The sequence below is a fragment of the Pituophis catenifer genome, unplaced genomic scaffold, assembly GCF_029215685.1.
Source record: "Pituophis catenifer annectens isolate HBS135680 unplaced genomic scaffold, rPitCat1.0.hap2 SCAF_3, whole genome shotgun sequence".
In the NCBI taxonomy this organism is placed as follows: Eukaryota; Metazoa; Chordata; class Lepidosauria; order Squamata; family Colubridae; genus Pituophis; species Pituophis catenifer.
The window spans coordinates 156,497,804-156,641,982 of record NW_027256883.1 but is presented as its reverse complement, the minus strand read 5'-3'; the positions used below and the strand labels follow the sequence as shown (position 1 = coordinate 156,641,982).

Genomic DNA, 144,179 nt, shown 5'->3' with positions numbered 1-144,179 from the left:
AGCTTCTTGATCAGCATTTACAGATATTTATTTTGATTGGATTTCAACAATCTGAATATTGCCAATAAAAACTAAATTTCCTAAATATATAAATATGACTTAAACCCAATGAAGGAAATCAGTGTGCTTAAAGTTGGCATTAGTTATGGCTGAAATTCTAAACACACTTAACTGAAATATAATTGACTTTTAATTTGATATTTAGAATTCCATTCTGTATCCAACACCATAAATTAATCATGACACATTTCAGCAACATTACTTTTAGTGGGGCTTAATCATCTTTAATTTACCTGGACTAAACAGCCTATTCATGTACTTACGCTCAAATTTAAATTTAAAACTGCTGTAGAATAGAAAGACCATCACACTTTAAAGCAGTTAAATTATAACTGAGATTTGTGAAATATTTGTTTAAAGGCCTTTCTGCTTGAAATTAACTGTTTTATGCTGATAGCAAAACCACACTTGGTAGATCCATAATCATATATCTCTCCCCCATCCTTAAACACTCACACAGATACACACAGCATTAAAGCAGTTATAATAAAGTTCAGTTTTGAGTGGATAATACAATATTAATCTATTACCCTTCCTTGTCTGCATTTAGATTCCCACTTACCTCTATTTTAATTACAACTTTGTAAGGTAAGAAACAGGCCTCATATTAAAAAGGGAATTACCTACTTCGGCACTACATCTTTTTCAAGTTTCATCCCAATCTCAGAACTCTTTGACTTTATACCTATAAAGTGTTTAGTTTAGTTTACTTTATTGTCATTGCACCTCGTACAATGAAATTAAATGCCATCTTCAGTGTACATCATACGTAAGAAAACTATAAACTATGAGCCTTGGTGGTGCAGCGGATTAAAGTGCTGTTAAGTAGCACTTACTGCCAGCTGCCTGCAATTACTGCAAGTTCAAATCTCACCAGGCTCAAGGTTGACTCAACCTTCCATCCTTCCAAGGTAGGTAAAATGAGGACCCGGATTGTGGGGGCAATAAGCTGACTTTGTATAAAAAAGAACACCGCTTGGGGGGGCCGAAAGCCCTACTAAGCAGGTATATATAAAAGTATGAAGGCTATTACTTAACGCATTGTAAGCCGCCCTGAGTCTCCGGAAAAGGGTGGCATATAAATCGAACCAATAAATAAATGAATGAATGAATGAATGAATGAATGAATAAATGAATAAATAAATAAATAAATAAATAAATAAATAAATAAATAAATAAATAAATAAATAAATAAAAAATAAAAAATAAAAATAAAACAAAAACACACATCCTTCACATTCTATACAATTGAATTGAAAACCCCTGTTACTGCATTAATATTTCACTATACACTATAAAGTGATACAGGTAATCCTGGACTTACAACCACAATTGAGCCCAACATTTCTGTTGTTAAGTGAGACATTTGTTAAGTGACTTTTGTCCCATTTTACGTCCTTGCTTGCCTCAGTTGTTAAGTGAATCACTGCAGTTGATAAATTAGTAACACGGTTATTAAGTAAATCTGGCTTCCCTATTGACTTCGTTTGTCAGAAGGTAACAAAATATGATCTCATGACCCTGGGACACAGCAAAGATCATAAGTATGAACCAATTGCCAAGCATCTGAATTTTGATCACATTGAAGCAGGATGGAAAATATATCATAAAACTTTAATAAATATATTATACGGCTTCAAAAAGTATTAAGAGATTTTGCAGAAGTTATGTGTTGCAAGCTCTAAACAAGAATATAAGGAACTTGCTAAATGTCAGGATGAGCTTAATGACCTAGGTACTAGTTAATTCCTGTAACAGAAAATATTACAAGAAGTGACTACCAAAGGTAGCAGATGGTGTAAGAAAATATCCTTATATGGCAATATATATTAAGATAACCAATAATGTAAACTTCTCCTTTTTATGTTTTGCTGTGTTAAAGCCAGATAAGCGTAACACCTCAGGCGAGGTTAGAAACCTATGTTCTCCAATTCTTCGTGGTCTTGTCTTCTGAAATCAGTAACAAGATTTTCTGCAACAACATGACCATGCAAAAATCGCAACTGTGAAAAACAGTCGTAAGTCATTTTTTTTCATTGCCGTTGTAACTTTGAACAGTCACTAAACGAACTGTTGTAAGTTGAGACCCACCTGTACTTCATTTTTAGAAATGTGATTCCCTAAAAATAAACATTTATATAATAAGATCCTCACTACTCTGTTGTGAACCAGAGTAGGATGTCAATGGCTAATCCTACTGAAACCTCTCTGAAGCAGCTTGAGAATTCAGGAATTCATACGTTTGCTTTCAAAATCTTTCAGGCTCAGACAACTCAATAAGAATCAAATTATAGTTGCCCCTAAAGGTAGCCTGTGGTTAAACTGTTTTCTCTGTGAGATACGCTTTAGCCATTTCTTGACAAATCTACAAACGGCAAGGGTGAGCAGAAATGCCACTAAGGGTGGAGGGGCCTTCCAAGCATATAGTTGCAATTAGAAGGAGATCACCCATTCCATCTGAGGTTACCCTAGATAGTGGAACAAGGGCAGAAAATGCTCCCGTGGCTAGCTCCTGTGACAGATTGTCACTTTCATGTGACTTCCCAGGCTATCAGCCTTGCAACTTATCAGCAAATGCAGCTTGCACTCAGAAATATGCACCCATCTTGCCGTCAATTTGAAGCGGGGTGAAGATTAGGGACAATGAAATACTCCATTATTCATTCTGTTTGATGTCCACTGGGTACCAGAGGTGGCCACCTGCAATTAGCCTTTTCCACCCTCCAAATTCCAAATTGGGGATGTCTTTCAGATAAATCGTCTAGGCACACATACTCACTCAAATGAATGAATATGACTTGCTATGCAGTGATTCTAGCATCTCTGTGACTGACTGACTGGTTGATTATGTGCCATCAAGTCAGTATCAACTCTTAGCAAACACATAGATTTCCCCCCCCCCTCCCAAAAAAAACATCTCTATAGCATGAGGAATATATTTGTCATAACTTCTAGCAGCCAAATGAAAAAACTAACATTTCTATAAAGAACTGCAGACTGGTGCTTTCCTCCAAGCACCTTACTTCTATGACAAGAGTCAACCGAGTAATTTATTTATTCTTATAAAATGTGACTTTAAAATGTGACTTGAATAAGTATCATGATTTTGTATGCTTCTGTATTTATTTGTTTTTTGTTTATTTATTTATTTCATTGTTTAAGCATATGTGCTGCAATTCATTCTTGTAGGCTATAATGCTATCCATGGAATTACCTGTTATAGTCCAGGATAATTTTCTTATGCTGCATATTAAAGTTCTCTGTTGATTGCAACCTATTGCAGAGAGCGCCATGGTGGTGCAGTGGTTAGAATGCAGTATTGCAGGTTAATTCTGCTGACTGCCAGCAGTTCGATCCTGTCTGACTCAGCATTCCATCCTTCCGAGGTTGGTAAAATGAGGGCGCAGGTCATTGTGCACAATATGTTGACTATAAAACTGCTTATAGAAGGTTGTAAAGCACTATGAAGCGGTATATAAATCTAAGAACTATTGCTATTGACTGCATTGAACTTACTTTGTATAGGATGGATGATAGCTCAGTGTTTATATTTTATATCCAGCATTTAATGGTTGGTTGGTTGGTTTCCTAGGCCACCAAACCTAAATCAGACAGTTTATTTCTATGCTGAGCATCTGCAGGTAGGACTGGAAAATCCAGTCCTCTGCAGAGTCATTGGCACCCTAATCCAACCAACTGAATGAACTCACGGCCTTGTTTAGGATATCAGGAGCCATATTCCATTGTACATAATTGATACTTCAAGCAAATCATGGGAAGAATAACTGTTTTTGTTTGTTGCTAGAATCAAACAAGCTGTTCTGCTAATATAGCTGGGCTATAAAATTGCAACTTCCCCCCCCCCCCCGAATTGGAAAAGGGAGTGCAGATTTAGGTAGCTATGAAATAATGTATGATTTTTTAAAGTATCTTTATTTCCTATCCAGAATATTTAATTTACACTCATCAAAACATCCTTTTACTGATGTCTCCTTTTTGTAACATTGAATTAGATACAAAATAAAAATCTTAATTCTGCCCATCCTCCTTCTGAGAGACAGAGACAGAGAGACAGACAGAGACAGAGAGACAGAGACAGAGAGACAGAGAGACAGACAGAGACAGACAGAGACAGAGAGACAGAGTCAGAGATTTTCAAACATTCAGACCCAATGTTGTGAGCGGAATGTAATCTAGTGATAAAAGATCTGTAATTTAATTCTTGCTTAATTTTCTGGCCTTAGAGAAGGAAGAGAAACCACATTTTTGTGGAAAACAATTATCTAGGAAAGCAAGGGAAAATTCAATGTATAAACGGTAATCAAATATTACATAGCTTTTTTTTTTTTTTTTTTGCTAACTGAAATTACCTTTTGCTAACCCAACTAGGTTCATATGTGAATTCCATTCCTTTCAAATGCTAATCCCTAAAAGACACAGACTTACGATTACAAATTCATAGGCATCTTTCCCAGGAGCTGGAATTGTTTTGTCCCATAATAACCTCCATAATGAGATCTTAATAGAAATTCACAGAGAGCCAGTGGTGAAGCTTCATTAGCCAAAGAGAAAAGACAAGGATAGGCAGCAGTGGTTCCCTAACCACTCTAGGGAAAAATTAATTCAAATTACTTCATGAAGTAACAAGACCAGATAATGTGTTCCTTTGCAGGATTACTGTTTTCGCACATTCTAATGTGTTTGTAGATTACATTGCTGCATTTAATCCCACAGTGGACCACAGCACAAAACTGGGAAGAAAAAAGATCACTACCTTCTCAAAAAAAAAATTACTGTAACATGACTGGGCTGAAAATGAGGTGGGAGACTGATTCATTGCTTATCTCTTTTTCTGCCAATGTGTTCATTGGTTTCCAGGAATGGGAGAACTGCAATCAAAGAGGAAAGAAGCTTCATGAATCTATTTGTTATGACTGAGTATGACTCACAAGAAATAACTTTTGGCCTTCGAGTAACTTTTAATTGAGATCATGAATCAGAATCAGAATAGAGCTGGAAGGGACCTTGGAAGTCTTTTAGTCCAGCCCCGTGCTCAAGCAGGAGATCCTATACCAGGGATGGCTAACCTTTTCCGGACCGAGTGCCCAAAGCTCCCCAACCCCCAAAATGCAATGCACATGCGGGCAGGGCGCATGTGTGTGCACCCCTGCATGTGCCCCGTGCATGCATGGGTGAGCCCCTGCATGCCCCCCTATGCATGTGTGGCAGCTACCCGAAGACCAGCTGGCTGGCAGGAGGAGCATGTGCATGCACAGCAGAGCTGAACTGGGGCGACAGTTCGCATGCCATTAGAGAGGGTGATGCGGGCCACCTCTGGCACGCCTGCCATAGGTTCGCCATCACTGTCCTATACCATTTCAGATAAGGGACCATCCAGTCTCTTCTTAAAAAGCGATGAAGCACCCACAACTTCTGAAGGCAAATTGTTCCACCGGTTAATTATCCTCACTGTTAGGAAGTTTCTCCTTAATTCCAGGTTGCTTCTCTCCTCGATTAGTTTCCATCCATTGTTTCTTGTCCTGCGTTCTGGTGCTTTGGAAAATAAGTTGACCCCCTCCTCTTTGTGGCAGCCTCTCAAATACTGGAATACTGCTATCATGTCCTCCCTAGTCCTTCTTTTCTCTAGACTAGCCAAACCCAAATCCTCCAACCATTCTTCATATATTTTAGTTTCCAGGCCTTTAATCATCTTACTTGCTCTTCTTTGCACTTTTTACAAAATCTCAACATCTTTTTTTTTAATGTGGTGACCAAAACTGGATGCAGTATTCTAGGTGTGATCTTACCAAGGCTTTATAAAGTGATACTCATAATCTTGTGGAAGAACTGTCCTTTGTTCCTCGGATTTAAAACCTTCCAGAACTTCATATCCAGGGAACGAAAAAACAAACACATGAATGTCAGTAAGGTCTAGTATGATAGTATTCTCCCACATATTTTATTTGTATCCTGCCTTCGTTATTTTTACAAATACCTCAAGGTGGTGAACATACCCAACACATCTTCTTCCTTCTATTTTTCCCACAACAACAATCCTATGAGATGGGCTGGGCTGAGAGTAAATGACTGGCCCAAAGTCACCAGCTGGCTTTCATCGCTAAGGCAGGACTTGAATTCATGGTCTCCTGCTTCCAAGCCTGGTATCTTAACTACTAGACCAGTGTTTCTCAACCTTGGTAGCTTGAAGATGGGTGGACTTCAACTTCCAGAATCCCCCAGCCAGCAGTGCTGGCTGGGGGATTCTGGGAGTTGAAATCCACCCATCTTCAAGCTACCAAGGTTGAGAAACACTGTACTAGGCCAAATGTATGATCTGAAGGTTATTATTTGAATGCCACATAACATCCAATTGGTCCTCAATGACATGGTTGACTAGTAGTTTATCAATTCTTGAGATGCTGTCTTTCCTCTCCACCTTCAGCAAGGAAAATGAAATTCTTCTAGCACTTGCTGTTTAGTTTTTAAATCTCATTCATCTTGGAATGATTGTTTTTGCATTCATAGACTTGCAGGCCTTGTACAGTAGGCCATCAAGTAGTCTGGACAAAAGTGTATACAGTAGGCCATCAAGTAGTTTACCTTGATATCTGATCAATGCAGAAAAAAACACAAATTGATCAGATAGATAAACAGGTAAGTGCTTATAAAATAAAATAGGATGTAGCACAAGTTTCCAAAGACCATCATTTCTCCATCTCTACATGCATTCTCTCAACTACTTCCATCCAAAGTCTGCTTTTGGACTTTAGCGTTTTCTTCCCAAACTCTAACCCGTGATGGCGAATTTATGGCATGTGTGCCACAGGTGACACGTGGAGCCATATCTGTGGGCACGTGAGCATTGCCCTAGCTCAGCTCCAGTGTGCATGTGCGTGCTGGTCAGCTGTTTTTCACCCTTCTGGTCCCACCAGAAGTCAGGAAGCGGGCTGTTTCCAGCCTCTGGAGGGGTGGGGAAGGCCATTTTCTCCCTCCCCAGGCTCCTAGAAATCCTCTGGAGCATGGAGAGGAAGAAAATGGGCCTTCTGGTCCCACCGGAAGTCAGGAAACGGGTCATTTCCGGCCTCCGGAGGGCGTCCGGGGGGTGGAGAAGGCCGTTTTCACCCTCCCCAGGCTCCTAGAAAGCCTCTGGAGCCTGGGGAGGGTGAAAAATGGGCCGACCAGGCCCACTGTGCCATTGTGTGCTAAAAGCAGGGGAAGCACGGGGGGGGTGTCGCATGCACATGCGCATTGAATTATGGGTATGGGCATGCACATGCGCGACCCCCTGCACGACCCCCGTTTTTTGCACACAACGGCAAAAAGGTTAGCCATCACTGCTCTACACGCAGAGAGACATACATATAGAGAGACACACATGTACGTATGTGTATTGGTAGAAGAAATATGTTTAGCTCAGGGTTGGATTGTGGGGGTCCTAGGGTTCTCTGAGCTTGGTTGTTTTCCTGAAAATGTTTCATTACCAAATTAGGTAATATCATCAGTAGTAGTATGAAGTGGGGTTTTCTCTCATTATATATACATTTTATATACTAGTACTGATATATAAAATATTATATTATAGCATTATTATACTAATATGATATATAGTGTTATAATGGTATAATATATATTTTATAATATATATTAATATATAAAATCAGAGCAAACCCCATTCTCTATACCAGCACTGACGATATCTAGTTTGGCAATTAAACATCTTCAAGAAAACTACCAAGCTCAGAGAGCATGAAGGACCCCACAAATAGGTAAATGGTTTTTTTTTCTCTTCCTTGTTTCACTACATTTTAAAATTGGGTGTGGATTTTTCCCTATTACCCATTATTTTCTATTTACAGTTTGAAAGAGCAATGCACAGATATACGTCTGCAATGCCCTTGAAAGATCTCTAATGTAGAATGAAACCAGAGTATTTCAATTGCTCAGTGGCGCCACCTGGTGATAGAAAAGAAACATAAAGGAGAAGCAGATAGGGTGGTTAAGAAATGCATAAAGACAGTTTATTTCTTATCAGTCTGCAAAGAAAATAGCTGGTAGAATACTTAATTAATGCTCCCTTTCCCTGTCATTACCCTGTATCTCCACCTTAGCCTCAAGATTGTAGATTATTTTTTTATTTGTGCTACTCATCATAGAATTAAAACAAAGCATAATGCAGTTTGGGGAAATAGGACTTAAAGTACAGAATAACAGAGTTGAAGGGGGCCTTGGAGATCTTCTAGTCCAACCCTGCTTGGACAGGAAACCTTATACCATTTCAGATAAATGGCTGTTTAATCTCTTCTTAAAAACTTCCAGTATTGGGGCACCCACAACTTCTGGAGGCAGTTGGTTCCAAATGTATAATATTTGATTTTAAAAAAATCTTGTGTTTGCATGTAAATTGGCAGGGGGTGGGGCTGTAGTTCCTGGACGTAGAAATGCAGCAAGTTCTGTGCTTCTCTTGAGTCTCAATACCCTAGATTAGTTGAACAGGGTTAACTTGTAACCTATAAAACACCATTTTGAGTAATTTTTGAAAAAGTGGATATGGTGTTCTTTGGCATGCTAGGATTATCACTGTTAGGGTGTGTGTAAAAAGTATTTGTTGCTTGTGCAACGAGCAGAGCAGAAACACACAGGGAAGGAGATAAACGTCCAGCTCGTGTGAGAAAAATACTTTATAGATAACAAGCAGTCTCAGTGTAAGTAAAACAGTCCAAGGTCATAAACAGTAATATCAGTCCAGTAAGTATCTTCCCTTACCAAAGCAAACAGACTTTAGTAACTCTTGGTATACAGTACCATATAACAGACGCAGTAAGCAACAGGATACAATCAGGTATCAATCCGAAGAAGCGGGAAGAAGGAACGCTTCTCTGTGCTGCTTATTTATGCACTGTAGCCTAATTACAGGGTTCAGCAAACCCTGATTACGTGGCTCAGTTGTTTCTTAAAGAAACAGATATATTGCCTGACCAACAAGTTAGGAGTAAGCTGCAAGCTGAACCTAACAATCACAATATTTCTTTGCCTCTTTAGTCTGCATGCGTAGCCAGGCAGACTTTTGAAGAAGTACATTTTATCTTCCTTTTCTCAAGAAATGTCTCCAGTAATGATTTAACATACCCTTTCATTGATTTTTAGATCAACTCCGGTGTCAGTGTATCAATTCCCTAGGTTTATTTATGGAAGATCAGGACAACAGCAGCTGAAAATATTTTTTACAGTAGATGCTGTATTGGTTAGATAGATGTACGTCTGCCTTTCCTTAAAGTGCTCAAGGCACATACATAACCCTCCCTCAACCTCCTATTTTTTCCCCCACAAGAAATGTGTGAGGTAGACAAGAAGTGGTTTGAAGAGCTGTAATGGCGCAGTGGTTAGAATGCAATATTGCAGGCTAACTCTGTTGACTGCCACCGGCTTGATCCTGACTAGCTCAAGGTTGACTCAGCCTTCCATCCTTCTGAGCTTGGTAAAATGAGGATCCAGATTATTGGAGACAATATGCTGACTCCGTAAACCACTTAGAGAGGATTGTAAAGCACTATGAAGTGGTATATAAGTCTAACTGCTATTGCTAGGTGCCTAATGAGATTCCATGGTTGATAGTGGATTTGAACCTGCATCTTCCCAGTCCTAATCCAATTCCTTCACCCTTACATCACTCTTACTTTTGGATTTATATTGCACATACACATTCATATATAAATCTCATTCACATTTTTATATACAAAACCCATTCATACTGTCATTTATTCTCATCTCATTCACATATATATCCCATTCATACATACATGTTATATATACAGCAGTTTTAATTGTAGCAAATAGCAACCTAGCAGACACATTTGCACTGTGCTTGGTACTAAGCTTGGTTAGAATTAATTGTGATATGGGGGGGGCAGTTGCTGTTATGGTGTCAGGTGCCGTCCGGCCATCTAATTGTATTTCCCAGCATATTGTGCAAATCCAGAAAATGGGTGAATTTATTTGTTCAATGTCTATAGCTGTCCATCTCAAACCAGTGATTCAGGGCAGTGAACAGTCATTAGCTTGAATTTGCCATCAATTTAAGAGTGCTATAACCTTCCTTTTCTTTCTCTCTCATACAGATGTACAATCCATTCACAAACCCACACAGCTCGTCAATTTTTCCATCAGGGAACAAAATTTATGATAGATGAATAGATGATAGATAGACGACTGGACAGGCGAGAGACAGAGAGAGAGAGAGAGAGAGAGAGAGAGAGTGAGAGAGAGAGAGAGAGAGAGTGAGTTAAGTGATGAGACATGCAATGTGAGATAATTCATGCTATGATTTATCTATTTGGGTCTGTTGCTAGATGCAAATGCAAACGATTTAGTCCTGGGTCATGGTGTCATATTTTTGGTCACTGCAGCTGAGCATGGATACTGTGCTGAATCCATCTGCTCTCTCAGCTTGCAGCCATGAGGTCTCAAGACCTTCTCCTTCATATGTTCCCTAGTGAGAAGAACCCTGGTGAGTTCTGTTCCCAGCAGCCACCCAAGCCAAGGACCACTTCAAAAGCATCTTCTCTAAGGCTAGGGGATTGATTGTCGGAGTTTACTTCCAAGTCACTTCCATAATTAAGCTGAAAGGGGAGGAGGAGCACCCATCAGAAGCAAATGAAATGCATCTAATCACTTCTATTTGCAGTCAATGAACTCCAGTTACACACTGTTGTTTCCTTACAAGTGCACTTAAAACCCCAGCAAGTGCCTTAACAAAAGCGTCCATCTCCTCTTTGCTGTCTGTTAAACAAGCACTTTATTTACCAGACTGCATCTGCTTAGCAATGGCAATAGACCTCTTGTATTACCATAACACTGAGAGGAGATTTTTGCCTTGGATACCCAGACACAAGAACCACAACAACCGGTGGCTGATTCGGTCAGATTGTGGAATTTTATTTTATTTTAAATCAGATTAACAAGGAAAAGGGGAAGGAAGGGAAGAAATCAAGATATTCAGAGAAATGCTTTAGTCTCTTTGCTCTGGATGGCAATCAAGTGAGCAGCTGTAGGTATGGACTGAAGATAAGCCTCCTGGTGCTCCAATGGTCATAATGCTTACAAGAAGCCAGACTTCCAGGATGAGTTTTACAGTTATACCAATGAATTGGTTCTTTAAGGCCACAATCTTTTGGAATAAAAGAAGGATGTTTATTGTAGGATGGTAGATGGGCACATTCATGAAATGCTCCAAAATAACATTGCACACTTTTATTTCTTTTAGGTCAAGTTCTAGAAGTTTCTGCTGATCTCCAAGAATTTTAAATTGAAAATTGAACATTGAAAGATTCTATAATAAACTTAAGAAAAATCTTAAACACAGCTATGAGGGAACATACCCACTGTTGTGGTCCGCCAGTGGCCGGAGGAGCTGGCAGCAGAGTCAGACAGTGAGGAGGTTGGGGAGGACCATGGGCCAGTCCTAGAATATGGGGAAGGCTTGGACGAGGGCTCTGCGTCAGAGGCAGAGAAAGGGCCATCTGGGAGGTACTTGCTGCCTCCAGAGCCTCCAGAGTCGGACCTCAGCGAGGCAGAGGAACAGGGGGAGCTTGTTCCCAGTGCGCGCATGCGCAGAGCTGCCAGATGGCAAGAACAGTTAAAACAAAAGGATGACTCGGGAGTAGGGCTTGGAAATGATTGGCCCCTCCCATAAGACTTAAAAGAGGAGCAAAAACATGTGGGGCTTTGCAGGAAGCAACGTTGTTAATTCTGTTCAGTTTAAAGTCTGAAGCTCTGTTTGATTCTGGACTCTATGTGGGTTTATCAATTAGGTCTTTGGCAGCATGTCAAAGGAGATAAAGGTGGGTGATTATCAGCCTTATCCCAAAGGACTCTTTACAACTATTTGGGACTCATCTGTGAATGAACAGAATTCACAGCTGTTGCAATAAAAGAGGTTTTTGGGACTACTCGTGTGTTTTACTGACTCGAGAAGCCTAAGTCAGAACACCCATTCCCTTATGCAAGTATCTAGTAACAGAACAGCAGTAAAAATATATAGATGGCAACTAAGATTGGATTAATGTCACAGTGCTTTCCTCCAGTCCTTGAGCCAGATGAAAAGTATGCCAACATACCAACAAAAATTGGCCTGCGTTATGGTCCTTTGTTCTATCTGTCAGCCCATTGAGATAGATCAGATCAGAAAGCAGACATAAAAAATGCTATATTGATGTGGTTTGTGATAACAGAGTAGTAAAAGCTTGGCAGTATTTGCCCTTCCTTCCATGTTATACCAAAGAAAGTCAAGATGCAACAAACTTGAATTTCTTCCTCACCCCTTCCTACTTTCTATGCGGAGCTGCCACATATCTCATTCAAGAGCATCTCACTACATGACAGAAAGGAAGCTGGACATTGCACTGTCCGTATTGATTTCATATGTGATAAGATTGAAAAATAGAGCCAGTTTGGTGTAGTGGATCAGGCACTGGGACTAGAAACCAGGTGACCATGAGTTCTAATGACACCTTAGGCACAAAACCAACTGTGTGACCATGGACCAGTCATTCTCTCTCAGCCCTAGGAAGCAGGCAATGGCAAACCACTTCTGAAATCTTGCCAAGAAAACTGAGGGAACTTATCCAGGCAATCAGGGATCAAAAACTGACTTAAAAGTCCCCCCCCAAAAAAAAGTTTATAAAAAGGCCTTGGGGGATTTCAGCTTCATCTCCCCTCCTTCCAGTGCCATCAACCAGCAAAACACAACCACAAATCCATTTTCCTAACACAGGATGGAGCAGGTTAGTACAGTGTAGGTGGCTATATAAGATCTGGCAAGTGCTATGAAAGAGGACAGCGGGGCATTAAATGAGCAGAAGATTTTGCCAAAGCCAGCAGACTGGTGTCTCCAATAGACCAAGTCAAAATGGCTGAGAAGGGCAGTTCCCAACAACCAGAATTGAGGATAGGGGAGATCCTAACTCATGACTCCATCAGACCAGATTATGAGTAAAGCATGATGAATTATGAATAGGCAAAAAAAAAAAATGTGCCCAGACTTTGGAGAAAATAGTATTTTAAAGTATTTTAAGTATTTTAATACCTCAGGGCAGTTTAAAGCTGCCTCATCAAAAAACTGGGGGTGAGATTAAAGCAACATCATGAGGGCAGAGCAAAGTGCTCATACTATAATTAGTAAGGTGACCAATCGTCCTCCTTTAGGGAGGACAGTCCTTCTTTTGTAAGTTCTGTCCTCTCTCGAAAAGTGTCCTCCTACATGTCCTCCTTTTCGATATTTGAAGACTAATCTGTAAATCTCTGTATTTGATCCGATCCGTTGCGTGTGATGTGACGTATTTGAATTTGATATGACGATTCATCAAGGCTCGATACAGTGCAGCGAGACGTGATTATGAGATGCATGCGCTCCGCACAGGAGAATTGTTTTGAGAGAGTGTGCCGCGCGCAAGTGGCTTTTTTTACTATTCTATATTATTGTTGCAATGAATAAAATGTTTCTTTTATTTACGATATTTTTTCCTTCAATTTATTTGTGTCCTCCTTCTCATTGTAATAAAGTTGGTCACCTTATAATTAGGGGGGGCATGAAGGTAAGCCCACAAAGAAACAGGAATCTCCATACAGTCTGTCTGTTTTCCACTCCTGCATAGTTTACCTGTGTGTCTTGTGTACTTTCAACTGTTTATTTTGGTGTGTATTGAAAAAAGAACAGATTCTACATGGCAGTGAAGCCTGGGAAATAGTGAGGCTGGGAGTGAAGAGAACACCAGTTTTTCAGACCTCCTAATTGGAAAATCATAATCTGCTCGTATTCCCACTGAGAACAAGTAGGCCTGCTGCTATTCAGAGATTCTCAGGCTGCATTGAACAAGCAGATAGTTGAAACCCCTTTGACAAATGGCAAGTCAGTCCCTGGGGATCTGTGGAAATGTCAGCCTTTCCAGGATCCCAGCATCCATTTATAATACTCTGCCCTGCAAAAACAAAACAAGGTAGTACAGGCCGCTTTTCAAAGTCATCATGACTTTTTTAGCTTAAATGATGTGCAGTCATGTCCTATTGTTTGTCTTGGGGATGGATGAGTAAAATTTTAAGAACTGATTCAACTGGAAAGCTCATGAATGAAACAAGAGGTTCAAAATACAATGTGTATGCTAATAGCCTAAAGGGGGTGGGGGCAAATTAAGGTGAAATTATTTTAGTTAGGAGTGGGAGAATTGTATGATCTCCTTGGGGTGAGATTTATATTCAGGTCTTCTAGGAAGACATAGGAAGTTGCCTTAAATTAGATAAAGCTTTTATCCAGCTAGCCCAGAATGATATATTCTAACTGATAATGGTATGCCAAGGCCTCAGACAGACTTCTTTCTCATGGGTTACAGTTGGGGCCCATTGCATACAAAATTTAGAAATGAATTTCTGTTGTGTGATTGCCGCCATAACAGTTTTACTACAATAACCATTTTAGGGATCAACTGAAACACAGATCAAAATAAACAGAACACACTTGAGTTCTAATCATTGCTTTACACAGGTTTTTTTTTTAAAAAGAGCAGAGAATTTTCCCTGGAAATCCAGGTTTCTCCAAGTTAAATCATTTGAGGTACTTTGCTTCAAAAATTATTGTCCTATGATTCACCATTTTGCCCAGTTAAAGGTCATGCCAAAAGAGAATTTTAGTAGTATATAGATATTCAACCTCATGGAATATTATTTCAGTATATAATTATTGTGGTGAGATTATTAAATACACAAAGATTGAAAGATTCAGCATTACTCATTATGGAGAAATGGTTGATGAAATTGATAGAAGTTGCTGAAAAGGCCAACTGATTTATTTGATTAGAGAAAGGTCATTATTTACATTCATCAATGACTGGATTAGAATTTATATATATATATATAACTGTTAAGAGGAAGATCAGAACTTTATAAAGTACTTTATATTCTTCTCTTTTCTTTTTTCTATCTCCTTTTTTGTTCATCTTTGTTTCTTTTTTCTTTTTCACATTTACTATATATTATTAATGTATTTTTTCCATTACATTTGAAAAATATTTTAATAAAACTGTTTTTTTTAAAAAAGGAATGTTTTAGTTAAGATAGCAATTATCCTTGAATTATGTTCTGAAGGAGCAAATTGCATTTTGTAATATATACCATTTTGTATCATATACTTATACCATTTCAGACAAATGGTTGTCCAATCTCTTCTCAAAAGCTTCTAGTTTTGGAGCATTCACAACTTCTGGAGGAAATTTGGTCCACTGATTAATAGTTCTAACTATCAGGAAATTTCACCGGGTTATTTTTATTTATATCAGACAAAATGCCTTCACTTGCTATAACTTGTAAATTGATTGAAACTCTTTCTAATCTAAGATAGTTTACCTATGCTCAGGTAACCTCTAGATTAGATTCCCATAAGTTGTTGTTTATTAAACTATCACTGACAACTTTAAAATGAATTAATGTCCTATTCAGTTGAAATTGTGTTTGCTCCCAGAGTCAACATGATGGGTCTATATAAGGAAGGAAGGAAGGAAGGAAGGAAGGAAGGAAGGAAGGAAGGAAGGAAGGAAGGAAGGAAGGAAGGAAGGAAGGAAGTCCAATGACAGGTGTTGGCCATCTTCTTGTTCTTTAATGCACATGTCTTAATAGTTCTCTGAGTTTGGGATTGCCAGCTTCGGGAAGTGGCAGCCTTAGAAGTTGTCTCCAGAACAATTGCACTGTAAACTGATATTGGACATAACTAAAAGGGCTACTGGTATTCTACTTACACACAAAGCTATCTTATTCTGATATTATTTTCGCTCATTTCCCCCAAGCATGGTAAAGTGCTGGCTTTGAATGTGGAGGTGATTGTCGTTATAGTGTTGGCCTTTTGGTGGGAAGCTCACTTGATACCAATATTGATGTCATTTTATCACCTTCTTAATTCTTCCTGAGAGTTATGAATCATTTAACCCAAAGTTTATTTTACCTCTTGATCCTCTTGTAACATTTACTGTGCTGTATTTATTGCACTTTGATCTTGTATTATATCATTAGTAAAAGAAGAAGAAGAAGAAGAAGAAGAAGAAGAAGAAGAAGAAGAAGAAGAAGAAGAAGAAGAAGAAGAAGAAGAAGAAGAAGAAGAAGAAGAAGAAGAAGAAGCCTCCTTAAGGAGCTTGCCTGCTTGGTGGTGAGAGCCACCGATGCCATATAACACAGGCTTTTCAAATACTGCATTGGCGCCCTGTAGGTTTCTAAATCTAATTCAAAATGGTGGTCTCAACCTGAAGTTGTACATTGACTTGGAACCTAGATATTTGCAGGACCACCTACTTCAGAGCGACTTGACACATCTGCTTTACTTGGCCTATATGGGAATATTTAGAGTGTGTGTGTGTGTGTGTGTGTGTGTGTGTGTGTGTGTGTTATACACACACAACTACTATGCTTTGAGTAAGAAATTACCCCTTTTTGGATTGCCTGACCCTCCTAAATCAAATATCCTGTTTACTGAAGAAATTCACCTGTAACAACTTGACTGTACTAGAACACCTTGACTGATAGTGCCAAGTTCAACTCCAGGCAGATAGAGTGAATGGCATAAAATGCCCACTCATGGGTTTCACATAGATAGATCTGCTTAGATCTGTTTTATTTAAAGAAGATGCTTCAAAGAAGTGCAACAGATAGATATCCTGCCTCTTTTATTTTCAGCTCTTCAGATTAGTCTTAAATTCTGAGGCTCATCTTCACATTCTGCTAACCATGCCATATTGTTGTCTCATTAGATGTACTTAGAAGACTTATTCTGATGACATTGTCTCTGATTCTCCCTTTTGGCTACTGGACACCACCATCCATGGCCATTTTTGTTTGGGCAGCCAAAAAAGACTGCACACCTGGATCACACATTCCTTCTGCCCTCTATGTGTGCTCCAGGTAAGCAAAATACCCAAATATGTCCTCATGCACAAGTCATCTTTCCCACAATGTTGCGAGTGCTTCCCATCTTGTTGATTTTTCTATTATCTGGAAAATCATGTCCTACTTATCTCAAAATTCAATTCCCACTTATTAAGAAGTAATATAAAATGCTGGTTTCTTCATCTCTACCAGACTCAACTAAGAAATTATATCTGTGTTCTTTCCAGGGACTGGTAATTCACTGGGGCTTTTGTCCTGCTATGAGAATAAGTAAAGCCAAGCACATGACTGGCAGGTCTCTGTCTAGCATACGGCATGAGATAAGTGCTATGCAGACTCGGAGAGCAGTAAGAATTTGTTCCCATTGCAGTTTCTGTATATTAATGAGATGAAGCATTTTTCATCACTGACTGGGAGCGATTGAGGCCCAGATTCTTAATTGATTGTAGCAGCTCCATCAATGAAACAGATAAAAGGAACCATCTGATCTAATTACTTTTCATCCACCTCTTTGGCATCAATGTAGCAATAGCAATAGCACTTAGACTTATATACTGCTTTACAGAGCTTTACAGCCCTCTCTAAGCGGTTTACAGAGTCAGCATATTGCCCCCAACAATCTGGGTCCTCATTTTACTGACCTTGGAAGGAGGGAAGGCTGAGTTAACCTTGAGCCTGAGATTTGATCTGCCAAACTGCTGGTAGCCGGTGATCAGCAGAAGTAGCCTGTAGTACTGCACTCTAACCACTGCACCACCGCAGCTCATGTATATTGTTTTTTGAAAAAAATAAAATATAGTGATGGAAGAATTTCATTTGGCTTTCTAACATGGATCAAAATACATTGTACAGCCTGCATCTGGTCTGGGTGGCGAAGAGAAATCGATCTGGGTTCAAATTATAATTCAAAGGATGATTTGAGGATGTCACTTCAAAATCCTAGATGGCATTTCCCAACAGTTTAATGTAGCCATAAAAACGGTGGGTGGGAAGAAGGACCCCATCATAAATCCCATAAAAAGGGTTTAAAAAGTGGAGATGGAAATCTTAACCATGATGCTAAGACTCAGCTCCATCTTTTACCCAACACACTTGGTCCAGTACCAACCAGAGATCATATCTTTCCCATGCTGTGCTCTTACTAGCATGATTTTCCATCTCTGTATTGAGCACATATTTCTAAGATGAGAACAGATGTAAAGGACGAGCAACTTTCTTCATATGTACCATGGTTGTTTAAAAAGAGGAGGAGCAAATAAGAAAACCATCAGTTGTCTACATTTCAAAGTGTAGCTCAGAAAACAAACAAACAAACAAACAAACAAAAATCTAGTAAGGCCTCAGATATCCACACTTAGGAATAATTTATATTTTAGGAAAATTAACTTAAATTCAGGCTCAATTCAGCCGCTAGATTACTTCTATATTAAGTCCTAGTTACATTTGCTTTTAGAGTCAAATTAGAAAACACTCTCACCAGATCGTAACACTTTCACTCATTCTCTTCCATTCGGGGCTGTCCCAACTTCAGCAGCTTAATGGCTGCCTCTTCAGCGCCAGAAAAAAGAGCTTCTCCTGGATCAACCAGGGACTTTGTGGTGTCCCTGGGATCAACAGAATGTGCCCTCCTCTATCACTGTCTCAACAGGACAGTGAGATCCAATTTGGATCGTCCCACGGTGGAGATATCGGCAGTAGTTCCGGAGCCCCGAAAACTTCCTGCCGTCTCGTTGTGACGCCAGCCCCGCCCCAAAAAAATCAGCTCCAAAAGAACTTTTTCAAGGCTACTACATAAGGTAATGGGAACCTTTTTCTTTAAATTTTCTCCAGTGAAGGAGATGTATACTAGAACTGATCATGCTGAGTTTACTTGGTATTAAGTACCATACCTGAAAGTACTTTGAATTTCCCCTAATTTTGATTGAAATCAATTTCAGTGGTTTTCTCTGCCTGTCAGATAAATTCAAAGGTAAGGGAGCCTTTTTATCTGATTCCCATGTTGTTTTTAACGGATTCAAGTGAGACTAAAAAAACTCCTGCTTGAACTTATGGAGACCATAATTTCTGCTCCTTATTACTGTTAGTACTGTAATAAATGGACAGTTATTGAAATGAGTGAAAAAAAGCTATGTTGCATTACTTTTCTTGGCAGATCAAAGATTGACCCACCAAACTAACCCAAATAGTGTGGGAAGTAGTGTAACCTTAGACCAGGAGTCAGCAACCCGTGGCTCTGGAGCCGCATGTGGCTCTTTCATCTCTCTGCTGCGGCTCCTTGTTGCCAGTTGGCTCCACAATTGATAGGGCTTTCAGTTAGGACAGGTAGAGGAAAAAGGACCCTGCGATAGGAAGAGACTCTATGGTGGGGGGAACCGGGCTTCCGGTCAGCTCCAGAATTGAACAGGGGGCTTCTGGTTAGGACCTTTGCAGCTCTTTAGAGTGTTTAAGGTTGCTGACCCCTGCCTTAGACCCAAAAATTGATACAGACAACATTGATTTGCAAACCTTTATTTAGAAATATCCTCAATATAGTCATTTGATATATATATATTCATGTATTTATTTATATATATATACATACACATTACAACCAATGTGTTTTTTAATACTTCATAACCTTGTGGACTGTACAAAGTTAATAAGAATAAAAGGTACCAATTCTGGTTATTTAATTTCTGCTGCAAAATCCAGAAAACTAAATGGGTCTAAAAGGAATCCATTACACAGTACATCACTGACCAAAAGTGCTGTTTCTTTAGAATCAGAACCTAAAATGTTAAAGAGTATTATAAACACAAGACACACAGGGCAGGGCAGGAAAGGGAGGAGAGACATGAAGTACTAGAGCTGTACCATTAAAGCACAATTTAAAACACACCATCAGATCCCCAGCATTCCTGTGAAGGGGGTGACCAAGAGACGGATGTAATATTCCATGGAAAAATACCTACATATATGGTATGCAATCATTTTTAAAGTTAATTCTTCTTGCCTTCCACCTAGAAACAAAATATTAAAAACATTAGCCTTCACCAACTTGGTGGCCTCCAAATAGGATGGAATGATAGCTCATAGACCTACCAGCCAATAGTCCTAATATATCTAGAACACATAAAGATATGGGAAGCTTAAATTGATCCATAGAAATCCTTCATACTGAACTGGGATGCATAAATCTCCTGAAATGTAAAGAGGGGACAGGAGGAAGGAAAGAAGCCAAAGGGGATAAGAGTTATGTTGCATAATTCCAGATTGGAATTCTGGAACATTTTGAATTTCTCATATTGCAAATGAGATGTAATTATGGTTCTTCTTGTACCTGCTATGCATTCGTATTCATTAGCTGTATAAGTTGGACTTATATTTACTGTTATTTCCCTCCCTTCAATTTTAAATTCCTTGCAGACTATGTTGATATTTTCTTCAAATTTCATTAATGCTAGGCAATTCAAGAAAATCAATGCTTAAATTAGACATAGGGTTTGATTCTAGGCTACATTGGCTACCCTTACTTCCCACTGGAATCAAGAGGATGTATGACATGTCCCATAGACATGATACGAATTATTGAAAAACTTCCTCTACAGTAAGCCTCTTGAACAAATTTCAATTGTTATAACACATCAGTTGCAGTTCTATAACATGTTCCAGAGAGAGTTTGCTGAATCAATTAAGATGTATTATAATAATACAGAAACAATCTGTACAAGTATAGACTTCCACTCTACATCTTTTTAACAGAAGACTATTTAAATAGTTCTGGAGAATAGTTTCACGTTTTTCTAGAAGATTGCTTTGTATCATGTCTGCCATGCTATTTTGCTTTTCTTTTCTTTCTTTTTTCTTTTTTGTCTTGCTAAACAGATAAATAGCCTGGAGCAGAGCACTGTTAGATAGGAATACAGGCTGATTTGAAAATGTTTTGAAACGGCTTCAGATTCTGAGAGAATTCCTGACACATCCAAAGTAGCCCCCTTTAGTCCCCCAAAATCATTAACCTATTTTGCAAAGTCAGAATATTGCCACTGGATTTGGTCAATAAATAATACAGTGTTTCCTACCTAGGAAACTAAAACAGAATTTTAGCTAATGAATTTGGGAGGTTAGAGTTTCAAAACATCTGAAAGGCATTTGAAAGACTGGAAAATTATCACTTGGTGCATTTTACTCTAAACAGGAGATGGACGAGTCTTATGCACTTCATAAAATCTAGACTAATTTTTCCCAAGATACAAGAACATGCATAAGGAGAAATCATTTCTAAAAGGGAAACCAAACTAAGTAAAACTTTTGAAAGCTAAAATACTTTTTAGCAAAAATACTTGTTTATACAAGATCCTGCTCCACAAGGATTTAAAGATATTAACAGTAAAAAGAAGGATGCCTTGGTTTTCACTTCTAAACATTTCAGTTCTGGAATGTTTTTTTCTGTTCAGAAACTATGGTGAGATGCAGTCAAGCCTACTAAAGTTGCAGGCTTAGAAGTAGTTCAGACCAACCTCCTCTGAGCTTATTACAACTTTCTTATGAGAAAACAGGCATAGGATTGCCCTGTTAAAACCCAAGAATTTAATCAGTTCACAGGTGGAGCAGTCAGTTAAAAATACAATGCTTGTTTCCCAGATCATATTTAAAAACAATTAAGCAAATGTGTGCATCTCATCCAAAGTGCTTTGAAACTGTGCAAAGCACTTTGGGTGAGATGCACGCATTTGCTAAATTATTTTATATTATATTTTATATATTATATTATAATATAATATAACTATTGTATTTTGAGAAATCTACCAAACTGAGGAATGTTGACATTAACTGCCGTGAGTATGGGAATAAAAATAGAATATGGGATTTATTGTAGTAAATTAATACATAAGTAAACAAAACCTGAAATAAGTATATTTTATTGTCAGTTGGTTGATAATTAATTGGGAGAAATGTAACATTATCCATCAAGTTAATCAGCTTTGCATAATTTATACAAATATGAGCCAATTCAATTTTTACTGTCATCTAAATATGCATATCATTTTCCTAACATGAAGCATCTGTTTGACACAGGTGCCATTTCAGTTACTGTACTGTATTCGTTTTAAAAAGTGCATTCGGAAGAAGGAATGGATCTGAGATATTATATAATTCTTTCTTGTAAGAATAATTATTTTAGACTAATTTGTGGGGGGCAAGCTCCTGCCCCTGCTTCTTAAAAAATAGTTTCAGGATTCAAGTCCTGCCACTTCATAATTGAATTGACAAAAGAAAACTGAGATCATAGCAAAAGAACAGAGAATTCTGCACTAGCCACAAGTGACATGGTCTATTGTGTGAACATTACAACCTCTCAAGAATGAATGTGGAAATAGCCCTTTAATTACCATTAAAGTGACAGTGGCCATCTGAGTCAATAATCTAGTTTTTAGGCACAGGCAGACTTCAGAATTAGGAGATGTATTTTGTTTGTCCTAAGTGTGGCAAAAGCAAAATGATAGTTCAGGACAAGTCAGCACTGCACAGACTTCACAAAAATTCAGTGAGGGATCTTCATATGAAACTATAGCCTATATCTGCAATATGGATTTTAAAGCTAGAGATTTCAGTAGCTGAACTGGGTGGGAGGGGGAAGAGGTGCATTCAGGACTGAGATTTGCATCTACTGAACCCTAGAAGGCCAAATTAGTTTTCCCATCCCAGCTATCCATAGTGTATCCACCCTTATTCTCATGGTTGACAAGTTAAAACATCATTCACTTCACAGACAATAGCATCTAAAACAGAGGCAGGCACCTTTTGGTAGAGCGGTTGTTGCCCTTCTAATTTAATGTATTTTGGAAGAGGGATTGACTGAAAACCACAACGTAATAGTGTTACACTTGTGGAAGAGCCAGGCATTTCCATTTTTGAGGGAGTACTGGGGACGGGGATTGGGAGTATTGTTTAGATGCATTAAAATTGCTTATTCTTTCAAGAAGCATACAAATCAGCAGGAAATTGTACATCTATTCTTAGTTCGTTTCAATTTTCAAGGGCTTAATTTCTGAGGGTTTGGGGCCTGCCTCTATGCAGGTGAGGGCCTTAAGTTGCCCCACTTCTGACCCGAGTACCATGTTCTCCATAATCTTCATTCTAATTTTTTTGCTTGGCCTACTGGCATTTGTAACCCATATATCTGAAGTTCCCTAGAAATATTCTACAAATTGGTGAAGCATACAGTTGTGTTAGGTTAGGGCTAGGGCTAGGGCTAGGGCTAGGGCTAGGGCTAGGGCTAGGGTGTTTTCTAGATTTCTAGATTAAGAAGAAAAGGTGGACGTAAAAAACAACAAATCTTTAGTGTTATACAAAAATTATATTAAAAAAAATTTTTTTCCTGCAATTGTTCTCACAGCATTAACCATTTTTTAAAAAAACCCAATCCTGTTATTTGTTTAGGATGAGCAACTTATTGTTCAATTTCCTTTGGCCAAAAGACCAGAAGAAGATGTATTTACTTTTTAACGTTGATTAGCATCTAAAATGCTAAAACAATCTATTGCTGGCCAAGATTGTAGTAGGTATCAGGGATATGGTGGGTCTGGAACCTGTAGGTGATTCCACTTCTGAGAGATGGAAAAATTATATAAAAAATGAAGAAAGCACAAATAAGGTGAAAACATCCACCTTAGGCTCACCCTAACTATGATGGCTAGGCTATAAAAGACCATGAACGAAACATGTTAGCAGAGTAGTCCTTGACATGGTGTTCATGGGAGCAATGAAAAAAAAAGAAAAATAAGATGGCAGCCATGGCAGTACAATCAAAGCCCCATCCCTTTGTATTTTTGTCACATAGAAAAGAGCAGTTTGGTCATACTGCTGTAGCTACCACCTTCTTTAACACATAACACACCCCAGTGAGCACCATCTCAGAAAGTCACAATCAGATACTTTCCAATTGCTTTAATTTGACTTCCAAGTTCTGTTTCCAGTCTATAGATCCCTTCCTGTTATTGTTGTTGTTTCTAGATTTTTGAAGGGAGAGGCTTTAATAATAAGCAATGGTTAATAAGCCATTTATTCCTCAGCAATAACTTTTACATTATTCACAATACCTTTGAATCTTTTTGGAACAACATGCAGCTCATGAAGCAATGTGTCTTTCACTCCCACCCATACGAACAACAAAAGACAATAGTTCTTTTTTCAAAACTGTTTGCTCAATAGAAAAATACTTTAACAAACACACATATACACATATCAGAGAATTCATGAACAATCTGTGATAGGGGAAAAAACCTTGTATACATCTGTCTGAATGCCCAAGCAACCATAATTTTTTTATTAACAAGGCAAACACTACAACCGAGAAGGAAAAACAAGTATTCCTTACATTTTCTACACTGCATCCTTCATAGTCAACAATGGATGAACATCCATGGTAGTACAAGGGTTTGAGGCACCCTGTTATTAAGCTGCTTAAGACCAGCTGCCTGCAATTACTGCAGGGTTCGAATCCCGCCAAGGCTCAAGGTTGACTCAGCCTTCCATCCTTTCTAAGGTAGGTGAAATGAGGACCCAGTTTGTGGGGGCAATAAGCTGACTTTGTATAAATATACAAAAGGATGAAGGCTATTGCTGAGCACATTGTAAGCCGCCCTGAGTCTTCGGAGAAGGGCGGCATATAAATCAAATTAAAAAAAAAAAAAAAAAAAATATAAAGTTCTGAATTGTGCCTTGAATCACTAAAATTGCTGTTGTTTTTTATAACACAAAGTCAAATCTAGAAAGGTCAACCAAATGTAATTTCCCAGCATAGGTACTTCAATCATACTTGCATTTGCAGACACTTTGTTTAACAAATTCACATTCCACTTGTTTGCTCATATATTTAAGATCTCAGGTGCATATCTGGAAAATATAATGTTTCCATAAAACTATCCAAGAATGAATAACCATGATTTCACAAACTCCACAGAAACAAAGGTTGACTGTAACTAACAAATATTATACCAAAACCAATCTCAAACTAATTTCACAATCTTCAGCAGTCCTCCCTTGATAATGTAGACTGTCATTGTTTTAATGGTAAAGAGGGGAAAACAAGGTGGAACAGGTACTTCAGATGATTAGCTGCACCAGTATGAGGGAATGGCTGGAGAGACAGAGTAGATGGCACAGAAAACAGTCACTTAGGCAACTGCAGAGAAGCAAGGAAGGGAAATGACAAAACTGTGTGACACTGTTGTCACACAAATGTGGCTAACATACTTGTATCAGACATTGGGACAATAGAACATAATGACACATTTGTATAATGCAACCTCATGTTCATATTGTTGTTTTGGCATCATCGTGGTTTGCTGCATATACCACTGTTCACAGAATTACAATACCCAACAGAATGCAAATTCATTCTGGAACCAAGCAAATTTTGGAAAGAAAAGTACCACTTGAGCATTGTCCTCTAGGAGCTTCTTCTGCAAAAACTCCTATATATGGACCATAGTACAGTTGGGAGCAATCAGCATGTACCACATTTACTAAACAGCCATGTAACACACAACCTTCTATGGATTTTCCATGGAGATTTCCCATTTAGTTCCATGGATCTTGTGAAGAAGAAGCTCCAATTGGATTGTGCCTTATCACCTTAATATATGTAAATCTAAGCAAGTCAAAGTGCATTACTGAAACATTGTTTGTACCAGCCTTACATATAAATACACACAAACAACATTTCTCATTACACTTTTGTCAGAGAAGATAAAACCAGGGAAACTGAAGGTAAACCTTCAAGGACCCTGTTGCTTAGCCATGCTTGAAGGAAACATCCCTCTGATGAAGTGTCAAAAGTTGAGAAATAAATCTTAAATGGTGTACCTTTATTTTTCAGCAAATACTGCACATTAGCATTCCTTTTAAATCCACATCAGAAATACAAGACCTCAAACAATTCAAACCTGTGAGAAATGAATGGAGGTGTTTTTTGAAAGAAAGGAAACAAAAGGCCAGAATGAAAATTATGTGTTCTCACAAATAGTACTTCACCAAAGCTCAGGTCTGAAGGTAAATGAGTTGCGTACATTTCCTCAAAGATACCTGGAAAAGAACACCATACAACATGAAAAAATTTCAATGTCAACAGCCACACAGAACTGAAGAAGCTTGGGTCCAAAAAGCTGAGAGACAAGGCAAAACAAGAGCATAGGCAATCAGCAGAAGGATGAAGTCTCAGTTCAATCCTTTTGTAAACCTCAAACAAACACAAAATGAGCTGCCTGCATATTTCAGCCCTTCTGTGTTAAACTTTTCAAAAACGCAACTAGCAAGGCCTATGTTTCACTGGTGACATAAGCAGGAAATTGTTCTGTACACCTGGATACTCATTCTTTATTTCCGTCAATTTGTTCACGTTGAAAAGAAACTTGGAAGTACCCCTTATTCGCTCTGTCTTAGATAAAGAAGAAGGAAGAAGAAAGGGAGGACATGCATACAATCCAGACATCAGGTATTCTGGGATGCTCTGTGCTGGTTCATCATCGCTGGGCATTGTTCTCGATGGGAAGAAGGGAATGATGGAGGCCTCTTGTATGCTTAGGATCTAACGTTTCATGCTCCTCCGTGAAACTGTCTGGGCTTCCTGCTCCATCTAATGAACTTTCACAGCTTGAATTTGGGGACAACATGTCCTGAAGAAGGTCTTCTTGCACTATGCCAGTCTCTTTGTGTACTTTACCCCGCTGGTTCCCTTCCTCTTCTTGGTCATTGAGCAGTTTGGCTAAGAAGTTGATGTATTTCATAGCTAGGCGTAATATTTCATTCTTGCTGAGCTTTTTGTCAGGTGGGTGAGTTGGGATGAGCTTCCGAAGCTCAGCAAAAGCTCCATTGACGTTCTGCTGCCTCCATCTCTCGCGGCTGTTTGTGAATATTCGACGGACCACTTTTGTGTGAGGGCCTAAAGAAAATCAGAAACGCAAGGTTAGTTACAGAAAAACAGCCAGAATGCCAGCTAGCTAGCACACGTGCATCTATTACTAACAAAATTGGGGTTAAGGTTAAATAAATTTTGTTCCATAAGTTGGGATCAGATCATCTGATACATATGGAAAACAAATATGAAAACAAAGGGGCTTCATTGTTATTTTGCTCTGTAAGAATAATTTAAATGTTAAAACCTTATATGTTAAACAAGATATTTGGATGTTAGGAGGGTTGTCAGCCATGAAAAAGACATTTCATTTTTGTCTTGCAGAAATTGATACCTTTCTCAAAGTATCCTCCTACATCAGTGAGCCTCCAGCTGCAGGCATATCTCATGGCAGTAATAATAACCCACCATTTTTAATTTTTTTCTCAAGGGCCCCCAAAATGCACTGTTCTGAGCCCTTCAAAACAGTTAAAAATGAGCCTAAATGACCATTTTTAAAAAATATTATTCATTATTTTATCATAAAAAAATAAAATACCAAACAGTAAAACAAACAAGAAAAATAAAATAAAACAAAAGCATACATTTAACCCTCACAACAACAAAAAAGAAAACAAAATAGTGTGCAAAAAAGAGGAAAAAATGGTCAATTAAATTTAACATTTAACACCCTGGCTGGATTCTGAAAGAAAAGAAAAAGCAGTAAATTTTCATCCCTAAATATTCCTTAATGAAATGGGGGACATTGGTAAAAATTTAAAATGGCAGCTCTAGATATTAGTGCCAGTGGAAACCCAGCAATACCAGTAGCTCCTCAACGAGGCCAAAAGATGGCCTGGGCTTGGACAGAAATATATAAATATTTAAGTAAAATTATCCTCATACGCTCACAGATTCTTCTTAACCGGTCAAGGCAAGAGCTTCTTGTTGATTATCTGAATAACTTTTCAAAGTTCAAGTTGGTTTAGAATCACTCACCAGAATTGGTCAAGAATGATTAAGCAAGCATGTGGGATCAAGGTAGACCTCTCCTGCAAGTTTCATAATTTGTCTGCCTTTTAAGACCAGAGTAATTTGGGGTCCATCTACAAGAAAAATGGCTTTCTTCCATACCAGTTGCTTGCTTTCTATTATTAAGAAGGTTTCTTTGAGATGAAAGCATGGTTGATGATAACCAATAAGACCTTCCTTGGTGATTCCACCAACACTGTGGAATTCTCTGTCCTCTGGAGAATGGATAGTCCCCCTCCAAATATTTTTCACAAACTGGTAAGGATATTTCTATTCTGGCAGGCTTTGGCCTAACAAGTTTAAAAGCTGTTTATCTATTAGCTCCCCTCTGTATATTTATTGCCTTGATGTCTTTATAGTACTAATTGTATTCCTTTGTGGCTTTAAATGGTTGCGAGACACATTCTGTGCAGTAGCACACTGCCGTTAGAAAGGCTGGGTATATATTCTTTTGGTAGGAAAACAAATAACCAGTATGTTTGGGTGATGTTTATGAAGAAACAACCTGTTCCTATGACTTCCATATTATAAATTCCATTTTTATCAGGAATAGAGATAATTAACAGAAGCAAAATTACACTAGTATCTTGAATTGACATTAGCGCTGGAAAATTATGCAAAAAATTAGCTTCATTTTAGGACTATGTGAGTTTGATATTATTGTACACCGGAGAACACACCAAATCAAGGATCCATCACTGTTAGTTATTTAATAGAAGTTCCATCTGTCTAAGATAACTAGAATAAAAATCTGTTCTGAAAAGTGTAGCTACGTTCTGGAATCATTTGTGCACATCTTAGAAATGTTGACCACTTATCTTGACTATATGATAACTGAAATATAAAAGAAATGACATGAATGGACAGCATGAAAGTATGATATAGAGTGTTCTGTAAGGGATTGATCCAAAAATAAATACAGACCAATAGTGATTCTTTGAAGCATTGAAACGGCAATTGAATAGAATTACAGACGCTTTTAGAAAATATTGAGATGGTCTCTATTTCTTCAGAGGTTTAACATGTATTTTTTCCTAGTAAATATTTTTCACATAACTATAGCATTTTAAAGTTTTTAAATGATCCAAGCCTAGACTCTCTTATGTATAACTGCCCATATAAGAAAACAGATTTTTGCAGATATGATAAAATCAAATACAATTTAGGGTTGCTTTTTCATATGATTGAGTGCCATTTTAAATATATTCTCATATGTTATCATTGGTGTTTTTTTTAATTTTGAAAAGAAATGAAATTTCTGGAAAAGTAATCAAATCCAATATTGAAAGTATAATTATCTGAGATGCTATTCTGTGTTGCATTCAGTACTTCAATGTTCTATAATATTTTCTTCGTTAATATGGTATTAAAGCTCAAATGTGTTATCATCATAGTCTTGAGCTGACATGGATGTAGTCTATAGGTTTTTAATGAACTGAGAAAATCAATTTTACTCTATTTGCTCGTCAGTTTCTTATGTGATTATTCTATCTACTCTACAATAGGTTTTCTCTAATCCCTCTGGTTTTATAAGGATTTCACGGTTAACTTTTTCACAGTATTTATTCTAAAAGAACAACATCACACATCATCCCTTCTAAGATATGAGGTCTAAGCAGAAGAGATTCTTGCATTATAAAATAAATGGATTTTAAAGATTATGTTTCCCATAAAGCATCAGCATTATTCTTTTCATATTAAAATTATAATTTTATATTATATTGCTATTAGTTGCCTTTGCTTCTTCCATTTCTCATCGGCTTCATTTCTGAGGGGGACCTTCTAACCACCACCACCATTGCCATGGACAGCCAGTTCAGGTTTAGATTTCTCATTGTTCTACATCCTTTCCTATAACTATGTTTTGCATCTTCTTCCCTTTTTATGTTCCAGCACTCCTGTGTATTCTGTATTGCTTGGCAGGGACAGAAGAATCTGTGCTGCAAACCTTCATTTGAGCATTTGATGGCTCCTGAATGCACAGGCTTATTTTGAGGAGGGATACGGGAGAATCAGAAGAAAGCTTCTACTTTAAAGATGCTGAGCTTGTCAGCTAGAAAACTGTCAGCCCCGGGTTCAAAACCTGAGCACTGCACGATAGTGAGCTTCCATTACTTTCCCAGCTCCTGAAATCCTAGCAGTTTGAAAGCATGCAAATGCGAGTAGATAAATAGGTACCATTTCAGTGAGAGATAACAACATTCCATGCACCGCAGCGTATAGCCATGCTGGCCACATGACCACAGAAGCATCTTCGGTTAATGCTGGCTCCCTCAGCTATGAAACATAGAGCAGCACCGCCCCCTAGAGTTAGACATGACTGGACAGGGGAAACCTTTACTTTTACCTTTTCTCTTCTCCTGAACTAACATTTCATAGTATGTATGTCTTCTTTTAGAATAGAATAGAATTCTTTATTGGCCATGTGGCCAAGGAATTTGTCTTTGGTGCATAAGCTCTCAATGTACATAAAGCTATAAGTGATAAATCATGATCATAGTCATCATAAAAATACATTCATCATAAATCATAAGATACAACATTTAGTGATAGTCATAGGATACTAAATAAGCAATCAGCCTACATCACACTAGGAAACTAAATAAAACAATATAAATTGTAAAGATATAAGCAACAAAGTTATAGTCATAAGTAGTAAAGGAGATAATAGGAAAGATGAAAAGAATAATACCAGTAGTAATACAACCTTACTAAATTGTTTGATAGTGTTGTGGGAATAGCTCAATATTGCTTTACTTGATTGGTCCTGTGGCCACACCATTGTTCCAAAGCCTTAGGTTAATTGAATAGACATTTACAGTGCAAAGTACAGTCCTAAATTTGCACCAAAAGTCAGTACTGAAAGGTCCTGAAAGCTTGCATACTATTTCACTAGCATTTTAATTGTATGTTAGAATGTTCTTTCTTTTCCAAATTATGTATCTCCCCAATCCCTCTCAAACTCCATAATTTAGAGTCCAGCTCTAAGCACTTTGATGAAATGCTATGAGAAATGCCTTCTTTTTGGTACTCACCATGTCACTGTTAGATCACTAAATAATGCAAAAAAAAATTGTTTTAAAAATAACAACTTGGACAATATTTTACATTTTTCATCTAAATATCACATTTGCTGACTGAAAAGTAGACAAATCAGGTCATTTGAAATTTAATCTGTTCATACTCAAGTATTAAAAAGAAGTTTCACTGATTTTTAGCATTCAGTGGTAAGATGGGCAAAGTAAATACTGGCACTTGTGTTTTTAATTCTGTTTCCAATCACAAACAAAAGGAACTTACAGGGGACATGGGCCTTAAAGGTATGAATGACTGTACCTGCAATTCTGTTCATTGCAATGATGCTAGAAAATTAATTTCTATTAATTTATGTATGCCATAAAATTTTAGTACATTCTATCTTCTAGCATCATCGGCCATAGCTGTTCCAGAATAGCAGTAATGAGGACAGTCTTGATTTCATTTCACCAAGAAAGTTGCTGGCAAGTTACTAGTGATGGAAATAGCCATAAGGCTTTTATCTCTAAATCTCAATATTAAAATATTAATGGGTTTTCCAAATGATGAGCAAGTAGATTAGGACTATGGCTAGGAGTTGTGAGGATCAGCAATAGAAAATGGGCATGGATTTCTGTTCTCTCTTTTTTTTAACCACAACAGCAATACAATTAGTCTCTTGCCTTTTAAATTCTAATGCTGAAATCAAGAAAGGCTGAAATTGGAGAGAAGTTGAGAACAGGAATAAATATCTATTTGAAATAAATGTTTGCTACGCTCAGTTTAAAACAAATCCCTCTGCTTTTAAAGAATATTATTATTATTATTTTGTGATGCTTGAGGAGTTAGAGGAAAAATGTGGACACTAATAGTCTCTATTTCCAGGCAAATGAGAAATATATTTGAAGGCAAATGAAGCAGTTATTAAAATGACAATAAACCTGCAAATCCACTCCCTTTGAAGAACTCCTGAAAATTCTGTGACAGCCAAGGAAACAAACAAATGAATCATCAGACAAATGAACCCAGGGTTCTCACTGGAGCCACAAGTCACCAGGCTCAAAATTATCCTACTTTGGATACATTATGTATAAACCCAGTTAGGAGTCAGTTGGCGGCCAGTCCCTCCCTCCCTCCCTTCTTCCCTCCCTCCCTTTCTCTCTCTCATGTCTGTCTGTCTGTCTGTCTGTCTGTTTATCGTCTATCTATTTATGTCTCTTATCTCTATCTCAAAATCTACTCCCTATGACCATTGCACTGTCTTCGTTCTAATTTGAATTAATTTCAGATTGCTCTCACTTATGACTCCTTCCACTGGCTACACAATGGGGAAAAGCACTTTCACAAAATCTCTATCCACATCAGAGAGAAAATGGAGCTCAGCAATGCACCAAATGACAAGTTTCCTGCTTTGCCACCAAAAGACCCATTTATTTTTTTACATGCTGGTTTTTAAAAGCTAGTGCTGATAAACTATAAAATAAAAAAGCATATTTTAGCAAGCAATGACTAACTGTAACTCCCCATCCTCAAGAGTTTTAAAGTACAAGTCTCCCCTATTCTTTCTCAAAATTCATGGCCAAATAATTTCAGGTATTTTCTAAAAGGTAAAATAATAAAGAGGCCATTTAGCCTATCAATCACACTATCAAGCAATCCAATTTAATTCATACCAAGAGATGCCTCTCCAGTCTTTACTAAACCTAACCCATCAAAGCAAAGTTCAACATCTTTACTAATGACTGGTCCCACTGTTAAATAGCTCTAACATTCAATTAAAATCTGCTTTCCTGTTTCTTAAAATTATGATCACATCACCTCACTTCTGAGATTACAGAGGATAGGTCTTATCTGACCTGAGATAAGCATGGGGCATCTGACCTGAGATAAACATGGGGCATTTGTTTTCAGTGAGCTTATTTAGAATAATACAAATATTGGTCTCCTATTCCAGTTGGCAAATCTATAGGAAATGGTGATCACTTATTAAATGGAAGAAGTGTTGTTTCTGTTACACTATCGTACCCAACAGCTTAGCAGCCAACCTGACTATTTGAAATGGATGATCCATGCAAAATCCAACTTAGATAAGCATTGAAATTTCAGTTATTAAATGAACTTCTAAAAAGTATCATGAAACATTTATGTGCTGTGCTTATTAATAAATGTTGTGGCTCTGATATAGAGCTATCTAAAAGTTGAACTATTAAAGTATCAGTAGTTAATAAATGAGTACTAAGGAAGCATGAAGGAATATGAAGGAAATATGCATATATGTTAAAAGAAAAAGATCACCAACATATGCCAAAATCAGATGATCAAAATCTGAAACCCCATTTTGATGATACAAAATTAGGGGAGAGAATGAATTTAATTGAATTTGAGGTTTTCAAGTTTAACTCTGCAGCTTAAACATCGGTTATTATATATGGGGAAAAAATGGTAAAATCGTGACCAAATCAATTAGGCATTTGTATGGCTTTAAAATCTATTAAAATTCCTGCCCATCTTCTTAAATAATCGTAAACTGGGAAAAGGTCCTGACCGTTGTTTGGCATTGAGCCAATTAATTATCCTTAGGGCAATTTTTGCCAGGAGTTAGGAGAGCTGAATTCACAATATCAGAAGAGCACTAGGTTCAGCACGGCTGCTCTGGGATAACTAAGTCGGCCCCGTCATAATAATTGAATCTCTTCTTAGCAGCTCTTGAACAAATGAGCAATACATGACAGCTGGGGCTTGCTCAATAACAGTTGCTAGAGCTACGACCACAGCTTTTTCTCCACGTTCATAAAGGCTCATCCTGATGTTGGCTTTGCTTACTCCTCACCTGTACAATGCCTGACCCATCAAGCCTCCAACATTGTCCACTCTTCCTTTTAGCCTTCCAGAGCCTATCTACATCCTTTGAAGTCACTGCCTTACTGAGACCACAAATACAGGTGGTTCTTGACTTACGATCCCAATTCAGTCCAAAATTTCTCTTGCTAAGTGTTGCTAAGTATTGGTTAAGTGAATTTGTCCCATTTTACGACCTTTCTTGTCACAGTTGTTAAGGGAATCACTGCAGTTGTTAGATTAGTCGAATTGTTGTTAAGTGAATCTGGCTTCCCCATTGACTTTGCTTGACAGAAGGTCACAAAAGCGGATCACGTCACCCCAGGATACTGCAACCGTCATAAATGTGAAACAATTGCCAAGTGTCTGAATTTTGATCATATGACCATGGTGGGATGCTAAAACAGTCATAAGTGTGAAAACTGGTCATAAATCAATTTTTTTCAGTGCCATTATGATTTTGAATGGTCACTAAATGAACTGTGGTAAATCGAGAGGTTTACCAGAGTGTACCTCTCTGTACAGAGAGGTTGTCGGTCCAGATTATATTCCAGATTATTAGTGTAGATCTTAATTGCACAGACTTTACTTATACAGAATCTGAGTTGCTGAGACTTTGTAGACTGATATTACCCTGTTTCCCCCAAAATAAGGCATCCCCTGATGATAAGCCCAATTGGGCTTTTGAGCGCATGGCAATAACGCCAAGCACTTATTTCAGGGTTCAAAAAAATATAAGACAGGGTCTTATTTTCGGGGAAACACGGTAACATCTTGAATATATGGATCTAGGGTTATGTAAACATGAACATTGAATCAGTTCAAACCAAATGTCTTAGACCAGGGGTGTCAAACTGGGAGCCCGCGGGCTGGATGTGTCACACGCAGGCCACACCCACCCCAGCTCCGCGAAGGGGAAAAACATCATGATACATCACATGATGGCAACGTGACACCGCGAGTTTGACACCCGTGTCTTAGATAAATCCAATTAGATTCAATTGGGATTAATTTAGACCATTAAATGTACACATCCATGCGTGGAAAATCTACACATTGGTCTGATTTGATTTAAATGTGTTCAGTTCAAGAATGTCCATGGAGAGGAAGATCAAAAGAGTAAAGCTGACAGCCACAACCATGTGATCGAAGCCCTGCCCCTTTGGTATACGTATCATAAAAAGGGCTTCATTTGCAACTGCCTTCTATACCTTTTTGAGCCCTTCCAGGGACCCATGGTTCGGGGGATCCATTGATCTGATCCTGTGGATCAGTCCAAACTGATTCAGAGCATCAAAAATTCATATAAACCTAATATATAACTAAGATGAATACAAATGCCATGTTGTATATATAGCACATTTGCTGGATCTATGCTTTCATCAAAATGAAAGACAAATTAGACAAAAGTCACAATGCTATCGATATATAATCTAAAATGGCTTCAAACTAAATCTTGCATTGACCCCCACTTCATTTTTTGCTCTGCTTTTAAATGCCTGGAAGCCATTCTACATAGTAATGTAGAATGTAATGCATTTGTCAAACCATTATCCTCTGTTTTTGTTTTGTTTTTTTACTTTCAAAGGCATAAAATGACATGTTTGTGTTTACATTTCAGTAAGTTCCAGAATTAATAAACAAACTCCAGGAAAGGCTAAATACATACGTGGCTTGGGAGTTGCACAGGGAGTTTAAAACACAGATGCTACACCTCCCCAATTTCTACCTTTATTTGTTAAGGAACAAATGTGGTTATACACACAGAGAATTGTGTAAGTCTAGGGCAGTGTAAAAACCAGAAGGAACTTGGTAGCATCTTTTCAGATTTATTTTTATTTATTTTATTTTGAATTTGTATACCGCCCTTTTCCCTGAGGACTCAGGGCGGTGAACAGCCAAGTAAAAACATCAAGTACAAATATTAAAATACAGTTAAAAATATACATATATAAATTTGGCCCCGTTAATTAAAAACAATAAACAAAACACTTAAAAAGGTAACAAGGTATAAGCAACAACTCATTTCATCAAATGTGAGAGGTAGCAAAACTCATGCAAAATGAATTTAAATTGGGATGACATGAGAAGGGAAGGAGTGGGAAGGCTCCCTCTATCATTTAGCCACCACATGCTTCTGTTGAAGGGAGTTGTAGCTTTTATGCTTTTTAATTGAATACGATTTCAAAAGGTGCAATCAGATTCCTTCTGGACTGAGAAATGAGGCTGTCCCATTTCCCTTTTTATTTCCTTCCCATCTGCAATTCCAAACCATAAATTAATCTACCTTTTGATTCTCTGGGCTTTCTCTGGTCTGGAACTTGCAAAATGCCAGCACAAAACCTGGTGCTTTATTGCAATCCATTCCCTACCACAGCAGGCCAATGAGGTATGATATATGACAGGAGAGTTCATCCCAATTAAGCAACACATTTGAAGAAAATAAGGAAATATTTGAATTGCAACCTGTAGCTTCCAAGCACTGCCCTTCCTTCAACATTAACAGATTACATTTAAAAAATAAAATAAAATGCTGATTTTAGTTCACAGTTGTTACAGATTACAGGAACAGCTCTGAAGGAGCCATAAAGCCTCTATCATCCATCCATCTATTTATCTATCATCTATCTATCTATCTATCTATCTATCTATCTATCTATCTATCTATCTATCTGTCTGTCTGTCTATCTATCTATCTATCATCTAATCTACCTATTTATCTATATCTAACTTTTATCTACCTATACATCCATCCATCTATCCAAAATTTAAAACAGGGAACAAAATAACTGCTCACTAACCATGGAATTCTGGCTTCCTTGTTATCTATGAAGAGGGCAAAACAAAGCACACAACATTTTGTTGGAAGTCTCTGGCTTCCTTGTTATCTATGAAGAGGGCAAAACAAAGCACACAACATTTTGTTGGAAGTCCAAGCTGCAAGCTATAAATTGCACTACGCAAGAATTTCCTGCCTCTAGAGATCCCAGCCCACCCACCCACCCACCCCACCTCCATCACCATCATCACCCAGCAATACAAGGAATGAAATAGGAATTGCCATACTACCCACAAAGAAGCACGGGGGGGGGGGGGGGGGAGTGTTGTGGCGGTGGGGATCAGCTCACCATCAGAGAGCTCCACTTCATAGGGGGATGGTCTTCTTTTCACTCGGTTGTTGTTATACATTGAAAAGTTTTCGGGTTCACCAAAAAATCCACTACAAAGGAAAAAGCAGAAAGGGGGGGGGGGGGGAGGGAGAGAAATTAGCTCTGCAGACCTCTGCTGAAATCCATCATTCAATTGCAATCTGAACAAACATCCAATCTCAAAAAAAAAAAAAAATAGTCCTATTGAATTTGGTGGTGGTAAATCCACCAGTAAGGATTAGAGCCTCAACATTATTTTCTACTGCTGAGAATATACATAATAGGCACACTTCCCACAATAGATATGTTGTCTGTTGTTGTCGTTTGTGCACCATGTGTTGCCAATGTTTATCACACTTTTAGCATGAAGCAATTTTATAACAAGAAATCTAAATAAATGCTTTTCAGTTCCAGATGCTTAACACAATTGACTTCTGCACTTGTCAAGCATTTCTAACAGAAGAATTAAAATACATTGTGAAGCACATTTTGAAGAATTGTCTGGTCCATCCAACAATTACCAGGATTACGGTATTTAGCTTCCAGAAATGTTGCTCATACCTTTCCTAACCCTTTACGCTATTTATTTATTTATTTATTTATTATTTAAACTTGTATGCCGCCCTATCTCCGAAAGGACTCAGGGCGGCTCACAACAATAAAAACAAGCAAAATCAATGTTAAAAATACCCAATAAGATTATTAAAAAAAACACTAACTCGCTTGGTCCTCTTTCTTTTTCACAATGTTCATTCCTAGCTTGTGTAATACATGTATGTTAATGAGTACTGCATTTCTGCAGTGGAGGGAAAATGATTGCCTAAATAATAATGACAACACACGAATAAACATCCATTAACACTAAACATAATTTCTAGGATGATTTTTTCCCCCTTGATTCAGGCATTTCCCCCAAATTTATGCTTTGATGCTATTACAAATATTGCATCTCTTACAAGTAACCATTTCGTGTTTAACCGTTTCTTTGAACAAGAAGGTGGAACGGGGTGGGGGGGGCAACATTTTTAAAGAGCTTTGATGCAAACCTGCCACATTTTGATAAATGATCTGTACCAACCTTGCCAATATGGTGCCTCCAAGATCTATGGATTACAATGCCCATCATCGTCCAACCAAGGTGCCCAAGGGTGATTGGAAAAGTAGTCCCACATATCTAGAAGGCATCAGGTTACATGGACATGAATCGGGCACTTAATGCTGTCTTTTAACCTAGCCTTACTTTCAGCAGGAAACGTTGTTGTGACTTTAATACAGACTGACAGCAGGAAGAAGAGAAGATTGGTTTGCTTCGATTGTCCATTTTTTTAAAATTTGATTTATATGCCGCCCTTCTCCGGAGACTCAGGGCGGCTTACAGTGCGTTAAGCAATAGCCTTCATACTTTTGTATATTTTATACAAAGTCAGCTTATTGCCCCCATAATCCGGGTCCTCATTTTACCTACCTTTGATAGGATGGAAGGCTGAGTCAACCTTGAGCCTGGTGAGATTTGAACTTGCAGTAATTGCAGGCAGCTGATATTAATAACAGTGCTTTAGTCTGCTGCGCTACCAGGGCGCCTTTTTTTTTTTCTTCCCCCTTTTCGGACCATCGGCTCAGGGAGGAAAATCGCATCGACTTCATGGCACAGCAGCAGCTAAACCCGCGCGTGGGCATACACGCACATTCATAAACCCCCACCACACACATCTACCTATATAGTCCATTAGGAGTAGATTTAGCCAAAGAGAAAGAGAGAGACTTAGCGGGCTTCACAGCCCAACCTTCCCACCCGGAGAAGGAAAACCGGCGGGGGGACAAAGAGAAAGCATAAAGGCAGAGAAGGCAGCGTCAGCGGAACCAACTGCTGGGTTGGTTCTTTGAGAAGCAAAGGACGGATGCGGGCCAAAACTCAGGCGGGCAGCGGGGAAGATCTCCTCCTCTGTGGGGACAGGAATCAAGGAGAAGCTAACGGAGAACCGTTTCTTTCCTCCTTCCCACCCGGTTCCGTTTGCCTCCCCATCTCACCCCCCCCAAAGCCCCCGATCCGAAGCAACGGACCTGCTGGCGGCGCTGAGCGGAGCCCCGAGGCCGTAGAGCATGGCTCTGGCCGGCGGCGGGAGCGCAGGGGCTGCCGTAGGACTGAGGTGCACCATGCGGACGTCGCTGCTGCTGCTTGTGCCGCCGCCGATGCCACCACCGGCCGGGGGCGTGCCCGCTCCGGTGCCCGCGGTGGTGGCGAGGCCGAGAGCGGTGGCGGTGGCCGGTTCGGCTCGCGGAGCTCTGATGCTGCTGATGCTGCTGTTGGTCGCGTCTGGCTCTCTCTGGCTCTGCAGGGCCCCAGGCGGCGCGTCCCTGGCTTTTATAGGGCGGCCGTTGCGCACCAGCTCGATCACTGGCACCGGCGCAGCAGGGGGCCCCGGGCCGGGGGAGGGGGGCGGCCGACCCGTTTCCTTGGCAACCCCATCGAGCAAGGCCGGCTCCCCCGGGAGAGCCATTCCTCCGCGCCTCCGATCGCCGCCGGTGCTGCTGCTGCTGCCGGAACCCAGTCCCAAATCCGGCTCGCCGACGCCTTCCGCTCCAGCTCCGGTTCCGTGCGCCGCATCCCGCGGCGGGTCACTGGGGGACCTCTCCATCAGCATCCTGGAGGGCGAAGAGGAGAGCTTGTGAAGGAGGGGCGCGGCAGGATGAGGGGGGGAGGAGGGGGGGAGAAGCGGAAAAGGAGGAGAGAAAAATTGGGAAAGGAGAGAAGGAGAGAAAAAAAGCCGGAGAGAGGAAGAAAGCGCAAAGAGAGAAAGAAGAGCAGGGAAAGAAAAGGAGCGACGGGAGGGAGGGAAAAGCGGAGGAAGGAGAGCGGTGGGAAACCCAGGAATGCCAGAGACGGGAAAGAGGGGGGGCAGAGAAGAAAGGAAAGAAGGGGGCATCCGAGGGAAAGTTAAATCCCGAAGGAAAAACCCCGCGTCGCCAAAGAGCCCCAGCGGAGGAGAACAAGGCCCTCTGGTCACGGGCAGAGGCGGAGGGCCCCTGCTTGAGGTTGGATGCCCGGAAAGCTGCGCTGCGCTTGGCTCGGCGATTTTGCGCTTCCCACGAAGCGCCGAGCTCCCAGTCCCGGGGATACCCACGTGGCCCGAAGGAGGGCGCAAAGAGACCTTCCTCCGGGGGCCTCTGAGACACACCACACACAAACACACACAAACACCCATTCACAAGAGGGAGAAGCCTTATGGGGAACTCTTCCTTTCCGTTCCCAATTCCTCAGGTCTTCCTTGGCCCACCCTGGTGGCGCCTTGGCCGGCGGACTCCCAAAGCGTGGGAGGGGGGGGGCGAGCCGAAAAATCAAAACGCTCCGTTGGGTTAACCTTCAAGAGGGCCACCTGAACAATTCAACCCGAAGGTTAGAACGGAATTTGTTGGAAACCGGGCGCTTTTTTAATTATTCGGCTCAATCCTTCGGGGAACAAAAACGAAATCGGCTTCACTTCTATTAATAAGGGGCGAGGGAGCGTGTAAATCAGAAATCGTAGCAAGGCAGAAGGAAAAACAATCGCAAACAAACCAGGGTAGGGTAGTAAGAATGGTTTATACAATTTTTGACAGCGCCCTGACTGGAGTCGAATTTATTCTCTCGGCATTGCAAGGAAAACGAGGGCGAGAAATAGCCGCAAAGACTTCACCTTGGGCACTGAGAATCAATGCCTCTATGCCCCCACGGAGGTCCCCACGGAGAACCGCGCCGTTCCACCTCCCAATCTGCGCCGCGTGGAAATAAGCGGAGAGGAACCGCGCCTCCGTGCGCTACCTGGAAAGAGGCACATTTTGGCCGAAAGCGTTTCCAGAGACCGACGCTTGATTTCAGGTTACGCTCCTGCCGCACTTTCGTCCCTGAATTTCGTCAGTGAATACACACAAACACACAGACACACAAACACACTATTTTTTACGGCTAGTCCCCACCACATTTAAACTGAATTGTCCCGTGTAGAGCGACGAGGGTAACTCCCAGGAAAGATTACCCTCGTCATATGGATCGGTGGAAGAAAATAACCTAAAAATGCCCTTTTCTTAGATGCCCAGGGCAGACGGATGCTCGGCTTCCTGCTAGGCAGGGAGATAAAGAAATGCTTCAAAGGAGAGGAGACAAACGGGAATGTTGAGGCCTGGGATTCGGGAAGTTCAGCTCAAATCATGTTTTGGAGGTAAGGAAGAAAAAGGATTTCATCGCCGAAAACGTTCTTTCTAGAAACGCCAAACTTCACACCAAATATGGGAGCGTAATCCTATAACCACTTTTCCCGATTTCTTCCTAGTAACTACAATCCCAAACACATTTTCTGGTCAGAGACCAGTCCAGTAGGTCTTAACTGCTAGTAAACATTCCCTAAAAATGCATTTGGGATTAAGCTTTAATCTCCCGCCTTCCTGTTTCAATTAAGAGAAAGCTAAGGACCAGGCAATATTATTATTGTGATTACTTTTATTCTTATCGCAGAGGAGAAACAAGGCCATTGAAGCAAATTTATATTCCGACTGACTAGTGAAGTGGACTTAAAGAAACTAACATTCGAAATTGCTTAAATGCAATCAAATTATTTTCCTTCGATTTTCCTCTACTGAGCTCCGGGTTAATTTCACGCCTCAGATATAAAACCAAGCGGCGGCTCGCTCTCTTTTGTTGGGGGGGAAAAATGGACGCAAAATTTCTGATGAATTGAAGGTGAAGCAAAGACCTGAGTCGGCTTTATCAGCACACAATGATACACATACACATACATATGCATATGCATATACATATACATACATATGCATACATATACATATACATACATGTGTGTGTGTGTGTATTTTGATTTATATATATAATATCAATATATATATATCAATTTTCTTACTCTTCGTAGGGTTTATGTATGTTTTTCTTCTAGCCAGGTTTTCCCTACGTAGCCAAGGTTTTTTTTTTTTTTTGCTAGGTGTTAGAAAGGAAAAAAGCCCAGAACCCGAGTAGATGTGATTCTACTGAGCTGGAGCTACAAAAAAAAAACCTTGGCTACGTAGGGAAAACCTGGCTAGAAGAAAAACAATATATATAATATATATATATATTATATATATATATATATATATATATATATATATATATATATATATATAGAGAGAGAGAAGAGGAGAGAGAGAGAGAGAGAGAGAGAGAGAGAGAGAGAGAGGGAGGGAGGGAGGGAGGGAGGGGAGGGGAGGGAGGGAGAGAGAGAGAGAGAGAGAGAGAGACTTGGTGGCGCAGCAGACTAAAATGCTGTTAAGTAACACCAGCTGCCTGCAATTACTGCAAATTCAAATCTCACCAGGCTCAAGGTTGACTCAGCCTTCACATCCTTTCGAGGTAGGTAAAATGAGGACCCGGATTGTGGGGGCAATAAGCTGACTTTGTATTAAAAAAAAAAAAAACACCGCTGGAGGGGGGGCATGAAAACCCTACTAAGCAGGTATATACAAAAGTATGAAGGCTATTGCTTAACGCATTGTAAGCCGCCCTGAATCTCTGGTGAAGGGCGGCATATAAATCGAACCAATAATAAATAAATAAATAAATAAATAAATAAATAAATAAATAAATAAATAAATAATAAACTGACCCAAACTGTCAAGTTAAGCAAATGTCCTCTTTGTACAAATCCTGTGAAACATTAAAGGGGGGGATTGCTTTGTCTCCTGTGTATTCACCACTATGACTGATAAACTATCATAATTAGCTTCATGGGTAAGCTACAGAACACTGTAAGCCAAAGCCAAACAAATTATGTTATGGCTTTACTGGTTATATGACCCAAGCTACTTATACATGATTGTGCTGTAACTCATCTATGAAGCTGCACCGTCTTCAGACTTAAATGGAAGGTCAGCAGCGGAAGCATGCTAGCGAGGGCCTGAGTTTAGCACTAGCCATTCTTTGTTTACTGAATAAATCAGAGATATCTGGACTTTGCAGACTGTACTGGCTTGAATGTCCGTAAAATGTGACGTCCAAACCAAGGACATGCCTTTTGGCTTAGGCTCGGATTCTTTGATGGAAAACACTATCAATTCTGGGGGGGGGGGATTCATTTAGGGCTTCCCTATCTTGAGCTACAAATCTGGGGATGTCGGTAGATGGAAGTACAGATAACAATAATTTCAAACACCTTTGCTGCCATCCAGGGATCGACTGGAGTTTTGCAAGGGAGATCCAGAAGCCCCAAATTCAACTACACTTCGATGTTAGGAGCCTGCTGTTTAAACCAGGGGGTCTCCAACCTTGAACTCCAACTTCAACTCCCAGAATTCCCCACTCAGCAAAGCACCGAGTTCCAAAGCGACCTCGATCCAGTGGGTTTGGAGGCCCACCGCCGCAAAGCTCTCCTCTCTGGGAAACGTGTTTCTTCCCCGTCCCCCCGTCCTCCACTCCTCCCACAGCTTTAACTTGCAGATCTGATGCCCGGGCTCTTGACTCCGAAGGTATCTTTCGGAAGATCTTTAGAACCCAAAAGCGATCGCGTTGATTTCTCTAGCCTCGGAAAGGCTAGCGGGTAAATCAGAAAATCTTCCTCGTCGATCATCAATCTCTCATCTGGCGTCTCTGGATTGCCTCCTCTGCTCCCCCCTCCCCCCCTTTTTTTAAAAAAATTAGAATTTCCTACTTAGTACAGGAAAACCTCATTCACACCTGTCAGGCTGAAGAGGCAACAACCTGGGCTGCCGGCTCAGCCAAGAGCTTCTTGCTGTCCAAGGCCGCCGCCTTCTTTTCCACCTCCCTAAGGCGCCGAACGAAGGTTCGGCCGAGGCTTTCTGGGAAACGCCGAAACTCTTGCAGCCGGATAGCTCTGCAGGCGGGGGGGGGGAAGAAATGGGGGAGACGCAGGGACTTGGAAGTAGAAACAACGAACCCTGCCAACCTACCCCTACCTACCACCCCCCCAAAAAAAGAGAGAGAGAGAGAGAGAGACACCACAGGGAGGATGATTGCACCATCGCGGTAACCGATCGCAGATCAGAAGAAATTCCGTTCCGTTTCAGGCAGCCTAGAGAATTTTCAGCCTAGCGAGAACGCCAAAAAAATTCTCCGTTTGGTGTTTAGGATAGAAACACTCACATATTCTTCCTTGGAGGCTGGGATCATGAAATTTTTAAAACCACAGTAGGAGAGGAATGGGCTTAGTTTTGGGTTTGCCATGTTGGCTTAGCGTGTAGCGACCCCCTCTCCCGTTGAAATTTAGCCAGCGAGCCACAATAATGTGAACCGTGGCTTAGTCGAAGAAGGATGCGCGTTTTAGAGCGTTCTGCAGCCTAGACCTCTCGTCAAAGAGGATTCTTGTTGAGCTCGGGAATATTTGTGTCTTCCTTACCGGTACAAAAAAAGAAAAAGAAAAAAAGACCCTATCTTGTGTACTGTACTCATTTGGAAGAGTTTTGTTTTTGAGAAAGCGGACAGAGGCAGCCGAAACCACCGCTGGATCGTCCGGAGGAATTGGTTGAAGAGGCAGCCTGCCTGCTGTAGAAGAGGGACAGAGCAAGTCAGAGATATTCGTTCTTACTGGAAAAAGCGAGGCTATGCTAGAGAATACGCCTTCTCCAAGCCTCCCCTATGCTTCGGGGTTGATTGTACTACAACTCCCAGAATTCCCAGCGGGAGAGGTCTCTAGGCCAGCACACCAGGAGTTTAAAAAAAAAAAAAATAAGGCATTTTAAATGGTTTATAATAACACGATTCGAGCTTAATAAACGTGTCACAGGATGCCAGTGACTTTACAATGGGGACATCAATACAATCGTTTTAAAAGGCAACCATGAGCTACTGGTGCCATGACCTGAGGCAGCCTTCCTGTCACCAGGAGAGAAGGCTCAACAAGATGAGTCCCATAGTGTTAAAACTATTCCTGAAAAAGATGAAGGCACCAGGAACGTAATGTGCGTTTTCCCCATTAAGAATGGAAGACCAGATCCAGAAATTCAAGTAGTCCCCACTGAAATGATGGAATCCAAGTTAGCTGTGACTGACAAGTTCCATTCATTACATCCAGTCTACTAGAAATAGGAACAAGCCTGGATCTCAATCCTGAGGCCTCTCTCCAATCCCAGTATAGTTTCAGGACTAGCTGTGATGTACTTTACCGATTTATGCAATTTTCAGTCTCTTCTTTCAACTCATAAAGTGATTGCAGACACCGAGTGATTGCTTTTATTACACATGCCAATGTGTGTTAATATTGTGCTATTGTGGAATGTTGTAGAATATTGTCCTATTCTGGAATTAAGACATGCCACTTTCTGTATTAATAGCCACATTATTTACATTTTCTTCACAGGATATGTATAGTTACCACAATTAAGAATCAGACGACTTTGGTGAACTAGCACAATAGCTTTAGGAAATTATATTTTGCCTGTCCCATCTGTCTGCCATTTATCAATATAGTATGATTTTTTTTTTCCTATTTGCTATTTCCTATTTTTTTCCTATTTGCCAGATAAATGATAAATGATAAAGACTTCATTTACTAGCCTGATTTTTTTAATCGTAAATAATGTTCAGTGGAAATTTTAGATTTGAAGTTCTAATAAACAAAGAGGATAGGCTCATGGTTCAAAAATACAATTTAATTATATTAAATCACATTATTAAACAAATTCTTTTGGAATCAAGTTCCCTGATTACTATTTACTACCTTCGTCCAGCTTGTTCTGGATGTCCTAACTTATATCATTTTGCTGTATTAATGGATGCCTCCATTTCTAGTCCTTTAACATGAGACCTCTGCAAGCACATTCTCTTTTAGATCATAAAAATAATATTTTGCCCAGTCCCCCCCACACTTTTAAAAAAATATTTAACAAGACATCCCATGCCCTGCGCCAAGCTATTCTTTTCGTTTCTCCTTTTCTTGTCTTCTTTTTCCTTTTGAAATACTCTTCAAGGAAGCCTACAAAGGAAGCCTCTCTCTCTCTCTCTCTCTCTCTCTCTCTCTCTCTTTTTTTTTTTTTTTTTTTTTTTTTTTTGAGGCTTGCAATGTTTCAGAGAACAGAGAAATCAAGCGGCCTTCTTCTCACATCCGAATTTTGCCACCCTTCTTTCCCGGCGCTTCCCTCCCTTCCCCGCTAATATCTTGGCACTTCACAATTGAAAATCGTCCTTCATTTCCATTCCTGCACATCGAATTATTGAGTGGGGCGGGGAAGGAGACGGGGCGGGGAGGAGAGCGAGGGACTCAAGACAGCCGAATCGGATTTCCCGACGTCTTAATCTTCCCCCAAAGCCACCGAGTTTTAGGGGGTGACCCGCCCGGCCGCTATTCTCAGAGCCCCCCCCCCAAAAAAAACTTGTCTGTTGCAAAAATTGGAGGGGGGGCGTGGGGTTACTCTCAAGCCCGCGCGTGGGCCTCGCGGGGCACTGAAGGCGCTTCGGGGCGCTGCCCACTCCCCATTTCCCGGCCTTCCAGCAACCCCAGTTCCGCCAGTATTTTCTTTTCTGGCTCAGCATGAAGGTTTCCTACAAGACCCCCCTTCCCTCCTTCTGCTGCTAGTGAGCAAAACAAGAATAGATCAACAATTCACCCCAGGATTTGGCCGTCCTTCCCGTCTCCCCCTCCTCCCCCGCCCTTCTTTACTACGGAGCATCTGGGTGTAAAAATAAGAGAAGGAAAGAGGGAAGTGGGTAATTTGAGGAGAGAGGAATTGTTCTTTCTGCTTTTCCTGTGCGGTTCGCTGTCTGCCCTTTTGAAATAAAATAAAGAACACGTCCTCTACCGCTATACGTGAAGTTGGCACGGGTTGTTTGTGTGTGTGTGTGTGTGCGCGCGTGTGTGGGTGTGTGAGTGGGTGGGTGGGGGAGGGGGCTAACCTACGAAGCGATTTTCTTTCTTGAACAACAAACCAAACAAAAAGAGAGAAAAAAAGCCGACCCTTTTACTCACCACTTGTTTTTCGTAGGTGAAAATGACTGGAGCCATTTTGCGGCCTGTTCATGGAGGCTGGTATGGCCCCCCTTCCTCCTATAGTATATTAAAAAAAAAAAAAAAGAGGAGGAGGAGGAGGAGGAGAAGTGCTGGGCGGCTTCGCAGCGCCGGGAACTCATTCCCACATCACGTCCAGTTTCCTATTTAGTATGGAGAGCGGATCGCTGGAGCAACGTGGCCAACCGAGATAAGCCGCTGGCACTGGCCCGCCTGCCCTGATAAGCCCCTAAACCCATTATTTATGAAATGATTCATTATTATTTGGCAATTTTATCGAGGGAAAGCGGAAAATTATTGCAGGGATATGCAGAGAGAGAAAAAGAGAGAGAGAGAGAGAGAGAGAGAAGAATTTTGGAACGCTCGCCTTAGAGCTTTCGAGACGTGTCTGTTTTGCGCGCTCAGGTGCACTTTAAAAAGAGACAGCAAAGAGTTGGGGGGGCGAGAATAATCAAATGCTCACTACGACTGCCCACTTTTGAATAAAGATCTTTTCTTTTAGCTTCCTTGGAGGTGATTATCCATCCCCACCTCCACACACACACGCACACCATTTAAATAGGGAATACCTACCCTGTTCTTAATTAAATTTAATGAGCCAAAATAAAACTGGTGCGGTACCGCTAAGGGGGAGATAGGGTGGGGATGGGAGCAGGAGGTGTCGCTTAAAAATAAACGGCTGAAAAGAGCAGCGCGGGAGGGACAGCTTGTCAATAAAATAAATGTGCTTTAAAAAAAAAAAAGAAGTATTCAACGTAAGAATCACTTTGACTGGCTTGAAGATGGATAAGATTTAAACTCCCAGAATTCCCCAGCCACACATCTTCAAGTGGCTCCAGATTAAGAAACGCTGGAATAGCCTGCCAGGATTTGCTGCTACAATTTGAATGATATGGACCAGGGGTCACCAACCTTTCGGACCTCAGGGACCACTAAATTCATAATTTTAAATCCCGTAGACTACTAATATGGATTTTTTAAAAAGATAAATAGTATTTAGTGCAATATAAAAAATGCAAATAATTTTTCTGCGGACCACCAAAATTTTCTTGCGAACCACCAGTTGGTGATCACTGATATGGAGTTTCCATCCTTTATCATGAGACAAATGAATTCTGGCCATCCCTTTTCTGCCATGTTTTTGTGATGTCGCCTCTGTCTCATCCCTTAAAATCTCTCTTAGCTGTTCCAGGCTTGTAGTGACAGTTTCCCTTCCGTGCCACGTTTGCTACGGATCTGGCCTGAAACCTTTGGCTGCCTATTTGAGTGCTGATGTGATCAAGGATTGGGGGTCTGTCCAGTTCATAGGGATCACTGCTGGCACATGCTCTCCCTTTGGGTGCCTGGGCACTAGCCTCTAGGGGAATTTTGGCTTGGGTTGGAGGAAAGACCAGGCAACTGTTCACCACGGAGGTATCTGCCACAGAATGCCTGACTGGCACTTTTCCCTAGAACGTGTTAGGTTTTACAGGAGCTCCTTATAAATACAAGTTTGGCACTCTGGAAGAGTGCTAATTCTTTGCTGTCCAAATTAACCCAAATGGAGAAACCAGTTTCTGACAATTGTGTGTTGCTAATTATGTCACTAGCAGGTGAATGATGACAAGGATTTGGCATGGCTGTTTTTTTTTTCTTTACTACTTTTATGATTTTTTAAAATGTTTCTGAAGACTTGTGCAAGAACACAACAAGTGTCATTCTTACCTAGCAACAACTCTGGTGCAGTTGAAACTTCTAATTTCTCCATTGTGTGTGTGTGTGTGTGTGTGTGTGTGTGTGTGAGAGAGAGAGAGAGAGAGAGAGAGAGAGAGAGAGAGAGAGAGAGAGAGAGAGAGAGAGAGAGAGAGAGGGAGAGAGAGAGAGAGAGAGAGGGATATGGTGGTAGTATTTGACATTTTCCATTCCAACTAGAGGTTGCCACTAGATGCCCTGATGATCACTGCAATGACAGGCAGACCGATCACAACAGCATGATTCCAGATGTTTGGTCTAGCATCTGTATTCTCCAAGCCTTAGGCCTCTAAGCCGATCAGGACTGAATTTGCTGATTATTAATGATTTTCTCTCATTTCATCCCCGATCTCTTCTGCACTTCTCAACTGAGAGCCGGGCTAATTTCCAACTCCTACATTGCCTGATTACCAGGCAATGTTGCCAGGACAAAGGAGGAGGTGCACTGAGTGGCAGCATCGAAGCATTTCCTTCTGCTTCACCCAATTCCCCCTCTTAAGTTTAATCAATCAATTCATTTGGCCATTCATGAATTGTTCTTAACAACTCCAGGCAGTTTATAAAATAACGAAGGATTAAAGCAAAAGGGAAAGCTGAGAGGTGGCTAATCCCACCATTCCACTGTACCCCACCTTAAGTAAAAGAGTTTGTTTCTCCATTAGCTGATGATGCTTGGGGAACCTTCCACCTATCCAGTGGTGAAATTCATTTTTTTTTACTACCGGTTCTGTGGGCGTGGCTTGGTGGTTGTAGTGTGGCTGGGTGGGCGTGGCTAGGTAGGTGTGGCAGGGGAAGGATACTGCAAAATCCCCATTCCTTCCCCACTACTGAGGGAAGTATATGGCAAAATTTCCATTCCCACCCCACTCTGGGACCAGCCAGAGGTGGTATATACCAGTTCTCCGAACTACTCAAAATTTCCCCTACCGGTTCTCCAGAACTTGTCAAACCTGCTGGATTTCACCCCTGCACCTATCCCTTCCGTAAATTGGCTCCAGAAAGGGCAGCATCATTCAGTGGCCTTTCTGTGGTAGAATTTGGGCTTTCAGGGATGGAGCACAGCTTATACCAGAATACTTCCTTGATCAGCTCAGTGACAGATATCACTTTCACTTCCCTGGGGAAAATGGTGAGTAAGGAAATGGAAGGGGAGATGTTTCTTTTCCAGCTAAAATCTTTCTGGTGTAATAATAGTAAACAACAGAACCAAACTGATGATGTTTCCTAGTTTGGGTAATGAAGGGTCTGCAAGAAAACAAGCAAGTTCAGAGAGCTCAGAACCGAATTGTCCTGACAAAGAGATTTTAAATATCTGTCCTCATTCATACATCATGGGAAGCCATGGTTTGGTTAATCATGGCGTATTGAATACTCTACTGGTTCAGATATTTTCCTGAGCTACAAATCTTAGCTTAATATAAATTTCCAAGCCACCTTGGCTAGGTTCACATCGCGTAATTCGTATCATGGCCTCAAGTGGTATGAGAGCCAACCCTACCAACCATCTGAGCCAACCTGCTTGTGGGAAGAAGGGCAGGGAGTTCTCGAACAGCCTGGTTGTGTCCTTACAACAGAGACCCACCTTGATGCAGAGAGAAACTTGAAGGTATGCATAAACAAATCCATTATGCATCTGATCTCACAACAGGTTGACTGCTAGAAGAAAACAGGTTTATTCTGCTAGAATAAAATGAAATATCATGTAAGGTCTTATCAATAACAGCAAAACAGTACTGTTCATCGCAACAATGATGTTTCCCCACTTTTCCCTTAAGGTAGAACTAACTGCTCCTGGTTTACAGACCTTGTTGGTTACACCCAATTCATACCGCCAAGGAATAAGACTTGAATTCGTTGTCTCTTTGATCAGGGGTGAAATCCAGCAGGTTCTGACAGGTTCTGGAGAACCGGTAGCGGAAATTTTCAGCAGTTCGGTGAACCGGTAGTGGAAATTTTAAGTAGTCCAGAGAACCAGCAAATACCACCTCTGGCTGGCCCAGAGTGGGGTGGGAGTGGAGATTTTGCAATATCCTTCCCCCAGGAATGGGGAGGGAATGGGGATTTTGCAGTATCCTTCCCCTGGTGTGGGGTGGGAATGGAGATTTTGCAGTATCCTTCCCCTGCCATGCCCACCAAGCCACGCCCGCCACGCCACGCCCACCAAGCCACGCCCACAGAACCGATAGTAAAAAAAAATTGGATTTCACCACTGTCTTTGATCCCGAGTTTCCTAAAGCAGGGGTCTCCAACCTTGGCAATTTTAAGACTTGGGGGACTTGAACTCCCAGAATTCTTCAGCCAGCAAGATAAGATTATTTATCTGATGAATCTTTGGAAAATTCCCACCGAATGCAATTGATTGGAGAGATTCCGAAATTCCCATTTAACACCTGCGATCCTGTTATTTCAAAGCACCCCTGCAATCGATTAAAACTGATTAAATCTCTGGGGTCTCTTCCCATGCGGGGTGTTGGTGGGGATATGCTTAGACTACAGGAGACAAAGAGGTTTTTATTCCATGCACGGGGCATGAAGTTTTGGTGGGAAGGAGAAACCGAATATGTCGACCTTCCTGCAACGATACACCGATACACCGAGGGTCCAAAAGTGGCACAGCCGCGCCTGGGGAGTTCCAGTGCCAATGCACGCCCCCCCCCGTCCTCATCCTTTGTGTGTGTGTGTGTGTGTGTGTGTGTGTGTGCGCGCCAATGCACGCCCCCCGTCCTCATCCTGTGTGTGTGTGTGTGTGTGCGCCAATGCACGCCCCCCGTCCTCATCCTGTGTGTGTGTGTGTGTGTGTGTGTGTGTGCCAATGCACGCCCCCCGTCCTCATCATTTGTGTGTGTGTGTGTGTGTGTGCGCCAATGTACGCCCCCCGTCCTCATCCTGTGTGTGTGTGTGTGTGTGTGTGTGTGTGTGTGTGTGTGTGTGTTTGCTGCGCCGCCGCCGAGGAATAAACAATTTCTGGAGTGTCTCAGCCTAAAGGAGAGAGCGACCAGCCGGGGAATGCAAAGTGAAGTGGGGCAAACGGGAAGAAGCTTCGGTCAAAGAAGCGGCAAAGGAAACGGAAGGGCTTGTGACCCTCCCCGGGTAAATGCCAGGGCAAATGAAAGATGAGTGGCGGGCTTTAAATACGTATCCGCCGTCCCCGTCCCCCCCTTTGCCCAGGTGCCAAGATCTGGAGGTTGAAGTACGCGAGGATTTTCCCCAGAGAAGTTTTTCACGACGCCCGGAGGGAAACGGCTGGAAGTGTCAGTTCCCCGGGCAGTCACGACTGTCTGCTGGGCCTGTGTTTGAAACCAGAGCCAGGAAACACGAGCGCCACTTCCTTTGGCCACCAGAGGCAGGAAATGGGAAAGACAGAACTCGTCTGCCCGGGCGGACACAGTAATGGAGATCACGTTTCTCCTCTGCCTCCTCCATCTCTCTCTCTCATCCTGCCCTTCACTTGACAAACAGACCTGAGCAGGGGTCAGGATCTCATTTAGAGGGGGAAGGAGTTATGCTTATGACTGTATGACTGTAACCTTGTTGCCGGTATCCTTAAGATTTATATTGAACGTTTCCCTATGACTATCATTAAGGGTTGTACCTTATGATTCTTGACCAATGTATCTTTTATCTACACGGAGAGCGTATGCACCAAGACAAATTTCTTGTGTGTCCAATCACACTTGGCCAATAAAGAATTGTTCTGTTCTGTTCTGTTCTGTTCTGTTCTGTTCTATTCTATTCTATTCTATTCTATTATTCTATTCTATTCTATTCTATTCTATTCTATTCTATTCTATTCTATTCTATTCTATTCTATTCCTATTCCTATTCCTATTCCTATTCCTATTCCTATTATTTCTATTTCTATTATCATAGCAGAGTTCCCTGGACTGGTCACTCAGTAGTCCCAGCCAGGAATCATGTACTGTGCCTGGAATCAAGGCAGGATAGGACAACCTGGTACCTTGTAGATGTTTTAGGCCAGGGGTCTCCAACCTTGGCAACTTTAACTTCCTGGTGGACTTCAACTCCCAGCTTTGCTGGCTGGGGAATTCTGGGATTTGAAGTCCGCCAGGCTTAAAGTTGCCAAGGTTGGAGACCCCCGTTTTAGGCAGTACTCTTTTCAGGTCCCTACAGTTGACTGTTGGCTGGTCTGAAAGGAACTGAAGCCTTAAAAGACACCAAGTTGCCTAATTCTGGATTAATATTTTGTGGTAAGATCTAATGGCTTTGAGCTTTGAGCCACACATCTTATTTTGCGGAAGCAAGGGTTTGAGTTTTGTGTGAAACAATCCTCAAATATTTCTTGGTGCATGCCAGCAATGCTAGAGAAGCTATTCTCCCTTTTAAGCTGCTATCCATCTCATCTTTGCACCACCGAACAGTATCATCACAACACCGGCTGTTTGCATTGCATAAGGTATGATTCCTAACTAAATTGTATTGTTGTAATGTGTGTGCCACATGTAATATACAATTAACTGGTTTTCTGCTCTGGCTTTGTTACCTGACCTACTTCAGCATATTATCAGCCAGCAAGAAAAACATCCAGCAACCGGAGCACTAATGGGATGGGGATTTGGCTCTATTATGTAATTCTAAATCTTTGCTTTTCTGGCAGACTGACCCTCCTCCACTCCCACTTGGACATCTGATAAATGTCAAAATAATGTGAAGAATTTAGAGGAAAACAGCTCCCAATTAGGTCACCAAATAATAATAATCAGATTCTATTTCAGACAGTACAGAGGTACATGGAAAACACCCAGATGTAATCTCAGAAAGGAGAGACAGACCTTCCCCCAGTGGTGCCGATGCAGGTCCTCTTATAGATGGTTACATAAGTCAGTTAAACACTTTTGCAGAGAGGAAATATTTGAAACCAATACAAGAAAACAGGCAAAACATCAACAAAACTCCAATTATTCCATATTATTTTCTTGCCACTGCAACAGAGTGCTATGCTGCTGTTGCATCTAATGTTAAAGTTTCTCCATTGATTCCATTCTAGAGTTGTATAAAGAGAAAATTGTGTAAATATATCTTGTTTCCAAATACAAGATTGATGGTTTTCTCTTCCAACTCTCTTCTGGTTAAAAGCCTAGAGTTGATTCCCAAAAGTTGGAAATTGAGGGAAATTGAATGAAGGATTCAAGAAACAGAACTAATACAGAAGCCAATTGCTGGACACTAATTTGGCCATAAGAGAGGCTACTTAATGTCTGGAGAGAGAATGTTTTCCCAACACACTTGAGCTTCTAGCAAAAATGCATATCAAGACATGTCAAAAACCTCATAAATTCCAGTAAAATGGGTGTGGGCAGACTAAAGCTACATAGGATGGAGTGTTTTCCCTCTGTCACTTTCATGTGTATTATGATTTGTATCACATGAAACATCTTAGGTCACTTGGCAGGCTGATCATGCAAACGCGCCTACACACGAGTAAGCAGCATAAGCTAGTGAGAGCATAGTGGGAACCAAAGACTCAATAACATATGCATAATGCTTGTGTGTATTATCTCTTTAGAATGTACCAATCTATTCCTACTTGGATTACTTTAATAAGTATTTTATAATTTGACAGAATGATAAATGTGCCCTAAATATAAGGTATGCACCTAAGGAGATCTTAATGCAAAGCAGGCTGTTTTCCCAAACCAAGGGTATTTTATTTAGTTTGGTTTATAATTTTGAAAATTTACTCTCTTCAGAAGTAAGGAAAAGCAGTGGTGAGAGCTTATCTTTGGTTGTTCAATTCCCTTATTCACTCGGCTTCCTTAAGCATATGCAATATAAATGTGAAGCCTCTTGGTTTAGAGACATAAAGTAAACCAAGTTATATTCAATTATATTTTTATAGCAAAGTTTTCTAAAAGTTAGCACATTACAAAAATAGTCTAGCAATTTTATTTCGGCACACAAAGTATTAAACAAATCAGGAACTACAGAATATAATGTTTGGTGTTTATGGCAAGTCAAACACATAAGATGGCTATTATTTGTCAATCTAGTTTTGTTTCCTACTGTAATTGCATTTGTTACAAATAACCATAGGACGTTTTATTTCAAATTCATAAAATAAGAGTTAAAACTGGTAAATGCTTCAAATCAAACTTGCTTTAAACGCACTGTCTGCTTCACCATGGATAATTTCATTCTTGTTGCATTTAATAAACAATAAATCAACATCTTTAAAAATACCCTACATACCCGTAGTATCCTGATTATATTCAATGACCATTTGGAATATAAATGTATTCTCATATGCATAAAGATCTAAATTTATTGTGTGACCCAACCTGCTGTATTTCTCTATATGAAATTAGGAACCACTCTCCCATTTATGAATTGCCAAGAAAAAATTTAAGTTATATTTAGCCAACAGCATCTCCTGATTTTTCTGAACCATGAGAAAAGAAAGAAGATGACAGTAATTTGTAAATAAATCAGAATAACTTTGGTAGCTGTCTGAGTTGTTTTACATCGAGAAAAGTGCCCACCAAGTTAACATTTTCTGCTTGATTTAAATTATCAACAGAGGGATTTTGTGGAGTTCCAGTCACAATGTGAACATTTAGATTTTCTTTGTCTGGATGCTGTGTAAATTCTGCTTCTCCAGGCAAAAGTTTCATTTTTGGCTTTAAATCCTTTAAAAAAGGGTGTGGAGTTTCATTAGTTTGGTGCAGGATTCTGGGTGGCAAAACAGCATTTGTAACATTTCTTAAGATGGGCCTTTCTGAATGCAGCAGGTGACAAGACGATTCAGTTTTACAGTGTGTTGGATTAAAATTAATCTGCTTCTCACCAGTTCTTTCAGAAGAGCCTTTCCAGGAAGCAAAGCCCTCTAAAACAGGATTGAAATCCAAGTGCAGAACAGGCTGTAAGCTCTCTTTGCTCTTGTAGTTCTCAGATGGTTGCTCCTCTTCATCATCACTACTATCGTTGCTTTGTAGGAGGCCATACTTCTTCATATATCTCTTGGTTGCAAAAGACATGTTGCCAGGCGAAATTAAACCAAGACCCATCAAAGACTTCTCTGTATTAGTTTGCAGAAGAGTCTGTAAAGATGAAGTCACAGAATTTCTCTGGCTTGAATGATTTAAAGAAAGCTGTGACAGTTGATTTTCATTCAGGTACTTGAGAGCAATAGCATTTGCCTCCATGCTCAGGTCTGCTCCACTGGGAGTTAAGCCACTCATACCAACATTAGCAAAAGAGATATAGTTTAGTCCTGGTACTATTGCTTCAGGATTAATGCACGCCAATACACTAGAAAAGAAAAAGACAACCAACATTAGCAAAAGAAATATAGTTTAGTCCTGGTACTATTGCTTCAGGATTAATGCAAGGCAATACACTAGAAAAGAAAAAGACACATTTAAATAATTCTGCACATTACCATTTATTTGATTTTTAATAATTACCTGATCATAAAATGTGAATATACTATGTCATGTTTTAGTATCCATGTAGTTTCCTAATTTGACAGCTTTAATATGACACATAAATTTGTTGTTCTCATATTGTCAGTGAAATTTATAAAGTGATTAACTTTAGTGAGATTGTTTGTCTCTATCAGGGGAATTTAATATAGATGGTCTGATTTGCATGTCTGGGAGCAGCCTTTTACTTCTGTCCTTTATAATGCCTTCCTGTCCATAAGAAAACCATTTTGATTTGTTATATATAAAGAGGAAAATAAAATTCTACAGTATATTCAGTGCAAGTCATAATTGGAATAAGAATGTAGTGAGATTATCTCACTACAAAAGTAGATAGGTAGCATTGACAGACATCTACCCTTAGTAAGCTTTTTAAGCAATTCTGTGCAAATGGAGAATTTACAACCTACTGAACAGTAAACCTGATCTCTAGATAGGTATCTGCAAAAGACAACTGTCACAGATATTTCAGATTATTAGGCAGACATAGATGCATGAATACTCAGTCATTCGTGGATTTATTAAATACTAGCTGAATACCCATGCTCCGCTACGAAACTACAGTATGTGATCAGGCTTGATAAATCGACACTTAGAGTTTGAAAATTAATTAGTAGTTATGATTGGCTTCTCCTCTCCCCTTCTCTCCCTCAGGCTAGCCCCACAGAAGCCTCTCCTCTCTATCCTCTTCTCTCCCTCAGGCTTGCCCCATAGATCCTCTCATCTCCCCTTCTCTTCCTCAGGCTGGCCCCATAGAAGCTTCTCCTCTCCTCTCCCTCAGACTTGCCCCATAGATCCTCTCCTATCCCCTTCTCTCCCTCAGGCTGGCCCCATAGATCAGTGATGGCGAACCTTTTTGTCATCATGTGCCAAAAGCAAGGGGAGTGTGAGGTGGTCGTGTGCACACGTGCTCACATCCATAATTCTATGCACCCTGCCTCCCCACGCATGCGCGTGTGACCCACCCATGCTACTCACACTTTTGGCATGTGATGGCCCGGTGGGCCCGGTAGGCCCGTTTTTTTTGCCCTCCCCAGGCTCCAGAGGCTGTCTAGGAGCCTGGGGAGGGCAAAAACAGCCTTCCCCACTTCCCTGGAGGCCCTCCGGAGGCTGGAAACAGCCCGTTTGCCGACTTCTGGTGGGCCCAGAAGGTCCAAAAATCAGCTGGCCAGCGCGCACATGCGTGCTGGAGCTAAGCTAGGGAAACAGTCACATGCCCACCAATATGGCTCGGAGTGCCACTTGTGGCACGTGTGCCATGGGTTTGCCATCATGGCCATAGATCCTCTCCTATCCCCTTCTCTCCCTCAGCCTTGCCCCACAGAAACATCTCCTATCCTAGACCCTTCTCTCCTGAGACTTGCCCCACAGAAGTCTGTCCTATGCTATCCCATTCTCTCCAGAGTTATTTTCAAGTTGGTAGGGGGAGTAGAACGTCTAATTAATTAGCATCAGAGCATGTTATAATAATACAGGAAGAGTCGACAGAAGAGTCCCAGCCACGAAGATTAACACCGGACCCAAGATAACACATGACACCACCACCAATCATCCTCACCAGATTCAAACCCAAACCCATCCCATAGATGAAATACAACCACCATCCAGAAGCCAGACCACGGCAGCATCACCAGCTGCTGCACCCCCCTCCGATCCCCACACAAAGCAAACTGACACACACCATGAACACATGGCAGGACCTCAAACTCGGAGCCAAACCAAAGCCTGGGATGTGGCATCACAGCCATCTATCTGTTCAGGACATTACATAAAAAAACTCAGGATATCACAATACTAGAACTCAGGATGTTAACACACAGCCCATTACCCAGGTCGTTAAAACACAAAAGACTAATGGGCACACAAAAGGACCTTACCGGTACAGGATGTTATGAAACAGCTGACTAATCTGCAAACATCATCAACTAATCAAGATGTAACAATACAGGGAACCAACCCGTTCACAGCAACAAAGCCAGCACCCCACACCTCCCCACCAGTATTTATAGAGAGATGGCAGTTCCAATCACGCTTTCCTCGCACAAGCACGAGATTGAAGACACCAGCCTGAAGATGATAAGTGAGACCTCATCGAAACGTCGCCAAGATACTCTCAATCTTACACGGGAAAAGACCTGAAAACACCAAAACTTGCATATATATATAGTGTGTAGGTTTTTGGTTATTCGGGTTTTCTCCCATGTAAAATTTGAAGTGTCTTGGCAACATTACGACGAAGTTTCATTTGTCATCTTCAGGCTGGTGTTTTTGGCTTCGTGCTTGAATTATATATATACATTCTCATTTCAAATTAACAATGGTTTAATATTGCATCCAAATCCTGAACTGGAAATAATTTTAATGCTGGGTAGTAAAAACCAAATTTCAATCCGTGAAGGTTGAAGACAGTAACAATGCTTCAAGCTTTCTACTAATAGTTAAGACTTTATAATCCAGACTTGGTTCTGGGTTGGATATTACAAATTTTTGCTCAAAAAAAAAAAATACACTGTAAAAAATAATTCTGATTTTTTTTTTTTATCAAACTGAGAACAAAAAAAGTCTGCTTCACTAGATGGCCTGAGGTTTCCCGTTATTCTCTAGATGACAAAACACCATTTCATCTGTCCCAACCCTTTAGTCCTTTCTGTTCTTTTACTTTTATCACAAGCTAGAGTATCCCAATGTACATACTGAAATGTAAATAAAATATGTACTCATTATTTTCTCCATGTTTTGGAGAACCTGACAAGTTTTTGTTCCCATGTAACATAAATTTTTGACTACTCATTCCTCACTAGAGAAGCTCAAAACACTGCTTAATGCTACAGAATCTGATTTAAATGACAAGGAAGCCCATCCCAGTATAGATGGAACATAATAATGCATGGAAGCAGGAGTGTCTGTAGGATGTGGTCAAGACTTCATTAACTGATTTGTTGGTTATATGCAGCTCAGAACTGGACTGACTGAGGTACTATATAAAACCTAGCAATAAATAAAAATCAATAAATTGCCATTACCCAGCATTCTCCACTTTGTGTACATTGTTCATCTTCTCAGGAGAATCAAAATTTACTCCAAGGTTTCTTAATTGCTTCAAGGTTGCATTCAGAACACTATCTTTATCTCTTAGGACCATGTCTGATGCTGAGCTTCTTTTTTGTGCCTTGTTTATTTTTAAGGATGTAGTGCATTCATCTTTAATCAGATCCTCTTTCAGAGAGGGACCGTTTTCATCAGAAGATTCCTTCAAAAATCGATTTACCTGACCCTATAGAAATATTACAAAGAAGAACATAAAATTAGATGAATAAAATTGCAGGATGACATCTCCATAGGAATTCACAGCATTTTGACAATGTATTCATATCACCATAGGAAAACCTGTAGGCAATTTATTTCTAGCTCTTAAATCATAGATGCATAACTAATGTTATTAGCTTATAGTTAAACAGATTTTAGTATGAGTTTTTAGAATGTATACATTTAGAAATAATCTGTTCGTTTACATTTGAAATATCGTAATTCTGCTTAATTTTACATAATCATGGAACTTAACCTATTTTGTCCCACACCACACTATTTTTTAAAAGAAATAATCATGTACACTACACAGTAGAATGCAGTTCTGAAATATTAACTATAAGCTGGATATATCCTACTGAGCACTTTAAGGAAAGCCTGGAAGTTGAAGATGCATGGATAAGGAACATTGGTCTTACCTGATACAATCCTTCTCGTTGAGTGGAGGCAGCATCCAGGAATGGGTTGTCCTCGTCTACTAGCCAATATGACTGAGTCTGTCAAAGCTGCAAGGAGACACCTACACCAACTTTTCTCCAACTTTTGGCAAAGGAATAGGATAGACTCGACGTGTCTTGGTCGGAAATGCTATCCCCTCCCCCAATGGACTGAGGGCCAGCCTGTCACTAGGGTGGGGCTGGATGCTGCCTCCACTCAACAAGAAGGATCATATCAGGTAAGACCAACATTCCTTCTCCCTTTTAGTGGAGGAATCATCCAGGAATGGGACATATCAAAGCGGTCTTGTCCTTATGGGTGGGTCACAGCCTGGCCCCAGGTCCCCCCATCAGTATGCACCCGTTGGAGGACCCGTCTCCCAAATGCCGCCTCAGCCGAGACATAGCTGTCCAGTTTATAGGATGAATGGGAACTGGGAACTTCCAAAGGCTTGCGTTGCCCACACCGCACTTGTGGCCGCACTCCTTGTGGAGTGTGCCGTAATACTCTTGGGCAGTGGAATGGCCTGTATCTCATATGATTTGGCGATACACGCCCTAATCCTGTGGCCCAGGGTTGATGGAGTGACCTTGGTCCCCAAGGAAGCCAGCTGGAATGACACAAAGAGTGACTCCGTCCTCCTGAAGGAGGAAGTCTGTTTGATATAGATCCGGAGTGCTCTCCTCACGTCTAACGTGTGCCATTGTCATTCCAGCTCATGTATGTCAGATGGTCGGGCTCTTTAAAAATTTATCCTTTAGCAATTGCTGGGGAAGCCCACCACTTTAGGGAATGGAGAACTTCAGGAGGTAACCTAACCTTGTAAAGAGAAGTTCTTGTGCCTGCCCTCTGATAAGGGAGGACAGCCCTGGCATGTAAGCGCACCCACAGCACAATTGAAATGCAGGACACCATCTTGCCCAGGAGCTGCGAAAGCACCTGGTCAGGGGCACCATACGAGCCTCCACTGATCTGATCCACTAGATCAGCTATATTCTCCTGACGCTCCTGGGAAAGGTGTACCCTGTATTCAATGGTGTCTATCTCCGCTCCTAAATGCAGCAACCGGTTAATCGGGGCCAAATGGCTCTTTTTTGCATTGATAGAAAACCTGTGGTTTTGAAGCACCTGAATGGTGATTCTGAGATCTGCACATGCCTGGTCTTCAGAGTGGACTGGATCAGGATGACGTCCAGATAGCACTGGACCCGCACGGGAAGAGCCCTAAGGTGAGCTGCTAAAGCAGCCAACAATTTTGTGAATGCCTGAGGCGCTCCCTCCCCCTCGAAAGAGCTGTCTGGGTGGGAATTGTTTGTATTTTCCCACCCTATCCTGCTCTTGGTCCTGCCTATGAAAGGAACATTGAGACCTAGATGATCCAACCCCACCGTCGGCCCCCCAGAATGATTGGCATCAGAAGTATGGAGGTGGGCATGGGTCTGCCTGTCAGGATAGAGATGGAAGGATCTTATGTTTGTCTTTCGATTCCACAAGCAGCGGCTCTAGGGATTCTCCGAACAGGCGTTCCCCAGAGAATGGGGCAGAAGCCAGCTGCCACTTTTGCTTGGCATCTGCCTGCCATAGGCGGAGCCAGAGGAGACGCCTGGAAGCCACAGTGGAAGCAATAGCCTTTGAGGCAAACCTTGCAGCTCCAAGCACTGCGTCCGCAGAGAATTCAAGGGCAGCAGATAGCTTATTCAAATCCTGATGGGCGCACACATCCGCCACGGGAATCTTGTCCTGTAATTGTATGAGCCACATTAATGAGGCTTGATTGAAAAAGGACGCTGCGGTGGAGACCTTCACAGCCCAAGCCGCTGACTGGTGTGCCTTCCTGAGAGACTGTTCAGTGTGTCTATCCTCCGGCCGGAGGGCATCCTCAGGGGTATCCGTCATAACTGATGGAGGCGCCAATGTCACTATTGGTCCATCCACCACCGGCACCTGAAGTGCCTGTGACAAGTCTGGGGCCATGTTGTAATACCTCTTATCCAAGGAGTTAAGATTTGCTCCTGCCCCCGGGGTAGTCCACTGCCTATGTACAATATTTACAAATAATTGTGGTCAGTTGATACCTGGCCCTCTTGCCTTTCCCCAGAGCGGATTCCCGCTGCAGTCGGACTAAATGTCGCCTCTGCAGGTAAGACCCTCTGTCTGACTGGCTGTTGCCATGCTGCAGGGGCAGAAAATGGATCTGGGAGGGAACCATCCCTGTTGCTGGGCGGATTGCCTGCTGAAGGCTGCTCAGGAGCGCCATCTGATGATAGGGACTGAACCTGCTGGCTGTCAGAATCCTCAGGCAGAATCAACTGCCGTTCTGTATTATGGTGGGAAGAGGGTGTTATGAGTCTCTGAGGGGGATCCTTGCTTGTCCCCTCTAATGCCCTGGCCATCTCCCACTCAATTGCCTTCTGGCGTCTCGCTACATCTTTCTCCGCTGTCTTTGCGGCTTTCTTTGACCTCTTAAGACAGTTTAGCCGCAGCCCTCCTACTCGCAGCCCTCAATCCCGAGGTTTCTGCAATGTCACCTTGGCCTCTGTCCACCATTTTCCTGCTAGAGTCAAAGGTGGTCAGTGGAAAAGCGGCTTCTCCACTGAAACCGGGAGCTGCGTCCGCCACTTTAGGTGCAGCTGCCAAGCAGCTGATTAGAAAAAAACCTCGGGCTTTGCAGACAAAGTCTCTGGCTGCGGCGGCTTCCGAGCGTGCCTACTAGTGAGCAGAGGCTCAGGAATTGGGGCCCCTGGTCCGCTGTGGCCGTTAGCGTTGCCACCAGAATATGCCCCCAATCGGGCAGGGACTTGGCAAACACGGCCATTAAATTGGCGGCAACTGTAAGCTTGACAGCTCAGGCTTACCTGACACCCTGGCCACCCTTCGGCAAGAAGCGGAGCACAAGGCCTCCCGCCGAGCCGGAACGCATCGGAGCCTTGATGGTCCGAAGGCTCTCGGGCCAGCACTGCAAGCTATGCTTGATCTGGCTGCCCAGTCAGTCACCGGCCGGTGACCCGACTTGCTGCAGCGCAGCCTTCAGCAGGCTCAAGCTAAAAGCTCTTCATGCTGGAACAGTTGGTGGCACAGCTACACGGTGGTGATATAGCTGTCACAAATAAAGCCACAATCGAAGAATATCAAGTGGAAAGGACTGAGTCAAAAAGCTGAAGACCGTTGATGTAGGCATGTCCTCGCAGCTTTGACACACTCAGTCCTATTGGGTAGCAGGCGAGGACAACCCATTCCTGGATGCTGCCTCCACTACAAGGGAGAATAAAGACTTTACTATGAAGTACTTTTTTAAAAAAATCAGAAACAAATAATTTATAGGGCCAGCACTGTTAAACATTTGAATTAAATAAAATTATATTGAGCAAACAAAACTTACTAATAAATCCTGATACATTTTTTGATCATTTGGTGATACAGTTGGTGGGGTAGTAATGGCACAGTCAAAATTTTGTTTATCAGTTGGTTCAAAATTATTGCCAGTTTCTTCTGACGGATTGGTTTGCAAACATTTGTTACCATTTTCATTCTGCAGTGAATCTTGGTCAATTCCTATGGCAAGTGGTCCATTACTATTAGTAAAAACAGATATGATTTGAATTAAACTATCAATACATTTATCATTGTAGCAGAATTTACATCTTAAACTAATCTCATATTTTCCCAATTCTTTAAGATTATCATCAAACTCTCACATTTCAGAACATTTATTATGTTTTTAGATCGGAAATGACTTAAGTGTTCATCTTCATTTACTGCAAACAATATGTTCATTAGTAGTATCTCCATCAGTATATTACTTGAATATATGAAACATTTTCCAGTTATTAAAATAAATATGGATTTAATATTTTCTGTTGAATGTTTTATGCGGAACTGCATGTGTCAAACAATTGTTTAAATCCAACTTTTCTTCTGGGGTGTATATAGTATTCATTTTGATTATCTGTGCATGAAAAATATGTTTTTAATTACTCTGATCTTACAGATAATTCCATTTTGTGTATTATTCCTGACCAGGATAAGGAACATGAATTGACAGTTTCTTGCAAAGCAAATCTATTATCAATGCCTGTATACTGAAAAAAGTCTTCAGATTGCATCTGTTGGTGTTTCCCTGACTATAAGTTGAGGCTTCCAAGAAAGAGACCAGAAACCAGAGCATTCACAATCACACAAAGGATTAATGTGAGTAAAACCTCTCATTATGAACTTATTATGGTACCAAAAATATGACTGTGATGCATGAGATGAACTGCTTAAATTATGCTCCCCCACATTTTTCACAATTGATGTTATTCCAATTTTTGAGGCCTACTGAGACCGACAACATTGGAGCAGATCTTCAAATGGAATACAGCAAGTTAAAAGCAAGTTGGAGCTAGAATCAAAATATTGATTCTATATGCTATAGAAGTTGCTATATAATTCATTTAAAGTATCTACTATGAAGAAAATAGCTATCTGGATTCAAATCTAAACAGTAATTTTGAATCAAGCTGCTTTTGAATTATACTCTTAGGATTAAAATGTTAGGTTTTCAATAGGGGGCAAATATAGAAAATATATAGGCAACTTATTTTGAGGTTTAAATGCGTAAGATGTCATAGTGCAACAATTCAATTCAGCCAATCCAGGCTGCTATCTATGAGCAATATATCCTAGACTATAAAATATAGCAATATAGCATATTACTGAAAACACTAGAATAGAGCTGAACCAAGCCAATCTGGTATTAAAATACTAGCTTCAGTTCTGAAGCAGTTCTGGTATTAAAATACTAGCTTTCAGTTCTGAAAAAAAAAAACCTCACAGGTGACTTAAACATAACAAAAGATTTATGCAAAATTTAAAAGAAGTCAGAAAGAATATTTTAACTTTGTAAAAAAATTACCACAGGCCTGCAGAAGACTGATTAGTTCCTCCTTCAACAATATGGACACTGTCAACAAAGCTGGGTATATCAACAGCTTTTAATGAAGAGGCAATGCTTGTTTGACTACTGTCCTTTTCTGCACTCATAGAAATAGTGATGTCTTCATTGGAAATTTCAACTTCATCTTCTTTCACAGACTCTTTCTTCTTTTCCAAAGGGGTATTCCAAAACAAGCTGGCACCTATAGGAAGTCAAATAAAAATACTGTGTAATTTAAACTAGGCTACTGCACTATATGCTGTATGTGATGCATATCTTGAAATAACTTTGCACCATTTACAATGCACTTACTCCATTACTGATATAAACTGATCTGATTATTGTACTAATTCTTATTGTACATGCAACATTTGTTAAACAACTGAAAAATGGTAATCTATCACCAGCTTGTCTTTGTATGCGGTGCTGGTTTGTAATCCTAAAACTGGCATAAATAATTCTAACCAGGCCTGAGGGTTGTATGATCCCTTTACAAAATACCTTTTTAGTAACAGAGGTCCAATGTGTCAAGGTGAAAATATTATAGCTGGTAGGATTTAAAAAAAAGCATGTTGATATTTGCTTTGTGTTAGTTATGAGCAAACTAAGTTAAACAATCCAGTTATTTTACAAAATTGTAAATCTGAAGCATAATGTTATATTATAGTATGGGTCACTAAGTAGGTTTCTGCAGAAATTAAAGGGCAGATTCATAATAAGCTATGAACAACCAGAACAAAATGGCTCCAATGCTTAGCATTTTCTCCTGAGTTTAGTGTCATTTAAAGAAAATGTACAATAAAACATTACCTGTACTCACTGCAATGCTGATACTTTTCTTCATGTGTAACCCTGGAGAAGACTGGGTTTCCATGGCAACAAATTCTACTTGCTTCTCAGACTGTATGCTATTGTTTTCTATGGATCTGGAAGCACAGGACTGAAGAGTTTGTGCCTCTAAAAGCTGCTGGATCTGTAAACAAAATCTGTGTTAATTGAACATCCCGGATAAAAAGAGAACCAATTAGTATAAATTACTTGATAACAATTTATCCTACGTATATTTAAGACTGTTTTCCTTTCTATGAACTACATAAGGCAGTGTTTTAAAGCCCCTTTCATATATAAGAAGATAAAGTAGTGCACCGTACCACAGCACAGAAACAGGTAGTTGAAATTAAAGAAAATCATTAATTTAGCTGGCTTCTGTTCAATATTGACTTTCCAGCATAAGAAATGTTAATAATAAAAACACAGGTTACATTAAAACTTCTACTTGCCCCAGAGATTGAAACAGAAACTCCCAAATTCCAGCTTGAAAATCACACGTCAATCATGTCAAACAATCATGTCAAAGAGCAATTATACTTCAGTAAGGAAGCCAAATAGATTGTTGAAATAACCCAACCAACCTGAGCCTGTAGCAGCTTGATTTGCCTATGCTGTTCACCAAGAATTCTGTAAACATCTGAAGATAATTCCACCATTTCATTATCTGATACTGTATTTGCAGCAGGAAGGTTCATACAAGCTGAATGTGTTGTATGTGACTGTGCATTACCATGATTTACTGGAGATGACATTCTTATTGCAGTGGTTGTGTTATTATTAACAGGAGAACAATTTCCTATTATTCCATGATGGCCTACATTAATAGGGCTACTTGCGGCATACACTGGATTGCAACCACCATTTACATATTCTTGATTCTGATGGAACATTAATTTTGTACTCTCCTGGGTAGGACCTGAACGATTTTCAGGGTTGTCGTTACATAAGCCTTGCCAAACATTTGCTGGACTATATTGTATATGGCCATACTGCTGACAGTTGCAAATACAAGGAGAACAGCATGATGGACCTTGAATTGGTACCCGAACTCCCAGGGGTCTTCCCAGATAAGATGGTGATAGTGTACAAGCATGCCAGGGATACTGGGAAACCACAGGAGGTTTGTTAGATTTTTGTACTGAAAAGCCATTAGTAGAAAGTTCTCCTTTCTGTGGAATATCATCATTATTTGCCAAGGGTCTTTCAGAAGGAATTGCACGTTGATGCAGTGATGTATTTTGTGGAAGTTCATTACAGGATATTGAAGGAGACAAAGTAGGTACACAGCCCCTTTTTGCTTGAGAGCCAGCTGGGCTGGACTGCAGTTGTAGTGGAGACTGCATTCCTTTGTAAGGTTTTAAAGATGCAGTCCTGTGTTTCAGATGACTTGGTATTTGCTTTGGAGGAGGCTCTCTGGCACCTGAAGCAGAAATCTGTCTCCCAGCATCAGAGCTCTGAGAATGCTGGGGAGCATGCGCTACAGAGTATACCATTTTAGCAGGTTGATGTACAAATGAAGATTGATTTTTAATCACAGCCTGTTTAGATGTTGGTACAGATTCTGTGGGGATGCCTTCAAGTACAATGGACAGCTCAGGAACTGAAGGATGGATCTCAGTCATCTGAAAACCAAGACAGTTCAAAAATAAAAATACTTATGAATTCTTAGTTTACCAAATTAATCTGAAGTATTTTTCTCTTAGCATTTACACCCTGAATAGAACTTAGTGCGAAGAGAAATAAGATGTGAACATTGTAACAAAAATAAATATGTCTCTACTAGGAGGCCTAAAATATGATACCCTTCCAATGAGGCACTAGCAGTCTCAAATATCAATCATTCATATACATATATATATATAAACATATATACATATAAACATATATATATATATATATATATATATATATATATATATATATATATATATAGAGAGAGAGAGAGAGAGAGAGAGAGAGAGAGAGAGAGAGAGAGAGAGAGAGAGAGAGGGAGGAAGAGAAGATACATAAGTGCAAATGCTTAATGTAAGGAGAACATGAAGAAAAATACACTGTAAAAATGCTTTACCCAATGTAACACTATAAAATCTAAATGTTTGCAGGTATTGATTTTCTATTACTGATTCACTTTCAGTTTAGAAATAAGAAAAAACAAAACCAATTCAATTCAGTTGGCATTCATTTAAGTTCTTAATAAGCATATCAGTATATCCACACTTTTGCTAGCTCTTGTGTCCATATGTTGTGAGAACACCTCCCTATTTAATTGAGTCAAGTAATTTTGCCATGGTTCAGCTAGTTTATTACTTTTTGCATATTCCCACAGCATAATTATGCAGAGTCCTAAGAAAGTGTCTTCTTCAAACTTAATTTGAAGATAAAGCAGCAATAAAGGGTTAAGAGTCCTGTAGTACAACCTAGTGGCAGGATTATGACATAACACCTATTTGTAAGAACTTGGAACCTGAATACCGGTAATATTAGTTACTCAAAATAAATACTGCAAAGCTAATTTATTGTGACTGGTTTCAGACAAGAAATCTAGAATATACCGGTTGATTGATGGGATGAGGACGGGGAAAAGGTCTTGGAGAAGCATCATCTTCCACACCAGAGTCATGATCACTGACAGATAGTTTATTGGGTGAGCAATCTATGGATAAACTATAAAAAAATAAAATTTTATAAAACTAGTAAAAAATAACTTATCTATTTTTTACTCCTGTAACATATTACAAATAACCACAGGAATCACACAGATTTTTAAATATTATTCTTATATGCAATATGCCATTTTATAATATAGCAGTTTCAACCCTTTGACATGTCATGGCAATTTACACATTTTATGACCATTATTAAACAAGAGAAAGATGAACAACTGTTTGTAAACAAGTCAGGTAAAGCATATACATTTTATTGTCTCTTAATTTTTTAATTTTATTGTATTAACAAATATTGTATTTGTTTCTTGGTTACAAGAATAGTGTTTCTCCTAATACAGTCTTTTCATTAAAGAAAATTTATACTGTGAGATTAGAAAATAAAATCTACAAAAAATGTAAATGCACACATACTGCCTGAGATCTTTTGGGTAGTTTACTTTTGGATAATAAATTACAATTTATTGTGTTAATGAAATGAACAATCTAAGAAATCCTATTGTCTTATCTCCTACTTTTCTGGAAGATACATTTCACATGGCAGCAGACAGGAACACCTATCTGATAGCTAATTATTCCTATTGAAAATCTTTATTAATGCAAGATACTGTAAAAACGTTGGAAGTGATTGAATTGTACTGAAGCAAACAAACAGTACAGATTATTTGCAAGGAGAATTTTAAAAATGACTCACCTATTTATGGAAATGTTTTTTGAAATTTTGCTGAAGAATTCTGTTTCTGCATTTATATTTTCTGAGTTCAGTTCAAACTGGATAGGGTATTTATCTGAAGGTTCTACTTCCTGAAATGAAATAGATATAGAATAGATACTAAGCCAGACAGTCTAATCACAATAAAAGTGCACCTCTCTACATCAAACAATAGTGATGCTGACTATTTATTGCCTGAAAGTTTTTGTGTATCTATATGTAGAGGATTCATGACTCCTATAGAGAATGCCAGAAGTAAAAAAATTTTTTAAAATTTAATTGCTGCAATTTTCTAGCAATCATATTAAGTATACTCTGTTTCCCCAAAAATAAGACATCCCCTGATAATAAGCCCAATCGGGCTTTTGAACACGTGCGCTAAAATAAGCCCCCCTCCGAAAATAAGCCCTCCCCGAAAATATTTAAACACATGTGCAGCCAGTCCTCATCATTTCCTCTGGTTTCCTCCACGTGCCCCAAAATAAGAAGACCTCCCCAAAAATAAGGCCAAGCTCTTATTTCAGGGTTCAAAAAAAATATAAGACAGGGTCTTATTTTCAGGGAAACACGGTAGTATAGAGGTACTGAAGTATTTCTATTTGCTTCTCAATCTTCTGAAGTTGTTCTCTACAGCAGTTATAATTACTATGCCGGTAATCAGAAAAATGATGCAAAATAAATAATCCTATTAAAATAACTATCTATTAATCTTTCCAAATTGAGAGAACAATTGTTTACCCCTTTCATCAACAGCAAGCATCCCACAAACCTATTCTTCAGTTTGGCTCAGTAAAAGCAACAGTTAAACCTTTTAGAATATGTAAATTATTCAAAATGCAATTTTTTTTAAAGATATGGTTGGCCCAACATCTTTTATGATTAGTCTTGAAATCAAAAAGCTATTCTTTTCAGATCCCATAATTATTATTTTTTCTCCACACAAAAATCAGGTAGTTGCCAAGATTCTCCACCTATATTCTTTTCTTTTTAAACCTACAAAATAGATTAGGATAAAAAGAATGACTAGCTCAAGGGTAAATATCTCAGGTTAAGTAATAATTTAAATCTAGATCTCCAGTCTTAATCCTAAATTTGTTCCTTCATGGTGAAACTTCAATAGTAGCTGTTACTTTTGGAATAAAGTTTTATTTAAAATTTCTAAAGCAATTGTCCTTACTGGAGTGTTAAGGACATTTGAAGCCATAAACAAAACCATTTCACAATTTGAATATATATGCATTCTAGTTCTTGATATTTTGATCTTATAAACAAAGTAGGGCCATGCTATTTCATATCCAGCATGACAGAAAGTCAAGCAACTTACTTTGAACAGATGTAATGTTTCTTTGCATGTAAGTAGCTGGAAGTCTAATTCAGTACGCCCATCATAAGGCAAGCATTCATAAAACTTTGGATCTTTATAATTCAGAGCAAAAAGAACTACAAGAAACCTTCCCGTTTCAGAAAATACCCTAAAGAGAAGAAAAATATTCTGTATATAAAGTAATGCAAAAATCACAAATTCAGAATTTCCAATGCCATAACATAAATTGCTCACTGCCAAGAGTCATTAGTTTGAGATGGTTATACAAATTGAATAAATAAACAAACCAAAGCAAGTAATTATAAATGTTGAGCAGAATTTAGCATGTTTTTTAAAAATATAGTACAATATTTAACTAACCATGCTAGAGTCTCAATCACTATCTGTATTGCATGTCATCATTTATCATAAAATGATTAAACAGTAAAGTTACATTACCTTCTTGGACTACTGTGCAAAACTTATTATTTCCTCCTACAGTTTGCAAAGCAATAAATGCATGCAAGTAGAATCCAGGATGATGCCATCTAATCCCAAATGAATTTACTCTGTATTTGCAATGGGCAAGCAAAGCATTGCTCCATATTTATATAAAATACTCAACTTTCTGACATAGCCTGCAACCATTTAAAGTTTAGCTCAGATTATGTTTTAGAAGACCTCTCCAATAAGATTCTATACTAGGCATGGGTATCTGGCTGGGTTTCTAAAAAGTTCTATCCCACTTTCTAAAACAGTTCAATACAAAAATAGTACAATACATTTCTATGGTCTAGAAATCTGTTGTACTTATTCTTGCATAATATTTATACATTATATATTACAACTATATATTGTTCTTTCTGAGGTACTTTTTTAATTGCCCAAAATATTTAATAGTATTTTATGCTATCTACCAATTCTAATTTGCTTACTAATCTATTTTAATGACCTTTTCAATTATACATCTTGGATATTTTAGCAATAAAAAATAAAATAATATAAAAGGCCAATAAATTAAAATCCCTATTACTGTAACAGTAAGAAAACTATTCCCTATTTCTATTAATTGAGAACTAATTTTAATTATAATTACCTCTCTTGGATTGATGAACTGTATAAGTATCGCAGGCAAAAGGCCCAAACGTGTGGATTATGAATGTGAACTAGCCCACTTAGCCAGCTAGAGGAATAGAGGAGGAAAGATACAATTGAACACTCATATTACAACACTTGCATATCATATACAAAGAAAATCTAGATTGAATATCTGAGGTAATCTGCAAATATACTGCAAATGTTTATTATAATACAAATTCACTTTTTATGGAAAAAAGTTCATCACCCAAATACTTACAGGCCAATCAGTGGCAATGTGCATGCTTTGGGGTCTGATTCCAGAATTAGAAGAAGTTTCCTTGTTTGATCCATTGAAAGGTATCTACAAGTAAAACAAATGATTTTAAAGAAATGAAAGAGATTTCCAAACTAGCAAAAAGCTTTTGCCAGAGAAGTAGCAAATAAAGGAGATAAACACACGAATGAATTCTTCACATTTTATATATAAGAGAAATGTGCAAGCTTCACACAATAGACTATACATATAACATTAAAAGAACAATTTTGTGTAATATTTTTTTCAGTAACCTTCTGAAACAAAAATGGTCAGTGCATATATTTTACCCAAAAGGACTAGAACAATGTAATAATTAAGTTATTGCTGGAAATGACTCTTAGAAGATGGAGAAGTCAGGCAACTGACACTTTTACACATTAATTATTTCATTTAATATTACCACCACCTTATGAAAACAATTGCAACAGCTTCCAAATGGTCAAAAAGAAGACCAAAAAAACCTACCCAGCAAAAAACAAAAACAAAAAACAAAAAAACAAAACAAAAACCAACCCACCCATATTTTCTGTCTGAAGGACCAAACATTTATCATCTGTACAGCTGTCATAGTAATGTAATCCTAGAATTGCCTCATTCTAGGCCTGAGAAAGTGAGTGGCCCAAGGCCAACCATCTGGTCTTAAAACTAAGACAGGACTGGAACTCACAGTCTCCCAGTTTCTAGCTTGATGCCTTAACCACACCAAACTGGTTCTACTTTTTAAACTTATCCCATATTAAAACAATAAGGACAGTGCAATGGCCAACCACCTTTCTGTGGAGTGTAGAAGAGAACAGAGATGGCCTTGAAGAAGACATATGGAAAGTATTAACTCAGCCTGGGAAATAGAAAGGAACAAGGCAGAAATTCAAGATTGTTCCACCTTGGCTTTCTTTGGTTTAAGGTGGAAGGAAAGGAATGCTGTCAAGCGTTCCAGCTTCTGTTATTATATATTATATCAATAGAGTATTCCTTGTGTCTGTTTTATGAAGTGGTCTATGATAAAGGGCTGACAGATAGAACAGGGATCAGCAATAAGGGCAGCTCAATTAATGTTGGTATGCTGGCATACTTTTCTTCTGGCTCAAGGATTGGAGGAAAGCACTGGAGGAAACCTGCCATCCATCCACTTTACTGGTGTCTATTATTAGGTAACTGTATAAGAGACAATGTTCCCTCGTGGCTGAATTAAATACTTTTTTTTGACAAGTTATTATAGCATTTTTCAGCTTAATATGTATTTTCAGTTTAAAATTCTTGGAGATTAGTGTAAACTTCTAGAACCTGCCCTAAAAGAATGAAGCCTTGCAATATTATTTTGGAGCATTTCATGAGTGTGCGTGTATGACATCCTGGCTGGCCGAAGGTCTACTATTTCAAACTAGCTCTTTAATTTCATTCAAGAACTGGAACCCTTAGAAAGCATTCAATTAAAAACTGCACTCTTGAATGAATCACAAATAATGGACATTGCCAAACTCAAATTAACTTACCCATATTTGTAAGTTCCTTGGATGTGTGCAATATTCATATTGCTACTTAGGTTTCTAGCAAGGGCTGTAGGAATTATTGGGATAGGCTTCACAGGAATGCATTTTAAAACATTGGCCACTGTAACTGCTGCCCAGTGAAAATCAAAATTTAAATTGTCCATATTCTCCATTGAAGAGATGTGAACTCTTAAGGTCAGCAGTTTGGAAAGTTCCAAAGAATCTTGGCTGTTCAGATTCTGATGCAGTATCTATAATAAGAAAGTATCAAAATGAATCTCAGATAGAAGTAACATTAGGAGAAGTATCAAGCGGAGCAGTATGCTCCGTCCCATAATTGGGTAGACCATAATTGGGTTGCCCTGATAAAAAAAAAAAAAAAAAAAACACTTTATGACTTCCGGTTTGCTCTTCGTAGCCACCAGACGGTCTCTTGGGACCGCCAGCCCCTTCGCCTGTAAAGAGCCGCCTGTACAGCGCAAAGGCGGCTCGAAAAACCCCATTTCCAGGAGGAAATGTGGGATAGAGCAGGTGAGTGCAGGTAGAGCTCTCCGTAGCCCCCAGGGGTTTTTTTTTTTTTTACTCTTGGGGGCGGGCGGAGGAATGCTCCCTATAGCACTCGCCGCCCGCTCCGGGCGTTGGGAGACTTCTGCCTTTTTGCAGAACAAGGCTACGAAGACAAGCCTTTTAAGATATTTAACAGATTAACTAAAGATGATGAGATTTGGATTTGGATCTGTGACCCTAAATTGCAAGTATTAATACTTATTTTACAAAGGATATTCAACAAAGTAAAAAAGACCTTTTAAAATGGCGATTGCCGAAACTGGAGCAGGGAAGCTGAAAAGAGAAAGTCCTTCCGTTTCTTATTAAGTTACAAAATAGCAGAATAAATGCTCCTGGTTACATTTGAAGGGATTTGAGCTGGATCTGTGACCTCGAATTGCAAGTATTTCACTTATTTTATAACAATTATTGAAGAAGGAAAAGGAAAAGGAAAAAAGAATCTTTAAAAAGGGCGACTGCCGAGGCTTGAGAAGGGGCTGAAAGGGAGAGTCCTTCCGTTTCTTATTGAGATACAAAGTAGCTGAATAAATATTTTTGGCTACACTTTAAAATAAAGCTCTACTTTTGTGTTTTTTCTTTTCCTGGAGATTTGATATTCATCTTGGTTGGAAAGAGGTTTTTTTTTTTTTCTCTGCTGCCTCTCTTTTCTTTTTAAGAAAAATAGTTTGTCTGTGTTGAAACATGGCATTAAAGTTGGACAAACAAGCAATGGGGGGGGATTCCCCCATTAACAAACTACGTAACCAAGTTTTAAAGCTCCAGTCTCAGAAAACCGATTTTAATATAATTGAATTTCTTTTGGAGGAGATTGTAAGAAGGGATGAGATCGTGAATCAGAACTTTGAAAAATTTAAGCAGGAAATTAAAGAATTAGTGCAATTAAAGTTTGATATTTTGAATCGAAAGATTATTAAAATGGCTAATGATCTTGTAGGATTTATGACTAAGTTGGATGAAAATACTAACTTATTAGAGTCTAAAGTGGAAGAAATTGAGGACAATTTGGATAATAAAATACAAAAAATTGAAAATGATTTGACAAATACTCAAGACAATAGCTCAGAAGAAAAATCTAAAATGGAGGTTGAACAAAAGTCTTGTAATGTAGAAAATTTACAACAACGGATTGAAAGAGAGGTCTTAATGATGCATTATAATTTTACAGAATATGCGATCAGACTCAGAGGTTTACAGGAAAATAACAGAGATGATTTAAGGAAAATATCTTCTGAAATTCTGGCTGGGATTTTAAAGGTTCAACCTGGGGAAGTGTTTTGTAGGATTGATAGAGTGTACAGAATAAACTCCTGGATTGCAAAGCAAAGGCAATTGCCTAGGGATGTGGTGATTTATTTTACAGACAAGGAAATTAGGAATAAAATTGTGCAAAATTCCTTCAATTCTACTTTGCAATTGTATGGAAGGAAGATATGGATCTACAAAGAGCTTCCCCCCAAGATGTTAATGGAAAGGAAGAAATTTGGTTTTCTGGTGACTGAGTTAAAATACAGAAATATTTCATTTAGGTGGAATGCCCCAGTTGGCATAATATTGAGATATCAAGGAGAAAGATACCAATTAGATACTGTTGAAAAAGCGGAAGAATTTTATCAAAAAATTTTGAAAATGAACTTAACATCTATAGGCACAATACAGGATAAGCAGAAGGAGTTGGAAATAAAGGGAAAACATCGAATTACAGAGGTTGTGGTAGACCAACTGTCTTTGGATTCTCTTGATACTCCAGCTGGATTATCTACAAATATGAGAGAAGCGGCATCTGATTTCAACGTGATGATCCAACAAGATCAGTTTATAAAGCAGAATGAAAACCGATCAGTTGATATACAACTTGTAGAAAGGAAAACAGGATGGAAATCAAACCCACAAAAAGAAAAGAAAAAAAGAAATAGGTCTCATAAAAACAGAAATTTCTAAACTAAGCAACGGTGAAGCCAGTGATTTTAAAAAAAATGAATGAATATGTGAAAAGATAGTGGAGGCGAAGTATTGGTTAATATCATCCTGAGGACAGTGACAGACCTCTGCAATGCCGTAATTTTGGGATGTGAAAAGAGCCTTAATCTGTTGGATTTGAATTATCTATTTTGGATTTCTTTTCTTGTACTGATAAATATATTATAATTATTCTGAGTTACAAGGCAAGAGAGTTACGTTGGGGCATGCAGAAGATCTGGTTGTTACCCATTACGATGATGGGAATTAATAATCCTGATGAAAGCCACAATTACAACTATATGGAATACAATTATAATGTCACTCGGGTGGTTGTTTTTATTTTTATATATATATGAGGATATTCATTACTGATGGGGGCAGATGAAGACTGAAGACTTTGAACAAACTGTTGCACCAGGATGCTATGTTACCCAATTATGGATGGGGGACTCAACAATCTAGTGGAAAGACATCAAAGAAGATATTATATGGATTATAAATTTAAAGTTATTGTCTTTTTTTTTTTAAATAACGGAATATATGTATATATATATATATATTAGTAGAGTGGGCAGATATTAAGAATTGAATTGTTGTGTATGGTAATTTTGTAGGAAAGTGGGTGGAAATATGTTAGTCTACTGATGGATTAGCTTAAGAAAAGGGATGTTTAAGTGATATATTTAGGGTAGTGGAGGAAATGGACAGAGTTGAATAAATGTTAAATTAGGACTTATGTGGAAGGCTGCTTTGAAATGTTATATTAATATACACAAAGAATAAATGTTAAAGTAGGATTTATTATACAGTCTTAAAGTGGAAGGTTGTTTTGAAATGTTGTAACAATACATAGATATAAGTTTTGGGGAGGACAAAAAGGGTAGATTATTGCTAAATTGGGGGTTATAATAATATTATGCTAAACTAGAAGTTATCATACAATGTTATAGCAGACTGCTTTTTTTTTTTTTTTTGAAATGTATGGTAAAAGGGGAAAGTAATAATATTAATAATATTTTTAGTAAGTAAGGGTCAGTATATAGAGGAGAGAGTAAGGCGATGGTAAAATATTATGTAATCTGTTATGAATTAGGTTTTTGGTGTGAAGAAGTCACGGGGGGATGGGTGGCGAGGGGGGGTTAGGGAGGAGGGGGGGAAGGAAAAAAGGGGAAAAATTTGTATTTGAAAACTTTTTCAATTAAAAAAAAAAAAAAAAAAACACTTTATCATTAGTTGTTTAAAACAGGGAAAGGCATCATCAATAGCACCATTTCTTAGGCATGCTTCCATGTTTACAACACAGTTAAAAAGAACAAGCAAAACAATAGGGAAGATATTCCAATTTTTCTTATCTCTGCTTCTGCCACCAAGGAGTGTCAGAAAATATGAACGTTACTAGATATTGAGAGTCTTATAAGGATTTCACATGTTCAAATATGCAATCTTTTTTTTAATAATATAGGGGTATAACTAGAGACTGAAATATTATAGAGTCAACACAAGGTATCATCCTAAAAAATAAAAAGAATGTCCCCCAAATTCTTACCTTAAACGCTAAGTTAAAATCCTCAAAGGTGTGTACTATGGTATCATTTGATGAACATTCCCAAGCACCAATTCTGCATGGGATGAAAAAGTCTCCAGGAAGAGGTGCTGTGGGAATTTTTCCCAAACCATTTGGTTCTTCACGACCAGGATCAAAACGGTCTACTGTTAGCAATACACGTTCACCATCTATGCCAGAAAATTAGGACAATTAGTATGCTTTCAATTTTTATTTCATAGTTACTACCCCTAAAAGTTTACCAGTGTCAAAATCTAGACAAACTTTGCTCCAAAGAACTGGAATGACTATAACTTTGCAGCTAGAAGGCACTCAGAATATGGTAAAAAACAAAAGGTCCAATTTTGACTCCACATACTCCACAACAGGTACAGTACTCAATGTACTCTACAACAGGCAAGAATACAAATGAAGGCGTATTTCCAACTCATTAAAGGAGATGCAATTTTTGCGGGGCTCACATGATTGCTTCAAAAGCAGTTTCCTGCTGTCTTAGTATGTACACCTGCTTCAATTTCTTTCTTATATATGACTTATGTATAACCGGAGCAGCTTTCAAAGCAACCATACGGAGTCCTGTGCACTGTAAACCATCCTATTTTGATGCCCCACAGAGCCCAATAAAATATTCTTGCTTTAATTACTTAAACCTTCAATTCCTTTCCATGTAAGAGGAGAATAATATAACTCTCAAATAAATCTGAGCTGTAGAGAAGCATCTTTGAATCATTTATATACCCAAGGGACTGAGAAATTCAAGATGGACATTCATTATTAAGTAGAATCAGCTTAGTGATGAAACACATAGTCGTAAATAATAGATTCTAAGTTCAGTACAATGTTTTCTTTTCCTTGGTGTTATGTCACAAAAATCATGTTAAGAAGAAATAAGTTTATAAGGTTTACTTATTCAATCAAAAATAGAATTATTGCATACTTACTTTCATCTACTGCAAGAGTGCCAATTAAGAAACAGGTGAACGGCTTCTTTCTACTTTGCTTAGCATGGCGATGGGCAAGCCGCAGTGTTTTTTCAGCAATTATTACTTTGGGATTTCTAAGGGATAATAGACACAGAATTTACTCTTTATGAACATACCAAACTAAGACATTCAGTTATCACCCAAACCTATTAATTACAAGCAAAAACAGCACACCAGGGAAAAAAACAATGGGATAGAAGTTGAAGAAGCAATTTCAGGCTGTCATATCTCAATCACTTCCAATCTGATCGACCACAATGCATTCCATTCCATTCGATTCCATTTCCTGAAAACCACTCAGAAGCTACAATTGGTAAAGAAAGCAGCTGCAGAGAAAGTAGTTGCGGGCATCCCATGTAAGATCTTTACCCACTGAACTGCATTGGCTACTATATACTTTATATTGTCCTCTATAAAACATTTCATGGCTTACAGTCTGATTATCTTGGGACCTCTTTCTCCTATCGTTTTTGCCAATTGGTTAGATGTGCTATTGTTGTACATTTGTGCTGTCATCTTATGGGATCTTGTGGGATTTAGGAAATATACATCTGCAGCTATAGTACACCTAATTATATAACAGCATTTCCCCTAAATTTGTTGTGCATGGACAAAATTAAAAAATCATAGCTCTTTCAACAGGCCCTGAGTAGGATGAGTTGATGCATTTCCTGACAGAATATTTTGACTTCTGATTAGGATGTTTTCTCCCACTGATGTAATGCATTTATTATTATTTGCTCTATGCTGATATTTTACACTAATGGGTAAGCCTGTCAGAAGAGGAACAGCGTGGTGGCCTAGTAGTAAAGACACTTGCCTCCCATTCGGAAGAATTGAGAGTTCAATTCTAGGTAGCAATAGATATTTCTCAGCTCAAAGACAAAATATCTGCTATGAACTCCGCATAGGCATCAGGAATGGCATCCGAGTTCCATTCAGTTGCCCCAGCTTTACCCCAGATTAAGGGACTACAGGTTTGTTAAAAAAATTATAAACCTTTCAGAACAACTTTAGTGACTGAAATGGCATGCAAGTTGATAAAGTGAAAAAACTACAGGAGCATCATTTTGTTCCTTCCTGAAATTTAACTTTTGATTTATCTTTATGGCTGTTCACCGCCCTGAGTCCTTCGGGAGTAGGGCAGTATACAAATATGAAAAATAAATAAATAAAATAAAATCTTATTACCTAAATATAGTCATAAGCATTTGTTCCAAGTTATATACCAAGAAAATCCACGTTTTAATGACGACATTCTATCCTTTACATACAGCAAAGGAAACTTCAAATTTTACCATGGATATACCGTTTCCCCAAAAATAAGACATCCCCTGATAATAAGCCCAATCGGGCTTTTGAGTGCATGCGCTAAAATAAGCCTCCACAAAAAAATAAGCCCTCCCTGAAAACATTTAAACGCAGAGCTGGAAATCAGGTAAGACAGCAAGAGGAGCCCCATCTTGCTCCACATGCCCCAAAATAATAAGACCTCCCCAAAATAAGGCCAAGTGCTTATTTCAGGCTTCAAAAAATATAAGACAGGGTCTTATTTTCGGGGAAACACAGTATTATATTACCTAATAATAAATAATAAACTGGATGGAAACAAATACAGTATTATTTAAAGGTTAACTCAGTGCCCAATCTCTGGTAAATGAAATGAAGAAAATCACTAAAAATATTTGGTGCTCCCAAACACGCTGTACAGTGTTGAGTCTAAAAGATTACAAATCTTACCTATAACTTAGGTGAGAAACAGTGCTTTCTCCAATAGGAGCTGGATTCCAAAGTGCAAATTTTGATGCAGGAAAACTAAAGGATGGCATCTTTCCCCAAACCCCTCTGAAAGATAAAACAATTTTAGATTTACCACATTTTATTTGGGTATAGTTGGAGAAAAGATGATGACCAATATTCAGATATTTCATTTTAGTGTCCATAATTATATACTGTAAATAAGGAACGACTTTTGTCTGCAAATTCCAGATAGCCTACTTAATTACTAAACAAAACTACCAATCAATACTACAGAAAAGAAACAAATTCCATATCAGTAGTCTTTAAAACCATTGCATCTGAATAAAATATCAATACCTTTGGTTTTGAGATTCAGGGGAAATTGGTTCCATGATACTTATGTATGAAACTCAAGTTTTCTACTCTGTAAGAAAACGTAACACAGGAACATTAATTGGCATTAAGTTTTGGCATTATTTTTTCAGCAGAAACTTCTATTTTTAACTATAATTAATCCTAAAACAGATATATTTTAGTTTCAGCATAGTTATACTTCAGCAAATATAACTACAATTTACAATTCCTAAAATTGTAGTTATATCTGCTATGTTGCAGCAATTTATATGAATAGGAAATATGGACAATAAACCAACAGCAGGATTCATTGTGAAACTGTTGAGTGATTTTCCTGATTTCTAATTACTCAAGAATATAAACAGGCTTCACTTATAACCAACCTGGTAACAAGAATTAAACTAATGCAACAATGTTCTGTAATCATCATTAAACCTAATGCATAAAGACTTTAATATAGGCTATCAGTCTTGTGAGAAGGGAGGTATGACATTCGTTTCAGTCCCCAAAGGCTTCTTGTACAACCATGGCCTTTAAAAACTTCAAAAGGCTGGAGCTGCTCTAAGTCAAGAAAATCACACTATTTTGTAGGAGAGATAACCCATTTTTAGACACTGGAAAGTAAGTTTCTAGAAGAGTAGGGACCCAGGAGGAAGCCTATCCCCACCCCACCCCATCCCTCCAATCTTATTGAGTGGGCAGTTATGAGTGGAAGCAGACAGTCCCCAAGAACCCAGTTCCCAAGCCACGTTAAGCTTAATAGAAGTAGATCATATGAATATGAAAGACATATGGATCAAAACAAGGCTTTTAAACTTATGAAACAAGAAAGCAGACACATCTGAAGCCTTAGTGGGTTAAATATTTGAAGGAAAGAATAATAGCCCTATCACCATTTGTGTCCAGAAGAAAATATCAAGATTTCTATATATAAACTGTAGATCTTTCTAGGAGGCATAAAGCAGGAGCGAAGGTGGACTTTTCATTATTCTGTCATTTATTGCAAAATAGTCCTTTTATGTAAGTTTCTTGTTCAAATTATGAAGCTAATACTCAAACAAAACTCAAAATTTAATAAAACTGGGGAGATGAGACACAAATGCAGAGTTCTTTCCCTAGGAAAAGTAAATCAAATAGGATGAGAATGCCTATTGGAGGGAATATTCATATTGGGAATAGTTTATATGAAAACCAATTTGGAACTGTGCTTAACCATAAGCAGAATATGGATCAGTAATGTACCATGTATTGAAAAAGGAAATACTGTTATTAGCTACATTGTTATTTTTCTTTATCTAAGGATCAGTACAGTTCTTGATTCAAATGACCAATTTTTAATTGGTCAGATTCCATCTAAGATATTACGTCTAGTTCAATAAATGTGAGATATTTGAACCAGCTTTTGGTTCAGTTTAGGAAAACAATTATTTACTAAAAGGAAGAAATGAATAGTGAAGCCAATTACTAAGAAATGTGACCACCTCTCAATTGGTTGGGTTCAGACTGAGGCTAGACACCCACCTATCAAGAATGCATTCATTTAGAGCCTATACCGAGCAAGAGATTGGATTTAGTGACATAAAAGCCTCACAGTTAAATTACAAGATGCTTCCCAAATACAAGTTGCAGAGAGGTAACAAGAGGCTATAAAAAATGACATCTAACCAAATAAGAAACACTGATGAACATACATGTCCCCAGATCCTAGGCCTTTAATTATTAATGCAATTCTTTCATTTTGTTTCTGAAGCACGAAGGCTTGTTTTGATACGAGAGGCAGCAAATAAATATAATAAAATATAATAAAAATGCATACTCTGAACAGCTTTGATTACGTAACCTCATTGGTAGCCCCGAGCGTTTTTACCACAATTATGGGGGGGGGGGAGCTAATCATGAATCAAATTGTTCATGTTCAATGTACATTGTTGAGAGACGAGCAATCCATACGTTGCCGAATAACTTTAAGGAAACTGACAGAAACCACCGCCGATAACAATATTATAGCCTCTCGTTTATTTTTCTGCCAGAAGGGAAGGAAAAAAAATATCCAAGGCCATAGGCAAGGCAATCCCACATAGCATAAGGATCGGAGTTTGAATTCCCCAGGCACTTCTGCGCTATCTGAGTAACCTAGTAACCGATACTGCAAGCTTGTATAAAAAAGGGAGACTTAGAGGACTTAGATAAGAAACGAAACGATAAAGATGAAGAGAATTTGTTTTTAAAAAAAACCGCCTCAAAAGCAATATCGCCCCATTTACCTCACAACTCTCATTCAGACTCCGTTTTTATTCCCGGGTCGCCAGAGCCGGACACAATTTATTTAATCAAAGCAACTGAATTCTTATTCCCCTCCTGTTGTGGCGGCTCCAATGGCGGCACAATTAGCCAATCCGAAGACCCTCACGGCAACTCGGTTTAGCCAATCCACGCTTTGAACAAGCGCTTTCCTCCGCCCACCACCCTTTTCGAATCGTTCATTTAGCGTCAATCAAAACCATCGCTCCCGCTTATCGGTTTGTCGTAACCAATGACCAAGCTTCTTAGTGAAATAAAACCGCCTTTTAAGCTTGCGCGCGCGCGCGCGCGCATCTCTTTAAGGGTGGGATTTTAAAAACAGGTTTCTTTTAAACGGCCTCAAGAAGCCCAGCTACTGCGCAAGCGCCAAGGTTAAAAGCAAGATGGGGCAGCTCTTTTTTGTTGCCATAGTAATCGCTTCTAAGGCTTCCAGCAAAGATAGCAGCCGTAATCGCAAACACCTTTGAGCAAACATAATTAGGAAAGGACTGTTAACGATTTTACAGCCTAGATACTGGCTCAGAAGTAAATCTCAGGTACGTTGGCTGGGATTAGGAGCGTCCTACTCAGGCCCTTCGAGTTCAGTGGGGCTTAATCCCAGGTAAGCGAGTATAATAGGATTGCAGTCTCTTTCAAGTTGCTGCGAAAACAGCTCCATAAATACAAACGAGTAGTTGTTAATCTACTTTCTCTACATCTACTGTCAGATAATTAAAGGGCAGAAGCAGCGCTGTTATGTAGTTTGTAACACTGGAATAACCTGATTGGTGCCACTGCTGGCATTTAAGGTTTTCTTTCACTCTGAAGTTGTGTTTCTCAGTCTCAGCAATTTTAAGAGGTGTGGACTTCAAACTTACAGAATCTCCCCCAGCCAACATGAAGACTACACCTCTTAAGGTTGCTGAACTTGAGAAACACTGCTCTAAACCTGATGGTATTTGAGTCACAAACCAACAGGGATATCATCACTAGAAAACAACAAAGAGATCTATCTTTCTTGTTTTCCAGGGGCATTACAATAGACTAGGTTCTGAATTTATTAGCATTAATGCAACCGAACACATTTCATGGCATTATGTGAAAGTACCACGCACCTGAAGAACATCAAATTGAGAAAGACTGCTCTAATTATTATAGCTTGTGTCCTTGTTAGGTTTTCATACCCAAATTAATTATTTCCTCTACAATAATTATATAGCTTTATATACCACAATAAATCTCTTGAATGGGCAATTGTGCCCTTTTACACAAGACTTTAGGAAAATAAAAATAGTCATTGTGTTGACTTAGAGAAAAAGAATTTTCTGGCCATATTGAACAAAGAATTTCTTAATTACAAACTATGAATTTTAGGCTATGGAGAGGCTACTTAACTGATTTTAAGTTTTGGCAACTACAATTTTCTTTACCTGGCTTATTGTTTGAACTTTAAAATAAAAAACACTTTTAAAATTCAGCACTAGAACATTTCCATAGATTTATGAGCTACATTTATCTACATCTCTCAACTGACTGACTTCTCTAAAATCAGCTCACTTCTCAATGATAGTTTTAAATTTATTTCAACGTTTTGAATAGAGAACCCAATTGAAAAATGGCGGTTTCCAAAAATCGTACCAAATATCTGCTAAAGGATCCCTTTGCTATTTCGATGTGTTCTTATGCCCTCAAATAAGCCAAATAGATTTGGACCATAGAATTAAAGGTAGAGGCACTTTCTTTTGAATCATCATATAGTAAGATAGGATTGGGCTGTTTTGCCAAGAAATAATCAGAACTGAACATTTGGGAGACCAAATTGCAGCATGCAAAAGTCCACCATCTAGGTTTTTAACAAACACTATTTATTAAATTTATGTATGTATTAAGCTTATATGGCAGCCCAACTTTCAGACAGGTGATTCTGGGTGGTTTACAATATTTTTTAAAAAAACAACACAAAAACCATACCTCGCACTAGAGGTAGTACAAGACGTATTATATACCATGTTGTATTACAGCACAAGGGTTGTTTCTCAATGAAATCGACATTAGCCAAACTCCTTTAGATTTCATCAAGTGAATCGAAGCTGTTCTTCCAAACCGACCCTACTGGTTCCTTGACAGCCGCCCATCTGCCAGCCCTTCACAGGGAACTTTACTGTTAATTGCCTTCACAACCGCTGATCCTGGCCCGCCCCCACCAGGCCTCTCTCTCTCTCTCTCTCTCTCTCTCTCTTTTTCGCACCAGCGAGAGCGACGGAAAGGGTGGGAACCCGGAAGCGCTTTCGCTTCCTGGTGACACTTTAACAAGCCAGCTCAGCCGGAGGAGTCGGCGGCTTGACTGTAGTCGTGGCCGGATCCTTCCCCCCCGTTTCCCTCCCTCTTTTTTGGCGGCGTATGTTTTGTCGTCGTCTCTTTGGGGCAACTGCCGGTCGCGTAACTGCTTCGCTCCTTCGCCTGCACGCTTTCGCCGCTGCTTCCTCCCTTTCACCTCGCTTGCTGCTCCTCATGAAGCCGATCGTTGTGTTCGTTCTCGGCGGGCCTGGAGCCGGAAAGGGAACCCAGTGTGCCCGCATTGTGGAGGTAAGGGACGGTAATAGCGCTTCGTGGTCCGTTCCCTCCCCCTCCCCCCCCGCACGTTTCCGTTCCTTACTGTCGGGAAAGAACTACAATTTGTAGCAGGCGGTGCATTTCGAAGAGTGCCGGCAACTTGCTTAGTCGGAGCGCAAAGAATGATGGGGCCTGAAGTTCTTTAATGGTTTGAGGTCCGGAAGATTCTTACAATGCTGTATTCCAAATGGTGCCGAATCTGACGGGTTCAGTTACGCTATCAAAAGCGGGTGCTCCAGAACTGTTATCAGGGCTTGGTGACTACAAAAAAAAAAAAGCATAATTCAGTACACTCAGAAACTCAACTCTTGGGGAAATGTGAGGTAAATGGGGCGAACTTGGTGCGGGTATTTTTTTTTTTCTTTTTACAAATTCTCTTCATCTTTGTCGTTTCGATTCTTATTTATAGGGCATTTCTCTCTCCTTTTGTAAATGATTCTCTTTTTATACAAGCCTGAGTGGAGGCTTGTATATAGTAACGTTCAAATAGATTACTCAGGAAACGCAGAAATGCCCGGAAAAATCAAACTCCGATCCTTATTCTGAGTGAGATTTGCCTTGGCTATGACCTTGGATACTTTTTTCCTTCCTTTCTGGTTAGATGGTGTTGACGTGTTGGCAGAAAAATAAACGAGAGGCTAAATATTGTTATCTGCAGTAGTTTCTATCAGTCTCCCTAAAGTAATTCGCCAAAGTGTGAATTTTTTAATCTCAACAATGTACATTGAACCCCAACCAATAATTGTGGTAAAAACTTTTGGGGAAATTTGGATTAATAGTTTTATGTAGATTCAAGTTTGAAACCAGAAGATATTAGACAAATACCTAAGCAAATCTGAATATTTTCTAATGGCACATGAAAATGACCTTTAATTTTTTTATTTTTTTATTTTTTTTGCTTTAATTTATATGCCACCCTTCTCCGGAGACTCAGGGCGGCTTACAATGCGTTAAGCAATAGCCTTCATACTTTTGTATATTTATACAAAGTCAGTTTATTGCCCCCACAATCTGGGTCCTCATTTTACCTACCTTTGAAAGGATGGAAGGCTGAGTCAACCTTGAGCCTGGTGAGATTTGAACTTGCAGTAATTGCAAGCAGCAGATGTTAATAACATTTGTACACAGGGTAAGATCCTTTGGGATTGAGATAGTAAATGCTATGCTATAAATAAATATCTGACTACGTTTCAATAAAGGGAAAATAAATATGTCTGGCATTATTAGCAATATGAAAGTGGCATAGCTTTAGGAAAGGTGTACTATGTAGCTATTTACCTAATTGGAAAAAAACATGGGAGAAAAGGTCTTTGATGATTTGTGCAAGAGAGATTAAGTGAGGCTGCATTCATTCACAGATTGCTTAATCATAAAGTCCACATTGAGTTATGTAAACTTAACTGGGTAACTGACCCAGTTAAGTCTCAGCCCAACCTATCTCAGAAGATTGTTGTAGGAAAAAAAATGGAGGAGAAACTTCTATGCATGCTGCCTTCAGTTAGAGGAAGCACAATATATACTGTAAATCTAATAAATGGAGTATCTTTTGGCTTTGTGATGTAAATACTGCCAATTGTGAATTTTCTGAAAATTATTGTTAAATAATAAATACAATATGATGCAAAAATATAAGATTAGCTTCAAAGCTTTGACGTGCCTAGACCAGGAGTATAATATTCCATCAATTTGAGGGCTGCAGTAGGCTTTGTGTAACGTATATCAACCTTTTAAAATGTTTGGAACTGAGAAACCATTGTAAAATGAGGACCCAGATTGTTGGTTGTAATATACTGACTCTGTAAACTGCTTAGAGAGGGCTGTAAAGCATTATGAAGCAATATATAAATCTCAGTACTATTGCTAGTGCTCTTCTGGGCTGGCTTTCAGGGTATTCAAATTATACAGTATATCATAACTCCTCTAGTTTTTAGTTGTAATATTTCTTGCCAGGTATAGTAAGATAAAGAAGAACATGGTGCCTTCTTACAAAGTGTGGGAAGATTTAAAAAATATGTGATCTTTCCTTTTATTTGACTTTATATTTGTTATCTGAAACAGTACTGTGAATCTCTGACATTGGTCTGACATTAGGTTCTGTTTTAGTATTTTGTTAGATTAACATTTTAGTAAATTTGTATTTTAGTTTTCTAGAATTTTATTTCATCCGGTAACATAGTAATTCTCCTTTAAACCTTTGAAGACTGTTATTTGCACTTATTTTGTATTTTAGCTTTATTTCCATTTGTTTGTTTGTTACATATACCTCTCTCTCTCTCTCTCTCTCTCTCTCTCTCTCTGTGTGTGTGTGTGTGTGTATACACACACACACACACACACACACACACACTCACTCAGTGAGAATGACTGGCCCCAGGTCACCCAACTTGCTTTCATAACTAAAGCCATATTAAAACTCAGTTTCCTGTTTTTTAGCCTGGTGCCTTAATCACTAGGTTAACCACAAGAAAAACTGGCTTTCCATTTTTTCTCCATACTGTTCTTTGTATCTTGTAACTTTGGTATATTTTGGTATATTGTATAATTTAAATTTAAACATAAATTTGAAGAACTAATATATACACAAAATTCTTTATTTAATTTTTTTTTTGTTTTTTATCAAGAATTTCAATTTTCTGTTTTCAAAGAAATGTGATGGAAGTCTGCATTTTATATTTGCCTTTATCTTATATTGTATAACATCTAAATAGCTTAAATTATTTTACAATATTCAAAGGAAATCTATAAAGGAGAGTATTTGTAGCTTGGGGTTGAAATGAGGGGTCCTTGGTGCTCTCTGAACTTGATTGTTTTCTTGCAGATGTTTCATTACTCAAACTAGGTAATCAATGCTAGTAAGGAGTGAGGTTTGCTCTCAGTTTATATTCTAATATAAATGAATCCATCTCGTATCAATGAATTTGGGTGGCATGCAAAAGTTAAATCAAATTAAATCAATTATCCAAACAACAAATGTTTGAAGTCAAAGAAATCATTTTCAACTTATAACTGAAAATAACAGTAATAAAACCAATCACTCAGCAGAGCTCACCTAATTTCCTGGCCCAAATATATGAAAGAACAGCTAGTTCTTTGTTACCACCATGTAAAGAAAGGACATTTATCTAATCCACACTTTATGTGTATTTAACTTAATTATGATTTCTTTTCTTTAGAAATATGGTTATACCCATCTTTCTGCGGGTGACCTCCTTAGAGATGAGAGAAAAAGACCAGGCTCTCAGTATGGAGAACTAATTGAAAATTATATTAAGGATGGGAAGATTGTACCTGTTGACATAACGATCAGCTTGTTAAAGAGGGTAAGTTTAATTCTATTTCCCATATAAATCTAAAACAAAAGATATTTATGTACTTTAATTTGTCTTTTAATAGTAAAATAACATATGACAGATGGATTTTTACACACCATCTGACAGATGGACAGATACACTTTTCATGAAATAATGCTTTTCTCTTTATGAACATAGATAAATCCATGGATAGATAATTATTCAAAATAATTTCATTAGATATTGTCAGGCCCAAGAACCAAGAAAGACAGGTGGTGATTCTTCCAAGCAGAGTTCTTTATTGTTCCACACTTATAGATAGAATCTTGCCAAACTGAAGCACTATACTATCTATAGCAAGCATATATTCTGAGAACTATTAGGGAGAATCTGTTTTCATCCTCTTGGTTTCACACAAAATATCTGGACTGAGTTGCCTCATATTCCTCTGGAATGCACCCCTTCCTCCTGAGAATCCAACCTATTACATTTCATCACAGATATGTGTTACATCTCTTTTCAGACAAAATTCTGGACTGAAGCATTCTACTTCAGAGATATGTGCATCTCCTCTGATATACTTTGACCTAAAATAGACCCGAAGTGTGCTACGTTTTGTAAACTCCTTTGAATCTTTCCAGTTTCTTCAAATGAAAAAAATGCCAAACGACAGAGGAGGCTGTAGTATTGTGAGGGACAGGATTATCTTCTTATCTTCTAACCAAATAAAGATATAATCAATACGTTCGGGAGAGACAGTAAAGCAATATTCAAAAAGTTTTGACAAAGCCTGACAAGTGTTGCTAATGCTTGTAACCACCTGCTGCAGATCATTGGTTCTGAACCCAAATTACCCCTTGTAAACATGAAAACTGATTCTACACTTGTATATTTGTTAAAAGAATAATGAAATTCAAAAGATTAGATCCAAATATCTATTGAAGTCACATTATCAACCAATGAAATTGACTCTTCCTTCTTCCCATTCACTTTCCAACCCCACTTGAAAACAGTAAGGAGCTCCACAAGGCATGGATTAATGAAACTGAATGAAAACATGATCTGTTGTCTATGAAGAAATCTGTTCATGTGGCACTGGATACAATGGCGAGTGGGTTATTTTCATCATGATATGATAATTTATTGACAGACTTTTCAGATTCTTTGATAATTAAATAGTGGAAATTAATTCAGATGGGTTGGTTTTTTTTTTACAAAAGTTCCGGTATATATGTGTGTGTATGTGTGTGTTCAGATATTAAAACATTATGATTGCAAGAACATTGTATTTTATTTGGGTGTGTCAAAAATAAAATAAGGTTTCCAATTAGAACTGTTTTATTGGTTGCATATATTATTGTTTCATGTCATGTTTTAATCTGAGCTATTGTTCTCTAGGCTATGGATGAAACTATGGCAGCTAACACTCAGAGGAATAAATTCCTAATTGATGGATTTCCCAGAAATGAAGATAATCTTCAGGGCTGGAATAAAACAATGGATGGAAAAGTAGATGTCTCTTTTGTTCTCTTTTTTGACTGTGATAATGAGGTAACATTAATACATTTCCTTTTATTCAGAACAAATAAAGATTATTAGGTTTCTCTCTTACATATTGCATATCAGGGTTTAAGTTAGTTAATATTTAAACATCTTGTATTTTTCCCCAGGATGTCTATGTAATTATTTGGCAAGCTGAAAAATGTTATCCTTTCCTGGAGTAATTACTGTACCGGAGTTGTAAAAGAGATATCTTTTTGCATCAAATAATAGTATAAAGAAGTCAGTTCTAAATTTGAAATACTGTGGTATTATGGCAAAAAAAAATGTTTATAGTTCCATTTTGCCTTTTTCTTTGATTGCTTCATTTTATTCTTTACAATTTCCTTTATTTGGGTCTGAATCTTATATAATATAGCAGCCATCCTTGTACATAATTCAGAATTGTTCACAATTTCTGCCTAACTATAAATGAGCTGCTGACTGGTAAATGTTGACAATTTGCTAATTTTTACTCTTGTGCCTGGTATGATTGATAAACAAAGCAGAGGCAATTTGCAATGTGATTCACAAACCCAAGATAGCCATCATCTTTCTCAATCAAACCTAAATCAAAAGACAAGATTTGTTAACTCTCTATACATTTTGTGTTTCTCTCCATTTGACATTTTTTTTGTGAGGAGTATGTCCATATTTATTCACTGCATGCTATCTGACTATATTATTCACAATAGATCAATGTTTTTGAGAGGAGATAATTTATACTGTTTCAGAGAAGGTTTAAAGTTCCAAACAGTTTTAGTTTGGCTTTGTCCAAAGTAAATGCACATCATGATTAAAATACCTGGTAATAAAGCCTCAGTTTTTATCACAGTGATAGTTTTTAAAGTAAACAAATAGAAATTTATTTTGATTGATCAATAACAATACGATCAATAAAATGAAGAACACAAAACTATCCCTTAAAAACAAGAACTATTATCAACCATTTGTGGGTGAAGTTTACACATAGTGTGGCAACATTTTGCTGCTTTTAGACAGAGAAAAATTACTGTAATTATTTAACAGTGCAAATACACTATCTGCACTAACAGTGCACTATCTGAGTGCACCACAAATTTAAATAAAGGAGTAATAAACTGATGACAAATGACCCTGTAGAATTGGCATTACAGAAGAACATGGACAGTATTTGTTGTTGTTGTGTAGATTTGATGTGTAGAACATCAAATCGGATACTCTGCATAAACTATTAAGCAATTAATCTCACATGTCAGATTTAAGTTTCTGCTTGTAAAATGTTTAATATAGAATTTTAACCTCTGTTTTTACTCTTTTTAAAGATATGTATTAATCGTTGTCTTGAAAGAGGAAAAAGCAGTGGCAGAAGTGATGATAACAGGGAAAGTTTGGAGAAAAGGTACAGTGTGCATTCAGAATTTTACTGTTTTGGGTTTTCGATGTTTTTCAGTTAAATGATTTCTTGTTTTATTTATTTTTATCTTAGACTTCATACGTATTTAGAGTCTACTAAGCCCATAATAGACCTCTATGAGACAATGGGAAAAGTTAGGAAAGTGGATGCCTCCAAATCTGTTGATGAAGTAAGTTGCAAAAACAAAAAGTTTGGGATTAAATTGCTTAATACTTTATATGTAATTGCTTCTGGGGTTTTGTATTTTTCAAATACCTGCTTCTCTTGTATATCAAGTAAAATCCAATTAATTTTTGTCAGTCTTAAAAAGATCCTGTTGATACAACAATATATTCTGTTTTGAGATCATTGATTTAAGGTGGCATAAGTTATTAAAAATTCAGTATGTTGTGCAATATTTCTTGAGGCTTTTATACATGAACAAGATAATATATTCATAGTAAAAAACAGCAATTTAAAGCAGCAAAAAGTATGCTTTTAAAACACAGGTATTGAAATCTTCATTAAGCACACAAATATGGCAAAGAATAAAAGTATGTATAGTATTTTCCCCAACACAGGTAGCCTTCAGATGTGTGGAATTCACCACCATTGCTGAAAATTCTGGGATCACTGTAAATGATGATATACAGGAGAAGGACAAATTGCTCCTGATATCTAATCAAAGAGCTTTAGTATATTACTCCATAGCTAACAGTTGGAAAGAGTTCACAGTATCTGATTCAAAAAAGCATAGCTTTTTATAGACTAAATTCCAAAATGATGAACAAATTATTAATAGAGCAGACAATTAATAAGGGTGAAGATGGGGATTCTATCTCTCTGTGATTGACAGATGCAAATATTGATGACTAAAAAGCTAATTTACCAGTAAGTTTTATTTCACCTATATTTATGCCTTTAAAAAAATGTTAAAGCCCACTTTTTTCTTTGATTTTGACTCAATCTGAAAGTTTTCTTGGCAACATTTTCAGAACAGCTTTGCCACTGCCTGCTTTCTAGGGCTGAGAGATAGTGACTGGTCCAAAGATACCCAGCAGACTTTGTGCCTAAAACAGGATTAGAATTCACAGTCTCCGAGTTCTACTCTGGTTCCTTTAACACTATACCCAACTGGCTATTTTAAATACACTAGGGATGTACAGTATGTGTGTATGTATTTGTCTGTGTGTATGTTGTCTACTTTTTACATGTTTAGAAACATTGCAATGTATGTGTATTTTTAAATCTGACCAGAGAATTTCAGTTATTGGCCTACAGAAACATAGTAAATAAAAGTATGCTTCTATAAAGTGTCTCTTCTTCACATTAACAATTTTTTAAAAAGAAGAATTAAAGTGTTTTTAAAATACAAAACTGCTATGGAAGTTGAATGCATTATTTTATTTTAATAAACACTTCATGAAATGCATTTCTTTAGCCAATGTGCAATATAATGTGCAACATCGGCAATCAATTTTTCTTTATTTGAACAAATTGGGACAGGGCTTCCAAACTAAACTCTCCATTGCTTTAACTTTGCTCTGAAAGTTATGCCCAACCATCTTATGCTGGTTGTTATGCCAGTGTACTACTGTGTAATAGAAAACTAAGTGTAATGTGCAGAGTGATTAGAAGAATTGAAGAACTGAATACAGAATTGCTCTGTAAACTCTCGATAGGCTGCTCATTTTTCACAATGTATCCTGTGTTCTTATTGATATTATATACAAACATTGTTTCATAATATCTCTTTCAGGTTTTTGGAAAAGTGGTGAACATCTTTGAAAAAGAAGGCTAGCTTTTTCCTTGAACACCCTTCTAGAATGCTTGAATCTTGCTTTAAGAGCTGCTATTATAGTCCATTTTATAATAGTAATGAAATATGCCTCTTAAAATATGTGTGTTTAAAATAATTTAAAAAAATATTTCGAACAGCATTTAAATATGACTTGGAAGTGGCTCATTAAAATATCGACATTGAAACTGACTTGAAGTTAGGAAAGCATCTTAATTTTAGGAAAAAACTAATAATCAAATAGCAAACACATTTTTTCTGGAAAGCATGCTTTTTTCCTTGTTGCCAAAAGCCATGTTGTTTTTTAGAGTCCCACAAACTGAAAGTGTAAATATGAATGAGAGGGCCCATTTAGTTTCTTGATAGTTTTGTACCAAATATAGGAAGTTGTATGAGGAAGTTTTATTTTGTACTGCTTAAAAATAAATACATATTTGCTGTTTTCAAGAAGGAAGTTTCAGTTTAGACATTGCATACTTTCTGATGTCATACTTTTTGCTTAAAGGATTGCTAGGAAATGAAAAAGAATTATCTAAAAGCCTCCCAAAAAGTGGTCATTCAACTCACAAAATGGAAACTTCCTGTGTGTTTGGGGAGTGGCTCTTTTGCCAAACTGATTGGGATGCTGCAATATGAGGATCACAGAGACTAATAGACAGTCCAGACCCAACACGTGGATTGGGTTTAACAGAAATGATTCATACAGATCACAGGAAGACATAGGTATTTGAAGTCTCATTATTTCAGTGGAGTGTAAATGTCATTTTCTGAGATAGGGTACTACAAACCAGTGTGTGTAAATGCATTTAAGATTGAATTTGCAGATTATGTAGGTGCCATTTATTTGTACATGTGTTTACCGGTTATATGGGCATTGAGTATTTGTGATACTCAAAGACTAGGTAGAATTTTGCAATCTGATGTTTGAGGGTAGCTACTACACCAACATTTTTCTGCCACATATTTTGCTGCATGGTAAATGATGAGGAATTTTGTAACAAAATTGCTTATTTATTCTGTAAGTTGAAGTGTCTGATATTGGCTGGAGGGTAATATTCTTATGACTGTTTTATTCTAATAATTTTGCATAACTTGAAGATTTTGTTCAATTATACTTTTGATATAATTTGACCAATGTAAATGATACCTTTTTTAAAAAATTCAGTGTATGTGTTTAATGCTGTACTGGTAGGAGAAACAAATTTTAAATAAATAATTGGGTATAAAACATACAATTTGTATGTTTCCTCATTTGATGTGATTGCACTTTTAAAGTTTAAAATTTCTGTGTAAGAAGACACAATTGAATATTTGGGGATGGGGTATTTTTTTTCCTTAACTTTTTATAGTTAGGTTCCTTTCAAACAAGCCAATAGATTGAACAAATCAAGCCAAGTTGTCACTTCTCAATGTGCAGATCTGCATTGGCTACCAGTTGTCTTTCAGGCACAATTTAAGCTGCTGTTTTTGATCTTTAAGGGCATAAAACTATCCTATTTCAGACACATTGTGCAAAGACCCTGCTGTCTTGAAAAAGCTCTAATGCTGGGAAAAGTGGAAGAAAGAGAAGCAGCAGTAAGGTGGATGGACTCAGTTATGTGGCAATGAGTGCACCATTAGGACACATGAAAGAACAGATTAGGGGATAGATCTTCATAGAGAAAGTCTACCTATATGGTCACTAGTAGTTGAAAATGACTTGATGGCTCATAATCAATTTCTAGGTATTAGTCAACAAACATTTTAAGGAAAGTATACTAAAATATTTCTAAGAAAAGAGAAATCACTCCTTTTCCTGTATGACAGCCTTGTAGGAAAAGAATATTAGTTTGTAGAACAGCACGCTGTCATTTTAAAAAAGGCATGAATATTGCAGACTTGATTAAAACATAGGTGCTCTCTCCTTGCTGCAGTTGGCCACAAGGAGGAGTACTTGCTTTGGATTGAAAGGACTAAACTGATAAATGAAAAACTTTGTTCTTAGTGCTCATGTCCCATGGAAATAACATGTTAACACTATCCCATAAAAGTAATATAATTTTAAACAGGAACTTAATAAGCAAGAAATGTGTTACATTTCTGGGATTGGATGCCTCTTTGATAAAATGAAATGCTTTGATGTAAATTGGCTGCATCCAGATGATGAATGGTGAGAGTTGAAATCTCCAACTGGCCCCGGTAGCTGAACCGTATAGCATGTATAATCATTACATTTTAAACAGTCATCCTATGGACACCAGTCTGCATTTTCAGAAATGAATTGCAACATTTGAAGATGTAAGTTGCATCAGGCAACCATAAATGCAGTGCGAAAAACATTCATCATAGGAATTGCTATAGTTTAGTGTCTAACAGACAATCTGCCACTTCATTGGCAAATTTCTTGCCTGTGCTGTAAACTGTGAACCTTAATATGTACTCATTATCTATCTCCAGAAATACTAGTAGTCTAGTCTATGTCACTAAGGCTCTGGGATTCTCGCTATGTTTGGTAATTGAGACATTGGCACAAAGTGTTATCATTAAGGCTTTTGCCTCTGGCTTTCCTTTTCCTCTAATCCAGTTGTGGCTCTCAGGTCCCAGAAAACCCTCTGGAATCATCATTCTCAGAGATGTGGCCATGATCCAGCTGCACTTTCTGTACCTCCGTTGATGTATTTTAAAATGGCAAGTTATTTTGCAGTATTTCTGATTTGATCTCTGGAACTGTCTGAAGGAGAGGCTAAATATTAATTTTATAAGTACCTATTTTTCTGAAGGAAAGTTGTTTGACATAACATGGTAAGCATGAAACACAGCCTCTGAGATGCGCTAGGAGTTCAGCAATGTTCTGCCGAGATTTAAAGAGTGCATGTTTAAAGGTAGGGTGGGGCTAGGTGGGGAGTATGGAACCAAAAATTTGTCCTTGGTGTGCAGAACTGATACTGTCTCTCAGGCACAAGCTGCTGCAAGCCAAATTCCATAAAGGAAGAAATCCAAGTGCACTCCTCATGTCTCTGGGGAGAAAGATGCCATAAAAGTCTAATAAAGTCAAAAGCTTTTTATTATTCTAAAATGAGCTGCTCTCTATTTCTGGCCTTATTGGTTTATACTGAAGACTTATCTGCCCTAAAGATTTAGTCTGGACCCAAATCCCATCACCTTGCTTCTTTCTTCTCCCGAATAAAAGCTGTCATCACATCCCAGAATCTTTTAAGTCTTCCTCAATACTTGTTGTCTCTCTTAATAAAAGATAGCAGGAGGGGGAGGAGGTTGTGCATTCAGGTCACCATTCACTGTCAGATTCTTCTCTTTTCACTGTTCGCCCAGGACTGCTGCTTGCCATGATTGTGCCTAGCCAAATTTGTGAAGAACAGCATTTTTGAGGAGAAAAAGAATAAAACGAAGTGAGTCTTCTGAGTTTCAGAATAAGTTAGATACTGACAATGTATCTCTCTGAGCCTTTCCCTCTGCACACTTGTGGAGGACTATTTTGTTTGATTTTTGGCTTTACCTCTTACTGGTTTAATTTTTAATTTCAACTTCCTTTGATATTGTTGATCGGTTTATATAAAAATCACATTGTAAGCCTGCATTGAAAGGAGATCTCCAATGACAGTACCAGTTTAGCAAATAATAAACTGCCCTTACAGAAAAAACAATAACAGGACACATGTCTACGCTATAAAATATTATTTGTTATAGTATTTTCATTTCTTTTGTTATATACTATAGTTTGTTACAATTATAATGTATTGGTGTTAGCATTTAGTGGCCATATAGCCAGGCTTTTCCAGGTTCATCTGTCTTCAACTTAATCTTATAATTCTGTGTAGTTTTTTGTGCCTTGAGGATAGGATGAATAAAATCTAATTTAGCAGTATAAAAAGTGTCACCTAGAAGTTCCATATAGGCTGTTAACATTCTTTTTGCAACATCTAGTATCCACCTTAAGGGTGAAGTCAATCATTTCAGCCAATTAGAGATATCAGCGTTTCTTTTTTGAGCCTTGGATACTTTTGAAATAGAGCCTCAACAAAGCTCTGTTCAATCATGAAGTTGATGGAACACGGGTAGTCCCAATCATAATGTTATAACCAATAATGAATGACAGGCCCATTGTTCAATTGTGGAAGGACACATAGTTCATGACTGCTGTTTCTTATCTTTGCGGGCTAAAACAGGGTATTCAAAATATGATGTAGATATCAAACTGAGTTCTACAGAAGTTGTTTGTATGTACTGTATATTTGTGTGAACATTCCTAATTTCCAGGTATTTCATCTGTGGAATAGTTAGTGGTTTGGATTTCAGCTGCACTGTTGGTATCTAAATACATCATTCCATGTAGATCAGGGGTTCCTAAATTTTTGTCATCATACCTCCCTTTAGAATAATCTCAATGTACACACCTCCCCTAAAAACCCAAACTCCAAAATAAACACAAATGAACAATGAAAACAATACAAATGAAACTTGGAAAATAAGGTTCTTCACACCTCCTCCTGGATTCTGCCTGTACCTTCCCAAGGGAAGCTCATCACACAGCTAGGAAAACTCTGATACAGATAGACTCATTGTTTGGAATAAATGCTTTTATGATATATAGAAAAAATATGGCGTATTAGAGAGCTAGCCCTTCAGAAAGTTGTCAAATGTACCAGATACAAATTAAAAGGAATGATTTAATTATTTTAGAAGCCATTTCAAAATAAATATTTGCAGAAAAGTATTTCTGATTTTAAAAACCAAAATGTAGGAAATTCTAAAATGGCAGATCTGTTTTCAAAAAGATGGGACCATTAGTTTTCTTTCATTTAAGAAATAGAAATACTTTATTGTGGCAAAATCATTCTTGCTGTCCACCTAGGCACCCTCTATAGCTACTTTTGAACATTTTCAGAGCAGATTTTAAGGGTGCACGGATGACTGAGGCAGAATTATTCTTTTTCTCATTTTCTAATTGGTGATGGAAAACATTCCACTGATGGAAATGGGGTGTTGGAGTCCGCCTTATTGCATACATTTGGCATATATTGGTAAAAGAAGATATCTCCATTCCTATTGGAGAAACAATGCTAGCTATGCAAATATATATACTTAAAAAATGGCAAATCATTGTGTTTGTGTGTGTGTGTGTGTGTGTGTGTGTGTGTGTGTGTGTGTATATATATATATATATGTAGGTCTTTGGTTATTCGGGTCTTCTCCCACGTAAAATTGGAAGTGTCTTGGCGACGTTTCGACGAAGTCTCATTCGTCATCTTCAGGCTGGTGTTCTCGGCTTCGTGCTTCCAGGAGCAATGCCGAGAACACCAGCCTGAAGATGACGAATGAGACTTCGTCGAAACGTCGCCAAGACACTTCCAATTTTACGTGGGAGAAGACCCGAATAACCAAAGACCTACATACAAACACCCGCGAAAACCTGAGAAAACATATATATATATATATATATATATAATTTGATTTATATGCCGCCCTTCTCCGGAGACTCAGGGTGGCTTACAATGCGTTAAGCAATAGCCTTCATACTTTTGTATATTTATACAAAGTCAGCTTATTGCCCCCACAAACTGGGTCCTCATTTTACCTACCTTAGAAAGGATGGAAGGCTGAGTCAACCTTGAGCCTTGAGCCTGAGATTCGAACTTACAGTAATTGCAGACAGCTGGTGTTAATCACAATGCTTTTAGTCTGCTGAGCCACCAGGCCCTTATTATGTACAGGCCCTTATTATTATATATATGTACATGTATGTATATATGTGTGTATGTGTGTGTATGTATACATATATACATACATACATATACATATACACATATACATACATGTACATATATATATATATATACAATGATTTACCATTTTTTAAATATTAGAAGTTAATCTTTCCCATACACTGCCATTAACAATTCTGATGCGTTTGTGTGATTTTCTAACAACAAAGTTCTAAGTGGGCTATGACAAAAATGATAATCCAAACTCAGTATCACCAGATGAATAATATTAGCAAGATAAGACTTGTGGGAATGAGGAGCATGAAAGAAAGTTTTGAAAGAGTTGAGGAACTGCAGACAGATTGAACACAAAGATTAACAGGGACTGTGCTATAGGTTATATAAATAGCTAAGGAAGTATTTAAGGGCAGAAGATCATATGGATTTGAGGGTAACAGGAGATCCCATGTATATGGGCACATAAACACACACACAGATACAATCAGGTCATAAAAGAGCAACAATGGAATTGCTTTCATTCTGCATATGTGTGTGTTTCTCTCTGAACCTGCCTAAACAGACTAGTAGAAGAGCAAGGGACAAATAGCAGAGCAACATGCTTCCAAGTCCTCTAATAATTGGTTTTGTGAATGAGAATTGGCCAAGTACTCATTTAAATTATCAGAACATCACAGAATTGACAGAATTGACCCCCCCACACACACACAATCTTGTCAATATATGGAAACAAAAATGAAGCACTATCTGAAACTGGGGGGGGGATTAAAAAATAGATTGCATATTGCTATTGAATCCCCTGATTCAATTTGGCATATTATATAAATCTGAACATTCAATTGAAAGGGGTATCAAATTCCTTCAAATTAATTCACCTCTAGAAGTTTCCAAATGGCCCTAAATGATTATAATTAAGAGAGGAAGGAGTCAAGAATTATAAGATTCTAATTCTTCATACTTCTTATTGGGAATAAATGAGTTCTGCTGAATTCAGTAAGAGTTATATTTAAATATAACTTTATAGATTATACTTACACATTTGTTTCTAGGTAGAATTTATATGTTGCTGGACAATTTATAATCAGAATATATCCTTTTGCATTACTGTGTAAATAATAAGATGAATTATATCATGCCTTCTTATTTATTTTTTGGTAAGACATAAGGAATAACAAAAAAACAAACATATTATGGTTCCTGGCTACTAATCCCTAATGTTAGATATTTGACACTGACATGAAAAACAATGCTTTGTTGAATGTCAAAAGACTGACATGTCAAACCCAACCTTGAAAGTTTTTAGAACATAGCTGACCCTGTAACAAGACCTCCTGGGTTGACTGACAGTTTTTGAATTTAGCGTTTGAGATTAGCTGACCTTGTTTATTTAAGAGCCACCTGAGAAACAGCAGGCATGCCTATGGCTATTAAATCTCATGCTGCAAATGTTTACCGAGGTATCAGAATCCAACTCGAGTTGAGGGATGAAAATACCCATTTGGTCTCAGTTATGGGCCTTTGAGAAGAATGCTCAGATCGACTCACATCCATCACAGACTATTGGGACATTAAAGATAGCAGTATTAAATTGCTTAAAAAAATATTAACAGAGATTTTGAAACTGTCTGAATTGTTTTCAGTTTGCCTGTTGAGGATCTGCGAAATATTACTTTTGCTAGGATAGCTATTGGGAGCAAAACGGCAAAGTAATTCTGCTATTGGACTTTCTGCTCAGGCCTATAAAACTCCTCAAAGAATGGAAGTCTTGGAAGAATTCATACCCCAATTAGACTCTGTGCCACTCCTTCAAAAGAATGTCAGCTGGAAGGCAAAAGGGCTACCTAAACCTCCTTAGCTAAGGTGGCAGTGAGACTTGATGGAGAACATACAAAGAACATTGAGTTTGATTTGCTGTGGTCAATCCACCTTGTTTAGCTGAAATTATAGTTTGAAGTGTGGTTTCACAGTCTAAATCTTCAGCTGGAGGTTGTATTTGTTCTGAATCTCTGTTCCTGAAAGTTCAAAGAGATAGCTATAAAGAAATTCATTTTACTCTTACTCCTCTTACTCCTTTGGGGTATTCTATGTTCACCTTCTCTCCCTCAGGCTTGCCCCACAGAAGCCTCCCCTATCCTATCCCCTTCTCTCCCTCAGCCTTGCCCCACAGAAGCCTCTCCTATCCTATCCCCTTCTCTCCCTCAGCCTTGCCCCACAGAAGCCTCTCCTATCCTATCCCCTTCTCTCCCTCAGCCTTGCCCCACAGAAGCCTCCCTTATCCTATCCCCTTCTCTCCCTCAGCCTTACCCCACAGAAGCCTCCCCTATCCTATCCCTTTCTCTCCCTCAGGCTTGCCCCACAGAAGCCTCCCCTATCCTATCTCCTTCTCTCCCTCAGCCTTGCCCCACAGAAGCCTCCCCTATCCTATCCCCTCTCCCTCAGCCTTGCCCCACAGAAGCCTCCCCTATCCTAACCCCTGGTTGCTGCTGTGAAAGTAAAACTGAAAGTGAAACTCCTCTCCTCTAACTGTGTTTTGCATTTGGAACAGATTTCTTTTCAGGTGCGGAGGGGAAGTAGAACTCTTTAGTATCAGAGCGTGTTAATCATAATATAGGAAATACTAATGCTCTGATGGTCATTTTGAAAAATCTTTTCTTAGTGAGCACCTAGAAGCCAAGAGGAACATATGTGGCAAATTTCAAGTTTGTAGGCTTTACGGTTCTGGAGATTTCATGATTACGGCATGAATGGTTTTTGCTTTCATATATATAGATTGGTAAGAGCGACATGATTGGCCATTAAGAAGGAGGAGGAGGAGGAGGAGGAGGAGGAGATGATCATAACAGTGGAGACTATATATCGGATAAAAGGAGCCAGTCATAACTCCAGGCTTTAAATATGTGTTCCCCCTCAGTCCAAACTAGAGGGATCATAAAGCCTATTATTGCTCTTTTTACAGGCCATGATGCATCAATAGCAAGCTTTGGACAATAAGCAATCCTGGCAAGAGCAAACCTGCTACTGTATGTATTACTAAATATAGAGAAATGTTATGCCAGAAAGGTTTAAGTCTGATACCAGATTGAGTAGCAAGAGATGCTTTTCCCAGAGAAGCCAAAAGAAAAGAATTGTACTGTAAGTGAGAAGGCTTGAAGTAAAAAAACAAAAAAACAAAAGCTACCCTGGAACCCTGTTATAGAGGATCCAACTCTGGCTATCTTGTTTGTCCTAGGATGGTATTGGGTCTTAGAACACTGATGGAACAGCTATAATGGACCCTTTAGACTGGCTGAATGCTACAGAGCAACCCAAACTAGGCTATTTCCAGGATCCCTGTGACTGGAAAGTGGTCCTTCAGCTCCCAAACCCCAAGAAAAAAGTCACTTGCCTACCACCCAAAAAGCTCACAGGATGATAAGCCCTAGAGATGGCAGAAACAACTGGCCCTCATTCAATTGCTTCTAGCTCTTCAGATCTCATGGACATAATTTGTCAGCAACTGTTCCTTCAATTTCTCATTTTTTAAGTGAATAAAATCAGCAAAGGTAGACAACTTTTGAGAACTGTTTTGCCTTTTCCATTTTCCATTGGATGTTAACAAATGTATCTCAATCTCTTCTACTTATGGTAGCTTCAGCTTGAATATTTGGCAAATCTTGTTCACTGAATTCTTGAAATCTGGAGTCAGATTCAAGTAACCATACAGAATCAAGTAACCATACAGAATCAAGTAACCATTATTTTACTAGCCTATGAGGTAAATGTAGCTATTTGAGAAGGTTGTTTTTTTTTTAGCACTGCCCTTTTTTGTCACTGGAATAGACATGGATATGATTCAGACCAGTTGTAAACCTCAAGTATTTCTCACACTATCCTTTTGAAGATTTTAAACACTTCAGCTCCCCACAATTTAAGCAATATTTTTAGAGCCCATTTAACTTTATTTCTTTGAAAGTCTACTTTAGTTCTATAATCAAGTCTGCATACATATTGCCAATTTTAGGGAATCTTTTTTATACGGTTCTTCTGTATATTTGAGTTAGCACTTCTTTCTCTAGGAGATCCTTGCTTTCTTTGTCTTTTATCATGCCAATTAATTAAGAAGTGTACCACTTCAATATTTATTTAAGAAAAATAAATATTATTATGTCAGCTCGAAGTAGCCTTAGAAAACATAGCATGGTCTAAGCACTGTGTATTTAATGCTGCTTCGTCCACTTCAATGTTATTTTCCTTCAATGTTAAACAATTGAATTTAAGAAAACTTTGGTTCTCTTGAGCAAACAACAATGGCTGCTAATGCAATTGATAGCTGTGATAACCGGGAGCTGCAATTTTCGTATGTTACAGAGCCTGAATACTAATTTAGTATTTCACAGATTTTGCTTACTTCCTGAGTTGCTTTTTTTTCCTGATATGGCAAGAAGATGCCTTATGAAAGAGAGACAGAAATGTTGCTGCTATTGGGCATGTACAAAATAACCTTTTTGATCTTGGTTAAGTGGCTTTAACTACTGTCCTGTAAAAAGCTGGTTTTATTTGATATATAAATCCAGGGGAGTTCTTTATAACGAAAAGCAGTTTTAGAAGACAGCAAGATGTTTCATCTGAATTCTTTGCTCTCCTTAATCTGCTTTTTGGTAAGCATGTCCACACATACATATAAAAACAGAGCCTTTGTAGACCCAATTATATACTTAAGTATCATATGCTTGCCCATTGTGTGCCAAAGACTTATCAGGAAGAAAGTTCTGCAAAGGAGAAATATATGTGATGCATAGCTATAGTTGGAGTAATAATAAGAGAATTGAGTTTGGATTAAAACGTCCTGAGTCCAAATGGTGAAAATGTGCCAAGTAGCTTGGATTCACTATCAATCATCTTCAGTTTCTCCTTCGAACATTGGAAGCAAAAGGTAAGGAGCCTTGGTGGAGCAGCGGACTAAAGCGTTGTTAAATAGCACTTAGCTGCCAGCTGCCTGCAATTACTGCGAGTTCAAATCTCACCAGGCTCAAGGTTGATTCAGCCTTCCATCCTTCCCAGGTAGGTAAAATGAGGACCCGGATTGTGGGGGCAATAAGGTGACTTTGTATAAAAAAAGAACACCGCTTAGGAGGGGCCGAAAGCCCTACTAAGCAGGTATATACAAAAGTATGAAGGCTATTGCTTAACCCATTGTAAGCCACCCTGAGTCTCCGGAGAAGGGCGGCATATAAATCGAACCAATAAATAAATAAATAAATAAATAAATAAATAAATAAATAAATAAATACAATCAAATATTGCAAGACACTCTGCGACTTAGAGAATGTAAGTAACTCTGTAAATTAGGGAGTGTCTACCACTATTACTATTTGTTGCTTCTTATTTGCAAAAATTTACTAACATTTCCTAACAGCAAGAACAAATTTCCTAACAGTGAGAGCAATTAACCAAAGAATGGCTTGCCTTCAGAAGTTGTAGGTGCCCCATCACTGGAGGCTTTTAACAATTTACTAAACAACCACTTGTCTGGAGTGGTATAAGGTCTCCTGCTTGAGGGTTGGACTAGAAGACCTCCAAGGTCCCTTCCAACTCTATTATTCTGTTACTGAGGAAGATGTGTTCAATCAATGTTTGCCAAAATACTTATTAGAACCTTGATAATAATTTGGTGCCAGAAAGGAGCAGATAGGTTTCAGGGGAGAAACTGCAGGCACCATTGCTACATTCTCCAAATGCAGTCCCACCCTGTCACTGCTGCCATTCCAGCCAGCTGCCCCTCCTTTTTGGGATGTGTGTGTGTGTGTGTGTGTGTGTAATTGCATGTCAGACCAAGTGCACTTCAAATGCAAGCCCTGCTGGCTACAAGGAGAGCGCAATGAGATAATCCATGTTTTCATCATTCGTAGGCCACTCTTTTCACAAGCCATGGCCCGTACTTTATTAAGTTGAGCAGCTCTGGGTCTGCAAGAAAGAGCCAGGTCTTTCTCATCCAGATGAGAATGGCTCAGTGAATGGTTTCCAAGTGTTTACTCAGCATTTGTCTCGTGGCTCATCAGAGGAATGGGGAGGGGGGTGCCGACAGATCTTTTGTCCCACTGAACTGCCTGATGTGTTATGACAATGTTCCATGAATATGCAGAATGGCAGAAGGATTAAGACCTGCACAATTCCCCCAGGCCCTCCCCTCCCCCATCTCTCTCTCTCTCTTTTTTTTTTTTTTTGCTTTTTTCCCTAGGATGTTCAGAGCTTTAAGGATGACCTGTTCACAGTTAGGGCACTAAACATCAGATTTTTCTGCAGATACGGGTGTAGAACTCCCACACTTGTCTAAAGCTGTTAACATCTGACTTGAAGGTCAGCCAGTCATATTCACTGCCCCCTTTATAATTTTCTATTGGCAGAGGCAGCTTAATCGACAGCATTATTTTGCAGAGGCATGGAAAGGTTGGTGTACCATGAACAGCTGAGTCAGTCAATTACCCATCAAATTCAGAATAAAGTTGGGAAATCTCACTTCTATTTTTTTTTTTTACTGCATTGATAGACCCGCTTCTTGGTTTATTCCCACATTTAAGGTCTCTGAGGCATAAAGTAAAACAAAATTAATACAGTTAAAATCAACATCAAAATACACACCATATCTAGTAATTGAATTACCAACTCAGCAAAAGACTCATGCGTTTACTATTTCCCTATCCTTGAAAAAATACATCCGAAAGTCTGGGAGCCATACAGGAGAAGTTGGTCTCCTGCATATCCAATAGTCAATCTTCTGGCAACAAGGTTGTCTTCAGAAGGGCCTTTCCCCACTCAGATCAGGTCTTCTGAAGATGATCTTCTTACCAGAGCCATTGATCTAAGTAACTGGATAGGTTCCTAGTGGAAACAACAGTCTTGCAGATTGTTGTTGTTAGTTGCGAAGTCGTGTCCCACCCATGGCGACCCCATGGACAACGTTTCTCCAGCCCTTCCTGTCCTCTACCATCCTCTGGAGTCCATTTAAGCTCAGTGTTGCAGGTAACCTGATCCTAAATGATTTATGCCCCTAAAGATCAAAACCAGCACCTCAATTTTTTTTTTTTTAATTTGATTTATATGCCGCCCTTCTCCGGAGACTCAGGGCGGCTTACAATGTGTTAAGCAATAGCCTTCATTCTTTTGTATATTTTTTTATACAAAGTCAGCTTATTGCCCCCACAAACTGGGTCCTCATTTCACCTACCTTAGAAAGGATGGAAGGCTGAGTCAACCTTGAGCCTTGGAGAGATTCGAACCAGCAGAAATTGCAGGCAGCTGTGTTAATAACAGAAGACAATTTGGTAGCCAATGCAGATCTTCACATTGAGAAGGATGAGGTCAATGCTTGAACAACGCTTCCCAAAGTGTTTATCAGAATAATTAAGCCAAATTAATGGTTAAAAGGACAGGTGGAGAGAGAAATAATAGTTGTCTCTCAGCAAGTTTCAGCAGACACATTTTTCCAGTAATTGCAACTTTTCAACACTTTTCACAGATAACTCCAGATTAACCAATTGCAGCCAAAGAGGGATAACTCTTGCTATGTCCAAACATTCAGGAAAGCTTCCCATTGCTATACTGGTTGTGATTGGGCAAGCTCACTTTTTACCACAACCAGTGAAAAGCTGGGGGTCCACAAGCACTCCCAAACCATGAATCTGCTTCTTCTGGAGCAGCACAAGCCAGGCAGGGCAAGCTTCATTGCAGGTCCAGGTCTGGGTTTTAGCAATGGGCTTCTGCCTTGCCAGCTTGTTCTCCCTCATCTACCTTCATTATCTTCTCATTTCTAAACTGGAATAGACTGACAATTGTCAGTCTGTCTGTGTGTGAGAGAGAGAGGGGGGGTAGGGGGTAGGGAGGGAGGGAGGGAGGGAGGGAGGGAGGGAGAGAGAGAGAGAGAGAGAGAGAGAGAGAGAGAAGAGAGAGAGAGAGAGAGAGAGAGAGAAGCTCCACCTAGAGAAGAATTAGACTCCCGTACAGAGAATCATAAAATTATCTCCTCTTTACAACAAGCTTATGTTTTAGTTCTTAAAGTTGTTTAAAGAAAGAAATTAAAGAGAAACTGATCTAAAGGTGTGTTAAATAATGGTTAAAAGTGAGTTAAAATGTCACCAAGTATTATCTATGTAAATAGTTAAAACACTGCACATCCGATACAAATTGAAAATCTATATTATGTTTATGTTGTTCTATGTTATTGTTTGAATGTTTTTGTTTTTTCTTCTTATTTCTCTTTTGTTTTTGTCTTTTGTTTTTTTTAAAACCTTAATAAAGTTTAATAAAAAAAAAAAGAAATTAAAGAGAAACTGGAACAGAAGTTGTTATAGATATTTCAGCATTCTATACTACGGCATGCCAATTCTTTGCCAATTACAGATTTTTAAGCTTTTCCCCGTTGCAGAGTTGAAGACTTTCCACATATTCTGGAGCAGACAAAAAATGATGTAGTACAGGTAGTCTTTGGTTTATAACCACAATGATGACCAGAATTTCCATAGTTAAGCAACGCAGTTGTTAAGTTAGTCACGCCTGATTTCATGATCCCTTTCCCTGGTGGCTAAACAAATCATTGTGGTTGTTAAGTGAATCACATGGTCATTATGGCTTCCCCCATTGACTTTGTTTACCAGAAGTTGGGTTGAAAGGTCACAAATGGTGATCACATGACCCTATGGGACTCATAAATACATACTGGCTGCCAAACGCCCAAATTTGATTATGTCAGGAATGCTGCCACATTTGTAGGTGTGAGGAGCAGCCGTAAGTCCCTTTTTCAATGCCATTGTAACTTCACATGGTTGCTAAACAAATGGTTGTAAGTCAAGGATTTCCATAAGGAATTTTGATGTCCCCCATGGTTGATTCCCTACCCTGCCTGTATTGCTCTGGTTTCAAATCACTAATTCACCTAATTTCCCTACACCCGTGATGGCAAACCTATGGCACGTTTGCCGAAAGTGGCATGCGAAGCCATGTCACCCGGCACACGCGGCCTTGCCTGTTTGTCTTCCAGGTTTCTGGCATATATGCGCACACGTTGACCAGCTGTCCTTCATGTGCACGGCAGTGCCAAAAACTGGTTTGCGCATGCGTGATGGCCAGCTGATTGTCAGGTGCACATGTGCGCTAGAACTCAGAAGCTCGGCTTTTCCCGAGTGCAATCCTTGCATGTGCGGGGCAGTGCTGAAAACCAGCCTGCGCATGCGTGCCGGCCAGCTGATCATCAGGCGTGCATGCGTGCTAGAACCTGGAAGTTCAGCTTTTCCAGAGCTCGGCACTGACGAGTGCGTGCACAACATTTCTGTGCAACCAGGTTTGCCATCACTGCCCTACACAGTATTGACTGACAAAATCTAATTGAAGTGATTCATCATTAGATTGCTCTTTTTGGACAATATTGGAATAATATTATCAAACTCTCTAAGGATCCTTAGTTTTGGACAGCAATCTCTAAATTTGGAGTAAGCATTGTCTCGGGATTATTTTAGCATGCCCCTTCATTTGCTAAGCAGTATAAAGCAAATCCAACTCTTCTTTTTGCCATTTTATTTAATGGAGATGGAAGATGAATTTTCCTCATTAGTTTTATTTGTCTGCAATTGGAAACACAGCAACAGAGACACCTAGTGAGATAGGTGGACTTTGAGATCTTGGTTTCTAAGCCATTGAGCAATTTTTTTAAAAGCCTCAAAATACTAACTTTAGGCTTACAACATGTAAACTTTGAGACAGGGAAGGAAATGCACACTGACACAGAGATTTTCGAAGCCTTGGGGGCAGGAAGAGCCCATCTTGTTACAAATGAACTTTATTGCCACTGTCAAGAAAATTAGATGGAGAAATGAAACAGGCAGGTGAAGACTACAATGGAGGACATGATAATGAGCAGCCCAGAAAACTATAACACTGGCATAAATAGATAGGTTACTGACCCATCAATTGGGCCAGTAGAAATAGAGGTCAACCAAGGTCAGAAGCGTGAGTTTCATACTTGGTATTGTCACAGTTGGAAATTGTCTTATTCCACGTGAGAAGTGATATTGAAAGAGTTTGCGTGAAGTTGCTGCTACTAACTAGATAAATTCTACGTTACTACAATTTAGCAGGTGCATGATTCCCCCTGTTCTCCAAATCTGTTAAGTTCACATTTCCTAACATCAGCGCTTAATGTCTCTGGAGATTCTCAATCATCCAGGTCATGGTTGTCTCAAAAGGCACCTGGACCTTCTTGGTTTTTACTTTGAAAACATTTTGCTTCTCATCCAAGAAGCTTCTTCAGTTTGGAATTGAAGAACTGAACTAAAAAAAGTTTCTTAGATGAGTAGTAAAATGTTTCCAAGATAAAAACCAAGAAAGTGCAGTTGCCGTTTGAAAAGCACCTTTGGGACATCAGAGTTCAACCTTTTCTAGAAGGGCCTCTGCAAAGACATTTGGAAGATGTGCATCTTCAGGTGTCTTCAACAGTGGAACAAAGATGTCATGTTAACTGTTTTAATGTGCTGTAACTTCATGATATTGCCTTCATAATATCCACAACCCAATGTCAACTTAAAGTCATCCTTAGTTCTTGCAGCCCTTTTCCTTTTCATTGTTGTGTTCTTTTCTCCCAACACAATTCTTGCTGTGGTTACAATCTTGCATGCTTCACCAATAGTGTTCTCCTGATGCAGTCTGAGGCATTTGTCAGATATTACATAGGCTTCTTATATACATACACTTAGTGCTTAGAGCATCAGAACATCTTTGTGTATGTGTGTGTGGGGGGTGGTGGGAGCAGAAGTAACTCTTTTTTGAAAGTTTCTAGTTCTGTGCTACACAGAAGTTCAATTTGAATGGGCAGAAAGAGCTGGATTCTGTATACTGCTGCTTTTATTATCAGTGCATATATTACAAATTGTCAGTTGCTTCTGCAAAGCTTCATATGGCCATACACGTTCATGTTTTTTATTGGAGGTATGTGTGATCCAGGAATTATTTCATGCAGAACCAATCAAGGACAAAGTTTGCTTGTTCTTTCTATCTTTACACCCTACCTCTTAGTCCAACCCACAGATTGCAGGCATGAAGGAGCTTCTACTCAAGACAGTTTAAGGCAATGAGGATAGTGTCATGATGATGGAAGGACAATTTGCCATATACAATCAATTTTCTAGGACATCTTCTCATTCTGGATGTGCAGGAAGGATGGAAGCAGCAAGATTTGTGGTGACTGGAGTTCCAGCTCCAGGACAAAAGGAAAACAGGGTAAAAGCAGCATGGATGAATCCCGTAGGTAGCATATTCAGTAAACCATGTGTCATGGAAACTTAAAAAGTATGGAGCACAGCACTGAGAAGAACCATGTTTATTGCAACAATCAGTGGGTGCCTGCTTTACAAGAGGAACCCCAAACAATGGAAAAGCAAAGCCCAGAATATGCAGGAAGGGACCCATGCTTAAGTAAGCAATGAGTAAGTATAATGATAAATACAGAAATGTGGAAGAACTATTCCCAGACAATTTCATTATAATTAATCCACTAAAATTCATACAGTCATTCAGTTTGGGTTTCATTTATTTAGTGCATTGGATACAGTGGAAAAGCCTTGAAAATTGGCAGATTCCAGCCCTGCTAGTTGGCCATAACATAATAATATTAATTATGTGCTCAGCATCCTCAGGTAAATTATACAAAACCCCTGTAAATTGCAGGGCTTTTGTTCAGCATCTTGTTATAAATATCATCCATATCATCTGCCAATTTGATTGGCATTGCTTGCTCCTCTTCCTAAGATTATAACTGAAATTCACCATTCTGAGTTTAAGTATGTGCACAACAGAAGTATCATGCCAAGTCCAACCTCCTATCCAGAGGTTTTCTCCTAAGTCACTGTTCATAGGATGGCAGTCTTTTGAAGCTCCCTATCCTTGAAATCAACAAGATCTGCTTTGGTGTATCCATCTTGCAGAGACATGGCATCACACCACTTAATAGGCTCACATTTTTAGAAAATCCCAGAGGAAGGACATCTGATTTGATGGTCCTGAAAAGGGGTAGTCAAGGAGCACAGATTTATACATCTTTTTTTGTGTGTGTGTGTGTGTTGTATCCTTGTTGGTTTAACCAGAGAAACAATTTCAATTCAAAACCTGAAATGGTAATAGAAGACTACCTAAATTTGAAGCTGGGAAGCAGCAAGGCCAACAATGGGTGATCCAGATTGCTTGATATAAAGCTATATTGATGCTGTTTTGAACTACAGTTAGAAGTTTGAAACAGCCTTTGTATGTATCTTTGTAGCTTCTTTGTAGTTACAAACTAAGTTCCGAAAATTCATTTTGACTGATTCAATTTGGAACTACATGATGCTTTAAAAAGTCATCATTCTCCACTCAGAAATGAAGAACAAATTTGTATAGTAATATTTGTTGGCCTATGGGGGAGGGGGACATTTTCAACAAAATATTTTGTCTGCAATTTTGATAGACAATGTGCCCTTAAGTTGGTGTTGATTTATAGCAACGTATAGCAACTACATAGGCCCTCTCCAGGATAATCTGTCCCCATCCTGGCTTTCAGATCTCCCAACCATGCACTCATCACTGCTATAATTGAATGGATTCATTTGCCTACTGGCCATTCTCTGGTTCTCTTTCTGTTCCATTCCCCCCCCCCCCCAGTATTATGGATTTCTCAGGAGACCCTGATCGTTGCATAATGTTTCTGAAATATGACAATATGAGTCTGTTCATTTGTGTCTCAAATGAAAACTTTGGATTGATTTTTCTATTATACATATGTTTGTTTTCTTGGCTATCCATGAAATTCTTAGAAGTCCCTTCCAATACCAAAATTCTGAAGTATCAATATTTTTTCTTATCACACCGTTCTTCAAAGCATTTTAAAGTGGCACAAAAGAATTAACTAGCTTTGAAAAACTGCAGATCTCTCCAGCAGACAGGACATGGTAAGAGTGAATAATCCAATTGGAGTGCTGTTTGCTCTCCCAATCTGCATTGATATAAAGGTACATTTTAATATAAGCAGCTGTCCTTAAGCGGTTTACAGTGTCAGCATATTACCCCCAATAATTTGGGTCCTCATTTTACTGACGTCAGAAGGATGGAAGGCTGAGTCAACTTTGAGCCGGTCAGAATTGAACTGCTGGCAGTGGGCAGAACCAGCCTGTAATACTGCCTTCTAACCACTGCACCACCATGGATACACCAGTCTTTTGGCTGTAAGTATCAAGTTTAGTTGCATATTTATGACAGGGACTGGTTTTTCTCTCTCCAAGACTATTTCTACCCTGATATTTTCTCAATTCTGCAATCGCCTTATTGGGAGATTCCCCTCACCCCAGGTGCCAAAAGGAAAAAGCCAGAAAGCCAGAAGGGAAACTGATTCTTCTTCACACAAATCAGGAGGACATCATCTGCAATGGTTTAAGGCAGAACCAATAGAGAGCCAGTGAAGACATGAAAATCACCAATGAGAAGATAAAAGGTTTGGGGCGGGATTACTTTGGGGAAAATGCACAGGGGGAATAGTTCTTTTGTCAAAAGGGAAAAATGTGTGGATGCCATGCATCTAAAATTCTCTGGGAAAAGAAATAAAAAAAACATCCTTTGATACTGCTAAATCAGGGGTCTCCAAACTTGGCAACTTTAAAACTTGAGGACTTCAACTCCCAGAATTTCTCAGCCAGCAAAGCTGGGAGATGCTGTGCCAAGTGATTTGGGAGTATCTGATAAATTTAACTCTGCAATTGACCAATTCACTCAAGAACAGTTTAAGTCCTTTCCAACAATCCCCCAACATCTTTTCTGCAGTGTCTGCCCAAGTCTTTCCGTGTAAGGGAAAAAACGAGACTGGAAGGCATTTCTTTCTACGCCTTATTGATATCTGTGCCTTTCAATCAAATTTCATCCGCGGCAGATTTCTACACAATGGGGATGGCCTCCTGCAAACACCCAACTAATCCTATTCTCACGCAACCGCCTCTACCGGCGCATTTTGCTACTCGGCCTTTCCAAAATCTCCAAAGCGGTTTGGCTTTGAAGCCGTTCCCCTTTCAAAGCAAAAGACGTCTCCCCTAAAAACTTAAAGGTGCTTAGCAGCCGGCGAAGCCTCCGATGGTTCGCAAGAGGCGCTTACTAACGATTTATTGGGGGGGGGGGGGAAAGGTGAGAGCCAAGCGACCCTACGAGCACCGGCTTTGCGCAAGTCCCGCTGAAAGTCCAGGTTGCTGAGAAACCCACTTTGAGGACGGGGCTGCTCTTGCAACAGAGCAAGGAAAACTGCCCTTCCACCTGGAAAGTCCATCGCTCCTCGGGTTTGCGACAGTGGTGAAATCCAATTTTTTTTACTACCGGTTCTGTGGGCGCGGCTTGGTGGGCATGGTGGGCATGGCAGGAGAAGGATACTGCAAAATCCCCATTCCCACCCCACTCCAGGGGAAGGATGCTACAAAATCCCCATTCCCACCCCACTTCTGGAGGAAGGATATTGCAAAATCTCCATTCCCACCCCACTCTGGGGCCAGCCAGAGGTGGCAATTGCCTGTTCTCCGAACTGCTCAAAATTTCTGCTACCGGTTCTCCAGAACCTGTCACAACCTGCTGGATTTCACCCCTGGTTTGCGAGCTCTGCACAGAAATGCCGGCTGCCCGCCCCGTTCTCAAAGCGCTCGCTTGGTCCGTCGGGAGCAGGGATCGCACAGGTGGTGGGTGGGCAGCCACCGCCCCGTTCAGGGGGAGCCCCAGGGTGGCGCCAAGACCGAGCTATATAAAGCGCCCCGCCGGCCTCATACCTGGTCCCCGCGGGAGCTGCTCCGTTTCATTCGTCCCGTTGCTCCCTCCCATCCACCCCGGCCTTTTTTTTTTCTTTTCCCCTTTTTCCTTTTGTATATGAATTTAGCCGGTTTTTCCTTCTTCTCGGGTAAGTGCACCATGACAGCCGACGCCTTCCACTCGCCCAGTCAGGGGACAAGCCCGGATTCCCCCGCTATGCATCGGGCCTCCCCGTCGAGCTGCAAAGCGGAGCCTTTCTTGATCAAGTCGGAGCCCAGAGGAAGCCCGGCGGAGAGAGGAACCGAGCAGCCCGCCGACGATCAGCCGCTCGGTCCCGGCGCCTCGGCCAGCGCAGGCGCAGGCGCAGGCGCAGGCGGCGGCCGTCGAAGAAAGCGTCCGGTGCAGCGAGGGAAGCCCCCGTACTCCTACATCGCCCTGATTGCCATGGCCATCGCCAACGCGGCGGAGCGGCGGCTGACGCTGGGCGGCATCTACAAGTTCATCACCGAGCGCTTCCCCTTCTACCGCGAGAACCCCAAGAAGTGGCAGAACTCCATCCGCCACAACTTGACGCTCAACGACTGCTTCGTCAAGATCCCCCGCGAGCCGGGCCACCCGGGCAAGGGCAACTACTGGACCCTGGACCCGGCCGCCGAGGACATGTTCGACAACGGCAGCTTCTTGCGCCGCAGGAAGCGCTTCAAGCGCACCGACCTCACCACCTACCCGGGCTACATGCCCAGCGCCAGCGCTTTTACCCCCAACGCGGGAGTTGGGAGGCCCGGTCCTTGCGGGGGCTCCGGTGCTTTAGGTTACCCGGGTGGCGGCGATCCCGTCTATTCGCCCGTCGGCGCCTACAGCCCGCAGCTCTCCGCCCTTCCCCAATACCCGGGGGCGCCGCCTGCTCTGCCCTCGCGAATGTTCAGCATCGACAGCCTGATCAGTTCCAAACAGCAGCAGCAGCAACAACAACAACAACAACAGCAACAACACCAAGCAGCTGCTCTGCAGGCCTCCTCAGCGATGGGGATGGACCTGGGCCCTTACCATTCTTTGGGCCTGAACGGCGTGGGCGATCTGGGCCCCTGCCCGATGGGCAACCCCACGGAGACCTATTTCCAGGCGCAGCAAGTGAGTCCCGGCTTAATGGGTCGGCAGCCTGCAGCTCCGACCTACCCCTACGCTGCCTCTCCATCGGGCCACTTAGCAGTGCCGCCCAGCGCCTATTCCCCTCCCCACTCGCAGCTGTACGGTGCCCCCAGCAGGCTGGTTGTGCAACCCGGGCGCCCTGCCTCTTCCTGCCCGGAACACGCGGAGCAGCTGGTGGGCCTGGCAGCCTCGCAGCTCAATGGGCTCGGCCAGTTTGGAGCCGCCACCACCGGCACTGCCTACCTGAGACAGTCAAATTTTTCCTCCGGCCTGGAGAAATATTTGTGAAGAGGAAGAAGCCAAAGCTACAAATACACCCAAAAATTCTTGTGGAACTCTTTTTTAATAGTCAGACGAAAGTCTGTATCTAATGACTAATTAGCAATCATTCCATAATCGGATTCAAAGTAATACAAGTTTTTCTGTATTGTGTGTGGCATCCTCTTGGCTTGTTTAGGATTGGCCCTTTGAGATATATATTCTGTGCCTTCAATCACTGTACCTAGTGCATTTATCTCGTGTGCTGGGCAGAGAGCCATAGTTTAAATACTGGGGTTGCGGCCTTAAAGACCAAAGTCTTGTCATTCAGCAGATGCACAATCTTTCCACATGTTTAATTGGCCCAAGCAGTTGTTTTAAAAATAGGGCTTTTTGTGCTTGTAGAACAAATCTTGGGGTGCGGAGGGGGGGGGATAGCAGTTAAGGTTGAAGCAGGCTTAAAGCGTTGTCTCAGGTTCAATTAAAATACAGCAATATTTGGATATCAGTGCCATCGGTGAGTTTAGCATAAATTCAACCCATGGCATCCAAAGTGGGAAAGCGGTGAAAGACAAGCTAGCTAGGGAAAAAGTCATTTAGGCTCCAGCCTTCTCTGTGGCAAGGCTGTTGTTTTCAAGGAGAAGTACCGGAAAGAAAGCGATTGTGAAGGTACTCTTTCTGAGCAAGTTGTTTATTTCGCGGAACGTTCTCACTTTCTGGGATTTTCAGTCCACTGTGTGAACTTTGGGGCTTGAATTGCTCTGCACATCAGTTTGAATGCTTTGTTGCTTGCAGAGATTGGAAAAGCTGTTGTAGAGCAGGGGTCTCCAACCTTGGCAACTTTAAGCCTGGGTGGACTTCAGCTCCCAGAATTCTGGAAGTTGAAGCCCACCAGGCTTAAAGACCCCTGCTCTAGAAGGAAAGAGGTAGATCCCTTAGTTTCTCTCAGGCTGTTTCTCTGGTGGGTTTCTTTGCTGCGAATGAATGAAAATGCTAAAAGGGGAAAGCAGCCACCCAACTATTTTTAAAAGTCAGTAGGTGGGATCTAGCGTGTTTTCAACAGCCTCTTAATCAAGCTGTAGAAGTATTTAGCTAGTTTTTATCCTCAATGTGGCTGGAGGGATTGTTTAGTCCACCGTATGTGGAGAAAAACAGACCAGGCTGGGGTAAAGAGTTCTAGACTAAAAGGCAATGAAGCTTACAAGACTCCTTTTAAACATTGAATGCATTTTCATGTCCATCTTGCCTTTTTCTCCAAGGTGTTTTCGGACAGCAGACCCTTATTGTTTCAGTTTCACATTATTCATTGGCCAGCCTGAGAAATAGCAACTAATCCAAGCAACAGCAATTTGTCAAAGCTGAGGTGGGATTATGTCCTTTTAATCCTCACAATAGTCCTGTTAGGCAGGTTGACCTAAGAGATGACAATTGCCTGAATGCCACTCAATTAGCTTAGTGGCTTTATAGGAATTTAGGTACCTTCTTCCCAAGTCCAGTCCCAAACTTTTATCTTCCGCAAAATATTTTCATTGGAAAATGTCTGGATCACTAATGATAATATATGAGCATTTGACATTTGTTCCATTACATCTTCATTGTGGTTCTAGAGCTGTATGCTTGAGGGAGAGCATCCTAATATTTAAAGGGCTATCAACTTGTATATGCTGTGCTATGATTAATTGGGTCAACAACAGTCATTCTGTGCAATATGCATCTTTTGAAAATCCCCACTGTGCAACAGTTTTGTTGTGCACATTATTTACTCTTTACTGTGCACCGTGCACATTATTTACTGATACACACAAAGATTGGATATGGAAGTGATTTGATGTCCATAAAACACCATGGTAATGCTTGGTAATGCTTCAATGTACATGAATTGGACAGTTTTGTTTACTGGATTGCTGTACCATGTATCAGCAAAATTACATCTGAATTTTGTACAGTATGTATAGTACGTATGACATACATAGTACTGGAATAATTAATTGTATATATTGTATGTTGAACAATACTGCCTTCTGAATAATAGACCTAAGTACTTTATATATATATATAGTGGATGTAAATATTTTAGAACTTTTTATTGGACTGAAAACCTGTAACCAAGTAAAGATCTCAGTAAACTCCTTTACTTAAATTAAGGTTCTATGATTTAAATGATTTAGTGGCAGTGCTGAGGCCTGCCTTAACACCAGTTTTAACTTACAACTCTAGGATTCCAATTTTTCTGGCAAAACATTAGACAGAGTTTTGAGATCAGAGTTTCTACTGTCTTCAAGTTAAATACTTTTGTGCTAACTGGATTACGAATTTGTCAATGATAATTAGAAAATAACGAAGATCAGAATTTTCAGTATTAATTTTTAATTTTGTGCAAACTAGTCCTGATTGGAGTAGCAAGCCAATACCTGAACTGTGCTTTGTCAGGATTTCTAAAAATACAATGAAATAAATTTTCTGCATTTACAGAGCTAGTATTCTAGGAAGAAGACCAGGATTACAACTCTTCTTTCCTCATTATCTAGATGGGGTATTATTGTTATGACTTTTCTTATGACTTTATCTGTGTGATTACAGAAATATTTAACTATATGAATTCCACCTTCACCACTGAGTAAGTTTAGCCATGGATTTATTATTTTTACACGAACAAGCCTTACTTACTTATTACTCTAAGAATGCATTTTTGTTCAACGGAGGTGTTTTTTTTTAAAAAAAAACAAAACAGAAAAAGGAACTAAGTGTTCCTTTTGAACATGCTTCAGCAAGCTGCTTTTGTTTTATCTATTGAATATGTACCTTGAATGTATACTTTATTCTTAAAATGTGAATATATACTTTATCATTAAAATGGAAAAAATATAAAGCAAGTAAAGAATTATCCTTGTTTAAATGTTCTTTGTGGCACATAATGTGTCTGATCCATTAAAAACATAGCTTCTTAAATTTTGACTCATCGATCCTTAAATTTGGGGTGCAGACATGTTTTATTTTTTCAGAATTTTATCATATACAGAATGGTTTAATATGGTTGACTGTTTTCCAATATGGATATTTCTAAAGACAGTTATGTGTACAATTATTAAAAGTGATTGTTGTTCTGAATCTATGTTTGAGATTCAGCCTTGTTTCCACATTCAGAGAGCCCTGTTTCTATAGTCAACCTTGGACTCTGCTTTAGCAATTTAGAGATTTTGATTTGGTAATCAGTCTTCTGTATTCAGCTAGATGGTCTCTAGTAAGTGCGCAGTGACAATGTAAAACTAAATTTAATCAAATATACTCATGAGAAAAACCTGCATTAAAGGAGATTTACGTTATTTGCCCAGTTCAGAAGACTACCAGATATTTTTCCTTAATTTGATTTTGTTACTTAATTGTTCTACACAGAAATTTATTTAAATGTTTTGGTGGAAACCCTAAATAAATGATGTATTTTATACATATTTACTCTGAAAGAAGTTGCTTTCAGTTTAGCTGAACTTATAACTTAGGCAAATACATTCCAATGAATTATAGCTATCTGAGTAGTTTTATCTTTATCAATGCCAATAGATGAAAATTGCAAGTATATCACTTTATTAGATTTTGGATTCCATGACCTGGATAGCAGGACATGGTAGAGTTAGAATGTGAAGATCTGTTCTATTTACACTTGGAAAAAATGATCAAAGAAATGGTCAAATGAGAGTTAGAGAAAGAGGAAAAGAAGAAAAAGTTGAACTTTTCTGCAATCTTTATACAGAATACATGTGAATCTTTGACCTTTCAAAAGTGATTTTCTTTTTAGAAACAGGCTCAGTGCAACTTCTTTTCTGGATACAGATCGAGGTGATACATCTTGATCAAATATATTCTTATTGCTCAGTCTTTTTGGGTATTGCTGAAGACATAAATGAAGGTCAAAAAAAGAAACAAGTAGCCAGTTCATATTAATTGCCAGTTATCCCAAAGAAGCAGGGAGCTTGTAATCTGCAAATTTTTCTGGATAATCAGACTGTTAAATTTCAAGGTCTCACAAGTCAGTTGATACCTTGAAATTTAGATGCTTAGATGACAATGCTTAGATGACAGTTATGTCATCTAAGCATTAGAAAAAGGAAACAAGGGTGTGGAATATTTCTTTTTGAATCTAAATGTGATTTTTGAGTAGGTGAGATAAATCCTTTGCCCGAGGACACTATTCTAAATGTGACACTCATTGGTAAATATGGGCTCAGTTAAAGTTTTTATTTGGGCTCAAATAAAGATTGTTAAAATATTTATTTATTTATTTATTTATTTATTTATTTATTTATTTATTTATTTATTTATTTATTTATTTATTTATTTATTTATTTATTTATTTATTTATTTATTTATTTATTTAATTTCTAGGCTACCCAACTCCAGATAATTCTGGGCAGCTTCACAAAGTTAAAAGAACAGTAATTCTATTTTAAAAAAATAACAACATCCATAAAACAATAACAATCTGAGGGAACAAACCATCCTTTCATATATTCCTTTATAATACATGTGTACCACCTACAAATCAATATCCATGTAGGGGAGAGATGTCTTTGGCGTGGTTCTTACCAGAAAAATTCCTCATTTCAGTTGACTTGGCTTTGATTAATGGCAACTGAGTTATTCCAAGGTGATCTCACATTTGTACAAACCAGAAGGAAGTTTGAAAGCTGGATCTGTCTGGGAAGCTTCTCTGAAAGCTCTTGAAGATCTTAGCAAGCTTTGGCTTTTAGTCTCTGAAGTATGGCTGGAGACAGCTGGGCTCCAGTTGTCTGAAGAGCCGCATTACTTCTCTCTTATGTTTTTTACCTGACTCCTTTTTTGTACCCTTGAAATTGTGTTGTAGACTCTCAACTTTTGTCAACTGAGCCCTCTCTGGAATGCTGCAGTATTTATTTTCTGATACTAACTTAGCCCACCCATTTTAATATTTGTGTGTGTGTGTGTGTATGCATTTTATACATGATATGTTGTTTTAAGAAACTTAAATAGCTCACTATTTTCCAAAGAGATCAATAGTCAATGACTGATGCATGCAAAGCACTAAAAGCATCATATTTGTATTTAATTAAGGGAATTATTCTGCTCCAAAGGTAAGGATTTTTGTTTGTCACTGAGGATTCTCACCTTTGACATTCAGCTTGATCGTAATCAAGATTAGAATCTGGGTTTGAAGGACATGAGATGGTCCTTCATATATACATGTTCATATTCTGGAACTTTTTAGAAAAATACCTGCATTTCCATCTGGAGCAAAGCTTATCCACATTAGTTAATGTAAATAAATATATATCTTGCTGACTTTAGGTGAATTTTGGGGAGAGCCTAGAAGAAAAGCTGAAGGTGACAATCTTATAATTTTTTTCCTTAACTTAGAAAATGAACAAAATGGCACTGATGGGTGGCTTTTAAACAAATATAAGGAGTGCCATCCTGATTATCTTAATGTATCACAACTAGCCTTTTAAGCTTTCATTTCAAAAGCTTGTTTATAACAGGGATGAATCAAGCAAATGAGTTGGATTAAAGTGTCATGAAGGGCATAAGCCTAGCAGGGCCAAGATGGATTTAGGCTGAGACAAAAAAAATTATGAGTGCCTTGCTGATGGCATAAAACTCTGCTATTTTAAATAGGTGAAACTCCAATGGAAATAATTGTTACTAACAAAGAAAAATAAATTATAAATAGCTTCTTCATCCTTTACTTAACCATCTGTAGATAATACAGTTTGTTTCAATTAATTTAATAATTATGGGGAACTGCTTTGTTACTAAATGTGCTGGCAACCTTCCTCATTTCTGGAAATATAGATGTTAAATGTGGCTTAGAGGAATGAACAGTGTTAAAACAGAAAGGGAGGCAAAATTGGGTCAAACGCCATCTCTAACAGTTTATAGCTGAACTATAATTTTAGAAAAATTATATCAAAAACCATATCAAAAATAATGAGTGGTTTTTACTACACTGAATTAGAAATCTCATCAAGCAAATAAGTGTTCTTCCTTTGAAGGAAGATGCAAAAGAGGTGGTTACAAACCTATAGTTAATTTATATAAATCCCAGGTTTTTGTTATAAATTATACATATGCCCCTATTCCCAGATGTGCTGGATTTTTTGCCTTGTTTGTTAATAATATTTTTCAAACAATCACTTAGCTTCTTCAGAACATGGGTTGATTAAAGTATCAGTGAATATGGACTGTGATTTTATACTGCAGGACATATGTATTTTTCAACAGGCTTCTTCTGAGCAAAACTGCCTGTATTAGGGCAGTTCATTTTCAAATTATGCCAATATGAGGGGGCTTCTTTTCTCTCAAGCCTCTTACTGGTCATAATCTGTAGCAAAAACTATGGATTATCAGAGGAAGCGCTGACATTTCAGGAAATGTGTATATATGTAAAAGAAATGTTCTGTGGCACTGGCTTATGAGGAATGGAAAATATTTTCCTGTTTTAAGAAAACAGCATTATTGAACTAATTAATCATTTAAATGATCATTGTGTCTAAAGTATTCAAAATTCTGTGACTAACTAATAATCTTGTGAAGAAAACTATATGGCTATATCCATGAAGTTATCAGGAGTTAAGCCTGACTTGAAAGAGACATCAGGCAGTTACCACTACTACCATAACTACTTATAACTTTCCTCCATAAATCTGCCCACTTTATTAATACAATAACCTAATTCGATGGCCATGATTTGGTTGGTTGGGTATATCTGATTGAACTGAATTCCAGTAAATAATGAAACAAAATCCATATTCACTATCTTTAGTTTCTTGAATAAATAAAATTATTATAATAAATATATTAAAAAAAAACAGTCTGTGACTAACTAATGAAGTGAGCCAAAATCATATCCGGTACTTCCATCAACTTATTCTTAAGAAGTTATTCTGTAAATTTACTGTACTGCAAACAGTAAAATTGTACTGTACAATCTTATACTGTAGTAATTTCTTAGCGTGCATGGCTCTTGATTTCGTATTAATGGCTTGATTCCAGGTACTTTGGTCTACTGAAATCATAGAGATTTGATGATAATGACAAGCATACAGAATCCAGTGGTTTCACTGGGTTTATGCTAAGTCTGAATCAAATTTGGATCTGGGGCAAGATGCACAGACCATATATACATATTCCTGACTTAATCACCTGCCAATGATGAGGAAACATTGTTTGCTTTCTGGAAATAAAAGAACTGCAAGAATCCTGTGTCCCTGTTTTCACCCAATTTGTCCCTTTCCACTCTTCAAAAAACAAAACAAAACCTTAACTGTTAAAAATACTGATAGAGGAGAATATTTGTAGCTCGGGGCTGATTTGAGGGGTCCCTGGTGCTCTCTGAGCTTGGTTGTTTTGCAGACATTTTATTACTCAAACTAGGTAACATTATCAATGCACTGACAATGTTTCCTAGTTTGAGTAATGAAACATCTGCTAAAAAAAAAGCCAAGATCAGAGAACAGCAGGGATTCCACACTGCTAAAAATGTTATCTGACATAGTTTAACTCAAGTGCGACCTCTAGTGCTGTAAAATAAAATAGCAACGGAGGTGCTGCTTTGCTTTAATTCTTCTTTTGCCAGGATATGGAAGAGAAATCCAAATTAGTTTTTAACTTTTGTGCATGCCCAGTCTTCTGTAAAAGATATGCAAAGGTGATGCCCCTCTCCAGTACTGTGTTTTAGGATGATCTTCCCCTTAATCCCAAATCATTTACTTACAACATTTACTTATAGACTTGAAGGATCTCAGGATCTGTTTGTGGACATATTGGAGAAAATAAATTGGACGGGCCATTTTTATTATGGTTCTCTGTGACCACTGAAGTAAAGAGAAGGATAGAGAAAGTTCGAACAGCATTCTTCAAAATGAAAAAGATCTTCTGCAGTCACGACATAAGCCTAAGATTGAAAATCAGGCTTCTCAGTTGTTACATCTTTTCTATTCTGTTCTACGGAGTAGAGAGTTGGTCTCTGACAGAAAGCCACTTGAAGAGACTAGAAGCATTTGAAATGTGGATTTACAGATGGCTGTTACGTATAAGCTGGGTTGACAAAATCAGAAAGAAGGAGTTGATAAGCCGCCTGGGAAAGACAAGGGAAATAATCAAAACCATTAAAAAGCGAAAGTTAGAATATTTCAGACATGTGATGCGACACCCGGAAAAATACAGCATACTTCACCTAACCCTCCAGGAAAAGATTGAAGGCGAACGAGGTCCAGGCAGAAAAAGAACACCATGGCTTCAAATTCTAAGGGACTGGTTTGGACAAAACTCAGCAGCACTTTTTGTGCGGCTGTTGATAAAAATAGGATCACCAACATGATCCATGCCAACGTCCGATGACATATATGGCACAAGAAGAAGTGTTTGGACAGGCTGCTTAAGACTGTTATAGCCCTGAAGCTGAGAGAATTTACATGCTCTTGCTTTAAGGTGAGCTTAATTGAATCTGTATTAATTGCATTTAGTTCTGTCCTTTAATCTAGGTCCATGATGGTGAACTATGGCACACGTGCCATAGGTGGCACGAGTAGCCATATCGGTGGGCACGTGAGCTCAGCTCTGGTGCACACATTTTTGGGCCTTCTGGGCCACCTGGAAGTAGGAAAACAGGCTGTTTCCTGCCTCTGGAGGCCTTGGTGGCGGGTGGGGAAGGCCCGTTTTTTGCTCTCCCCAGGCTCCAAAGCCTCTCTAGGAATCTGGGGAGGGCAAAAATGTCCTCCCCCCCCAGAGGTCCTTTGATGGGACCGGAAGTCGGAAAATGGGAGCCTGGGGAAAGCAAAAGAACAGGCCTACCGAGCCCACTGTGCCATCACATGCCAAAATTGAGGGGGCGCAGGGGGGTGTTGCACATGCATGCAGGGGGATGGGGAATGGGGCGCATTAGAATTATGGGTGTGGGCACACACCCATGCGACCTCCCCTATGCACGACCCTGCTTTTGGCACGCTATGGCAAAAAGGTTAGCCATCACTGATCTAGGTAATCAAGGCAGCTGACACAAGGAGCTCCTATAATCTTAGCCCCATAATATAAACCTTGCCCTACTGGATTGACTAAAAGAGAACAACCATCCAGTGAGCTTTGTGCATGAATATGGACTTGAAGCTGGGACACCCACTCTCTACACTGGGTCTCATCAGATGGAATGGTGAAGATTTGCAAAGGGTTCTGGATTGAGGGATGCGTTAGTACAAAATACTAGCGTATCTTCACTGGAAACGTAATGCCGTTTAAAATAATCATTTTCTTCTAGGTAGCTTACCGGAAATTGCTATTTTGATTCCACACAGTGTTCTTAGGAAATGAAAGAAACACATTCTACCATCAATGGTTTTTTTTCTAACATCCATCCATCCACCCACCCATCCCTTTAATTTCAGAACAAAAGGGAGTTTCGCTGATAATGCAATTTTTTAAGTCTCTTGGATTGAACAAGCAGTAGACAGTAACAGAGGAGTTGAGGAATCAATGAAGTGATCTAAAACTGACTGAAGAAAACTGGCAGAAGGCAATGTTGGGAAAAACTGTAAGGAGACGTTTGAGATACAGGTAGTCCCCAACTTACAACAGTTCATTTAGTGATCATTCAAAGTTACAACGTCACTGAAAAAAGTGACTTATGACCGTTTTTAACACTTATAACTATAGCATGCATCCCCATGGTCACCTGTCTTACATTCGGATGCTTGATAACTGACTCACATTTATGATGGTCGTGGTGTACCAGAGTCTTGTGATCCCCTTTTGCGATCCTCTGACAAGCAAAATCAATGGGTAAGCCAGATTCACTTAACAACCATGTTACTAACTTAACATGGCAACTGTGGAAAGAAAGATCATAAAATGGAGAAAAAAATCGCTTAACAATTCTCTCACTTGGCAACAAAAATGTTGAAGACTACTGCAAATATATAGTTTGCTTCTACATCTACGAAAGATTTTGTATGTGTGCATGTGTATTTGTGTGTGAGAGGAAAGAGATGTATGCAGTGGTGGGATTCAGCTGGTTCAAGCTGGTTTGGGCTAACTCAGGAGTGAAATCCAGCAGGTTCTGACAGGTTCTGGAGAACTGGTAGTGGAAATTTTGAGTAGTTTGGAGAACTGGCAAATACCACCTCTGGCTGGCCCCAGAATGGGGTGGGAATGGAGATTTTACAGTATTCCTCCTTTGCCATGCTCACCAAGCCACACCCACCAAGCCACACCACACTCACCAAGCTCACCAAGCCACACCACGCCCACCAAGCCACGCCCATAGAACCGGTAGTAAAAAAATTTGGATTTCACCACTGGGATAACTGGTTGTTAAATTGCCGGCTGGCCCCTCCCCTCCCCTCTCCGCCCTTCCAGGAGTCCCCATGCACCCTGTTTTGGCTCCCAGGTAAGTGCAAGGAAGCCTACTAGGCCCAAAACATGGTGTTTGGGAGGGTGCCCCCCCAGCCTGTTCTTTCTCCCAAGAGGCTGCAGGGAGGCCTACTATGCCCAAAATGGGGTCCAGGGGATGCGATGTGGCCCCCCCATGGCCTGTTTTTGTTGCCAGGAGGCTGAAGGGAGGCCTATGAAGCCCAAAACAGTGCAAGGGGGTGCAGGAGGCCAAGTGCTGCCTGTCACACCCCCTGACCATGCCCACCATGGCCACACCCACCCACCGAGTCATTAGGGCAGAGAACGGGTTGTTAAATTATTTGAATCCTGTTCTGTCCCCGTCTCACACACGCACACAAACAGACAGCCGGGGGTTAAATAAACTGGCAGACAACAAATTCTTTCGATAAGAGGATTGGCAGCAACCCAGTAGCTGCTTGCCAAGAACTTTACTCATAAACAAGATACACACAGTTCAAGAATTGTCAAGTCCAGTCCGTAATTAAATCCAAGGCAGATAGCGTTGTTTCCAAAGATGTAATGTGACTCGATAGTAGTTAGTTTTGTCCGTCACAGAGTCTGAATGGCCACCTCACCCCCTTATATCCGCTGTGGGGTGTGGTCCAGTGACTCAGCTTAATCTCTGGCACGCCTCCTTTTCTGTTGCGTGCGCTTGTCTCTCCGACGCTGGCATGGATCCAGCCAAAACTTATCTCCTTCACTGTCCGACTGTGAGGAGATATCTGGCTCCTGGCCAATCTCCTCTCCTACGGGAGATACCTGAGGCATTGCCAGAGAGGAGGGAGGCCTGGCCAAATCCTCTCCTTCATGATCGGAGTCTTCTCCCTCTGATAAGTTGGCCTTTGGGGTCGGAGCCACAACAAATCCCACCACTGGATGTGTGTACTATGTCTGTATCTTTTTGTAGAAGAGAATGATTGTGTCAACTAAAGGAGTCATTATGTGAACACACATCTTTGCTCGGGCATTTTCTCTGCTTTTCTAAAGAGCACACCAACAATACACTCATTTATTTGAACCCAGTTAATTGTCTTCACAGTGAAGCCAATAGCTGTTCTATGTCTCCCATGGCATATTTTACTAAACTGAAAATCCCTAAACACAGAAGAACTTTCACTCTAGCGTGATGTTTCTCAATCTTGGCAAGTTTAAGATATGTAGACTTCATCTTCCAGAATTCCCCAGCCAGCCATGCTGGGGAATTCTGGGAGTTGAAGTCCGCACATCTTAAATGTGCTAAGATTGAGAAATACTGTGGTAGTATAACATCATGTCCTCCCTTCAGCTGTCCTTGAAGGCCAAAACAGGAAGGCTTTTCATTTGGAGCAGCAATGTCCTTGTACCCTGGACACACAGAAATAGCACAGCAGGCTGTCAATTCATGAAGCTTTCCTGACCTGGTCCTGAGTTGCCATAGGCAGGGGGATGGGAAATCATGCCTCGCAGCTGCACTGAGGAATTCACACCTCAGTCAAAACAAAACACATCCTAGCCAGCCAAAGTCAAGGCCATCTCCACAGAGACCTGCAATGGCCAGAGGGAGTGACTTCTTTGACCCACAACATGGCGCTCCTAATAAACAACTGGATTTTTCCTGCACAATGGCTTGAGGCTCCTGATTTTATTATGGCATTGGTCAGAACCCTGACAGAGGCATTTTTCCAGTGGTTGAACTATTGAGTCATTTGCAGAAGTCTCATCTTAACACTGGTGTTGGAGAAGAAGTGGTGTTGGAGAAACTCCTAAGAATACTGTGGTCAGCCAAGAAAGCAAACCAATGGAGTCAACAAATCAAGCCACAGTTCTCACTCAAAGCACAAATGACAAATCAAAATTATTCTACTTCAAACATTGCAGGGGTGGGGATTCACAGGGGTTCAGGAGAACCTCTAGCTAAAATTCTGTGCAGTTTGGAGAACCCCCAAATCCCACTCCTGGCTAGCCCCACCCACCCTGCCCATCCCAGGAGTCCCCACATGGTCAGTTTTGGATGCAGGTAAGTGCAGGGCATGTGCAGAGGCTCAGGGAGGGCAAAAACGGGCCTACTGGAAGTTCGGGAAAGCCACCGAAGCCTGGGGAGACCATTTTCACCCTCCCAGAGGCTCAAAGAAAGCCTCCCGAGGCTCGAGGAGAGCTTCTGGAGCCCGGGGAGGGCAAAAACGTCTGTCCCGCCACCTTGGTGCAGGAGGCCGACTAGGCCACACCCACCATAGCCATGCCCATCCAGCAACTGGGCAGAGAACCCCTTGCTAAAATTTTTGAAGCCCACCCCGAAACACTGTGTGAAGAGCCAGCTGTCTGGAAAAGGTTCTAAATGCTGGGAACGATACAAGCCAGAGGAGTATGAGATGGGCACAGAATAACTGCCATTCTATTGTTAAATTCTGGCTTGCTAGAATAAAGAAAAGAAAGAGGAAATGCTGCCTAGGAAACAACCAGACAAGACAGGGAAGAGCTGGCAGTTGCTTAAGGTCAGAGAAAGAAACTTCGGGAAAAACTTACCCTAATGGATTAAGTAGTTAAAAGGGGCTGTAGGAAGTCTGTACCTTCTGTCTTGCACGATTCTGTTAATATAGCCTTACAATAAAGTAGAATTAGTTCATTTTGTTGTGTTTTCTGTCTGGTATGCTTGGGAGGACTGATAGTCATTGACCCGGTTAATCATGTCATCCAACCATCCAGGAGTCAGGGAAAGTATTGAGAAATTCATGGCAAAGGGAGACCACCAAATTCTGTCCCACCCACACATACCACTGTCTTTTTGTGGTAAGGAAAATTAGGGGACAAACTTTAGAACACAGCTACATTTTGACTAAGCTCTATTGCAGTTGTGTTAACAGAGTACCTGATGTTGGGGTAAATCACTCATCTGGAAAGATTCTTTATACAAGAATTCCTTGTTCACTTTCTGCTTCCTGTTCACCTTAGTTTTGCACTTACATTTCAGGATTACAAGCCTGTATATTTAAACTTCATTGGTGCAATAAATATATTAATGAATTGACTATGTTTCCCATATACAAAATATTAGGGTTTTTTTTTTGTGTGTGTGTGTTACATTATTAAAGTGCATCAATAGGAATTGTCCTTTTGTTGATTTTGTCAGCAACAACTTTTTGAAGCTGGTAATTACGCTATTATTAACATATGATCCATATCACCACTAGGTGGTAGCCTAACAATGCACATTTCCATAGTGCAATCTTCTATATTTCTTCCTTATACTTTTGAATCAATTTTAAGTTAAATCTTTATTCCACTGCCAATTTCCTCCCATGCTTGAATGCTCAGATTCCTGCATCAGTAATCTGTCTGTTACTCCTGACTTTCACTGATTATGGAAACGCATCAGCTGAGTTTACTTTGGCTTTAACCTCAGTTGTATCCTTTGCCAAGTGGTATTTGATATACCTGAAAGTTTCTTGCGGTGTATACTGATGGCTAGAAGTGAAACCTAGTGGAACAGCCATGACGTTGACTCTGTGTTTGGTACACACATAAATCTAAGGTATGGGGATTAATATTTAGCACCCTATTACATTTATTCCCTAGAATTGCCAGTTGTAGATGTTAAGAGACAAACAATCATTAAATAATTAATTCTAGCCCATATTTCCTCCATATGTATAAGGTGGTATACAGTATATAGTCCTCCTCTTCCAATTTTTATTCTCCGAGCAATTAGCCTGCAAGTTCCATGTTTAAATGTAGAGGTTTAAGCTTCCATAGCTGATGTAGAATATGGACCCCAATTCTATTTCAGTGCCTTAATCAGCACTGATACCCCATCTCTTAATTGGTCCAGATATGTTGGCATCACTTTGCCAGAATTCACACTCAGCATTGTTGGAGTTTTCATTCCAATGAAACTGCAGAACTCTCTCCTATATTTTATGTATGCACTAATTTCTAAACAGATTGTCTAAGGCATTCCTCACATTTGACACACACACAAAGTATCTTTTTATATAATTGTCCTTCTGTTAATGCACTGCCATTACAATTTGAAGTTCCGGGGATGATGATAAATAACTTCTACATGTGGAGATCATCCAGATTAATAATCCCATAGTTTCTTTAGCTTGATGTGAGAGGTTGTTCAAGGAATTTTCAACTTTAACAATTATTCCACCTACCATACTTTTTGGAGTATAAGACTCACTTTCCCCCCCCACTAAAAGAGGGTGGAAATGTTGGTGCGTCTTTTACACTGAATACAGCCATTTTTGGCCTCCCGAAACCCCGCCCCATGCATCCCATTTTTGGCAAAAACAGGCCAATTTTTCGTAAAAATGAGATGTGCAGGTTTGGGAGGCCTTCAGAGCAGTGGTGGGATTCAGCCGGTTCGCACCACTTCGGGAGAACCGGTTGTTAACTTTCTGAGCAGTTTGGCGAACCGGTTGTTGGAAGAAATCATTAGGGCAGAGAACCGGTTGTTAAATTATTTGAATCCCACCACTGCTGCAGAGTGCTCCTGGGGGCTGGGGATGGCAAAAACAAGATGCGTGTGGGGTTTGGGAGGTCAAAAACGGGGGCGTTTTTTTCAAAAATGGGACGCACAGAGGGCTTGGAAGGCCTGCAGAGTGCTCCTGGGGGTTGGGGAGGGCAAAAACTCTTTTTTTTCTTGTTTACCTCTTTGAAATCTTGGTGCGTCTTATACTCTGGTGCATCTTATAGTCTGAAAAATACAGTATTTGAGAGCCAGTGGCCTACATTGCTACCAGTCCAATGAAGGAAGGAGACTACTTTCATTCCTCCATGTCAGTATTTTTCAAAAATTTCAGCATAGATTATATTTTTGTAGTCTTTTCATATACAGTATTGAAAATTATTAGTGAATCTTTCCGTGAGATATTTGTTGTACTTAATCTATCAGGTGCACGTATATATATATACACACACACACACACACACACACACAATTTTTTTTCTTCCGTTCAATATTATGATTTCCAAGAATCAATACAAAGAGAGAACTGGAGTTTGTCAAAGTTTGTAATCTTGTTCAACATTTATGTATATGTATGTGTGTCTTATGATGAGCATTCACCTTATTTTTTTTCCATGCATTTGATTTTCTGCTTGAATTTTTGAAGATTTTCATTGGCAATTAAGACAAAAACCTCTAGATGGCATTGTTATCATTTTGTGGGCACCAAAAATTGGTGGGAGGAGGAGGGGGAAGAGCAATGCAAGCGATTGTGAAATGAGTTATCTGAATGCAGTTGACAAAGCACAAAGGGATCCAAATGTACGGTGTTTGGGCTGTGTCCACTGAATAATTATAGAATTATATAGGTGCTTAACATATACTGTGTTTCTCTCAAAATAAGCCCTAATCTGATCTAATCTGATTTTTTTGCAGCCTCTTAATATAAGCCTTACCCCAAAAATAAACCCTAATTAAGGTAATCATCATCCTGGGCGGCGGGGCCAGTACCGGAGGCAGCAAGGGTGCAGGGTCTGACGGTGTGTGGCAGCAGCTGCAGCCTGCACAGTGTAGGTGAATTGACTACCTGTCAAGCAGCACGCGGAGGCAAAAGTGAGGGGGAGGCACGCGATCTGGATGCACTGCACAGGCCACAGGAAAGTCAAGTGTCATGCAACAGTGTGGCCTCCTGCCCTGTTGCAGCCCCATTGCGGCCCTGTTCCTGCTAATAATGTAAATAATGTGTATGCATGTGTGTGCACGCATGGCCTTCACTCATGGCAATGCTTGGACAAGTTCCTGCAGTTTTCTTGTACAGATTTCAGAAGTGATTTGCCACTGACTCCTTCCCAGGGCTGAGAGAGTGACTGGCTCAAGGTCACTCTCTGTCTTTGTGCCTATGACAGGACTTGAACGCACAGTCTCCCGGTTCCTAGCTTGGTGGTTTAATTGCTACACCAAACTGACTCTAAAATAAAGAATATACAGAATTTATTCCTTTGTGTAATATTCTTATCCATTTAAATTTCTCAATTTAAATGTAAAGCAGTAAAAATGTAGGAATATTGCCTCTATGGGTTTGCTAATATATGGACAAATATTAAAAATAACCACATCTAACAGCAATAGCACTTACACTTACCGTATTTTTCAGAGTATAAGACGCATCGGAGTATAAGACGCACCTACCTTTTTTGTTTTGTTTTTTTATAAAAAGCTTTTTTTTATTTTTTAGACAAACACACATACAAACATACAATGTATTTTCTTTGAACAGAGTATTTGGCCGGTTCACAAATTTAAACAGTGTCTAGTCATTTCAATTAAATTTACAATTTCTATATTTCCTTTTTGCCATATTTATTCCTCATCTATTTTTTTTAAAAAAACAATATTACCTTTCATCCTCATCTCTAATCTTAATCAAATTCATTTTTCCTTCTATTCTATATTATACCCCTTCCCATTGTCATCTATTTTTAAATCTATTAAATCTATTTTAAATTTATATATAAATTTAATTAATAAATAATAAATATCCATCCTCACATTGGTTAATTATGTAATATTACAATTGTTTAATACAAATTCAACATTTTAATATAAACCAATTACTTATATAACTACCTTTTTTGGTATATTAATCAATATGAACTTGAATATTCCAATTATTTTCATGCAATCCAATTTCTTACAAACCAATTAATTATATTTACCAATAATAGTAAACCAAATAATTTTCCCCATATATTCCTCCAAACCACAACTTAACCATTTCTGCTTTCAACACAATATACAATTAATAGTATCTCAATTATTACAATTCCCTACTTAAATAGAGCTTTCCCCTTATATTACTCATTTTCACATCTTAAACTCTCCCAATAATCCAAATAGTTTTGCCCATATAATCCTCCAAATCACAACTTAATCATTTCTACTTTCATCACAATATATAATTAAAAATATTTCGATCGTTACAATTTCCCTAATTAAATTTAAAAATGTTATAGCTGTTATTCAAGCTACAACTTAATCCTTTTTACTTTCACCACCATATACCATTAAAGGTATTTCAATTGTTACAGTTTATACTTATTCATATTTCTAAAAAGAAAGAAAGAAAAACTTATCATTGTCTAGATTTCAAAAATACAAAGACAAATATTCCAATTATTATTCATTTCATTTTTACAATCATGATTTCCCATTTATTTCTTACTACTATTCATATTTCAATTCTAAATATGTATAACATCTTTCTCTTTCATTTCTTTTTCATTTTCTCCCTTCTCATTTTTATTTTTGCCTTTTTCTTTCTTTCTTTTTTTCTTTTGTGTTTTAAAATCTTGAACTCTCCTCTTTTGCCCTAAATTTCCCATTGTTTGCACCTACCTTTTTTGGTGAGGAAAAAGAAGAAAAAGAAATCTCCCTCTGCCTCTGACTCTGTGCAATTTTGCAGTGCTGCAGCAAACAGCAAACAGCCTGCTTTACTTTCATTTTCGTTTTCAGTACAGCTTGATTAGCACAAGGAGAAAAAAAAAATCTGCTCCAGCAATTTATCTCTTTGCAGCAAGCAAAACAGCTGAGAGTTGGGAGGCCGATCCAATCAACTTGTGCTAATTAGCTTGTGCTGAAGCTGAAAGGAGCTGTTTTTTCCTGCTGTTTGCTTGCAAGGAGGTAACTGCTGCGAGGCAAAGGCCAAAGGGTGGGGGCCAGTGGGTGGGCGGGGCTACATTAGGTGTATAAGACGCAGCTAAATTTTCACCCCCTTTTAGGGGGAAAAAGGTGTGTCTTATACTCCAAAAAAATATAGTATATACTTCTTCACAGCCCTCTCTAAGCAGTTTATAGAGTCAGCATATTGCCCCCAACAATTGAGGTCCTCATTTTACTGACTTCAGAAGGATGAGTCAGCCTGGAGCCAGTCAGGATCGAACTCCTGGAGTGAGCAGTGAGTTAACCTGCTGTACTGCATTCTAACCACTGTGCCACCATGGCTCTTGGGTGGACAAGCCATGCATAAATTTCAGTATTCGTTATTGCATTATTGCATAGCTTTGCCAAATTTTGAATAAATTGAACTGAATTAGGATGTCATATACATTTGATAAATGAACGAATAAAGATTTATTCTTAAGTTCAGACCACTTATTTAACCATCCTAATGTAATTGCTTGTTATTGGAAAATATTGCCTGAGTTTATCATTTTATTTTAAGTGGTAATTTCACAAGTCTGTTTTGTTCTGTTTTAATTGAAGTTCTTACCTACATGATAGGCTTTACCTTGGGGTCTGGAAGCCAAGTCAAAATTGGCCCTCTGTAATATGGCTGACATGTTTTTCATGGCAAAGAGTGAAATATTTAGAAAAACGTAGTTATTCGAGGCTTGAAATCACCAAGTTCCTTTCTGCCACCAATACAAACAAACAGACAGCCCTTCATTCATATGTGAGAAACTCTAGAAAAATACTGTAAATATGTCTTCGTGTCTAGAAAAGAATTCTAGATTGGTTATGTTTTCTACCTGCAAAATCTGACACTGCTGATCAAAACTAAAATATTTTCGTTTCAATTTATTATATCAATGGGCATGAGCCAATTTAAATATCAGGAGGCCATGATGAGTTTGTGTGTCATGCAAACGGGTGGTTAACCTTGGTCAGTTCTGGGATTACAGAGGATTATTTTAACCCATAACAGCTCTGGGTTTATTTGGGGTTAAAGCAATTTTCTACTTCCTCATGAGTCACAGGAGATGGGGAAGGGGTGGCTGAGAAACAGTCTGAAAGAGATATAGGTGGGAAAACCTTCCCAATCTGTCTACAGTGGTTTCAAATCTTATTGGATTTTTTTTTTTTTAAATACTGTTCTTTCCACAAAGTTCATAAATAGGGCTCAGCTTTTTATGAATATGGATGTTCCCCATTTGCTTAGAATGTTGCTCTCTGTCTGCTGTTGTCTTTCAGAGTGAGCATTTCAATCAGGATATTTGCAGGCTGAGACAACAAAAAAAAATCAATACTGCTTTGTGTAAATAAGCACAAGGTCAAGAGGAAAAAAATAGATCATGCACGATTGTAGAGACTTTTCCTAAAGTCCAAGGAAAGGAAGCATATTTAGCCTCTGAGATGTTTGTAGAAAGCAAGGGGTTGGACGGAGTCCAAAGAATATTTGGGGTCAACATTTTCAGGAGAGCAAAATAATAGATAATAAAGGACTGTAGCTCTTAGCATGGTGTGCAAAGCAGAGAGTGGCCCTTAAACCAAGAGACATTGTGCACAAAACGCAATGCATCTCAGAGCCATTGAAATTCAAAAAGTACAAAGCCAGCCTTAAATAGTGAAACCAAAAGTCGAGTTTTTATCATTAAAGCTGACTTATGAAGAGGAGTATGTATGCATACATTTCTCTGCAAGAAACTTTTAAGATTAGCATATTGGCAATAGTTGACTTTCTCTCCCCAGAGCCCACTGGGCTCCTTGTTCCTTGGCTAGAAATTTTCCCTGTTCTAGCCAACCCAGAAGCTTATAGAAAGTGTGCATATAGTTAGGCCAAGATATTTGAAGGCTAAACCTTGGTCTAAATCATCATCATATTTCATTGAGGTTTGTAGCATTTGAGTCCCTTCAAATAAGCCAAGTTTTTAAATTTAGGATAGTTGACTGAGAGTCTTTCTTCCGTACAATAGTCTACCTGTAGACACTAGAATTCAAATATTTCTTCTAAGCCCTTTCTGAGGATGGACACATCATCAGCATAGGTGGTACATAGATGGTTTTTAGCTTCTCAGGCTTGAACTGAAAGCAACTGACTTTTTAAATCACCCAACTGGTTTTTTGTGCCTGGGGGGGAACTGGAACTTGGGTCTCCTCGTTCCTTGCATAGCATTTTAACCATTATATCACTCTGAGAGGGAGGTGTGTGTGTGCCAGTGATGGGTTTCAAAAATTTTTACTACTGGTTCTGGGGGTGTGGCTTGGTGGGCGTGGCTTGGTGGGCGTGGCATGGCTTGGTGGGCATGGCAGGAGAAGGATACTGTAAAATCTCCATTTCCATCCCGCTCCAGGGGAAAGGTTACTGCAAAATCCCCATTTCCTCCCGATCAGCTAGGACTTGGGAGGCAGAGAATAGATGGGCGCGGGGCCAGTCAGAATTTTTACTAACGGTTCTCTGAAGTACTCAAAATTTCCTCTACCAGTTCTCCAGAACTAGTCAGAACCTGCTGAAACCCACCTCTGGTGTGTGCATGTGTGACCTTATTTGCTTGGTATTTTAATGCATTTTAGTATTTTATTCATGAAGTAGTTTTATCATTCATTGAGTTCATTTTAAATAAGATTTTTTTTTTTAGTATTTACTACTTGATTTTTAATGTTTTATGGCTTGAACTATTTTATTCATTTCTATTAACTATCTACAAAGACATTTATAATCTTTTGCAAAACTTGTATAAAATGTTTCTCAGTGGCTGTAATAATGATACAGTACAATACAGCTATTCATTGTTTGGGAGAGGGACTTTAGGGTGCAAGGGTGAAAATCTCTAATTTTCCCAAAATGCAATGTAGGACCAAAAAGGTCATCAACTCCAGATATTTTTTGGATTGCAAATGTGTCTAGGGAGGGTGTCAAAAATGTCAGTTATTGTGGGTAGGACTACACAATTGAAGTCCCATTCCTTTTTAATGCCTGTGCAACGGGTACAATGCAAATTAAAATAGAAACAGGCTTTCCATTTTGTGGCTGTGCCTGCCATTTTCATTATTTTTAACTGCCTGGGCAAGGCTTTAAAAAGTAAATTCATAGACTCACTATCACTACCACCTCCAATGATTATTTAAAAAATTGGAATATTACCTGATAGCAAAGCATGAAAATAACAGGCATGATGTGTCTCATATTTCCACCCAATATGGTGACTTTGGAAAAGTAGCATAAATGAATCTTTCCAGATGGAGGTGTTTCCCTGCATTACATTAGTGATCACCCCCACATCAGCTGCTCACATCACATCAGCTGCTGAAAATGGTCCAAATGCCGCAACAGCTGACACATGTCTATGGAAATGGTGAGTGGTTCAAGGCCTCCATATCTCAAAGAACCAATGTTTTTAAAAACTGCAGAGGGTGCTGATCAATGCATGCTCCTAAAACCATTTAGCACTCAGGTGAGTAGAGAATAAATGTGGATCCATTAATAAAGCTTTGTCTGATTTGCATAACTGTCAAGGATTTCTATGGAAAACCCCTTAGGGGAAGCATGAGAATGTGGCCCTCCAGATATGACAACTCCCATCATTTCCAGAAGGCATGGCCAAGCCATGTTGTCTTGGGGAGGATGAAAATGGCCATCCCAACACATAAGAGCCTTGGTAGTACAGTGGTCTAAGGCACCCTGTTATTAAGCTGGTTATTAAGACCAGCTGCCTGCAATTACTGAAGGTTCGAATCTCGCCAAGGCTCAAGGTTGACTCAGCCTTCCATCCTTTCTAAGGTAGGTAAATTGAGGACCCAGTTTGTGGGGGCAATAAGCTGACTTTGTATAAATATACAAAAGGATGAAGGCTATTGCTGAGCACATTGTAAGCCGCCCTGAGTCTCCGGAGAAGAGCGGCATATAAATCAAATTAAAAAAAAAAAGGCAACAGGTTTGGCGCGAATGAGGTAGCTGAGCTAAGACCTAGGAAAATGAAATGCAACAGGATCCTTGGGAAATTAAAGAGTTCCTTCGAAAATTGATATGACAAACAAAAATGTAAGGATGGAAAGCTGAGAGTAGCCAGTTCTTCTTTATGTACTTGTTATGAGATAAGTTTAGTTTGGCTTAAATGCAAATACCAGGAAAACTGTCCCAAAATGCTGCTCCAGCTTCTGATTCCCAGCCATACAGAGAGAGGAGCAAGATTCAATTTCTACCTTTCAAGATTCTATAACTACCCACCACATTCATTCCGAGGACCAGATGCACTTGGGAAAGTGAATGGAAGGATTTGCTGAAAATCCATTAAAAAGAAGGGTTGTTACTGTTTAGAATTAAAAATGAGTTCCTCTTCATTATCCCAAGTGGAAGATGGGTTATTATTGCACATAGAATTTAAAAGACAGCATTTCATTTTATTATAGTTGTAATAATTATGGTAAGAACCTCACCTGTAGGAATGAGCCATTTGATGCTATTCCAGAGAGACACATCCATTCCTAATAAGCTTTGGAATGAATGGAGGGTGCAAAGAAATGTCCCCATTCCTTTTAGTGGGGCTTGCAGATGGAAGAGCACATTAGAGCAGGGGTCTCCAACCTTGGCAACTTTAAGTTTTGTGGACTTGAATTCCCAGAATTGAGGAATTCTGGAACTTAAAGTCCACAGGTCTTAAAGTTGCCAAGGTTGGAGAACCCTGTGTTAGAGGACTGGGCCCAACCTCACAAAAGGTGGCATCAACTACAGGCAGGTAATTAGGACTTGGAAGAAAGCAGAGAAAGTAGGTGATGATGGGGCAGGGAGGGGGGAGTCCTAGTTAATTGGAAGACACTGTTGCACCCACATGGCATCTGTATCTTAAGTGGGGCACACATATATATCTCTCTCTACACATATATGTATCATGCATCAAGAGTACAGGAACAAGCAGCCATGAAATGCACCACAGACTAGCACTTGGTAGAGCAGCCACGAAGGCCTTGAAAAAGAGACTCCAATGCTGTGATGTGATTTTTGTACCTACAAATACCAGAATCGTGCAAACTGTGACATTGGGGAGGAGAGGAGTTAAATTTGCACTTTAAAGAAGCAGGAGAGGAAGAATGTTGAGGCTTTTGAACTTGGTGTTGGAGAAGACTTCTAACAATACCACGGACAGCCACGAAAATAAAGGGATGGATCATTCAACAAATCAACCCGGAGTTAGAGGCACAAATGGTCAGACTCGAATTATCCTACTTCAAACCTATTATGCAAAGACACACCTCTCTGGAAAAGGCTGGGAAAGGTAGAAGGAAAAAGAAGAAAGGGATGACCAGACTCAATTATAGAAGTAATAATTTCACCACAGGCAGACATGAAAGAACAGATCAGAGGTAGATCATAGTGGAGACGATTTCTCTATGTGGTTGTTAAGAGTTGAAAATGACTTGATGACACAATCAAATCAATGTATTATGCAAACAGCTTGTCCCAAACTCTGTTGCATTGTACAACAGGTCTAATAATGGAGTCAATACACTCTATACTTAGTGAATATTAGTTTAAGATCTTTACATCACTTGTAAGCCAAACTAGTGGCAAGTCAGGCTCTGAGCTAACATTCTGGGTCTGTGATTGCAGAATGATTCAGGTGACTTTTGATTGGCCAATTTTATATCAGGCAGGTAAAGCTTGTTTTAAGACAGCTGTCCATAATCCTTCATTGTACAAAATGGCTCAACCTCTAGACAGTGTAATGTTACTATGGATTCTGGCTGAATCCTATCTACAAAGCTGTTAAGGCAATCAAAGTAGCCATAGGGTTTTCCTATAGAACTCAATACCTGGTAAGTAGAAGATCTCATACGTGGGGGACCTATGCATAAGTTGATGAACTATCGTTCCCAGCAACCACAGCCAGCATAGTGAATGGGGATAGGATGGGAAATTATAATTGCTCAAGATGTCAAGCCAACAGCCTGGTTCCACATTGCTTGAAAAATAAGCTGGTAAAATTCATGCCCAGTTGCAATATTATTGATTCAAGATTAGTCAGTTACAACTTTTGAAATCTCACCTTCGGAAATGTTTTAGTTCTCTCGCGGTGTGGTAGGGGAATCCTGCCCCCCTTTCCCAGAAAACAAGCAAAACATTTGAATGAAATCCGATCTGTGGCCGCAACCGAGAACTGTTCTTTCTTCCTGGTCCCCGCCCCATTCAGCCTTCTCATTCACACCGTCTGCCAGGCGCCCAATCTGGGGAAGAAGATTCGTTCGTTCATTCCAGCACCCGGAAATCAGACCCGCCGCGTTACGTCAGTCCTTTTTCCAAGGCCAAGGACGGCGCACTTCGGTCCCAAAGCAGTTCCTTCCTGCTTTTGAATTCAGAGAGCTTGCTCCAATGTTGCCAAGCTCAAAGGGTAATAGAGAAGTTCTTCTTGCAACTCTCCTCTTCTTGGATACCTGCAGTGAAGATGGAGAATCTGTATGATAGAGACGTGCAGGAATTACTTTCATGAAGTTTATCTCCAAGATGATAAGACATTCGCGCCCTGCGTCTTCTCGGAAACAGATTGGACAAATGAGTTTGGTGGCTGAACACCGGGAATGTGGAAGGAAGCAAGATTATTTTAAAAAATAAATGTTTGAATATTTTATTTGGAACCTCCCCCGAGTCACTTAAATAGTTACTTGATTGACAAATAAATAAATAAATATCGTCATATATAAACGCCCAATCCAGCACCATGGATGCAAGGGAAGATAAGGAGAAAGTTGGCAGGGGGACATTTTATACAATACAGTCGTGGGAGCAAAATAGCTCCTTCCAGGTGAACTAGCCACCTTTCAGAAAATGCTCCTCCAGCATCCTTTTAAAGAAAGGGGACCCTTCACATAAACAAACAAACAAACAAACCGCGAAAAAAAGTCCCTTGAGATAGATCCAAGCGCTGTTGGAGCTGTAGTCGGAGACCCTCCTCCTCTTTCTCCTCCGCAGCTCTACCGCCGTCGGGGTCCTTCAGCATATGTGGAGAAGGGCGCCCTGTGTGTACAAGTCAGCCGGTCGAGGAAGAAGAGATTGCAGCCCCACGCTAGCTAGTAGCACCTGTTTCAGAGCAGTGCCTACGCGCGAGCCGCGATTGGTTTCTCTCACGACTGGCTGGGGAGGGGGAGTTGAAAAGAAGGAATTCTGCCCCTTCCCCCCACCCCATCCCCGGCTGCAGGAAAGATGGGACGGGTTAGTTGTCCCTCTGCCTGCCAAAAAGAAGTGTGTGTGTGTGTGTGTGTGTGTGGAGGGAACCTCGCAGAAGGAACGGGAACAAGCGAACCCCGCAACGTTAGATTCTAAAAATAAAAGAGCTGCGAATGAACAAACTCCCCTTGCAAAAAAAGCCGGAGCGTCCACAAACCGAGTTACCTCGAGTGTGGAGAAAGAAATCAAATCGGTCTGTTTATTTAGCTTGAGCGGATTTTGAATATGCTTACTTTTTTTCTGATGAAATATTTGCAAAGACGGATTGCTTAAAAGATGAATCAATTTCTTCTAGAAGTGGCGATTAAAATAACAGGCGTCCGTTATTCCAGCGAATTTCATTTTAATTGCCTGGCGCAAACCGACGGTTTGGGATATCAAATTTAGGATTAAAGGCAAAGACGATATATAGGCAGTTCTCTAAGCAAATGGGTTCTTCCCAATCCATTCTTTTCGATGTCCTAATCTAGTTTACAAGCCTGAGAGTTTTGCATTGATGAACTCCAAGTATTAAGCAAACTCGGGTTTCTGAACTTTCCTGGTGGACAAAACCGACCAGGTGCAGCAAACAGTTTCAAAGCTTTGGTACTGAAAGGGAGGGGATGATTTAGTTCAACCACACGATTAAGTCAGTAAATCGTTTAAACGAAAAATCGAGAGAAATCATATCAACAATCCGTACTGACAGTAACAGAAAGTAACTTGAAAGCAAGATCGGCTTGAAATCAGGAGGATGGACTAGACAAATAAAAGGAAAAGGTTTTTAAAGCTTTGGAAAGCTTTAATTCTAATGCTGGACAAGTGAATCACTAGTGAATTAAAAGTCTCTTAAATATATATAAATATATATAAATATAAACAATTTTACGTGGAAGAAGACCCGAATAACCAAAGACCTACATACAAACACCCGCGAAAACCTGAGAAAACATATATATATATATATATTTCCTTCCACGCCTGTAAAATAGCATCTATCGGAGGAGTGTCACCAGTTATTATTTCCATCCTGGAAAATATTACTCCGTCTTTAATAAATGTCACTGGCTTCAAACCGTCATATTAATCAATCAAAGCGTTCCTAAGTTTCTTCTACAGTTCAGGCAAATGTCTTTTTGCCTTATTTCATATTAGGGCAAGTCTTTCTGAAAAGTGTGAGTTTCGTTTCTTTCCCGCTTACTCACGGCCAGTTAACACTTCGCATGTATCAGTAATAATTTTCACCACTTATAACAAAAGAGAAAACAAAACACCACTTTGGATATCTTTTTCTCGGAACATTCAAGCATTCTGATTGGGTGTTCTATGATCTCCCAACAAGTTTCAGCACAAAAAACCAGAGTTGGTTTTTTGTTAGAGGATGTTTGGATTGGGAGGGAGTGGGATTGGCTAGAGAAAAATGTTAGGATTTCATCTGTAATGTAGTCCTTACTGTCTCGAAGAAAGAACAGAAAATGAGTGACTAGTAATTCGGACACGCCGGAAGCACCTTCTTATCAAGCACGCATTGAGGAACAAGCCTTGAGACAAATGGAAAGCAAAGTGATCAGGCTGTACGTTTTCCACACTAGTGATTTATGGCATCACTCAGGCATTGTGATGACACAGAAGCCTGTCTTTATTCGTAAATGGAGGGACGCGGTGGCTCAGTGGCTAAGACGCTGAGCTTGTCGATCGAAAGGTCGGCAGTTCAGCGGTTCGAATCCCTAGTGCCGCATAACGGGGTGAGCTCGTTACTTGTCCCAGTTTCTGCCAACCTAGCAGTTCGAAAGCACATAAAAAACGCAAATAGAAAAATAGGGACCACCTTTGGTGGGAAGTGTTCCCTGTGCCTTTGATGTTTAGTCATGGTGGCCACATGACCACAGAGATGTCTTCGGACAGCGCTGGCTCTTCGGCTTTGAAACGGAGATGAGCGCCTCCCCCTAGAGTCAGGAACGACTAGCACATATGTGCGAGGGGAATCTTTACCTATTCGTAAATGACACATATGCACAGCAATGGCCGTGTCCTGCTGTTAGCCATCAATATGGAAATAGTTTGAAACTCCAGCTGTGGTCCTTTTTACAACTCTAGCTTAGCTGAATCCACTCCAAACATATTGCCTTCCGGTATGTATCCTTCCCATTGTTTCAGACACTGTGGCTTGGGATGATGGGAGTTGTAATCCAAAATACAAGTTAGAGAGAGTTACAAGTTAATGATGAATTAGGTTCTAAAACTTGAGTTCCATTGGTCTACTTTAAGCTGACATAAGGTTGGGTTTTGTTGGTCAGCTAATTGCCAAGTAACTTGGCACTAGAACATCCAGTTAATTCATAATTTTATTTACTTATTTGGGCATAGCATATTATAGAACCTGCGTTTAGATAAACCAATGTTAGAAGACAGCGCACTGCGAGAACCCAGACTAAGTTACCATTCCACCTCTGTCATCTTTACTTAAAAGGTCAGGATATCTATTATTCACAGTCACTGATGATCTCAGGATCCTGGAGAAGGAATAGTCCCATCTCTACCACCCTGTATTAATTACCGGTTGTGGCTCTTTTCTCCTGTTTACATACAGCGCTCTCCATACAACTTCCACGGTTGCTTTTTCAAAATAATACCTGGGCATCCGCTTTTCTTACTGGCAATGAATACAGGAGAAGAGGGAGACATCTACATTATATGTTCGCTGTGCTGGTTAATGGCCGCAATAAAGTTATCTATTATCGGTTCCTTGAACCAGTCACTGTTGGGTAGAGAACAGAGTTCTAGCCATTGCGCTGGGAAAAAAAAATATGTGCAAAAGTTTCCATACTTTTCTGTGGAATAGGTTTCTATTGCATTGCTCCTGATGCAGGCTTAGGTAGGAAGGAGATAGGGTTAAGCTACTTGCCTGTTCTAGAGGAAACTCAACGCAGCTTTTAAGATGCCTAAGTAATCAACGCCATTGATTTCAATGAAGGCCACGAAAGCCTACTCAATTCTCGGATTTGGCCTTAGGGAAAAAAATGGCTCTAATTTCTAGCTCAGTTCGAAAGGCAGAAATCGGTTTCGTGCGAGTGGAGTTTAGGTTTACCCCAGTTCAGGCATGGGATGATCCCTCAGCCATCCCAAAGTATGGCAATAATTATTATTTTTTCTTTCCATTACTGCTTGCACGACCTACCATGCCCCGCCAGCACAGGCTCAATCGCCCCTAAAGGCACTAATTCGGTTTATAGAAAAAGCCGAAACCTTCAGATCAAAGGTTTTCTACGAATCACACTGTACATTCCAGATAAATATCTTAAGTTTCCTCGAGACTTCTCAAAGAAACAGAGAGATCGGATAAAGGATGAATGGGCTCCCGACTTACAGGTTTAGCTTTACATAGGGATGCAAAACGGAGAAGGGGCTCCACTGGTAAGGAGAACACCCTAGAGGACTCAACTTTCCCTTTTTTTTTCCCTGCATAAATTTGAGATAAAAATCCCAGCCATGAATTTCCAGAGATCTTCCCGTGTTTTACTTCCAACTACTCCGCCGGGGAGACAGAAACCCGTCCCAGGTGTAGACTTCAGAGCAGGTTTCGCTTGCGCCAAAACTGGACGCCGGCTTCTCTGGGAATATCTTGCTTCCGTGAATTTTTGACAAACTTCTAGTCGGGGACACAAAGCAGACACGTGGCGCCGTGTGTGGTCGGCCTCGCCGTCGCCACTGGGCCAGTGCTACAAACTCAGAACGGCTGCATCCCTAAAAGACCAGGACTGAATTCTGAGCTAACAGCTGTGTGGGGTTTCTCGGTTTCTCTCTCTCTCTCTCTCTCTCTCCTCTCTCTCTCTCTCTCTCTCTCTCTCTCTCTCTCTCTCTCTCTCTCTCTCT

The 144,179-nt window shown here is 39.4% G+C and overlaps 4 protein-coding genes across 6 annotated transcripts; 2 read left to right on the top strand and 2 right to left on the bottom strand.

Annotated features, from left to right (window-relative positions):
• Nucleotides 1-25,814: 25,814 nt before the first annotated feature.
• On the bottom strand, nucleotides 25,815-46,907 carry TAL1 (TAL bHLH transcription factor 1, erythroid differentiation factor). Of its 3 annotated transcripts, XM_070939571.1 has the most exons (4): nucleotides 46,827-46,907; nucleotides 38,950-39,531; nucleotides 36,868-36,959; nucleotides 25,815-26,902 (listed from the first exon to the last, which is right to left on the bottom strand). In XM_070939571.1, exons 2-4 carry the CDS (start codon nucleotides 39,528-39,530, stop codon nucleotides 26,484-26,486), a joined length of 1,092 nt encoding a protein of 363 aa, XP_070795672.1. In that variant the 5' UTR covers nucleotide 39,531; nucleotides 46,827-46,907; the 3' UTR covers nucleotides 25,815-26,483. The 3 variants fall into 3 exon arrangements, with proteins under 3 accessions (XP_070795672.1, XP_070795673.1, XP_070795674.1); XM_070939572.1 differs by lacking the exons at nucleotides 38,950-39,531; nucleotides 46,827-46,907 and adding an exon at nucleotides 38,354-38,410; XM_070939573.1 differs by lacking the exons at nucleotides 38,950-39,531; nucleotides 46,827-46,907 and adding an exon at nucleotides 37,967-38,026.
• A 7,587-nt stretch (nucleotides 46,908-54,494) lies between these two features.
• STIL (STIL centriolar assembly protein) lies at nucleotides 54,495-80,294 on the bottom strand. Its single transcript, XM_070939569.1, has 16 exons — nucleotides 80,260-80,294; nucleotides 79,903-80,007; nucleotides 78,121-78,236; nucleotides 77,162-77,349; nucleotides 73,093-73,340; nucleotides 71,561-71,644; nucleotides 71,300-71,386; nucleotides 70,225-70,372; nucleotides 68,883-68,992; nucleotides 68,078-68,189; nucleotides 66,107-67,147; nucleotides 65,505-65,667; nucleotides 64,674-64,896; nucleotides 63,159-63,351; nucleotides 59,059-59,309; nucleotides 54,495-55,862 (listed from the first exon to the last, which is right to left on the bottom strand). Exons 1-16 carry the CDS (start codon nucleotides 80,292-80,294, stop codon nucleotides 55,040-55,042), a joined length of 3,927 nt encoding a protein of 1,308 aa, XP_070795670.1. The 3' UTR covers nucleotides 54,495-55,039.
• Nucleotides 80,295-84,846: 4,552 nt separating this feature from the next.
• Nucleotides 84,847-94,360, top strand: CMPK1 (cytidine/uridine monophosphate kinase 1). Its single transcript, XM_070939568.1, has 6 exons — nucleotides 84,847-85,122; nucleotides 88,323-88,469; nucleotides 89,838-89,990; nucleotides 91,283-91,359; nucleotides 91,447-91,543; nucleotides 93,113-94,360. Exons 1-6 carry the CDS (start codon nucleotides 84,937-84,939, stop codon nucleotides 93,152-93,154), a joined length of 702 nt encoding a protein of 233 aa, XP_070795669.1. The 5' UTR covers nucleotides 84,847-84,936; the 3' UTR covers nucleotides 93,155-94,360.
• A 19,661-nt stretch (nucleotides 94,361-114,021) lies between these two features.
• Nucleotides 114,022-115,077, top strand: FOXE3 (forkhead box E3). Its single transcript, XM_070939567.1, has one exon. It carries the CDS (start codon nucleotides 114,085-114,087, stop codon nucleotides 115,075-115,077), a length of 993 nt encoding a protein of 330 aa, XP_070795668.1. The 5' UTR covers nucleotides 114,022-114,084.
• The last annotated feature ends 29,102 nt before the right edge of the window (nucleotides 115,078-144,179 follow it).

What these genes read in the sequence shown, in the direction of transcription:
- STIL (XM_070939569.1), bottom strand. Translation starts at nt 80,294, where the DNA reads ATGGAACCAATTTCCCCTGAATCTCAAAACCAAAG. An exon ending in AGTTCATCAATCCAAGAGAG is followed by an intron (nt 70,373 to 71,299) that starts GTAATTATAATT and finishes TCTTCTCTTTAG; the next exon opens with GGTATTTTCTGAAACGGGAA. An exon ending in CACAAAGTGGAGAATGCTGG is followed by an intron (nt 55,863 to 59,058) that starts GTAATGGCAATT and finishes TTTCTTTTCTAG; the next exon opens with TGTATTGGCGTGCATTAATC.
- CMPK1 (XM_070939568.1), top strand. Translation starts at nt 84,937, where the DNA reads ATGTTTTGTCGTCGTCTCTTTGGGGCAACTGCCGGTCGCGTAACTGCT. An exon ending in AGTGTGCCCGCATTGTGGAG is followed by an intron (nt 85,123 to 88,322) that starts GTAAGGGACGGT and finishes TCTTTTCTTTAG; the next exon opens with AAATATGGTTATACCCATCT. An exon ending in CCTCCAAATCTGTTGATGAA is followed by an intron (nt 91,544 to 93,112) that starts GTAAGTTGCAAA and finishes TATCTCTTTCAG; the next exon opens with GTTTTTGGAAAAGTGGTGAA.
- TAL1 (XM_070939571.1), bottom strand. Translation starts at nt 39,530, where the DNA reads ATGCTGATGGAGAGGTCCCCCAGTGACCCGCCGCGGGATGCGGCGCAC. An exon ending in CCGCTCAGCGCCGCCAGCAG is followed by an intron (nt 36,960 to 38,949) that starts GTCCGTTGCTTC and finishes TTTCCTTTGTAG; the next exon opens with TGGATTTTTTGGTGAACCCG. An exon ending in TGAAGTGGAGCTCTCTGATG is followed by an intron (nt 26,903 to 36,867) that starts GTGAGCTGATCC and finishes GATTTTCTTTAG; the next exon opens with GCCCTCACACAAAAGTGGTC.
- FOXE3 (XM_070939567.1), top strand. Translation starts at nt 114,085, where the DNA reads ATGGCCATCGCCAACGCGGCGGAGCGGCGGCTGACGCTGGGCGGCATC.